The sequence below is a fragment of the Siphateles boraxobius genome, unplaced genomic scaffold (genome assembly GCF_051911475.1).
Source record: "Siphateles boraxobius isolate OS27281-9 unplaced genomic scaffold, OSU_SipBor_1 24, whole genome shotgun sequence".
In the NCBI taxonomy this organism is placed as follows: Eukaryota; Metazoa; Chordata; class Actinopteri; order Cypriniformes; family Leuciscidae; genus Siphateles; species Siphateles boraxobius.
Window position 1 is genome coordinate 2754072 of NW_027508855.1, and position 144179 is coordinate 2898250.

The 144179-nt window shown below is 37.2% G+C and overlaps 10 protein-coding genes across 45 annotated transcripts; 6 read left to right on the top strand and 4 right to left on the bottom strand.

The window, feature by feature from the left end:
* The first annotated feature begins 1402 nt into the window (after window positions 1-1402).
* tcnba (transcobalamin beta a) lies at window positions 1403-3091 on the top strand. Its single transcript, XM_077240744.1, has 4 exons — window positions 1403-1551; window positions 2102-2243; window positions 2610-2743; window positions 2871-3091. Exons 1-4 carry the CDS (start codon window positions 1473-1475, stop codon window positions 2939-2941), a joined length of 426 nt encoding a protein of 141 aa, XP_077096859.1. The 5' UTR covers window positions 1403-1472; the 3' UTR covers window positions 2942-3091.
* A 1199-nt stretch (window positions 3092-4290) lies between these two features.
* On the top strand, window positions 4291-8495 carry tcnbb (transcobalamin beta b). Its single transcript, XM_077240749.1, has 4 exons — window positions 4291-6291; window positions 6547-6685; window positions 7035-7168; window positions 7330-8495. The coding sequence occupies exons 1-4, from the start codon at window positions 6213-6215 to the stop codon at window positions 7392-7394; spliced, it is 417 nt and encodes a 138-aa protein (XP_077096864.1). The 5' UTR covers window positions 4291-6212; the 3' UTR covers window positions 7395-8495.
* On the bottom strand, window positions 7691-9877 carry LOC143748663 (zona pellucida sperm-binding protein 3 receptor). The gene is made up of 5 exons (XM_077240748.1): window positions 9682-9877; window positions 9434-9595; window positions 9122-9289; window positions 7908-8111; window positions 7691-7807 (listed from the first exon to the last, which is right to left on the bottom strand). Exons 1-5 carry the CDS (start codon window positions 9794-9796, stop codon window positions 7794-7796), a joined length of 663 nt encoding a protein of 220 aa, XP_077096863.1. The 5' UTR covers window positions 9797-9877; the 3' UTR covers window positions 7691-7793.
* Window positions 9878-11043: 1166 nt separating this feature from the next.
* Window positions 11044-18420, bottom strand: hinfp (histone H4 transcription factor). 3 transcript variants are annotated; one of them, XM_077240747.1, is made up of 10 exons: window positions 18325-18420; window positions 17709-17916; window positions 16248-16477; window positions 16041-16140; window positions 14844-14996; window positions 14603-14680; window positions 14360-14480; window positions 14103-14241; window positions 13401-13525; window positions 11044-12351 (listed from the first exon to the last, which is right to left on the bottom strand). In XM_077240747.1, the coding sequence occupies exons 2-10, from the start codon at window positions 17872-17874 to the stop codon at window positions 12009-12011; spliced, it is 1455 nt and encodes a 484-aa protein (XP_077096862.1). In that variant the 5' UTR covers window positions 17875-17916; window positions 18325-18420; the 3' UTR covers window positions 11044-12008. The 3 variants fall into 3 exon arrangements, with proteins under 3 accessions (XP_077096862.1, XP_077096861.1, XP_077096860.1); XM_077240746.1 differs by lacking the exon at window positions 18325-18420 and adding an exon at window positions 18188-18307; XM_077240745.1 differs by lacking the exon at window positions 18325-18420 and adding an exon at window positions 18030-18072.
* Window positions 18421-19114: 694 nt separating this feature from the next.
* Window positions 19115-24416, bottom strand: dpagt1 (dolichyl-phosphate (UDP-N-acetylglucosamine) N-acetylglucosaminephosphotransferase 1 (GlcNAc-1-P transferase)). The gene is made up of 9 exons (XM_077240750.1): window positions 23536-24416; window positions 23312-23432; window positions 22287-22500; window positions 22004-22150; window positions 21231-21315; window positions 20858-21046; window positions 20548-20635; window positions 20244-20399; window positions 19115-19619 (listed from the first exon to the last, which is right to left on the bottom strand). Exons 1-9 carry the CDS (start codon window positions 23697-23699, stop codon window positions 19554-19556), a joined length of 1230 nt encoding a protein of 409 aa, XP_077096865.1. The 5' UTR covers window positions 23700-24416; the 3' UTR covers window positions 19115-19553.
* Window positions 24417-25452: 1036 nt separating this feature from the next.
* c2cd2l (c2cd2 like) lies at window positions 25453-63621 on the top strand. Of its 3 annotated transcripts, none has more exons than XM_077240820.1 (15): window positions 25453-25774; window positions 26899-27318; window positions 51241-51336; window positions 53098-53217; window positions 53517-53630; window positions 53763-53876; window positions 54145-54247; window positions 55379-55511; window positions 56287-56351; window positions 56549-56670; window positions 57734-57905; window positions 58026-58136; window positions 59320-59453; window positions 60715-60952; window positions 61707-63621. In XM_077240820.1, the coding sequence occupies exons 2-15, from the start codon at window positions 26965-26967 to the stop codon at window positions 61958-61960; spliced, it is 2130 nt and encodes a 709-aa protein (XP_077096935.1). In that variant the 5' UTR covers window positions 25453-25774; window positions 26899-26964; the 3' UTR covers window positions 61961-63621. The 3 variants fall into 3 exon arrangements, 2 of the variants coding, with proteins under 2 accessions (XP_077096935.1, XP_077096936.1); XM_077240821.1 differs by having other exon boundaries at window positions 59323-59453; XR_013206827.1 differs by having other exon boundaries at window positions 25457-25774; window positions 59323-59453; window positions 60715-61300; window positions 61486-63621.
* A 516-nt stretch (window positions 63622-64137) lies between these two features.
* Window positions 64138-64801, top strand: h2ax (H2A.X variant histone). The gene has a single exon (XM_077240841.1). The coding sequence runs from the start codon at window positions 64220-64222 to the stop codon at window positions 64646-64648; it is 429 nt and encodes a 142-aa protein (XP_077096956.1). The 5' UTR covers window positions 64138-64219; the 3' UTR covers window positions 64649-64801.
* Window positions 64802-64870: 69 nt separating this feature from the next.
* hmbsa (hydroxymethylbilane synthase a) lies at window positions 64871-73855 on the bottom strand. 3 transcript variants are annotated; one of them, XM_077240836.1, is made up of 15 exons: window positions 73800-73855; window positions 72824-72986; window positions 71721-71774; window positions 70954-71026; window positions 70485-70534; window positions 70287-70342; window positions 69692-69769; window positions 68477-68554; window positions 68172-68247; window positions 67872-67985; window positions 67302-67340; window positions 66792-66911; window positions 66602-66655; window positions 66415-66501; window positions 64871-65808 (listed from the first exon to the last, which is right to left on the bottom strand). In XM_077240836.1, exons 2-15 carry the CDS (start codon window positions 72848-72850, stop codon window positions 65638-65640), a joined length of 1077 nt encoding a protein of 358 aa, XP_077096951.1. In that variant the 5' UTR covers window positions 72851-72986; window positions 73800-73855; the 3' UTR covers window positions 64871-65637. The 3 variants fall into 3 exon arrangements, with proteins under 3 accessions (XP_077096951.1, XP_077096953.1, XP_077096952.1); XM_077240838.1 differs by lacking the exon at window positions 73800-73855 and having other exon boundaries at window positions 71866-73117; XM_077240837.1 differs by lacking the exon at window positions 73800-73855 and having other exon boundaries at window positions 72824-73013.
* Window positions 73856-75555: 1700 nt separating this feature from the next.
* Window positions 75556-89851, top strand: arcn1a (archain 1a). Its single transcript, XM_077240751.1, has 10 exons — window positions 75556-75788; window positions 83077-83340; window positions 83901-84080; window positions 84458-84657; window positions 84745-84909; window positions 86193-86358; window positions 86647-86794; window positions 86908-87016; window positions 87165-87369; window positions 88342-89851. The coding sequence occupies exons 1-10, from the start codon at window positions 75786-75788 to the stop codon at window positions 88429-88431; spliced, it is 1530 nt and encodes a 509-aa protein (XP_077096866.1). The 5' UTR covers window positions 75556-75785; the 3' UTR covers window positions 88432-89851.
* Window positions 89852-98692: 8841 nt separating this feature from the next.
* On the top strand, window positions 98693-141944 carry phldb1a (pleckstrin homology-like domain, family B, member 1a). Of its 30 annotated transcripts, none has more exons than XM_077240784.1 (25): window positions 98693-98893; window positions 107437-107541; window positions 110223-110346; window positions 111519-111689; window positions 115841-115966; window positions 118701-119908; window positions 125148-125384; window positions 126251-126388; window positions 126715-126852; window positions 127475-127603; window positions 129289-129444; window positions 129576-129686; window positions 130753-130839; window positions 131306-131425; window positions 132628-132747; window positions 133053-133211; window positions 133452-133595; window positions 133880-133975; window positions 134594-134663; window positions 134819-135038; window positions 136261-136351; window positions 136722-136868; window positions 139699-139918; window positions 141118-141203; window positions 141509-141944. In XM_077240784.1, exons 2-25 carry the CDS (start codon window positions 107482-107484, stop codon window positions 141647-141649), a joined length of 4299 nt encoding a protein of 1432 aa, XP_077096899.1. In that variant the 5' UTR covers window positions 98693-98893; window positions 107437-107481; the 3' UTR covers window positions 141650-141944. The 30 variants fall into 30 exon arrangements, with proteins under 30 accessions (XP_077096899.1, XP_077096909.1, XP_077096913.1 ...); XM_077240785.1 differs by having other exon boundaries at window positions 98781-98893; window positions 107440-107541; XM_077240779.1 differs by lacking the exon at window positions 98693-98893 and adding an exon at window positions 104289-104461 and having other exon boundaries at window positions 133883-133975.
* The last annotated feature ends 2235 nt before the right edge of the window (window positions 141945-144179 follow it).

Consider the following 144179-nt stretch of genomic DNA (forward strand, 5'->3'; position numbering starts at 1 on the left):
ATAGCACACTTATAACATGATTCATAGTTTTTACTTCTAAAACATTTCTTACAATATTTTACAGCAAACAATAATAAACAATATAAATGAACAGTATTTTCGAGTTTATTCTCCTGTTTAAATCAAATATAATTCTCACTGTATATGGTAAATTACACTCAATGCAATTGTTAAGCCTTTTTTCAAGATTAGATCTCGACACCTGCACATCACTGTGTTAAAGCAACAATGGTCAGGTTATTTTGTTGTGGTTAATATTTAATGTTCATTAATGAAATGTAAACAAAAATTTAAGAGGTAAGAGAGGTCAGTGGTAAATTGTAACGTAACCACAAAATCCTCACTCCATACAGTAAATTTGACAAGTCATATTTCACAATACAAGAGGTCACAGGTGTACTTTCAATGTTATCATTACTCAACAGTTAAAAAAATGCACTTTTGATGATCTGTTGTGATATTAGTAAGAGTTTTGTGGATGTATACCTTACTTGTGAAAATAGTAGTCAATAAAAATCATTTTGTATAAATCTTAATGGAACAAGGGAATGGACCATTTAGTTTGTGATTCGTATTCATCAATTCAATAAAAAAAAATTCAAGTTTAAGATTTATGCCAAATGTTTTAAGCTCTAGGTTTTTTTACTCATTTAAAATTATTAAATCATAATATGAATAATATCTAAGGATTATTCAATTCAATTTAATGTAATTTTACTATTAATAGAAATTCGTAAATCTTGAAAAAAAAAGTTTAATTTATTTTAGATGATAGATAGATAGATAGATAGATAGATAGATAGATAGATAGATAGATAGATAGATAGATAGATAGATAGATGAGTCTCAACATTTGTGCTCTCCTCTATCACAACCAGCCTTTGCATAATAGAGAGGAGATGTACACTGGAAGGAATTCTGACATTAACATATTCTATAAACCAATTTTAGGTCATGAACTAATCTGGTTAGGTAAAGAAATTATTAAATATAATATTAGATAAAGAGAGCTTCCACCTCACAAGGTACTTATATGACACCTGCACATGGTGATAAAGCAACAATGGTCGGGTTATTTTTGTTGTGGTTAATAATTAATGTTCATTGTTCATTAATGAAATGTAAACAACATAAACCACATAATCCTCACTCTCTACAGTATATTTGACATGTCATGTTTCACAATATACAAGAAAGAATATGGTCACAGGTCCATGCCAAATAATTACTTCTGTACTTTCAATGTTATCATTGTTACTCAACAGTTCTCAGAACCAAGCAACAAAGAACAGAAATAACAAGTAATCCAATGCAAAAACATTTGCAGACCACTCCTTTCTAAGGTAAGAGATAACACTTCCCCATAAACCCCATAATTTATTATCTAGAAATTGTCATGCAAAGAAAATGCAGAATATAAATAGAGTGTGAGGTAGTTATAGACATTCAGACACACTGAGTAGACTGGTAGAATGGCTCTGACAGCGATTGGTCTTCTGTGCTTTGCAGCTTTGCTGCCTTTCCCAGGGCTGGGACTGCCTGCAGACTCAGGTGAGGTATCTTCTAGAAATGTTACTGTGGCGAGCAGGACGAGGCCGAGGGACGTGAGAGAACGGCGTGAGGCCTCGTCCTGCTCGCCACAGTTACATTAAAAACATACATTTTAACAGTACGTTCAATTTTGATGTTAACTCCACTATTGTTTTATATAGAATTGTTCTACAATATTTCACGAGTTCACACTTACAAATAAATCGGATAGATTCAATTGGTAAACGTATTTGGCGTGCTGTCTGGGGAGAGGGCTCTGATCTTGGTAATTGGCCCGAATGCAGAGAATGATTACTGATTGTAGACAGCAGGTGCCACTTGAGTGGCTTATTTTGACGTGTTCCTCCCGAACTACGTTAATAAAACATCATTTAAATTACAGAAAAGTAAAAGTAAGTGTAAATGTTGCCTAAATAAATTACAATAATTATTAATGCATTGCACCCAACACTGTGTATTTGTTATTAAAGCTACACTATAATAACTCTAAATTACCACTATTTGATATATTCAAGCTATATAATCCTCTTTCTTTCTCTCTCCCAAACAGTCAAACGTGAACAGGTCCCCGTAAAGGTGACTGTCATAAATGATTTCACTAATGAGCATGTTTCCTACTCCGCCACTGTGATAGAGGAAGGGCTGATGTTCGGGGCCTTAAATCAACTGCAGGACAGCAACACCGGCTTCAAGTATGGCTTAAATTTTTCTGAATTTATTTGAGGTTTAGTGCACTTCACATGCAGTGATGTAATTATATCATACCTGATTAACTTTACTACTGGTTGTGATGACCCACATACTTAAAATCAAGGTTATAGGAAAATGGGGCATATTTTACAACTGTGACAGCTAAGGAAAACAGGGGGAAAAAGATCTAATTAATGTACTATTTTTTTTCTATACATTTCCGATAAGCCTGCAGATGCTGAGTCAATGCTTGTCTTGTCAGTTAATTGATCAAGGCCCAGGACTGACAACATTTTTAGAAAGCAGACTTTGAATGGAATTTCATTTTTGTGCTAATTCTGCTACCTTTATTTCTGTTTTAACAATAGATTTTCATACACTATTCACAAAACCTTTGGCATATATCTGGAGAGTGTGAACGGATTGGCTGGATCTGATAAGGACCAGACATATTGGGAGCTTCTGTCTGAGAAAGCAGGAGTTATCACCCGACTGGAAGTGGGTAAGGGAAAAGTTAATTATATACTGTAGTATTACTTTACTGAGTAGGAAATTTGTATTTAACTTACAACACATAATAATTAATTATTAAATACAGATTATTATTTATACTCTGGAATTTTTTGCAGGAATTGGCTGCTACCAACCCCAGAGAGATGAGACTTTGATCCTGAGGTTCACCACTTGGGGCAAAAAATAGATTTGTTTTATCATGAACTATGAAATGTGACTGCTGAATTCATACCACATCATGATTCAGTCATATCATCAATGTAAAGTTTATGTGAGTGGATAAACTCATAATTTCATTGCATACAGTATAACATTCTAATAAACATAATAGAGCTGACGGAACTGAAAAGCCTCCCTGATCGTTTAACAAACATTTCTAACTGATTTGATTCAAATAAACAGTGTACATTACCAGTATAGTATTCAACAAATTCACCTGGCTTATGCTTAGAAGGCAAAAAGATTAAAGGTTCATCTCTGGACTAAACACAGATCAGGGAAAAACAGTCAGCGATTTACATGTAGGTCTCCAATGCACTATTCCAGAGATGCACAAAATGCCTTTATATTCAGTTTGAGAAGTTCTGTTAAGATTGAATGTTGACTGACGGATGGACGGACAGACTGACAGACTGACAGGTGTGTGCATTAAACAGTGAGGCAATCAGTGAATCATCTCAGGAATATAAATGAATCCATGACGGAAGTCTTTACAGAACATTCCTTTCTAAGGTATGATATCAGACACACTGGTTAGACTGGTAAAATAGCTCTGACAACAATTATACCTTTGTGCTCTGCAGCTTTTCTATGGACTGGGCTTTGCCTTTTTATTTATATATGAGACCTTGAGGAATCTTTGTGTAGTTAAATGTTATTGTAGCCTACTATATGTTTATTAGTTCACTGACTCATGGACGACAATGGAAATCCTGGAAATTTCAGGGAATATAAAAACTATGGGTTTCACTTTATTTTGATGGTCCCTTTAACACATTCTATTGACTATAAGTAGCATTTCACCTACATGACAACTCACTCTCATTATAGTCGAGTATTTGTAGACTGGTAGAGTTAGGGTTAGAATAAGTTGACATGTACTTGCAAAGTTACTTATAGTCAGTAGAAGTATATGATATATGATATATTTTTACTCTCATTTTGACTCATTCAATTATCTGTTGAGTGTCTTCAAAAAGAGACCAACCTTAGGTCTGTGTTCCAAAGCATTCATTAATTACAATAATTTAAGTTTGGATAGTGCACAGGGTGTCCGCGGGTCCTTAAAAAGTCTTAAAAAGTCTTAAATTAGATTTTAAAAATTGAAGGCCTTAAAAAGTCTTATTTTTACTTATGAAAGGTCTTAAATTTTCGATGGCAATTTGACTTAGACATATCTAAATGTTTTCCAAATTAAAACTAATTAGCGTAGGCCTACTTTATTTATTAATCGTTCTTTGTGGATTTGCTCGTTCACGTGACATTTCGCGTCACATTCGCGCCAGCATAAGCCTACGTCTGTCTCCTGCACGCGAAACAGAGGAGAAGAAAGCTGGTTAATTTCAGTTCAATTGTAAGTTCATTCTTTATGTGCGTAGTGTTGTGCGCGAAACAGAGGAGAAGAAAGCTGGTTAATTTCAGTTCAATTGTAAGTTCATTCTTTATGTGCGTAGTGGTGTGCGATGTTTATTGTCTATTATGATATTGTAATCATTGTTTTACTTTAACGTTAACATGTACGAGGGCGCACTGTGAGCTGACATCGCATTTGTCTCTCATGCTTGCTCTCACTGCGTGGTCAGTGCAGTTATAGGCATGTTCCCTAATAGACGTATAAAGTTTTGGTATTTTATACATCATATGTTGTTATCATACAATATTACATCAGCAAGAGGGCTGTTTTCCCGTGCACAATTGCAAATATGGTATTTATTTTATATAAAAGTTAAATTAACATTGTTACATTTTATAAACAATATTGTCAATATTGTTTGTTTTCCCTTTATTTCGCTGACGAGAATTTCAAAATGAAACCGTAGCAGAGTCTCAATGCAAAATACAGCGATGATTTCTTGACTGAAATCCGCGTTTTGAACGAATCATTTTAACGATTCAATGAACAATCACGCACTTCCTGAATGAATCAGCCGTTCGAACAAATCGGTTGAATGAATGACTCCCTGATACAGTGACTTGCCGCAACCTACTGGCGGGTTTAGTTTCACATTTAAAGTACCCTGTAATTAAAATGTTACAATTAGAAATCAGTTCATATTTAAATATTGAATTAAGAATTTAATTTATCATAGCTTTATTTATGCAATTGTAAATGGAGTGTAAATATATTAATGCCAGTTCTGATGCTGCTGCTGTGTCTCCTCTGCACTGCAAAGATGGATTTTGATTTAATGATTTCATTTACCTGGTAACAGTGGTATTGTGTTATTATTCTAATATAATTTAATTTGAATGTTAGAATTTGACATAAAAGGTGATGCATACCTCTAAGTAAAAAGAAAAAAAGTCCATATATTGGTGAAAATGCCCCTGGAACTCAATTTAAGGTTGCAAATATTGTCCTTTAATAAAAAATGTTAATTTCTTTCACTGCTGTGAAGTGACCACTGCATAGAATATGAAAAATATGAATATCTTCGTGAGTCTGCTGTCAACAACAGGCCTAAACCAGCCATAGTACCAGTACACAAACACAATATATATATCATCTAATTATCAACAAAACTTTGAAAACTTACAGTTAACACTAACAGGTCTGTTTTTCCACACAAAAAAATCTACCATTTATTCTCCTTTTCCAGTCCTATGCAAAAGATGCTGGAACTAGAAATCCACTGCCCAATTTCTAAAGTTATCAAGAAAATGTCATTAAGTTACTTCAACTTGCATTTTTTTAAGTCAATTAATGCATAAATTTGAGTTTAAATTACACACAATATTAAGTTTGTCAACATTACTATGTCAACAGAACTCAACAAAATAATGTTTGCAACTTAAAAGGTTTAATTAAAAGATGTAATGATTTTTTTTTTTTTTACACAGACATTTATTTCATTTGTGGTATCAGGACCCCTGAATTACTTTGTAGAGTGAATGATAGAATAGTATATAGTTCAAATTTATTTTAATGTGACGACTAAATAAGTTGATATGAACAGAATAATATGAACAGAATCAATATAACTATAATTATTCCAGATGCTTAGTCAGACCTGTCTCAACACTTGTCTTGTCAGTGTATTGCACAAGGCTCAGGGAGTGAGCCTTGAACAGTCAGATTTGTTTGTCATGTTTCCTTGTGTTTCTTGGCTTACCAGTTCTGGTTAAGGTATGCATTTCCCAGAAACTTCCAAAACAATTTATAAAATTTGCATACAAAAATGCTTAAATAGGTTGTGCGGTTGAGAGAGACATTCAGACACACTGAGTAGACTGGTAGAATGGCTCTGACAGCGATTGGTCTTCTGTGCTTTGCAGCTTTGCTGCCTTTCCCAGGGCTGGGAGTGCGTGACCACTCAGGTGAGTTTTCTCATATAAAGCCATGAATTCTGCTTAAAACAAGGATACTAATTGTTGAATTCAAATCCTGTCTATACTACCTACAGTAAATAACATTTGTAAAGTATCCATGATTCATTACAAATTACCAAAGCATTTGTTATTAAAGCCACAGTTTGTGCAGGTATTCTCAGAACATGTCTTGCTTGGTTTAGTCCCTTAAATGCAGTTATTTAAATAGCACCCTTTCTATGTTTGTTGCTTTCTTCTAAACAGGAGAACAGGGATCGGTGTTAGTTAAGGTGGATGTCACTAATAAATACACTAACACGATCGTCTCCTACTCCACCACTGTCCCAAAGGGAATGCCGATGTTTGGAGTCTTGAATAGACTACAGGACACCCAAAACTTCAAGTATGGCCCAAACTTTTATCAAATTATTGTGGTCTAATGCACTTTACACCCAGAAAGCCTAATGCAAGTATAGTACAGTACAGAACAGAACAGTACAGTGTAGTATTAGTAAAACCATGACTGAATGAGGTTATGGGGAAATAGGGAATCTATTACCTCTGTGAAAGACAAAAACAAAGAATCCATGAAACGCTAAAATATGCAACTTTATATGACTGAGATGATTTCATTGTCAGACCTGACTCAAGGCTTGACTTCTAAGTTTATTTTAGAAGGCTCAAGACAATTAGGAACTTCTTAGTACTAATTTTATTTTTTGTGCCAATTCTGCTACCTTTATTTTTATTAGCTTCACATCCAGCATTAGCAAAAGCTATGGCATATATTTGGAAAGTGTGAACGGACTGGCTGGGTCTAATGCAAACCACACGTACTGGGAGCTTCTGTCCAAGAAAGGAAAATCTATAAAGAGTCTGGACGTGGGTAAGTGTATAAGTTTAATTATAAAACATGCACTTATATGTCACAGTCTGAGGATGGGTGCAAATACAATGGGCAAGAAAAAAAAACTTTTTTTAAATCAATTCATGACAATTCAACACAAAATATATAAAATATTAATTTTGTCCCCCAATCTTTTGCAGGAATTGGCTGCTACCAACCCAAGAGCAATGAGATTTTCATTATGAATTTCACCCGCTGGGACTAAAAGTAGATCAGTTGTATTTTGTGGTTTCAAATGAGACCACTCATATTCTATATGTCAGCACTATATCAATCCCACATCTTGTATCAATCATCAAGTGAATGAATAATTTAATAATTTGATTGTATCTACAGCACAATACTCTAATAAAATCAGTGAGCACTGCTGCAACGGTTTCTCCAAGCTTTAAACAATTATTACTAAATAAGGTACAATCAAATAGTGTACATTACCAGTCTCCAATTTCATAGATAATCAGATGCATACAATGCCTATATACAGGTTTTTCGGGGGGGGGGGTCAAGCTTGTCTTTTTACATTCACATAAGGATTCATTCTGTTGTTTCCAGAACTCATATAAACTATGTCTTCATAGAAAATGATAAACAGATTCTCTGTCTTCTATCCTGTAGAAGCTGAAAGAACAAACACAAACATTGATTTTGCGGCATTTTTTCGTGTGTTGTATTTGCCACTGTTTTAACTAGCAGCAGTTTAAATTACTATGAAACTTACCACAGGGAGTGAAGCAGTCACAGTCGCAGAAGTTGCAGCGTGTAAACCAGCGCTTCCAGCCTGATTCTTTAGTCCTGCAGTTCTCAATGCGACTGCATTCGTGGTTCAGAGGAACCGCATAGCTCTTAGCATCAGGACAGGTGGACGAACACGTCCCGTCAATGTCCTTCTCGTTGATCTCAACCCGGCCACGATGACACACTCCTAATGTCACATACAGGAGGAGACCGAGAAATGAAATTCACAGCCAATGAAATACATTTTAACGTAAAATGTAATGGACCACAACCATTGTTTTTTTTCTCCACAACCAAGACTTAAAAAAATAGCACAACATGAATAAACTTAATACATGTATAGTATACGTAAAATGTTACGCATCAGTAGGTATTTCATGTTATAGATGATGAATATGCAGTCAAAGAAAAGTTCGTAAAAATATGGCCTAATACTGTGTTATTATGAAATAATTTTCCTATTGATTTTTTACCTGCATTTTGAATTACCCATTGCATTGTGTTGTGTTTTTAAGTTAAAGGAAATATCTGTAAAGTTAACAGATAATAAATGTGACCCTGGACCACAAAACCAGTCACATTGGTCAATTTCTTTTAATTGCTTTCCACTGATGTATGGTTTGTTAGGATAGGACAATACTTGGCTGAAATACAACTATTTGAAAATCTGGAATCTGAGGGTGCAAAAAAAAAAAAAAATCGAACCATTGAGAAAATTGCCTTTAATGTTGACCATTTATGTTTGCGATTGTTCTGCATCCACTCACAAAAATAAATGTTTTATATTATTTACGGACGGATATTTACTAAATATCTGCATGGAACATAAACTTTACTTAATATCCTAATGATTTTTGGCATTAAAGAAAAATCATAAATTTTGACCCTTACAGTGCATTGTTGGCTATTGCCACAAATATACCAGTGCTACTTGTGACTGGTTTTGTGATCCAGGGTCACAAATGTCCTAGCAGAAATTGTATTTTTCTTACTGTATGTGTGGTCATTCAGATTTTTTTTTATCAACACCTCTCACAGTAACAGCACTCAATAATATAACAACTCACTTAGTGTTCAATCTCTCATATACTGTAAATATATAAGACTTAAAACAGAATAGGTCTTGTATTCATAATCTGAGCATTTTCCAGGAAAATCCGTAATTTGTGTGCAATATTCAGCCAGACAAGGACTTACTGAGGCAGGACGGTTTGGGCGTCCATTTCCCATTGGACTGGCAGGCTCGAGCAGGATCTCCAACCAACACGAACCCTGGCCTGCAGTCGTACCGCACCACAGAACCCACCCACCAATCACTCCCATACACCATCCCGTTAAAGTCCACATCCGGTTGTCCACAATTCACTAGGAAAAATGTAAACTCATGAAGCACATAAGAAGTTCCAGTGTACACAGAATAATTCAACAGAATAATCACAAATTATTCTGTGTTTATGGAAATACCTAAGAAAAGGCAGTGTATTCCATTAAAATGATGATCTGTTGTACCTCTACAGAGGGATTTGTATCCCACCCAGCAGCAGTCTGAATCTCCACAGTTGTGTCTCTTTAGCTCCCTGTGTCTGCCCTTACACCCTCCAAAACAAAGCGGGGCTGTCCCAGACCAGTAAGTGTCTCCCAGTTCATCCTCCTGTTCCACCTCTAACAGACCTGAGGGACATAGCGCTCAAATCTTTCTGACATTTTCTAATTTGTAAGCTTAGTTCAGACATGAATAAATCAAATGCTCCTCTTACCACTTCCTAGATCTTCCTCCAGAGCTGTTCGTTCAGTAAATGCAGTTATAGGCACTTGCGTGAACACCCCATGCATGGACCCCAGAAGCAGCAGCAGAAGAGCACCTAGTTTCATGGCGTTTAGTCGGTGGTAATCCTTTTCTAATGCAGAAAAGTCTATATCTGTTCAGTTCTCCTCATATGAACGTCATCCACTCATTCTTTCTGTTGTCTCAGTATGGAAGTTCTAACCATTTGAATACAGAAAAACCATTTACATTAAATGTATTTTTTACAGACTATCTCCAAGAACCTATTTTTCTACATGAGAGACAAGGGCAAGACAGATGGAAAGAAAGGGGAAGTGTTGCATCTTAGCTCACACTAAGCCCCTAACGCAAACTAATCTTTTAAACTCTGCTAACACACTAGCGATTATCACCAGAGCAGAGAGAAAGAGATTATAGAGAGCGGGAGAGAGCCATGGATTGGCTTAACTTTCAGTTGTGCTGATTGTAAATTTCATGTTTTTCACATTTAATAATGTTAGAGATTAAACTTGTCCAATGTCCTTAAGATCTGCAGTGCGTGTAATTACTGTAATGACATAGATCGGTGAAAAGCGCCCAAACACTGACCTCTGACTGCTGCAGTAATGCATACACTTCTGCCTAACCCAGCACAAGCAGGACTTACAAGTACCGTTCTTAGTCACACACTATCCCCAGATTATCCCCAGAAAACACTTTACCTGAAAATGAACTGAACATACCCGAGTACACAATATTCACACTAGCAATTCAATTTTGGGGTTTGTAAGATTTTTAACAATGTCTTCGAATGAAGTCTCTGCCAATTCCTTGATCAAAACAGTAAAAACAGAAATTGTATTACAATTTAAAACAACTGTTTTCTAAACATATATTTTAAAATGTAATTTATTTCTGAATTTTTAGCATCATTACTCATTACTCCAGTCTTCAGTGTCACATGATCCTTCAGAAATAATTCTAATGAATTCTAGAAATTCTAATAAGTTCTATGATTTAGTGCTCAAGAAACATTTCCTATTATTATCAATGGTGAAAATAGTTGTGCTGCTTAATTTTTTTGTGGAAAGCTTGATAGATTTTTTTCTGAATTTGTTGATGGATAGAAAACTCAATGTAACAACATTGATTTGCTAAAGAAATCTTTTGTAACATAATTGTTTGTCTTTACTGAGACTTATGATCAACTGAATGCATTCTTACTGAATAAAAGTATTAATTTCTTTTTAAAAAAACTTGATCTGATCTGAAACCTTTGAAGAGCAATAAATAATTCTGCTTGTAAGCAAATGTAAATGTTTAAAATGGAGGAAAAAAAACAAATAGGTCAAAATTGTGCTGAAATAACTACCATTGTTTATTTCAAATAAAATTAATTTAGTATAGTTTTCCTTCTCAATTAGATTATTAGGACTCAACGGCAAATCAAAGTCCTATGGAAAAGGTGCATCTTAATGAAAGGTCAAAACTATTTTTAATTTATTTTAAAACTATTTTTTATTTTGATAGAAAAATGTCAGGAATAGGTAGATTCAACGAGAATGGGTCTTTCTGCAGATTCTCTGATCTCCATATAAAGTTGAAAAAATAGATTAAACGGGTGTTGATCAGTTTAAAGTTCAGATGCACTTCCAATTCAACTATTAGTTAAAACTACACACTGTAAAGATTTCTCCAAGGTGATCAGTCCTTCTCCTTTCAAATTAACACTGAACCTGAAGAGTCAAAGAAAGCTGATTAAATTGTTCAGTAGGATTAAACATTTTCATTCCCCTTTATCCTCTTCTCTCTCACTCCCTCACACACCCAGTCAAATGTAAAGGGTTAGTTCAGCCAAAAAAAATGTCATTTAATTACCCAAATGTTGTTACAACCCTGTAATTTCCTTCTTCCGTGAAACACAATAAGAGGTGTGTGTTTGTGTGCTCCTATTACCTTATATTACTTACAAGGAAGGTAACTTGACACCTTATTTTGTTTCATTGCAGACAAAATAATATAGTGTCAGAATGACACGAGGGTCAGTAAATTATCACAGAAATTTCCCCTTTTGAGTGAATCATCTTTTTATGCAATCCCCAGAGCTAACTTGTGATTTAGTTTGATCTTTTCTGTTCAGTCCAGTGTTCAAGGTGATTGAGGATGACAGCATCCTAAAACACACTCTTATCAGCTTTGGTCCCCTGTTAGTCTCATAGTACAGTGAGTATTGTCACAGAGTTAAAAGGAATGTCCTAATGTCCCTTTTTATTGTCTGACACAGCAGTCTAAGGGGAGCTCCAGTAATCCGAAGTGCTGTTAAACCACCTCCATACCCAGCTGTTGGGCAGTGTCCTGTAACTGACACATCGACCCCTCTCTCGTAGAGTCTGTTTCTGAGGAGGTGCCGGCCATCAACACCAAGAACACACTTTCTGCATTTTCCTGAGTCCTACAGACCTCTGCTCCCTCCTTTCTTATTCCTGCCTCTGTATTTCCCCCGATGGTCTCCTCCAGTTCTTCCCCGGACTGGACGTTCTGCTGGCTGGACTCACTGCTGTCCCCCTCGCCCTGCCGCTCCCGCATCAGCTGTTCCGTTAACTCCACGCTCTCATAGCGGATCAGCTGCAGACGCATGAATCCATCTTCGTGCTCTTTATACCTGAAAAGAGGGATTGTCAAAGTGCAAAAGACTGTAGTCAGGTTAGACGGGTAAGGTTTATTGTCCACTGGAAACCCAAATTAAAATGAACATGAAATTAATATTAATTAAATAGCAAGCGCCCATGGGATCTACTGTTAGACTACTTCGAATTTTTGGATCACTATGTTGTTGCTGTTTTAAAGAAATTTTACTTATTCAGAAAATTTAGAAACTTATTCAGCATGAATGGATTAAATTGATCGAAAATGACAGCAAAAGCTTTTATATTGTTACAAAAGATTACAAATAAATTCTGTGCTTTTAAACTTTCAATTCATCAAAGCTTTCTGGAATTTTTTTTTATCATTGGCTGCATCCGAAATCTCATCCATCCCTGCTATGAAAAACAAAACAGTGACAAGAGCAGTATGTCTGAATTTATAGTATTCATAAGAGTGTAGGCAAAAAGTACCTAGATGACCTGATGATTCTGAAGTGTGCACATGCCATACGATGGACATTTTACTATCCCATGAGGCCACAGGAGAGGTTTCTTGAATGGTAATGAAGTGACAAAACTGACGATGGTAGGTCACAACGACAGTGACAACATGGCAAACATACTTTTTTGGCAATCGCAACTTAATTACTTATTCAAAATAAGTACCTACTCAGGAGAGTATGCCAATTCAGATGCAGCCATGGGTTCCACAAAAATGTTAAGCAGCACAACTGTTTTCAACATTGATCATATGCATAAATGTTTCCTAAACACCAAATCAGAATATTAGATTGATTTCTGAAGAATCATTTGACACTGAAGACTGGAGTAATGGCTGCAGAAATTTAAACTTTGCCATTAAAGGAAATATTACATTTAATTACAGGGAAATAGATAACCGTTATTTTAAAATGCAGTAATATATCAAAATACTACTGTTTTTGACTATTTTTCAAAAACATAATCTTAGAGATCCCACATTTTTGAATAGTAAGGTGGTTGAAGGAATCAGTAATGAAAAATTCTTAATGGGTGGTGGCCACAAGGAAGGAGGAAGTCTTCAAACCTGAATCTCGGGTGCCCTGAAGGCCATTTGAACTGATGTTTCTTGCGTAAGTGGGCAGTGAGGTTGTTCCCCCTGGTGAAGCACTGCTCACACACGTGACACTTATAGCGAGGAGTGTAATCTCCCTAAATGCAAAACAGCACATTAAAATTTTTACTACTCTGGAGCTATGAGCTGAATATCAGTTACTGTACAATTGAAGTGATGTAGAATTGTATTCGCTTTTTGATGCACAGTTAGTTTAATTTTGATTGCTCAGTGTTTATTTTATAATTTATTATCGATATAGTGTTTTTAGCTGTATGCGTGAAGTTACATCTAAATGAAAGTTCCCACATTAGTTAATTCCAGATTAGATGGATCGTTTTTATAGATCAAACCTTGGACTTTATCATTATAAGAGTCCTTCATACTGACAACAATTGTTACTTCAATTACCAGCTAATAAAACAAATGACATTTGCCCGTTTACATTTGAAAAAACAAAATCAATTAATCTCTTGGTAAAAGATCATTAACAGCATTACATATAACAACAATCTTAAGTATTTCAGTTACCTATTGCCTAGCCTTTTTATTTTAATTGACAAATTAGCAAAGGCTTAGCATTTGTTGCATCTATTGTAACACTTTCTGTGGAATACATATATTGTTGTCTTTTTCTTATTGGCGAATGTTGCTGTTACTTTCCAAATGGCTCACCTCATGAATGCGCTTGTAGTGGTTCTTGATTGAGTAAAGGGAGCGGGTGGAGTAATCACAGTCAGTGAAGTCACATCGATACGCTGGCTCACTGCTGTGCGTGTCTAAATGCTTCCGCAAGTCTATTAAGTTTTTACAGCTGAAAACCACATGAACACAAACAAACTGACAGGTCATGTCTTACTTTGCAGGCTAAAAGATTACAAGGAGTCAGAAAATCCAGGGAGTCACTGTCATTGGTGGTGAAGCAGCCTCACCTGTACTCGCAATAATCACAGCTGTAAGGCTTCTCATTGGAATGACGAAACTTGATGTGGTTTCTCAGTGAGGATGGTGATGGACAGGTCATATCACATAGTGGACATTTATAATGGTTGACTTTGAACAGAGAACAGGTTAGAACATCATTAGAACAACCAGGTCACACTAGGCAATGTAAGGTCCAATACAGCGGAACAAAAGTACAGCCTTTATGAGATAACGCACAAAAAGATTCATACCATGGTTCCTCATGTGGTCTCTCAGCAGGCGCTCAGTGGCGAAACGTTTAGAGCAGTGGGAACATTGAAATCTTTGACCTACAAAAAAATGCACACATAAACAACTGGGTGCAATGGCCCATACTAATTAGATTTTTATTTTTTCTATTGAAATGAGTCCAAATTGATCAATAGAAGGATTAAAGATTCCCTGTTATTGTTGCTGCTGCATGTGTACCACCTGAAATACAATCCCTCTCACCTTCTATGGAGGTCTGTCGTCGAATGTGGTCGAAGAACTTTGTGTTGTTGGCGAACATTCCTCCGCAGGTCGGACATGCCACCAGCTTTTCCTGTGTGTGACTACGCATGTGCTCTCGCAACTTAAACCTGCCCTTGAAAGAGGCCTCACAATCTAGAAGTAAAAAGAAAAAGTTAATGTCTTCTCAAAACCGTGCTGGACAGTGAAAGTCGTTGTGAGAAGGGAAACCTCTGTGGCACATTTCTACACTCGGTAACATTCAAATAAGATATTTTTCTGCCAAGGGGTTCACTCTCATAGTGAGTAGAAATATGAAAGATGTAAATATCTTCCGTGTGAAAGTTATTTTGATCAAATATTACGAGGACACATGATTTTTGAAAAAATAATGATCTGCATGGATAAATAATTTATAATAAATACTGCAATATTCCATAAAAAAAAGGATTGTCAATTTTGATTTCATGGTGACTTTAAACGACTAAAAATCAAGATGTTTTAATTCACCCCCACAACAACTGTTTTTGAGTTTCCACTGGATATATCAGGTAGGCTAATTTTAAAAGTGTATTATTTATACCTGGAAAAGTCATATTTTAATACATAAGCATCAGTGGTTTGCAGTGGTGTTTTAAAATGAGGTGGCAAAGTTTTAAAAAAATTTATATATCTCAAATGTAAATTTATGTCTGTTACACTTAATTTTCCTGGTTAAATAAACATTACATAAAAAAGAGAGACCAAATACAATACCATTTTATATTTTTACATTACTATGTAATGTTCTTTTAAAACCAAGTATATATTTCATCAAGTTAATGTTTGTACACATTTTTACATTTATTCCAAAATAATAACGTAAAGGCAGTAACAATTTAAACAATATATTATTAATTTCAGCAGTCATCAAGCTTGTACACACTGGTCAAAGACACAGACACGAAGATGTACCTTTAATTTCCCCAAGCACAGTAATCATATTTCCAGCAGTTACAAGTTTCGATTTTGTCGTGACAAAGTGGTAATATCTAAATGGCTGAGTCGTTTACTTGCTTTTTAATTAGTCTTCCCATTATAGCATGGGAAAAAATACTATGCAATTCAATGGGGTGCATCAAACTGTTTGTTTACAGTCAGACATTCTTCAAAATATTATGAATTATCCTTCTAATGCATAATATTAAAAAAAAATCTTACCTTTCCAGCCACAGAACAAAACATTCTCTTCATTAGTCTCGAGACAGTGTGCATGCATCTCCACATGTCTGTAGAACCACTCTGGATTATCCATAGACATCTGAATACAAATATACTTATCAGCTGACTACTTGACCTGATTTGACTAGCCACATGCAATTTATCATCTACAGTACTTAAAAAGAACATGGTAGATTGCCTTCGTACCTCACAATGCTCCCAAAGACAGAAGAAGTTCTCTTGGACCTCAGGCACAATGTTGCGGTTGTGCAGGCCAACCGAGCAGGCACCCATATCACTGTGGCCATTGAGTATAGCAAGTCCCCACTGCTTCAACTTGGTGTGGTAGCAATGGAAAAACATGTGTCTGAGAAGCTCTGCATCTCCTTCCACTGAGCAGAAACCACAGTCTCGCCATAGACAGTTATGCTCCTCATCTGTAAAGCATGCAGGCAAGCTAAGGCCTAATTGTGGACAAGGACAATGAAGCCAGAAGCCACAGGGCCTCTGACTGCCAGAAACCTGAGGAAAGCTGAGATGCTTGCTATAATACTCAGAAAAAAATCACCTGCTGATGATGTAACAATGATACAGATAGATGAGCATTGCATAAATGTGTGCCAATGACTTTTGGCGAAATGGATGAAGAAATAAGAAATGTCATGTGTTCCTGGCCCCCTCTCAGAACCAATAGTCTCCTTTGAACACCTTAAACCAGATATGATTTTGTACACTAGTCCTGGTATATATATGGTGTACTCACACTTGTAACTGAAACTTTACTCCTCATTTTTACACAAAAATGTTTAATTAATTATGTTATATCTCACAATTGCAACAAGAGCTGTTATTGATAAACTATAGTAGTTTATATAAATATTTTGAATGAGCTTATATTTTTATATTTTCAGTTTTCATTATAATTAATTATTTTTATTTATTTATTTTAAGTTTAGTCATTTTTTGTTATGTGCATTTGCAATTTTTAATATTTCTTTTAAATTCTTCTAAAAAGTATTTTCAGTTTTAGGTTTTACTTTAATATTTTTTGTACTTACAATCGTACAGAATTTATTGATTTACAAAATTATTTAACATTGACATTTTAGCTTTATTTTAAAATCAACAAAAATGTTTTTTTTTTTACAGTTTTAGTTAACAATAAAAAAATCTGAAGTTGAAACCTGTATGATTCTTTATTCTGTGAAACATAAAAGATAAATTGAAGAAAGTCTGGTTTAGGTTTTTATCCATGTAATGACAGTGAACGGTGACAGATGATCTCAAGGCTCAAAAAGAACAAAATGTAATTATTTTAATTAATAAATAATCACCATAAAAACAATATGATGAAGATTTTTTATTCTTTAGTGAACTATCTCTTTAAGAAGGAAAAGGAAAGATCAATGCTGACACTTCCAGTGGCCAGTTACATAAACTGCTTAGACTAGTAGCAGTATTACAAGTCAGTCATCTATTTGTTTTTCTTTAAGACTGATCATAACTGTTTTTTTTATGTCAGTTACATTAAAAAGTAGATTGGTATAATTTGAATTCAAAAAATAATACTGAATACCTCTAGACTGACTACAAGCTGGTCAGACAGTCTTAACATAAAAGCATACACTTAAGATGGTGTTTGCAACTGGCCACAGGTGTTGGACGCACCTGGTAAGTCTGTCTCACTGCCCACGGTAGCTTTATAATGTTGCTCCACGTGCTGGCAGAAGTCCTGCATCCTGTCAAACGTCTCCTGACACGAGCCCCACTCACAAGCCAACTCCAGCAGCAGCTCCTCTCTGCGCGGGGCTCGTTTACCCGACGGGTGCATCATGAAGCACTGAATGTATAGCAAAAAGTGTGGTCCTCCAGTCCTCTGAAATACACAGTAAAGTCACATGTGAGATCGATATTTGTAAGTTAGTTCTGCTCGAGCTATCTGTGCATAGCTGTCAGTTTGTTTTTTTTAAAAAAAGCTTTTTGCCATACATGAAAACTGCGCCACAAATGATAAACTCCAATATATAAAAATGTCTTAACTGCCAAAAGCACTGCTAGTAGTTTTATAAAACCATGGACAAAGTTGTTAACCTAGCATGAGACATAACGTTAACTTAGCTGGTTAGCAAAGCAAAAGAGAAGTTAACATTCTGCCTCCATTGTATTGACTAACTTAGTAGCTTTTCGTTAGTTTGGGTTGAGAATAATTAAATGTGCTTTCATCCAAGGACTTTTTGTGAGGGAGAGCATCGAAATTTGTTAAATGGATAGAGAAATAACTCACCTTTAACAAATACTTCAAACATTTCCTCAATATTTTTCCCACGAAATAACCAAACCAATCAGATTTCAACTTTGCGGCGTCACGTTCAAATCGCAGCCAATCAAATTGCAGCTTAGCAGTACATCACAATGATCATTCCCTCCGACATCTAAACCCTTTCAAGTGTTCCGCATCGCACTTTGTATTCAGTGGCAGCAATGCCTGTCTGACAACCCTAAAAAGGAGTTTTACTTGCTATATTTTGCCATTTCTTATTAACCTGCTATGGAATTTCAACAATATCATTGTACTATACAAATAAATCTGTATGGAACTGAAAAAATAGTTTTATTATATTTGAATACGTAATAATAATAGTTAATATTTTTTTCCAAATAATATTTACACAATTTGCTGTCATTTTAATTCAATGACAAATAAAAGGCAATTATTTAATTTGGAAACAATATGTTGCCAATTTGCTATAATTTTAATTCAATGACAAATAAAAAGCCATTATTTAATTTTGGAAACAATACGTTGTCATTCCAATAACACTCTTACTAAACTCGCACAGTATAAAAAGATTTTTATACATGAAAATAAAAAGCTACCTTTGTATTTTAGGAAGGGATCGTCAAATTTGGAAGCCCTTAACATTTAAAAAACAGACAAAACCCATGTTAGGTTACTACAAATAAGGATTAGTGTTAATGTTTGGGTTATGTTTGATACTGTGTTTGGATATGTCTGAATACTGTACAAAAACAGTACACAAAATTAATATTTTTCTCTCAAGAAGCTAGTGTGGTCCATTTGTCACATTGGTTTATTCAAATGATTCAAAGGCATAATATTAGATCATCTGACACAGAAAAATATAAGTACATATATCAAGTAATCTTTCAGAAATGCTCTCAAAAATGTCACCAATTGCCTAAAATGTCCCTGAATGTAAGTGTTTCACATAATCTTTCAAAATAGAACCCTCTGCTTTTCAAGTCACCCCCAAATTATTGTAAATCCTTATGCATGAGCCTTCCTGTCCCAATGAAAATTAAGGGCATATGTGTAGACTGTCCCTTCACATGCAGATATATAGACAGAAGTGCTGAAATACACTGTATTGTAATTAGATTCCATCATTTATAGGTGACAGGCAGTATAGTAACCATTAAAAAAAATCTGTTGATAGTTTGTTCTCCAAATGAAAGCAGCAGGTTGTAAAGTCTCTCAGGATCGCAAGTTTTCTAGACGTCGTAGAACAGACGCACAAGGTGATACCGGATTCCAAACGCTACAGCACTCCCCAAGACCTAAGAAAGAAATATAGTAAGAACTATAATGTTATTTAAATCTACCAAAACAACAGTCTCCTTTGAAGAACATTAAGAACATCTAATGCAGGTTTATAGGTTCCTAGCTATAGACCAAAGAAAATCGGTGATGCGGCCTTAGCAAATTATGCAGCAAAAACTGTGGAATACACTACCATCAGATATTAGGGAAGCTAGTACACTCAGTATATTAAAAAATAAAGTTAAAAACATATCTTTTTACTTTGGAATTTAATTAGTTACTCTGAATTATACTTGTAATAAATTGTATTTTGTGTTGAAGGTGATTACTTTTATGTTTGTCCTTCATATGTTTTAGTATTTTATACTGTATGTGTTGCATTTATCCCTTATGTTTGATGCGAGTTTTTATTGGATGTGATGTTGCTGTTGATATTTGACTATATAATTTTTATGCAAAGCACTTTAAACTGCATTTTATGCCTTTAAGGGTAGGGGGCCTTTGAATAACCAAATAACATTGAACTACTGATGATCCTTTGTCATACTTTAGTGAGGTTGTAATATATCACTACCTTCATTACTTTTTCAAACCACTTTGAATTGAAATAATTGCACATTACATCTGAACTAGGGATTCACCTGTATTAACAGCATGATTGCAGTAAGGTTTCTCTCATGGGTAGGTCCCAGTACTTTTAGAACCAGGTTGATAAGGGTCATGTTGTTACACTCAATAAACTCATCATCTTCTTCTAGCCCTCTACGCACATCCAGAAGCCATAACATTTCTGCCACCTGCAGGATAAAAGAGGAAATCACATTCAAACATCATTTTATACAGGGAATACCAAATAGGATGTGCTCCTAGATCTTTTGTTGGCCATCAACAACATTCCTAAACCCATTTATAATGATAAATACTGATAGTGACGTGTGTTTTTACCTTCAGAATAAGTTGTCCTAATTTGCCTAGGTCCTTCTGTTTGAACTTAGAATAGCTCATGCCAAGTTTTCCTGTGTCAGGCTGTAACCTGCATTAATAAATTTTAGAGGTCAAGCTCTCAAAACCATTTCCTTTTGCTTTATCTATGGTGTAAATGCTTAGGAAACGCTGTCTATATTATAACTGTAATGCATGTAGACTTTGATTACAAAGAACTTATGAGAATTTTAGGTCAAATTAAATTCCACTGCGAATAAAAAAAAGAATATTCGTTATAGTATTATTTTAAAATGTTAGTGTAAAAACTCACCTAGGAAGGCGATGTCTGGGGCAGGGAATAATGTGAAACAGCTGAGGTAGGGAGTAAATGAAGTTGATGACTTGGGGGATGAAGAAAAGCAGCATGGTCTTACTAAAGTGTCCGAGTATTCCCACCACTGCAAACGTCATTCCAGCAAAGTAACAGAACGTGTCTCCCACAAACACAGAGGAAGGGTACCTGAGAGGTATTCAAAGTAGAGGTTTATTATTTGTTCAAAAACAAAAGTGGTTGAGGTTAAGATTTTTATCAGTGTTGATAGTCAAACCTAATAACTTATAGAGTACAGTATTTTAAAGGCCTGTCTTAAACTAAAGCATATTTTACAGGTAAAGATAATAAAAAAACAATAGTTTTTACAAACCAGTTGTGGTAGAAGAGGGCTAATGTGGTGAAGAAAAAGGGAATCATGAAATACAAAGAGAAAACATGGTCATCCCTGTAGTCTCCTGAAAGAGAAACGTTAATCAAAAATCAATTTAATAATTCAAAGAGAGAGAGAATATAGCTGCAGTGCAGACTTATTTAAATAAACTCAAGCAATGTCAGTGAGCTTTGAACAAGAACTTAAAAATCATTTCTATATATATTATAGTCAAAAGTTTGGAATAGTTCAAAATGTTTCATCTTTTTAAAAAACTTTTATATTATTCCAATTTATAATAACTGTTAAATGTAATTTATGGCAAAGCTGAATTTTCAGCATCACTACACCAGTCCTCAGTGTCACATGATCCATCAGAAATCATTATAATATGCTGATTTGGTGCATCACAGGGATGAATAACATTTTAAAATATATTCACATAACAACAAATATTTTAAACTGTAATAATATTTCACAATATCACAGTTGTATTGCATTTTTTTTATCATATAAATGCAGGCTGGGTGAACATTAAAAAAAATCTTAATTATTCCAAAATTTTTACCAGTGATGGTGTGTGTGTGTGTGTGTGTGTGTGTGTGTGTGTGTGTGTGTGTGTGTGTGTGTGTGTGTGTGTGTGTGTGTGTATATACACATACACATATATATAATTTATATACACATATATATAAATTATACATATTTTAAAATGGTTTTGAATCTATGTGGAAAAACTGATCAAATATGTTGAAAATAGGCCCTCCTCTCACCATTGAGCTCCTGTAAATTAAAGACAATGATGGAGCCAGATATGAAGAGAGCTTGTCCAGACTCAATGCCATTGATACCGGCCAAGATGTTGATGGCATTTGTGCAGAACACAGCCAACATTCCCATATACACATAATACAGAATGCCTGAAACGCATATAAACAACTTCTTAGAATATCAACAACATATCCTACATATCAAAAAAAGGGCAATAAAATCAACCTCTCTGTGTCAATACAGAGCACCAGACATTTAAGCATACTATATGACCGTCAAACTAACCCAAGTCCAGATGCATCCCCAGTAGGACACGGAAAGGTTTGGGCACGACAATGACAGTGTTGCCAAAGTTAGTAAAGTAGACCATGAGTAGAGGCAGGGAGGCCATAGTGGGCAGCAGTAGCTTGTGTCTCCATCGTAGGTTCAGAACATCATCAGCAAAACCCAGGAATATCATGCAGCAGATGGCTAACAACGCACCAATCAGTTGCACAAACTAACATGGACATATCATTGATCAAGAGGAGACAAAAAAAAAAAAAGTAAAAACATGTCAGTACAGGAAATTTTGGAATACTGTAGTGCACAAATATCACAGTGATGGTATCACATAGTAATACCATAGTACTTCAATAGATACCTCGCAACAGAATGAATGCCATTTTATTACATGTATATTTGGCTACATTATTCAGCAAGGTTGCACATGTCCACTAATGCATGATTTTCCCACTGTATGTATGGCTGTGAAGTTTCTCTGGTATCAAGGTCATTAGAGGCCAAGGTTCAAATTAGTTTGCCATATCATTTTTGCCTAAAAACACACAACTTGTGAAAAAAAAGTTCTGGGTCATTAAGAAGTTTGTTATGTTTACCTAGGCTGCATTTATTTGAAAAATATAGTAAAAACAGTTATATCGTGGACAAATTATTCAAATTTACAACTGTTTTTTTCTTTTTTTACTGTTTTTTAAATGTAATTTATTCCTGTGATGGCAAAGCTGAATTTTCAGCAACATTACTCCTTTAGAAATCATTCTAATTATGCTAATCTGCTGCTCAAGAATAATTTCTTCTTATTATTATTATAGATGTTAATAACAGTTGTGTTGCTTGGTTTTTGTGGCATTCATGATACATTTTATCAGGATTCTTTGTGAATAGAAACTTCAAAAGAACAGCATTTATTTTAAATAGAAATATTTTCTGAGAAAGAAATACAACTTTCAACATATTTTTACTGACCTCAAACTTTTGATGAGTTCTTGAAATGTTTATTATTTATGATTAGGGAATCATTAGCTCACCTCGTTGTGAGGGAAGCGTTGACACTTCTCTCCCATAAAGCACTGGAGGAAGGGGACAGGGATGAAGAGGAAGAGAATGATGAGGAAGACTGTGCCACTGATTACACCTTGTGATTCAGGTCTGGTTAATGAGGAGAGAAAAATAAATGCAGGTTTTAGACATCAAATTGCAATGCATACTTTTATATGCACAATAATATAAGTAAAGAAAATCAATCACTTACACCTCTTTCTTTATGGTTTTATTTAGGTCCATGCCATATAGTCTCGCAGATATGAAATGATCCTTAAAAGCAGGAATAAGCTTGACTGTTGCAATGCACCCCAGTGCAGACATACAAGAGTTGATGATGAGAGGAAAGACAGGAATTGGAGACATCTTCTCCATTGACTAACACTCTATAAAATTGCAATACACTGTATTTACTGTATTATACAAGTAGTTATATTTCGACAAATCCCGTTGAAAACAGAGTTCGCTTCCTATCAGCAACTTTCAATACATTTATGTATATTCATAGTGAAGCTGACATTAATTGAGCATGTTTCGAGTTTGACAAATAATTTAACTACATTTCAAATACAACTATAGATCACATTTCAGTATACACCACTGCATAAAAGCGCGCGCATAAATGACATTGGCTTCTTTTCGAAACGACCGAACCGTTTTTATACAAAAGCACTGAATCAATGAATGGCAGTTCATTGACTTGACGTTGACAGCTGAATTTCCATAAGGTAAATTCCAGGCGATCTAGAATAAGAACCCAGCCCAAATAACTACCGGTTCAGGTTATGAGTTACTAGTTACTCGTTGGAATAATGTAAAACGCTTTTACATCAAAACGTGATATACATGTCAGTTTACAGTGTATGTTTAGCTCTGATCTCGTCACAAAATCCACGTCTACTTCCGTCAACATAATCCGTCCGCCGTAATAGGACTCGCTTATTATACACTTATAAGATGTTGGTACGACAGCAAAAGCTTTAAAGCGTAAGGTTGCTAAATACACGTTAGTGACCAGGTAGGTGGTTTATTGGGGAAATATATAAATATATATTTTTATTATCTTGGTTTCAGTCGAACCTTTGCAGTTGTAACACAACCGGAAACAAAAAGAGAAAGACGGTAAAAGTACCATTTTCCGTTTAGGAACAACAATAATAATAGTAATCCGTATTTTTATTATTTGGTCTTTCTAAAACATCTATTTACACTGTTATATCCATTAATTTTACTATTTGCCAAAATGGAATTCTGTAATTCTATATTTTGATAAAATGTTCATTGTTTGTTTTGACAGTTTCTTCAAAACAAACAACAAACATACAAAAACATTTCATTTTGAGGTGTGAGTATTATAAGAAATGTTAGACAAGGCCTTGGAGCAGGGATATCGCAGGTTATGCTCACTCTATTTTAATAGCAATATAACAACCCTGTATATGAAATTCTGAAATGAACTAAAGTGTATTATACTATATATTATATATAATATTATATTACTATTACATCATAAAATAATCTTACAAGCAATTGATTTTGAGTTCAAATAAATATCAAATAATTCAAATAAATAACATATTCATTGAAAAATAAATAAAAAAATGTATTAATGTACATTTTTGCAAGGAATAGTAATAAAATAATTATAAAAGTAATATGAAAAGTGTCACCAAAAACAAAATTTTGGGCTTTTACAGAGGTTTGGGGATTTAGTTTTACAAAATTAGAACTGTCTAAAACACTACGCACAGTACGCATTCTACAATCTACTCAATAAACACAATTAGTCTAAGAAAAAAAGTGGATTACAATTTTATTTCAAAGTAATGACAAAAAGAACATAACGCTATCTTTATGACATAATTAGCCTCATAAACACATGCATAAACGTCAGTCCAGCTCTGCGCGTAATTGGTGGAGTTCAGCCACACATAATAATCCTAACCCTTACCATAGTCCTGGCTATACCCATAGACAGTAAAAAAAAGGCTACACCTAATACAGGTTAAGCGCCACCCATTACATCCAGAGAGGTAGAGCTGGACTTCATGCTTTAAGAGCAGGGAATGTGCGCGTGGCGCGTGCGCAGTTTCGACAACCCTAAAAGTGTGCGTGTCTCTTTAAATACGTGCAAGTGTGGGTTTGTGTTGCTACACTATTTGACAGCTCGACTGTTCTGTTCTTGCGCATTACCATTACATACCATCCGACACCGACGGTGGGAGGGGGGCACATTTATCTTGCGTTGTTAGCATTGGACATAAGAAATGTGCGGTTTTATGTAGCATGCTAAATATTCACGTAACGGAGGTCATGTACCAATCAACACAGGTTTGTGGAAGATGCTCGGACCTGAAGACTGGTGCTGGAAATACGAAGAAATGATGTAGCCATTGAGCTGGTGTTCTGTAGCTAGTCGGCTTTCAAAGACGGCGTTTCTCATCTGTTCGGTAACCATTCCTTTCTGTTGATTTTTCTTTCAAATAATGGGAACATTCGGCGTCGAATGCGCGTGCAGCATTTTTGTTAATCGTAGGCGCGTTTAGACTCAGCTGAACTGACTGAACTGAATCAGATGCACAAAAATTCTGTCTAGGTAGGGTTTGAAATAGCTATTCAAATGGTAAACATTGAGGGGACGTAAACATACATGGTTTGAAATGAACGCCATTATACGCTGTATAATTACAATCTTAGAATAGCTGTCAAAAAGAAGGGAATGTAAATGAATCGCTAGATTGGGTCATGATGAGCTAAGCTCGACGTTGCAATGCAGCACTGACCCAGAACACAGCTGCTATCATCGCTGCTGGGCTGCCAGTAATGTGACAGAATCGGAGCGAGTTTGTATGAGACAGGCTTCACACAAGACTAGACTGTGCAACCGATCTGAGTTAGTTTTCTGGAAGAAGTTAGGCACTTCTCCGGTTTCAGGACAGGCATTGAATGTCACACTTTCACCGAAATGCTTAGTCAGTTTGCTTAATTGTTTAAACTTTTAAGCACAGATACTAACAGGAGACATGCACTTGTAAATCTCCGATAAGAACATGACTTTTAACCCTTGGTAACCATTTGGTAGAGCGCAAATTGTGATAGTAACTTGTTTGGCAATAAAACCAGTTATAAGCAGCATCACTGCTATACATATATGTATATGTATATATATATATATATATATATATATATATATATAGTTTGGTAGAAAAAAATTGGCCAAGTATATGATATATATGTAAATAGGGAAAAAAAAACAATAGCTGATTTTCCCATCTGTGAATAAGAATGAATTTCTTAATAAGAATGAGTTTCATTTTTTCAGTCCACTACCATGGCTTCCTGTGTTTTTAAACGCAAAAACACATTATGTGTGAATGGCCCCTTACGTGCTTAGAAGAAGCTGAGAGTGAGTAAATGACAGTTTTAATTTTTGAGTGAACTGTCGCTTTAAGATGTCCGTGTTTCCTATGAGATGTTGGGAACATATCTTGTTGTTGCTGTATGGCTGGTTATCCCTGCATCTGGTCTTTTTCCAGTCTACTTACTCTCTGTTTCTCTATACCCTTTTTTCCAGATTTCCAATCTTCGTGAGTCAAGATTTTCAACCCTTCTTAAAAATGAGACTGAAGTGATCAGTGATATGATGACTTTCCAGGACATGAGCTGGCTGGTTCAGGTGGCGCTCTTCTGCGCCTCACTGCTGGTTGTACTAGCCTGGCTTGTTCAGTTCTCAGTGGGGTTGCTTCGCCCTAGGTGGTCCAGGGTCCAGGACAAGAGGGAGACCCCGTGGCGGTTGCCCTTGAGTCTCACTCACCAGACACTGACGGGCGGTGTGTGGGGTTCCCTCTTGAGGCTGAGGCGAGATGGGGCTGGGACTGACACTGAGGCAGGTGTCAAGGGGCTTTTGTCTTCGCTCTTTGTGTTCAAGTCGTTCAGGGAGCACTGGCAGAGAGCCTGGGTGCGGGCACTCAACGAACAGGCCTGCAGGCAAGGGGTGAGTAGTTAAATTTTATCTTGAGACAAAACGGTGTAGCAACATATGTAGGAGGTTTTGTATATACATATGCATGTGTTTTCATTGCTCCTTGCATGTTTATACATGTGTAAGAGTATTTTTAGGCTGTGCGAGTGTGTGTGGGCATAATATCATGGCCTGACTACTTGTTAGTGAATGTGTGGGTGTTAGGGTGTCAGGGGATGCAGGTTCTTGTGTAACAACCACACACTCACTCTCCTCCCAGAAATCTGCTCTGCAGTGAGTATTACACATGACAGGCCTCAGTCTACCGCCTCCTCAGGGGCTTTATCTCAAGGAACCAAATTTGCACTTTTTTTCTCAGTTAATCAGTGTAAATGAGAGTATTTTTAATGGCTGTCCTAAACGCAGAGATTTAGCAAAAAATGTCACCAGCCACTTTCACACATTAAACCCATTAAATTGACAAATTACTTTTTCCAGCAAATGTACCACATCTGTGATTCTCACATGCATTGTCTGTATGTTTTGTCCATATTACTATCATTTACACTTTTCTGAAACACAAAAATCAGAGAGCTTCTCTATCCGAGTGAATGGAAAATTAGTCATCCACTCGGATAGTCCTGATTCCTGACCAGAAAACAGAAAAATGTATTTTAAATTTATTCAAAAAGCTGTATGTGTGAAATTGCCGACAGCCACTTAATTGTCACATTACCTATGTCACAGGGCACCTATTATGCAAAATTCATACATGGTGTTTTAACATAAATGTGTGTTGGCAGTGTGTGTACACAACCACTCTATAATGATAAAAATCCACCTAGTGCTTTTTTTAAATTCCCATAAATCATAAGCACTATCTGAGAACAAGCCGTTCTTAAATTCGGTGCAGTGTGACGTACTTTTGCACAAGCCTCTCCCACGACTGTTGATTGACACCGCAGTTTTAGCGTAGATCCTGAGTGAGCTGGACACAGTCCGTCATAGTTTCCATGCTGGAGCAGCTGTAGACAAGAATGTCTTCTTCTAAGCGATTGAGGTGTTTTGTAATAAAATGTAAGAATGCACACTGCATCAGTACAACTGTTCGTGATCAAGCTTACAGTCTCCGGAGCGACAGGCCCAACGTTACTGATCATGGCAGAAATAAAAGTGAGAGTGCGCACTTTATGACAGCTCATCGAGTTGTTTTACATATTTAAAGTTTACCAGTTTATTAAGCACCCACTGAAAAGGTGTGTATATATATTTGTTTACTGTTAGTTGTAACGAGTGTTTTGTGTACTTCGCTGTGTATATTGATGATAATGAAAGTGAGAGAGTGAAGATAGTGAGTTTATGGATAAGACTTTAATGCGCACTTCTTATATTGATTCTTTCTAAAAACTCCAGCCAGAGTGGAGATTTTGGAAAACTTTGTTTGCACGTTTGCATGTAAACTGAGAAAAACTCAGTTTTAGGCAGCCGACATCACAGTATGTGACAACTTGCATCTGCGTCAAAAGCACAACCTCTTTGTTCAAAAGAGGAAGTGATTCGTTGCTGTTGTTGCTATTTTCGGTATTCTGATTGGCTAACGTGGGCTTGAGCTTCTCGTTACACTGCCACCTACAGGTTTGACATGCTCTTGATGGCATATATACATGGGTTTGTGTAAACGAACAATTTTCTGAAAACTGACAGGTATGCACAATGTTGTCTTTGAAAACAGAGAGGGTGAAATGTCCGTTTATGAAAATAGCCAGCCACGTGTAAATGTAGCCTGAGCATGAGCTCTTGAGGCTCCGCCCTCTGAGCCGGCAGCAACAGCTCATTTGCATTTAAAGGGATACACACTAAAACTGTGCTTTTTTCTGAGCCCCAAAAAGTGAAAATTTAAACAAGCTGTAAAAAATGATCTGTTGGGTATTTTGAGCTAAAACTACACATACACACTCTGGGGACATCAGAGATTTTTTTTTTACGTCTTGTGAAAAGGGGTATAATAGGTGCCCTTTAAGTGATTCAGTACAGCAGTATTGTAACCGTTATTTATGATGATTATTATTTGTGAACGACCCATGCGGCCAATCAGGTACTCCGCAGTTCCACAATGAAAAAGTTCTCTTTGACAACTGGTTTCCTCTGTAGCCCCTTGGCTGGTTACGGGTGCATTTGAGGGCTGGTGAGTTGTGTAAAGGTCTCCACTCCTATATTTATCTGTATTTGATCTGTGTCTATATCAAAGCTCAGTCTGCCCAGTAGATGAAACAGCCGACGTCCATTCGTTCACTCTCTTGACACTTAGGTGAGGTCAGGCTGAATTTTGAAAAAAATGCTTTTACTAGATGAAGTGTTTGAAGATCAGTTCATCAGAATTCTTACCATCATTTTAAACGCGATGGGTATCTGCATATTTATTCTGATGAGATGTCAAAAGAATGTAGAAATGGCATTTTCACCCGACAGTCACATCCGGTTACTTTTTACATCAAATCCTTCAAGGGATTTAATCTTCAATACAGTGAACTTTGCTCCAGCACCTGAACAATATAGAAAGTGGGGAAAAAAAGAGAGAAAATCCTTCCATCTCATTTCCTTACCGAGGTCTCCAGCCGATAGTTGTGCCAGTTCAGCAACCCAGTTATTTTCTCAGGTTGTCAGAGTGGAGGAAGGGAAGGCTACAGAACGCAGTTATGCAATTGCTGTCCTTTATCTTAAATTTCTTCACAGTCAGTGGGTTGCTCTGGAAAAGAAGAGGAGACCGAGTCTAATAAATAACCATTTATTGGTTCGCAGTTTAATTTAAGTGCCCATTTTGGCCGCATGGCATAACCGCATCTCTGATTGTAATGTGGTCAGCTGATCCAAAAAGTAACTTAGTGCTGTGAGCGATTCTGCAGACTCTGTATGCGGGGTATCAGGGAGTCCGGAAGTAAGGACTTTTGCTAATGAACCTCTTCAACGTTAAGAATCCCCATGTCAAGTTAAGTCAAGTTAACTTTATTTATATAGTGCTTTATACAGTAGATACAATACAATCTGTTTCAAAGCAGCTTTACAGTGATGCATTTTGGCTGTTGTTCATCTGAAGTCAGTTCAGTCTTAATTCAGTTCCGTTGTAAAGATCATCAGTTATTAATTTTGTTTCATCTATAAAGCAGTTCTGCGGTAAAAAAATAATAATTGTCATCGTCCAGCTCAGTTCAGTTCTTATATAACAGCGTCAGTCAGATCAAAAATATTGTTGAATATTAAGTGTCCACAACAAAGCAACACCGAGACGACAGTGGCAAGGAACCCAAACTCCATCAGGTGACAGAATGGAGAAAAAAACCTTTGGAGAACCCAGGGTGAGTCGGGGGGCCAGTTCTCCTCTGGCCAATGAATGAACGCTGTGTGATTCAAGCTGCATCAGAAGTCAGAATTCAGAATTCAGATTGGGATCAGTAGTTTTCACATATTCATCCAGTTCATTTTGCTTGGAGAGGGATTCATCACACCGGTATGGAGCCGAAGCTGGCTATGGGGTCTGTGCGGAGGACCTGTTTAGTTCTTGTGGTCTATGCTGAGGATCTGTGCTGATGGTTGTCATGTCAACGAGGCCTTCACAGAGGATTGTCTAGTTGACATGGTCTTTGCTAACATTCAGGGCTGCTTTTTGGTCGTGTCTAGGTGCAGGTCTGCCATATGACTTATTCCATGTGAGAATAAGTCACGGGAGTTGATGTGATGTGTCAAATTTTCTCTGTGTGAGATATTTAGATTTAAAGAGTAAATTGACATAATTTTTTCAAAAACTGGTTTGTTTGGCACAGCTTATGAATAGCATTCTGTTCTTGATTTTGCAGTATGTGCATGTGAAAATCCTTTATTTATGTTTTGTGTTAATGTTATGAAAGGTGCGGCTTCCATTATAAACATTCATGGGATGATAGTTTCATGACTGCTAGTAAACATACAGGTTATATTGGTGGGATGATAGTTTCAGGACAGCATTTAAACATACAGGTTATATTGGTACAATATGTGTTGTTGTGTGATTTGAGCTAATTAAAACTAATATAATGCTTTTGTCACCCAGCTCTTCCCAAAGTTCGTCAAACTTGAGTCTTGATACTAAAGGTGCGGTCACATGTACCATTGCTCATTAAAATTTTGCAGGGATCATTTTTCTAATAGGAATCCGCACTATCTGGATTTTGCGTTAGGCTGGATCATGGACATGAGTGGGAGGTTCTAGTTCTCAAGGAATTTGTTTACCTTCTAGATAGGCTACTGAATATGATCGGATGAACGGACATTTTAAACAGGTAGCACTTATTCACACACACAATCGCTCTCTCACTAATGCATTCAAACTAATATAATCTTACAGTGCTGTCTGTATTTGATTTAAAAATGAGCAGAAATCTGTAAGAAATGTAGCGACTGTAGATAATATAACTGATGAAAACTTAGTTATTTTTGTTTTTCCAAACAAAATTTGCAGTGCAAAAGGCAACAATGATATTTAAACTTTAATGCTGATAATAACCACATAATAAGCTTATCATGTCGTAAGAAAAGTTTGCACACAGTATTATATAGTATTGTTTATTTATTTCTTCATTTAATAGGCCTATAAATTATGAACAGAACTTTTGCGAGAATTCAAAGCATACTTGTAAATACTTTAGCCGCAATTTCCTCAGGGAGCGAAAACGGAGCGGTGTTTTTGATATCAGTGAGCGAGGAGCGGTAAATGGTGAACCCGGATCAGAGCTGATCAGAGTGAACCCGGAAAAGAGGGGAAATCGTTGCCGCTCCACTCCGCTCACATACTCTGGTAAACGCTGCTTCATCCATCACTATACCAGAGTCGGTGGACACGGGTCCTTTTGCTAGCCAAATTTGACTGAAAATAAGCCTTTAGCCTTGTGCCTTTTACTACAGAATATTTTCCACACTTCTTTCCAAACTCTCTATTGCATCTGTTTTCAAGATCTGTTCATCTGCCAAAACCCTTCACACAGTAGCATACTGTTGAGTTCAGTTCAACTCTTATGAATTTTGTCTCAATTATACAAAGCAATGGAGCATAAAGAGTTTCAAATCTGAGCTGTAATGAAAAGACAGCCATGCTTTGTTTGTTCTTTTCCATTTTAATGATTTTTACCTTTTATGAAAGACAACCATTTTATGTTTCTCTGTTCTTCTGTTTTCAAAGTTTTACCATCTATGATAATAATGTAGGAGGAAAGAAAATTGGTTAACAGAGGAAAGACAATTATCTGGCTCCAATGAAAAGTAGTCAGGGAGAATTTAAAGACCTTGTGGATGATTGGACCTTTTTTAGCAAGAAAAAGGAATGTAGGTGTCAGTGATCTACTAGGCCTATCAATTTAATGTGTAATAACAGGATCTTCTGTGGGAATTTATAGTACCATGAAATGATAGTCACGTGACTCTCCCTTAGAGGTGACCTCCATGTGCTAGTTAAATATTCCTGTGTTAGATTGGGCTTTGGGGAGAAGTTCCCATTTTGGAAACTTTGATCTAGAATCTTGTCTCCAAGCAGACCAGATATTTGCTCTTTCAGCATGCCGGATCTTTGACACCTCAAACCACTCGTTTCAAGTTTTTTTGACCTGAAAAACCTGCCAGAGAGGTTGCTCCAGTTCTTGTGAGGTTTTTTGTGTATGCGTGAGATCAGATTGAGCGCAAAAGTGATCAAGCAACTTTTGCCTGGCCCCTCTGAAACACTGAAGCCATCTGTTGACACAGCAACATGAAAACAAGCACCATGGTTCCAGCACTAGCCATGGCGACCACCTCTAAGGTTAGACAGCGGAAGAGAAGAGAGAGTCAGCTGCATCCCAATTCACCTACTTATACTATGCCCTAAAAGAATGTACTGTTTTTGTAAAGAAAAATACATTAGAGTGTGTAGCAGAATAGTAGCCAAGCTTTGGAACATAGGCTGCTACTACTTTAATGAACCGCTCTGTTGCTTAGCTATGCGTATCCTGTCAATCAACTAGTCACAGTTAAAATTCTTCATTTTCAATTTCATTTAAAGTACTGCCATATCGGAGAGAATAGTATTATTAGAGCTGTCAATGGATTACATTTTTTTAAATCTCGAATAATCTTGATTAATCACATACTTATCTTGAAATGAAGCATACATCATTTATCTTGGTTAACGTTTTTATTTTGTCATCCTTTGCTGTATCCAGCTAAGTAAACTATCAGATTGAAAAATGAATTAAGTTTTTTTTTCATGGAAAATGTAGGTGTCTTTCCAAAAAAGGACACGTTGAGACTCCAAAGGCACACCTAATGACCAAATTATAGAATTCATAAATGTATGCACAAAGCACACACGAAAAGAATAACATTACAGAACAAAACTTTTCAGAATTCAGTGTACAGTATGTGAACAGTGCAACAGCAAAGAGTTTGTTTAGAGCTTGTTTAAGTTTTAGACATGTCAAGTTGCGATGGAGATGCCCCCCCCCCCCCCATCCAAAAGTAAACAACAACAACAACTAAACCAGCTGCCTAGACCTGACTGCACATGCCTTCAGTAGCCTACACGGATCCATTCAGAATTACTAAGCACAGCAACATACACATGCCAGATAAAAAATTTATCCTGATTGTTTGGAAACTACGTAAATTGTACTGAAATGTGTCACAAATACAATGTGCGATCAGTGCGTCGAGAGAGTTGATTATGACAAAAATCCTAATTGTTTATTATTCCCTTGAAATTGTAATTGCGATTTATTATTACAATTATTAAAATTTACATTGAATGATGTTTTGAATAGCTTTTTACCTTGATTACAATTATCATCCATCAAAGTGTTACTAGCGAGAAAGCTGGTTTGCTTTATCCAGCTGAGAAACGTAGTTTGCATATCATCTGGCCATACAGCTGTGAGATGTTTTGATGTCTGTTCAGTCTTTATTTCACACAGCGCGATGCGTGATGGTTCGCACTCTTCAGAATCAATGACAGAATATGACAGAGCTCGTGTTTTAAAGCTAAACAAACACTGGCTGTGAGTGACCCTCTGCCATCTCTGATGTAATAAGCTTGGCTTTCTTTACATTAGCACTGTTTTGAACTGACTGTTTGAATGCATTCACTTACTGGATAATTTGACTGAAAACTTTCCCAGAGTTTAGCAGCTTAAAATGATCTGATCACAAACAGAGAAGCGAAATTGCTTTAAGGGGTTAGAATAGAAATTCCCGCCTACCAGTTACAGGTGCTTGCACCATTGTAGATTCAGTGTGATAAACTCCCGACTCCCATGAGATCGTCTAACTGCGTGACATGAATTTAATTCATTAATTCAGACGTTCATTAATTTATTTAAGTTAAAGGATTTTGAGTTAATCGCATGCATTAACGCGTCAACTTTGAAAGCCTTAATAATAATACATTAAAGTTAATGTCCAAAGGTATCTTTTATAAAAGTTAATAATGTTGTTGCAGATATATAATGTGGAAAACATTGAATGTTTTTTCTTCAGGTTAGGACAGTGATTATTAATCTTTCAATTCCCTTCCCCATCAGTCTCGCACATTCATTTTAAATAATCCCCATCCAACACGCAATGGGGTTGTGGGCACTATTACCCGTCAGAGATGCAGGGATCTGCACTTTGAATTCTAACAAGAACTCCTAGAGCATCCGGGTATCTTTGAAGTGCTCATTTCAACATAATTTGGAACACATTAATTTAGGATGGATCATAAAAATATGGAATTAGAGACACTTGCTGTGTCCCAATTCGCGTACTATCTGTTGAACATTTGTGCTTTTTTATCTAATAATTTTGTAATTATTAATCAACTATTTATTATTTAGGCTACAATAAAAAAAACTGCAGTGAATGTGTATCTTTAACCTTGTAAAGCCTGACATGAATATATATATATATATATATATATATATATATATATATATATACATATTCATGTCAGGCTTTAAGTTAACAATGATCATTTTCTTTTCATTATATGATTTAAAGCTAAGAAAATTATAAGGAAAAGAAAAGTATCAGAAAAACTTTTTTTTCAACTGAACAGTTTATTGAATCGTTAGACAAAATATTTTTAAAATATCTAGTTTTAATTAGTTTTTTTTTGTTGATTATCATATTTGATACATCTGCTTTTATGGCTCATATATTATTATATAGAAGAATAGAGCTTAGCCTATACTTGAGTAGAAAAACCACCTCAATTTTATTTAGAGACCTAAACTGACAAGAATTAATTGCTGCTGTTGCAGATATTTATACAGCCAAAAAGTATGATGAAATTCTGATAGCTTGTAATGGAAATCAATTAAATCTTTATAACAGCATAAAGCACTTATTTAAAGAAGGGGAAAAGACAAGATTCAGGGTTCTGTGCATATGTGTGTGCAGTTGCCTGAGGCATTGAGAGGGAAATGCATGAAACCACTGCACCAACGAGAAAGAGTTTGTTTAATTCATTCAGATGAAACTTTGCAACTTTTTAATTATAATCGTTAGTACGAAGGTCTCCAGATAACTTCTCACTATAAGGATAATCCAACCATTGACCACTGGTTAATCTCCTCTGCATAATTTCACACGCGGTGGGATTTTAATCTGATTACTTGTACGGTGACTGTTATAGAGAGAGTGGGATTGCTGTTGGACTGTCTATAAGGGAAGGATTATGGGGAAGATGTTTAATAAAGAATGTGATTATATTGATCAGTTTTGACACTCTACAGTGTGTAAATCCAGGTTGAACTTGCTTTTAGGCATGTCTGTTTCTAAATAAATCTAATTAGATGGCAGAGGCCTAAAAAAAGTTTTAAAAAAATGGATGGATATTACTTTACCTTTACCAGCATCCCCGGGGAAACCTTCATGTCAACCTTAAATTTAGCTTATTTTGCTGCAGTGGGAATGAAGTGTTGCTCTATGGTCTGTGTGCTGCAGTTATGGTCATATTTGGTCAGCATGGGCTACATTTCTGTCATGTGTGAGGACTGCTGAGAGGCTTTATCCTTCACTCTTTCTTTCCTCTTTCTTTCTCACTCAACACACACACACACACACACACACACACACACACACACACACACACACACACACACACAAACAAACAAACTCCCTTTAGTAATCCAGGGATTTGGCTGGGGGAGGTGGGGTGGATCTGCACAGCTGGTTATATGTGGCAATAACAATAGAAGGACGTCCTCTGAGATAGTTCACACATGCTACACACACACACATATGTTATTACTTGTTTAAGAAAATATTGTCTCAATATATTATAAAACATATACAGAGCATCTTCCTAAGGGCCAGAGGTCAAAGTTTAATGTATCTTTATTTACAACTGCACTAATCCAATCCATACACTACCAGACAGAAATTTTGGGGTCAGTAAGATTTTCTTTTCAAAATAAATTGATTATTTTATTCAGCAAGGAGACAGTACATTTATTAAAAGTGACAGTAAAGACTTTCTATTCAGCAGAGAATCCTAAAAAGACACAATTTCAACAAAAACTGTTCAGCACAACTGACACGGTCTTCAAATGATAATTATACACGGTCACTAAAGAAGCGCATTTGAGCAACAGCTGCAGCAACAGTTCAGATCCTCTGGCTCATTGTCTTTAAGCAACTATTTTGAAAATATAATTTAAATACTGAAAAAGCGTCTGATTAATCTTGTGGTCTCTTGCTCTCCCAGCTGGCCCGTTTGGTACCATCAATGTTCTGAGAGTTTAGCTGCTGCTGATATGGCTCCGTCCTCGAGGCATCTGTGTCAGTGTCAGGATTTTCTGTGTTGAAGAGTGTGTGTGAGTTTGTGTGTGGCATCTGTGCATATGATGGAATGGTATGATGGCACATTATCATGCCTGCAGCGCACAGAATAGCACACTGTCTGCACACGAACACACGGGGCTCAAGGTCAAACTAGTTTGTATTTATTATTTCTGTCTCGCTATTGCCTTTTCTCCCCCTTTTCTTTTTCTTTCTTGGTGGGTATGCTTAAAAGTAAGCAATGGATATAATTACTATTTGCAGCGCTTGTTTTCAGTGATTGAACATGTTTAATCTGTGTTTGTGGGGTCATGGAATACCTGTGAAGTGACGTAGTGTAATCTGGTGATTGTCCGTGTTGATCGGCCTCTATTGGTCCAGTGTGAATTGGTCTTTACTTTGCTTCACATTAGTTTATGAATAGCCTGCAAAGCAGCAGACCAATATATCAATAACATGTTATAGATCAACACTGAACTATTACAAAGCTCACAGCAAAGTTGTGTATGACAATAGCCCTCTATTGTCCTTTATTTTGAGATGGCATTGCACTGCCTTCGGGTGTTGGCACCCAGTGATTTATATTTGCCCCAAGGAATCTTTGGATCCCTAGTTTTGTCATCATGTTCTGTCACGGTGCCTGAAGAAGGATATTTTTGATTCAAATGGTTGTTGTGGTGTGTTTGAAGAGGCCAGAGGGGGATTCATGGCAGGGTGGCTCAAACCCAAAGTGACATTATATGTGTCTAGGAACGCACTCTGTCATCCATAATCTTACACTTGCCTTCTTTGTATGAGACAAGCACACATACACCAATGGACTACCAAGACCCTGTCTGAGATTAACACACTATGTTTAAAGAACATCCTAATTTACAAGTAGAATGAGCGAGTAGGAGGATAACATACACAAAACTAGGGCTGCACAATTAATCGAATTTCTAATTGCGATTACGATTACGGATGTCGCGATTACGTAATCGTTCAAAGCCGCGATTACAAAAGAAAATCCACTCTGTGTGTGAGTGTGTTAAGAGCCTAATTAAGTTATGAGAGGCGAATCACGGCTACTTCAGAAAACCCAGCACAATATGACATACCAGGCAGTGACGTAAGTATACGCTGAAATAAAAAAGTCTTTCACCTCAGAAAAACGGACTTTACTGTCCTGTCAGCCGTTATACTGTGCTCGTAGCGCGCACTGTTCAATTGCACGCGCAAATGCGACGGCGCTATGGAAGTAAAATAATATCAAATGTTTTTGAAATAAAAAGCCTGTTTAATTGCACTACTTGGAAAAAAATAGGCATTGCATTAACCATGCTTGCATTTTAATGCATTGTATTTTTAGGGCTTGCATTTTTATGGGCTGAAATTCAACATGGTTGAATATTTAAGCTGTGAATATTTTAATTAAAAACATTTCAAACACATTTTCATTATTAAAAATTCAATAATCCATATTCACCCTTCATATTTCACTACCAAAATATTCTATCTGTTTAAAAATACAACCTATAACATTCAACAGGCAATTTTCGGTCCATTTTATTTCGCTTTGCAAATTCGCTTCTACAAATTTAGTGGTTCAAATTTGACCGTAAATTCAACATTGATGTCCAGGAACTGCAGGAAAAGCAGAAGATTGCCGAGCATACTCTCCATATGCTGTTAGTCGACCTCACCAGCAGGGGGTGCAAGCGCTTGTTGTTGACGAAGACCAGCAAAATTAGAGCAAGTCATTCATTCATAAAACTCATTTACAGCAATGTAAGTTTATTTGTGATTATTATGACGGCTATGACGATTTGCCTTCACGGTTACTTTTCCTGTGTAGTCTACATACATATTTCTCTACCGTGAACGAGATCATAATGTTATTCCCTGATGCGGATATACAGATCCAATGTTACATTTTTGAGGTTGACATATATTTCTCTTGGTTGTTTAGTTGCCTTAACTTTACATTGTGCCGATGTGCTGCATGCAGGCTATTAGGGTTTCCCTCAATACTTCAGGATTCCCCTGCTGGACCTGTACAACGCTTAACGTAGCTTAATGGACTAGTGATGTAAAAGTCCAAACTCACAGGCAAACAGATGGACTCAGAATAACGTGCACAGCTGAGCGTTTCCCAGTGATAGACTGGCATAAATATGGCTTCATGTTGGACAGTCGCACATTTAGGGACCATCTCTAAAGTTTATACGACTTTGGTATACACGTTTCTAACTTCAATAGCATTAGAATAGAACGACTTACAGTCATAAAACCATCTGTAAAGTCTTCATGTAGTGTCACGCATAAGGTGCACCCTTTGGATTTTTGATATTTATTCAAATAAATTTAAGTTTGCTATTGAAGTTAGAACCGTACATGCCAATGTTGTATGCAACTTTAGAGACGGTCCCCAAATTCGCGAATGTCCAATGTCAAGCAAATTTTACATTTAGTCATTTAGCAGACGCTTTTATCCAAAGCGATTTACAGTTAAACTAACAATAGGAGGACAACAATATGCAAGTGCTATGATCCCAGTTTAAGCTAATGCAATACACGTAGGCATTTTAGGACATATATATATATATATATATATATATATATATATATATAGAGAGAGAGAGAGAGAGAGAGAGAGAGAGAGAGGGAATAGAATAGAATAGAAAGTGTTAGTATTAATTGATCAAGTGTTGATTTTATGCCAGTATATCACGAAACGCTCAGCATGAAACTTTGCGCGTAAAGTTTACAATCTGAGTCCATCTTCTTGCCTGTAGCCTATATAGTAGCCTACAGCCTACATCCCCAATAAGGTGCAAGATTGGTCTTTCATATCACTGTATGTGTTAAGCGTTTTGTCCCAACGGAAAGGGAATCCTTGAGTATGAGGTTTTGAGGGAAACCGATCATAATCCTGTTCATGGTAGAGAAAGCTGATGACATGTAGAATACACAGGGAAAGTAACAATGAAGTTATTGAATGAAACATAAACACAGCTTTTGTGTGTTTATCATCTTTTCCGCATATACTGTCACAGATAATCATTTCCATTTTATGAATGAATGTCTTCGTCAACAACAAGAGCTTTTGCACCATCTGATGGTGAGGTCGACTAACAGCAGATGGAGAGTATGCTCGGCAATCTACTGCTTTTCCTGCAGTTCCTGGACGTCAATGTTGAATTTACTGTCGAATTTGAACCACTGAATTTGTGGAAGCGAATTTGCAAAGGGAAATAAAATGGACCGAAAATTGCCTGTTGAATATTATGGGTTGTATTTTTAAACAGTTTGAATATTTTGGAAATGAAATATGAAGGGTGAATATGGATTTTTCAATTTTTAATAATGAAAATGTGTTTGAAATGTTTTTAATTGAAATATTCACAGGTTAAATATTCAACCATGTTGAATTTCAGCCCATTAAAAATGCAAGCCCTAAAAATACAATGCATTAAAATGCAAGCATGGTTAATGCAATGCCTATTTTTTTCAAGTAGTGCAATTCAACAGGCTTTTTATTTCAAAAACATTTGACATTATTTTACTTCCATACGGCGCGCTGTGTATTGCTTCACTGTATGAAGTGCAAAAGAAACTACGAGCATGCAACGTCCTTACAATGTAAATTAGTAAGTCACGGAATAAAAGTAAAATACCAATAAATCACGTGTTAGCTGATAATGATTTGCATGCAGGTATGATTTTCATTCTATTCACCAGGAGCTGTTTCATTAACAGTTCTTGTTAGTATTGTGTATTCACCATGGTAACTGTCGTTTCCATAACCCCAAAATGCCACTTTATTTACACTTTGTGTTATTTTTTATATTTTTAAATGACTGTGGTGGCTCATATCAACATTGTATTAACAAAAACTAGTTTGGGACTGCTATTTAATTGCTTTAGCATAGTCCTAATGTTTTTCTTTACTATGAGTCATTCTTACAATTTATGTGTATGTTAAGTAAAGGGGGACAGTACTTGTGTGCGTGTTAACAATTTTTGTGTAAACATGTATTATAATATGCCTATATATATTCAATATAAATTGTGATAATCGTAATTAATAATCGCAATTACAATTTCAAGGGAATAATCGGCAATTATGATTTTTGTAATAATCGTGCAGCTCTACACAAAACCATGTTCTCCATAGCAAGCGTCTCATGATCAAATTATCTGGGGCTCATTGGCTAGTAGTGTTGTCATGATACTGAATTTCTATATTCGATACGATACCTTGAAAAATATCGATATTCTATATAACTTTCGATACCTCAGGGAAAACTACCATATATTGCCAATAGCAATTGATAATCTGGGTAATTTTGTTGCAATAGTTTATAAACTGCAGATTGAGGCTTTATTTGAAAATTGTAACTAAATTTACAAAAAAGACAAGTAAACAGTCAGCAAACAAATTGTAAAAGATAGCACCAAAAAACTATCGAATAAAGAAACAAATGAAATAAACACATCTTTAAGTTTTTTGGTGGCTCTAACATTATTCGAGTAAGAAATACTTCAGAAATTAAATAAAGTAATCAAATGTAAAATGTGATTTTTCTCCTTTTGTATTTTGTTCTCTGATTAACATGATAGACAGCAGCAGGTATATTAGGCTGCCGTAACTTTAAGAGTTTATGCACAGATCCAATATAGTGTTACAGAACTATTTAGTAGTGATGGGAAGTTCGGATCATTTTACTGACTCTGATCTTTGAGTCTCGTTCAGCAAAATAAACTCATAGTTTAATTTAGTTCATTTCGGAAGAAATTATTAGTTTACCTTTCGAAGACTCAAGAGTCGAACTAATCATTTCTGTTTCCGGTACAGACTGCATAGCCTTAGCCAATGGGGCTGTCACGGGATGAATGAAAGACTCTGACCAGGAGACTTGGGAGATGAAATAATCGTTTCTGTGTCCTGTGTGGGATGTTGTGCGTGCACGGTCACCAAAAAATGAACTGAGACAACTCGTTGTCTGATTGCTAAAAATATAGGTGGCCCAATATCAAAACATAACCTCCAAATACAGGATCTGGCTAAAATTAAGCACTTGACTTATGTCTTTCATATTACTTAGCATACCGCTTTTATAGTGTGCCACTGTCAGGATCCGGAAGTAAAAATTATTTATTTTCTCCAACTGGAAATTGATTTTTAATGATAACTTAAAAATCTTTAATGACAGATCAAACTGTAGATTGTTCATTGATGGTATATGCTTTTGTTGAAGCCATCAGTCTGTATTATTTAACCTTATTGTTTAAATAATCATGTTTAATAATGAAATTCCTGGTGGAAAAAACTACATTACCCATAATTCTGCAAAGAAATCTCCACCAAGTAGAATCACAGCAAACAAATCATGAATGATCTAACAGAGTCCTAACAGTCTCCTCACATTCTCAAAAATATTTGTGTATATATTTGTTATATTCGTTAAATACATAGTGAATCACCTTTATACCTGATTGGTTTGCTTCATGGCTTATAACTTCCTGAACCAAGGATGCTGAAACAAGTGGGATAACACTGTTGCACTTTCACTTTATCTCTAATTTAGCACTGTTTAGTACCCCCTCTTTTTGAAATTACATGCTCCCTTTATCTTTTTTTTAACTGCAGGTTTAATTTTCTGTAGGATATTCTAGGGCAGTTAGTAGTTTTGTATCAAAACCAGGCTTTCCATTTTAAACAGTAATACCGGTTATACTCAGAATGAGTGGTGTTTTAGTTTATAACAGTTTAAAGGGGTAAACTTTAGGAATGAAACTTGCCAAGGAATGCCATGGTACCTAACAATGATACCTTCTTCCAAATTTAAGTGAAAATTTATTTATCTGAACTGAAGCCCATTACCCCATAGCAAGCAACACCTAGGGCGCAAATCATACATCCAACGTAATGAGGCGCCAGGTGCGACACAAGTGTTCTTTGCTAGACGTAGTTATTAGTCCTGCGCCACGTTGTTTAAATAGCAAATGCATTTAGGTCCATTTGTTCGCCCATAGGCATAATGGTCTAAAAAAGAAGTGTTTTCAGGCGCATTGTTGTTGGCGCATTGCTATTTTGAGGCAACTGAAATAGACTGCGCCATTGACCAACAAAAACCTGGTCTTAAGTCAATGGCGCAGTATTTTTTTTGTTATTTAAAGGGCATTAGTATTATGAGCCTATAGGCGGGTGCACAATGCGCGTACACTCTGCTTATTACACACACACAGGGACGCGCAGCAGCCCACAAACTAGCCAAATATCAAAAATAAAAGGATTACAATATAAAAGATTATTATTGTGTACATAAAGATATGATGGAATCCGGCTTGTCCCATAGATGGTCTGCAGATCCGTTTCCTCTCTGGAGATGCGTTCAGTTTTTCCGCTTGCAAATTCTGCCATGTAAATAGCAAATCCGCCATGGCGCAAACTCAACTGGGAGCGCAAATGAGACTCTGATTGGTTTATTGCACGTTACTCCCAAAACACACCATTTACTCATTAAGAGAATTGGGACAACTTTTTTAGACCATCCACCGGGCGTGCTGACCATTTTTTGGTTTAACTTGCAAAAGTGGATTCGGACATGCCTTGCTCTTGATCTGTGCACTTTAGACCATGCACTTAGATCGTTAAAATAGGGCCCCTAGAGTCCAAGCAACCTTCATACCCCGTATAATTGGCTATAATTACGGATTCCGTACCAATGCCAAGTCAAGTCACCTTTATTTATGTAGTGCTTTATACAACATAAAATTCTATATGATGTGAAAATTATGATATCGTGGGCATGGCAAGACTAAAAAACGTGCATCTTTTTTTTTATCATTTTCTGGATACAATCAAACATTGCCCAACACTCAGTGTTGAGTCCGACCTGTCAGACCAGAGTTGAACGCAAAGTTAATGCACGCATACCATTTCCTACTTTGTCTTATGTCAGTTATCTCAAACATCCATTCTGCATGATCTTTATAGCTTTGACTTGTGTTGAAAATGCAATTCCACTTGGCTAAAGTGGAATATGTGGTGATTTTGTTCAAATGCTTAACTGTGCCATGTGGGGGTGGACAGGGCCTGTATTTTTTTCATCACGTATGCTGATTTCACTGATGGAAGCTGAACAATCTGCTGATGCACAGGACAGAATGAGTTTTTTCATCTGTGCTATAGTTGGATGTGCAGTCTTTCCCTAGAAACTAATTTTCATTGGTCATGCAGCTGTTTTGGAGACTTGATGTGCAAAAGAAAGGTGTCCAGCTTAATGCTAATGTTCTTCTTCTAGCCCTGCCTGGTCTCAGTGCATGTGTCTGTTTGTAGTGGGTAATAGCCAGTGTCACACATATGGATCGTGAAAGAGCACAGATGATGATCATGCAAATGTGTGATGTAAATCACAAGGATTTGTCTCTGTTTGCAAATGACACGTACTGTGGTGATTTTTTGCTGAGAAGAGAATTAGAAAGACGTGTTGTGATGTAAAAGCATCAGCTTTTACATCAGCACATATTGGAATCAGATTGCTTTTGTGGTACTAACTAGGCCTGCCACTACTAAAGATTTTTTTAGTCAACTAGTACCACACTGTCATTTACACTGTGCTCTTTTGTCTCATACATTGTATCCTGTTTTGGTGCTCTAATCCCTCCTACCACTATTTAAACTAATTAATTAATTATCAACCTCATCAAAATTGAACTATTAAAAATCACTCACTTGATTGTGTTAAACAGCAATTATCATCATACAATATGATCTTGGTGAATGCATCCATTAACAATTTACATGCAGCATAAGACTATATTCATGAAGACAACAGAGGATCCCATAATCAAGGTAAATGTCTCATTAATCAACCAATTAGACCAAAAACGTCCTGTACATCAATCTGGTAAAATACCTAAAGACTAGTCAAAGACCTAGGGTCCTACACTCTCAGAAAAAAAGGTACAAAAGCTGTCTAAACCTGACCCTTTAAAAGGGTTCTAATATGTACCATTTAGGTACTAATATGTACACTTTTGGTACCAATATGTACCTTTGAGGGACTAATATGCACTCTTATTTTTTTGTTTGTTATTTAAAGAGCGTGTTAGTAATGTGCGCCTGTAGGCGGGTCCACAATGCCCGTACACTGCTTATTAAACACACACAGGGATGCGCAGAAGCACACAAACATTACAATGGATAACAATGTAAAATATTATTATTGTGTACATAAAGATATTGTGGAATCCGGCTTGTCCCATAGATGGTCTGCTTGCGCGCACGAGCAGATCCGTTTGCGCCCTGGAGACGCGTTCGGTCTTTCCACTATCAAATTCCGTCATATAAATGGCGAATCCGCAATGGTGTGAGCGCAACTGGATTTAAAGGGAATGGAAGATGAGACTCTGATTGGTTTATTGCACGTCACGCCCAAAACATACCCATTACTCATTAAGGGAATAGGGACAACCCTTTTAGACCATGCGCTGGGGACGCTGACCATTTTTCCTGTCGTTAAACTAGCAAAAGTGGATTCGTACACTCCCCCTGACTGCACTTGCGCTGTGCACTTAAGACCATGTGCTTATTTTAATAAGATGAAGAAGATTGCAAAGATGAAGTTGACGATATCTGTATGACCAAAATGATGGAGTATTTTAAGTTATTTCCACTGTTATCAGGAAAAAGAGCTAGTGATTGCGGCGGAGCCTCCATGTCATGCAGTAAGCGCGCTATACTTTAGCTTCCACACTCTGCACAAACACTTGGATATGCAAATGCGTCTAATAATAGGGCATATTTATCTAGGTTAACCTTTATTTTCTTAAACGATGGCCGACGTTTAAGCATGCAATAGGAAAAATTGTAAATGACACAAAATTTAACTAAACATTTTTTGCTATAGATAAGTTGTATTGCACATACACTTGGTTTTACCAAAAAGTATAATAGATTACGAAATGATTTTTTTTGTATTTTAACTTCTTTTTTCTGATATTTTTCTTGCATAGCACAAGCTGAAGCCTTCTTCTACAATTATATAAAGAAAATTCTGAAGAAAAGCATATCACATACCCATTTCCAATCATTCTAATCAAGTATGATTAGGTATAATCATGCTATTCATTCGTTCATTCAAGTTAATGTAATCATTATTTTGAATGTCACACCAACATAATATTTTGATTCTAATTTTTAATCATTCTTGATTAAAAATATATAAAAACATTTCAGTTTTGAACAGTTTAGCCTTTTTTATCTATGTGTTGTACTGGAGAGATACAAAGCATCTTATTATGTCAACCAACATAATGCAAATGAAGTGCTCCAGAACAGAAAAAGAATCAAAGTTGTGGTGTTACACTAAATTGAATGAGCTTTGGCAATTAACTTATTAAGATTTTGCAGTTGGTAGCAATAGTTAAACCTTTAAGTAAATCTTGTACACTGACCCAGTGCTGCCTGTATGAACACAATAACATACACACATTGTCATGTCTGTGTGTCTTTGTAGGACGGAGAGAGAGGGGCGTGAAATAAAGAACATATGCCAGTACAGTAGGGGATTTGCATCTTCTCTTCCTCCTCTCCAAGAGCTCAGAGGCTGAGCCAGTAAATGCTACCCAGTCAAACATGTCCTCTTGTCCCATTGGCTGAAGTACAGAGAGAGAGAGAGAGAGAGAGAGAGAGAGAGAGAGAGAGAGAGAGAGAGAGAGAGAGAGAGAGAGAATATGAAACCTAAGTCAGAGAGAGAGAATATGAAACCTAAGTCAGTAATGCTTAGCTTCTCTAATTTCAAAAGCTCTGAGGCACTTAAACTCTTACTCTCTGAGATTTACATTTGTCTTTACTCTCTGCAAGTATTAACAGCTTGTTCATTTTGCACGGAAATTAACTGTACACTTTAACACAACGGATTTTCTCCTGTGAGCATATACTTTCAGTTTAATAGTCTAAGCAGTCTATAAGGAGTAGTTCCACAACTGTTACAAACCTGTTTGGTATGTTGTTGGTCAAATTCCATCTATCCTTCACTCATGAAACACAGCCAAATCATCCATCTTTTGTCTTTTTTTTTTTTTTTTTTACACTTTTTATGGGCGTTTCTGAAACTACTTTCAATTTGGGTTACATTTTTAATTCAAACTAACAGATTTCACCTATTTTTTCTTTTTGATATATGAAGGCCACATTAAAACAGCCTTAGAAATGTTTAACCATGCCTTTATTCTTTATTATTTTTAAATAAAAAAGAGGGACATTTGAAAGTCCATCAACATATAGTTGTTTTTGTTTGACCCTTTTTCCAGACAAATTTTAAAATATGGAAATCATCATATAAATATCAGTTCATTAAAAAAAATTACAACCTTATCACAAAGCATTTCATTATTTATTATTTATTATAACACAACTTACTATGTCCGACATTAGGAAAAGTATCAGGAATCAGGAAAAGTACTAAAACCTGGAAAAAGGCATTTTTGAATAATCCTAAAGTCAGTTGGTTTTTTGATTGGGTTTTTGGTTAAAAGCCTGAAATTTGTGATCTTACACAAGCTCAAGATATTTTCATGTTTTCGTTCTATGATATAAAATATATTTGTAATGTATACTTATTATTTTTTTTTTCTTTTATGTTTCTTGAAAAAGGTGGTGGTTGCTAACAAGTGGCTAAATTGAACTACAGAAGTTGTCGCAATATTGAAACGTCGTCTCAAAAACTCATCTTCTGACTAGTCGGCTTTTATAGGCTCATTGTTTACACTCACGCCCTTGCAAACTAACTCAAACTTTCCAATTTGTAGATTTTAAATACAGCTTGATGGAGTGTTCAGAAGCTAGGTGGTGATGGTGTTGCAGTTGAAGTCATGCAACTGTGATGTAGTTCATTAAAATTATAGCCTAGCTTTAGCTTTTTTACTTCTGGCAATTATTTAGGCTTCATTTATTCATAAAAGTTGTCTTCATTTGTGAAGATCTTGATGAACAAAACGTGTAAGAATCATAAACTTTTGTTGGTCACAGAACTTATTTTCTGCAATAATTCAAAGGCCAATGAAAAAATCAAATTGGCTTTTTGTCAAGGGAACCAGGATGATGCCAACTTACAGGATACATCATCACTGCTTGGTTACTGAAGCGCATGCTTAACATGAAATATGAGACGTATGGAAAAATCAAGGTAAATATTACTTTTTTTTTTTTTTTTTATCTAGCAGGAAAAATGTCAAATTATGCAAAAAGTAGTAAAGTGAATTGTGCCGAGCAGGACGAGGCCAAGGGCCGTGGAAGAATGAAGCGAGGCTGGTGGCGTGATTACTAATGAGCGCCACCTGCGCAACGCAACAGTCTTGTGTCTCTCACGGAGGAGCTATAGCATAAAAGGAGGAACGACGACCGTGGAGATCGAGAGAGGCCAGGCCTGGATTTATGTTGTGTTGTTTATATTTTATTATGTGACGGCAGTCGTCCGTGAGGGGCTGCTGTCTTTTATTTTATTTTCGTTTTATATTTGTTTTATTTTATTATTAAATTGTTTAAATGTTCGTCCCAGTTCCCGCCTCCTTCTTTCCATAACATCTGAACTGCATTACACAAATATTATTTGTGTATTTTCACAAATAATATTGTAAATATTATTTTGTGTAATGGGTTGGGCTGTCAAATTTAACGCCTTCATTTTGCGATTATTTGCGATTATAGTTTACATTTATATTTATTCACTTAGCAGATGCTTTTAACCAAAGGGACAAAGAACAATAGAAGCAGTTAAACTAACAATAGAACAACAATATGCAAGTGCTATGACCCTTCTCAGTTTAATCTAACACAGTATGTGTATTTTTTTATTTTTTATAAAGATAATAGATATAGAATAGAATATAAAGTGTTAGTATTAACGGATCAAGTGTTGCCAAAAAAGATGCGTCTTCAGCAGTTTCTTGAAAATGGCCACGGACTCAGCAGCTCTGGTTGAGTTAGGCAGGCCATTCCACCAGCATGGAACAGACTAGAAAAAGGTCAGAGAAAGAGATTTTTTGCCTCTTTGAGATGGCCCCACAAGACGGCGTTCACTTGCAGAGTGCAAGTTTCTGGATGGCACGTAAGTTTGAAGTAATGAGTTTAGGTAGGAGGGAGCAGAGCCAGTGGTTGTTCTGTAGGCAAAAGTCAGTGACTTGGATTTGATGCGAGCAGCAACTGGCAACCAGTGCAATTTTGTGAGGAGAGGAGGGACGTGTGCTCTCTCCAGCTCTTTAAAGACCACTCTAGCTGCAACATTTTGGATCAGTAGCAGAGGTTTGACAGTGCAAGTTGGAGGACCTGCCAGGAGAGCATTGCAATAGTCCAGTCTGGATAGAACAATTGCTTGGACAAGGAGTTGTGTAGCATGCTCTGATAGGAAGGTCCTGATCCTCCTAATGTTGTATAAGGCAAATCTCCAGGACCGGGCAGTTCTAGCAATGTGCTCTGTGTAGTTCAATTGATCATCAATCACAACTCCAAGGTTCCTGGCTGACCTTGATGGAGTTATGGATGACAAACCTAGCTGAATGGAGAAGTTGTGGTGTAGTGTTGGGTTGGCCGTGACCACAAGCAACTCTTGTCTTCGCAAGGTTTAGTTGAAGGTGATGGTCCTTCATCCAGCCAGAAATGTCTGTCAGACAGGCTGAGATGCGAGCAGCAACCGTCAGATCATCAGGGTGGAATGAGAGGTAGAGTTGTTTGTCATCAGCGTAGCAGTGATAGGGAAAGCCATGTTTCACAGATCCTAGTGATGTCATGTAGATCGAGAAGAGAACTGGTCCAAGCACTGAGCCCTGAGGCACCCCATCAGCTAGATTTTGGGTCTTGGACACCTCACCCCTCCACAACACCTTGAAGGACCTGAAGGCAGCAGACAGATACAGCAGGATGAGAACTGAGGATTTGGAAGCTGCTCTTGCCAGTCTCAGAGCTTCAATTACCTAGAGCAGTGCAGTCTCAGTTGAGTGTCTGCTTTTGAAACCAGACTGGTTGTTGCCCAGTATTTCACTTAAATAAAAAGTTGTTATATATTTTTAAATCCTATTTAATATATTTAAAATATTAAAAATTATGGCTTTCAATTATCCTGTAATGTTGAATGGCTATAATTAATGGCTAAAACTTAGGGTAAAATGTCCATTCAATTACAACACATGAAATCATATAAGCAGAAGGCTACAGCTTTTCTGGTCCAGTTTTTCATGTTATGTCCATCAGTGACAGCAACAGCCACAGCAGAAGTCAGTGTTCTCCACACAGTGTTGTGGTTATGCTCGGTCATTTCCATTACCACACTCCTCTCTTGCCAATCCTGCTTGACCAATGTTTGTGCCTTGCTGAAATATCCTGTCATTGACAGAGGTTTTCTTTTAGTGTGATGAAAGGCCATTACTCTCATCATGATCTTTAAATTTTGGTGTTTTACAAGCTTATATATTAGATTAGTATGTTTCTACCTGGAGTTGTGGCATGCAATGTTTGTTGCATGATCTCTATTTGAAAACTGTGGAAGTCTGGCTCAAATAGGTACATTGGCAGCTTGTCGTCATGGCAGTCTGCCACGTTCGCCTGGACCGAATGATGTCATATCCTGAGTATGCTATTCGCTGACCAATGTTTTTAAAGAGACAGAATGTATGTTGTTTGTATTAATCTCTGTAACTAAGTACATAATGTCCCAAACATGAGCACACTCTTTGTTAAATGATAGAATAACCTCAGCTCAGCTGGAATTAAGATTGTTTTATATTTCTACCCACTTTTACTGCTCACTGATTTATGCAGCTTTTAATTAAAATTGTTTTTTTGTTGTTTTCTTTTCCCTTCAGTTGCAATTTATATTATTGCGAGAGATGCATTGCGGCGAAAGTAAAGCAGATGTTATTGCAGTGCTTCCTTTGCCTGTTTAACAATGCTACTTTATCCCTAAATGGCTGGGATTTCTGTTTTGCAGCTGTGAAGATTTATGGTGCACTATCATCTAGTTGCTTAATATAAAAATGCAAACAGACATTTAGCCTGGGAGATATACCTGAAGAGTGATTGCACCCAGAAACTCCTTTTCTTCACTGATTTATGTGCAGATGAACTAACTGACAATCTCCATTTCTATTCAGAGCTCCATTCAAATCACCTTTGATGACAGTCTTCAGCTCCCAACTTCTGCGTCCATTGACTGTGTGACTTGCACCGAACAATCAGTACGCAGCATGGTAAGCCTTTAGTTACTAAAACACCAAATAAAGGTTATTAATATGTTTGTGCAATCTAACATAAAAAATGGGTGTAGGGGTGAATCTTATATCATGATATGAGTAATTTTATCTCATGAAAATTATATATATCACAATATAATCATATTTGCTTTAAATAAGTTTTTATTATCACAATTGTTGATACCATTGAAACATCATAATTCTTGTCACCAATTTCAATATCACAAAAAGTAATACTAGGCTAAGTAAAAAAACAGCTTACTGCAGACAAGTAAACAGTCAGTAATAAAATAAGTACAAATAAACTGATTACAAGCAATAGGACAAAAAACTACAATAGAACAAAGACACAAATGAAATAGACCTACCTGAAAAACATCAGATATACCACATTAAATATAAAACATTTATTCTCATTAAAGATACATACTTGATTCAGTCAAGAGCAGTGAGAGATTTTCTCTCTTTTGTTGTTTGATTAACATTAATAACACAGACAGCAGCAGGAATATTAGGCCGCTGTTACTTTAAGTCCAAATTCACAGATCCAGTATACTGATTCACATGTGTATTCTTTCTCAATTGTTTACGTTCAAAAAGACATAAATGACTGTGTTTTACAAGGATACTCGCAAAGACAGGCAGTTCGACACAAAAGCATGTGTATTTAACCATTCAAGCCCATTGAAGTGGCAAAAAGATCTCAGTTCAGCACTCATGCACTCTATGAGCAGCAGCTTCATCTGCACACTTCTCAGACAGCACTCAGACGGCACGCATATAGCAAAATTAGTTCTCTTTAGCTGCTTGTTGCGCATCAACGGTTTAAAATCACTTGTTTTTAAACTGTAATGCTTAAAAATTCATGTCACGCGAGCGTAACCGCAATAATGGATGTATTGAAATGGGTGTATTGTTGGTTAAAAGATTAAGCAGCACTATTGTTTTCAACAATGATAATAATAAGAAATGTTCCTTGAGCAACAAATCAGCATATTAGAATGATTTCTGAAGGATCATAATTATGACACTGAAGACTGGAGTAATGGCTGCTGAAATTCCAGCTTTGCCATCACAGGAATAAATTATATTTTAAAATAAATAAATATAATAAATTGGAAAACCGTCATTTTAAATGTTAATAATTTTTCACAATATTTCAGTTTTTACTGTATTTTCGATCAAATACATGTAGCTTTTGTGAGCACAAGAGACTTTTTTTTTTAAATATTAAAAAATATCACCGATCCTAAACCTTTGAACAGTAGTGTATAAAAATGTGAATGTATTTATAATAGGATTTGTCTATAATAATATGAATTTTGTGATTCTATGGTGTGAATTTAGAACTAAATTTGATTTATTAAGTTCAGTTATTATTTTGTGTTCTACATATATATATTTCAAATGATTGCAGTAATCATTTTTTTTATATCACATTACTGCATGTGCAGTTATCGTATCCAAAATGACCCTCAGACATATTTAGTGTATTTGCATTAAATCACCCTTTTTTGCATCTGTATGGAGGCAAATCCATTAAGAAAAAGAGTAGATCAGCTCACTGTGTATATGCTATAATTTCTTATCAATGTTTTTAAACACTCAAACTCTTAAATCAGGGCATATGTGTCTATCCTATCAAGTTGCATTCTATATATATTTTGTCTGTCAAAGCTTTTACAATTTTTTTTTTTTTTTAAGATGCCATGTCCCCCTCAGTCATTATTAGTCAATCTCTGCCTCAACCTCTTCCAGGTCCTGCAGTGCAATTGTTCGGTCGATACCATAACGTTCCCCGTGACTGTCACTCAGCAGTCACCTGCTGCTGTTTCCATGGATACCTACCAGATCACGATGAAGCCCATGCAAGCCCAGGTAAAATACAAATGAAATGGATTTGCATCTGTGAGTTTGCATCAGTCTGCATTGCTGCACACTCAACTTTCATTAGTCTGACGTCTTCTGCCCCTGCTCGCATGAATGAGCTAGGTTTGGTGGCTATGAATATTGCATGCGATACTCATCTCAAACAAATGATGCCACTTGATGCGCAGTGCCATAGTTTAATGTTTCATCTCTGGGTGGTTAAAAATGGAGCAGTCATCGATGAATATATTACTTTTGCATATTGAGTGTGAAATAGGAGTTAAAATGTTCTGTGTGGGCTGCTGTAGTTGCAGGTCTGTCTTGAGGAAGTGGAGGAAGAGGGTCTCCTTGTGTCCTGGACTTTTTCCAAGCAACCTCATCTCTCTTTAACTGTAAAATCACGCCAAAGAGTCCAGAAAGAGGTAAAGGAGTCATTTTGGTCACACAGGTCATGTTCCTTTCAGCTTTTGGTGTATTACAATTTGTAAATGGTACAAAAAGAAACTACTTTTACAACTATGCAAATAAACTGAAATCTCTGTTTTTGTCTTTAGGGCTCTGATGTGGAGGGGGACAGTGATATGATTGCTGCACTGGTGGAGGACACACTATACACAACACAACCTGCCATGATCCTCAACCTGAGGGCCTGTGTATCAAGCCCTGCGGTAAAAATACCAGTATCAATTGCTATATTATACAGTAGGGGTTAGTGTGTGGTGAGAATTTGGAACTGCACTGAACACTGTGACAGATCATGTGGATTTTGTATGTTTTGGTTGGGTGTGTTTGATGTATTACATGTAGGTATGTATGGCATCTTTATCAGTACAAAACATACAAGACATCCAATTTAGGTCAACAACAATGAGGAAGGAAAACTCAATAAAACGTGTCTTTCATGTTATGAAACATTCCCATTCCCTATTGTCATAGTTTCCCAGGGAGAAGCAGATTGGTGGTCTGAACTCTCCGTCTCAGAGCACGCCTGTCAAGCGGATTTTGGTGCACCAACTCAGAGCAACTGATGTCAAAAAAGGTATACAAATGTGATTGTCAGATTAACTAAATGGCATAAAGATCATTATTTAATAAAAAAAAAATGATTATGAAAATTCTTTAAAAAAATCTTACTTTTTGTTAGAACTATGGATATGCCATTCTGTTTTCAAAATCAACTACTTGCCTGAATGACTAGTTGACTAATTGGTCTTAAAATTGGTCTTAAAGGGACAGTTCACACAAAACTGAAATTTTGTCATTACTAACTCACCCTCAAGTTTTTCCAAACCTGAATGAGTTTATTTCTTTTGAACACATAATAAGATTTTTGAATAATGTCGCTAACCAGACAGTTGACGGCAACCCTTGACTTCCATTGTAGGAAAAAAATAAATACTATGGAAGTCAATGGGTGCCGTGAACTATCTGGTTACCAACATTCTTTCAAATGTCTTCTTTTTTGTTCAGCAGAGGAAAGATCATACCGGTTTGGAACAACATGAGAGTGAGTAAATGATGACAAATATTTTATTTTTGGGTATTTTTGGGTACCATCACTTTAAGGATGCCTTTGTTGAATTAGGCCTGTTTTCTGTTCACTTAACACCAATCGGATGTGTTTTACACAACAAGAGATATTAAAGTTTAGGGTTGGCAGGATTTTAATTTTTTTAACAAGTTTCTGTATTGTGAAATATTATTACAATTTAAAATCACTGTTTTCTATTTTAAAGGGATAGTTCACCCTAAAATGAACATTGTCTTAATTTACTTTCATTTACTCTATTACGATCCTGGTGTTGTTCTAATGCAGTATGCCATTTTACTGATACTTTTTTCAGAATTCTTTGATGAATAGAAAATTCAAAAGAACAGCATTTTTTTTTAAATGGAAATCTTTTGTAACAATTTAAATGTATTTTCTGTCAATTTAATAATAAATGTGTACATTTCCTTTCTGACCACAAACTTTTGGTATTGTTTATATATGGTGTGGTGTGTATATATGGTAGAGTATAAATGTATATTTATATTTATATATGTGTGTGTATAAAAAACATTAATAAATATAAATATATATTATATATAATATATGTAGATAAACTGAACTCTAGATTCTTGCAGTTTATGGCTTATGTTATTTTTTCACAAGTGATTTCTTTACCAGGATGTCAGAGTCATGTTGGAGAGCTTTGTTGTGTGCTGAGTCTGGACACTCCTTCCATTGAATGCAGAACCGGCTTCCTCACTCCTCCCCCCAGTCCTGGAGCAGCCCTGCACTGGACTGACGACTTTACGCTGTAAGCACGCTTATGTTACTGTAAAGGCAGATATAGATCAACATAAAGACTGAAACTAAACGGATGGAGTGGAATGACAACTTCTGAGTGAGGTGTTGACATGTTTGACACTTAGGAAAGATTACAAGGAAACATATTTTGTATAATACCGTGTTCTTTTACACAAGGTTATTTTTGTTCTAAAAAGTTGTAGTTTTTTTTCTTCATTTTTTTAACTCTGTGCTGCAGAACTAGACTGATAATCCAATGGGTTTTCTAACACCTTACATTTAAAGGTCAACTTCACCAGTTCCGTTTTACACAATGGAGTGTTTTCATTAAAGTCTGTTTTATAATGGCAGCCCTTCTGTCATGAATGAAGGTGTAAAGCCATCAGCAGCTCCACCAATTGCTCTGTGAATTTACGCAGCCAACTCCCAAAGAAACAAAGAGCTATTTAGCACATTTAATTACAGCCATTTTCAACACATCACTATTTCCTGTGATACCAATTACCAGAATGGTCGATTTAATACTCTAAGCCAGCGTACGGATTACTGCTGTGCGGCCAAAGTGGATATTTAGTCTACCACAATACTGATAGTATAGCCTTTTCATTACCTAACATCCAGTTCAAAGACAAATCATTTTTTTTTATGTTAGAAAAATGTCACTTCAGCTCCAATATTCAATATTACACAAATGGAAGCGTGTGTGTGTGTGTGTGTGCGTGCGTGCGTGCGTGCGTGCATCTTTATTTACTTGTCATAAATCTAAGCATGTTGTCATCTATTAGGGATGTAGGACCAGAGACCAAAGAACTCAAAGTAAGACTTGTGGAGAAAAACAGCAAAGGAGAACGTGAGTCACTTTTCATTCAATAGTTTATCCAAGATTATAGGAGCAAATCTTCAACATATCAGATTATCTGGTGAATGACTTAAGACTGATATTCTCCATTCTGTCTGTTTTTGCTTTCATTTCATGAAATCCTCGTCTGAGGGTTGTTGTTTTTGTTGTTTTTTTACTTTACAAATTTCTTTTTTTATGGTTGACAGAGTTTCTGCCTGGTCGTGCTTCCTTACCACTGGATCTCTCTAAAAGAATTCCTAATGGACAACACAAACTGTCCATCGCTCCAGGTCATGGTCTGGCTCCAACTGCTATCGTAACTTTAGAGGTGAGAGCAGCATAAAGCGGAATTACAATTGATTTTGTATTTAAAAAGTTTGGGGTCGGTAAGATTTTTTTTATGTTTTTGAAGGAAGAAGCTTATGCTCACCAAGACAGCATTTATTTAATCAAAAATACATTAAAAAGAGTAGTATTGTGAAATATTTGTACAATTTAAAAAAACTTTTATGTTTTAAGATTTTAAAAGTCATTACTCCTGTCTTAAGTGTCACATGATCCTTCAGAAATCACTTTAATATACTGATTTGCTGCTCAAGAAACATTTCTTATTTTTTATCAATGTTGAAAAGAGTTTAATATTTTTGTGGAAACCATGATGCAGTTATTAGTATTCATTGATGAATACAAATTTCAAAAGAACAGCAATCATTTGAAAAATAAATCTTTTATAACATTATAAATTACTTTACTGTCACTTTTGACCAATTTAATGTGCCCTTGCTGAATAGAAGGTATTTATTTTGAAATAATATAATTAACCCTATTTACTCCAATCGTGATGGATGGATGGATTTATTTATATAAAGTATACACGTGGATAGCATGATTTAGCATGATAATACAGTGTTGAGTGTCAGTGTTACTGATTAAGGCTTCCATCAGCCTTGTGTTCACTTTTCTGAACACACTGATAAGTCCCGGGTCTAAATGTCAATGTGAATTATTTAATAGAAAACATATCTTATTACAGTGGTCTGCCTTGTGAGCTGAACGATCACTGTGTCTCTGATTAACTCGATAACTGAATTATTTCTTTATTTAACCTAGTACTTTAGTCCACACTGTCCTTGTTACACACATTATCTTACAGGTACACATGAACGGTATTTAAACGCTCTGTATAATCATTTTGTTTGTTTGTGAACATATAGGCAAAGTAAGCACAGAAATATATAAATGGGGATAGTTTGTCATTGTTTGAAGACATTTGTGGCTGTACTAACCCTAACATTATAGTAGTAGTCACAGATATCTTTTTTTTTTTCAAAATGAAAGTATGAATTATGTTTATTGTTTAAGCTAATAATCTTATATTTCTGCATCCATAGCTATTGTATTTGGATTCCGATGATTTGCGTTCATGTCAGAACGCGACTCCTCTGCGGTCCTCGGTCACTCCTTCGAAGAAGGTGGACGTGGACCGCACCATCATGCCCGATGGCACCATTGTCACTACTGTAACCACCATCCAGTCACGACTTAAACTGGACCACAAGCTAGGTAAAGGCCAACTTACGCTGGAATACTGAGAAAACATATGCCGTTCTGTCTGCATCATCCAGTACCACAGAAGTGACTTGGCAGTTTCACCCTATCCTGTTTCTTCCTCTGTAACTGCAGGAGGAGACTCTCCGTCTAGGTCTCCCTCAAAGGTGGAGGTGACTGAAAAGACTCCCAGTGTGCTCACAAACAGCTTGCAGAGCAGCACAAGTGCCAGTCCAACCCCCAGCAGTGAGCTCCACATTAAGATTAGCATTTTAAGATGATTCATTTACAAATCAATTACATTGTTTAAACTAATACATTTTTAGTTTACTGTGTGATTTGTATATGTACATTTCTGAAATGCATAACTTATACAGTTACCTCTTATAACAGATCAATCTAAATTGTAATGTGGACTCTTGTGGACATTTTCTGTAAAGCTGCTTTGAAATATTATATATATATATATATATATATATATATATATATATATATATATATATATATATATATATATATATATATATATATACATATTGTGAAAAATGTTATACAAATAACTATGAATTGAATCATTCAAACTACCATTCAGAAGTTTGGGGTTAGCAAGATTTTATTTATGTATGTATTTATTTGAAAGGACACATTAAATAGATGAAAAGAGACAGTAAAAAACGTTTATAATGTTATAAAAGATTTCAAATTATTGCTGTTCTTTGAACTTTCTGGTAATCAAAGAATCCTGAACCAAAAAAAAAAAGGTTTTCATAAAAATATTAAGCAGCACAACTGTTTTCAACGTTGATAATCATAATACATTTTTCTTGAGCAGCAAAACAGCATATTAGAATGTTTTCTGAAGGATCATGTGACACTGAAGACTGGAGTAACGAAGCTGAAAATTCAGCTTTTTCAACACAGGAATAAATTGCATTTGAAAATATATTAGAATAAATAAAAAATTTAAATATATTACAATAGAAAAGTTATTTTAAATTGTAATGATATTTCACAATATTATTATTGTTACTGTATTTTTGGTCAAATAAATCCAGCCTTGGTGAGCATAAGTCTTTCAAGAGCTTTTTGGTCTTTCAAAAACATTTATTAAAATGCATAGATTTATTAAATATTACGTAAATCTTTATAATCATGTATTAAATTAAAAGTTAGGGTTCACAAAATAAAGTAACACACATTTATATATTGTAATGTGTATATATATATTTTTTTAAATATGTTTTTGTTAATATTATGAATTTGTTATACATTAAATGTATTATTAATAATAATAATTTTATTTTGTCCATATTATAATACTTTTTGTTAATATTATTTATCGTTTTAGTCTTCTTCGCAGTGCCTTTTGAACAAAATTAGTTGTAAGTTTGTGATCCTGTTGTGTTTGTGTCTGTGTGCTATTCTCTAGCAGAAGGCACCCTCCCTAATGGGCTGGATCCCGTAGCAGAAACGGCCATTCGGCAGCTGACCGAGTCGGCCAGTAAGGTACCCAAGAAAACGCCTACTAAACGCAGCACTCTCATCATATCTGGAGTGTCAAAGGTCAGTCTCACATAAACATCTATGTTACAATAAGACAAGTGTCTAGGGAAACAAGCACAAGAACAGTCTCTTCCCCCAGAGTAATGTTTGTTTGTCATCTCTTTCTTTCACATAATGTCGATGTAACACTCATCAGGACACTTTTTTTTTTTTTTTTTTTTTTACTTATATTTTTATTTAGAGCCACAGCATTACATACAATACAGTATTGCATTGGGTTTTAACATGTTAGTCCATCATGTTCCCACAATATTGACAATTGTTCAAACTTAATTATATTGTACACATAATACAGATAATGAAAACAGATACACCTAGTACAGGGGGAGGACGAAAAATAAAATACAAAATAGAATAAATAAATAAAAATAATGTAGAAAGGCAGAGATGAACACAGGGTAGATATGATAGTATAACTCATGATCACTGGAGTATTAAAGGCATTACAGGAGCCCACCTTTTTAAGAAAACAGTTTTCTGAAGCCATTATGCAAATGTGATTTGTTCCATTTCGTACAACTCCCATTCTTTTTGAATCCAAGCATTGTATGATGGAGGGTCTGGTTTTAACCATCTGCATGTAATACACTTCTTGGCTGCAGCGAGTAAAATTTGTAGTAAATATATTTTAGCTCTACCCTCAAGGCCCTCTGGACGCACACCTAGAAGGGCTATTATGGGTTCTTCTGGGATTTCATAATGGAAGATTTCTTTAAGGGCATCAAATATATCTTTCCAGTAATTTCTTTAATTTTGGACATAACCACAAAATATGGGTGTGGTTGCCAACATGCTGGCCACAATTTCTCCAGCACTTGTCTGAGCAGGATGGATTCCATTTTGCAATTATCTGTGGAGATTGAAAAAATCTGGTTATTATCTTCCATTTGAATCATCAGGACACCTTTTGGCTAGGATTTAATTGCAACATAACATCTATTCTGAAGCACTGAAACATCACATTGAACTAATGGTAACTTCCTTTTAAACATTGTAATCTATAAATTCGTAAATCTAAATGTCATTGCAAGCTCAGTCGTCTCATATCACATATCACTCATAGAACATACTGGCCCTCGCCAGGCTGTCGAAAAGTTTAAAGTTTCAAATTCACTGTCTGAACAAACAGCGTTCACAGAAAGGCTGACAGCAGAGCCGCTTTTGCAAACACACTGCTGAGATGTTGTCTTCCTCAGCTGTGCCTGCAGGACATGTACATGAGAAACACTATGTTAAAACTAATTTTCTGTCCTTCCAACAGGTCCCCATTACTGAGGATGACTCAGCCTTATCAGTGGGCTATGCTGCAGCCATGGACGCAGCCCTACAGGGGGCACATTCTCCCAGTGGACCCCCAAACCACCACGGAGCATCCGCACATCAGGAAGGAGGTGAGACCACACCGTCTGACGCATCAGAGCGACCGTCCGTGGATGACGCGGAGTCAGAGACGGGATCGACCGGAGCGCTTGAGACTCGTAGCCTCAAAGACCACAAAGGTGTAAATTTTTCTGTAATGTCTTTTATGAGTTTATATAGTTTAGCACTTTTCACAATACATATTGTTTCAAAGCAGCTGTCCAGAAAAGGCTTGTTTTAAAAGTTACAATTTAGGAAGTGTTTTGTTATCAGCCAGAGATGTGTGCGTCAAAGTAATGTCAATATGGCAGTAATATACAGCTATAATATAATACGTTATGTGGTTAGTAACGTGGGATAATTCCCCCCAAAATTAAAATGACTTCATCAGTTGCTCTCATGTCGTTCCAAACTCATTTCATTCATCCTCAATACAAATTAGGATATTTTGAATGAAGTTGAGAGAGATTTTTATTTTTATTTTCAACGTGATGATACTTGAACGTTTTGCTCTACAGCGCAAATTACACACACTCATTATCCAAACATTCTTATCTAGTTACTTATTAGAAACATTTAGAAACATCTAGTTAGAAATGTTTTTTAAAATAAACATAATTCTCATTTTCAATATGGGTGTATGTAATCTATGTTGTAGAGCAAAACGTTCAAGTATCATTAAGTTTTATTTTTGCCACAGACCTTATTTCACTCATAAATTGAAAAGCCCTATTAAAAAAATAAATAAAAAAAGCCATAGGAAAATCTCAAGGGAACCAGTGGCGAATTATTCTTAGTTTTGACGTCATCACTGCACCACTCAATAATGATTAAAATATAAGGGTAATATATTTCTTCTTTTTTTTATTTATGTGCATGCATGTTCTGTTTCAGTCGGATTCCTCCGCAGTGGTACCAAGCTACTATTTCGAAGGAAAAACAGAGAAAAAGACCCCAGTTTCAGTCAGTCCCACGAGGATGTCTCCAACCTGGGCAATGACTCCTCCACAGCCTCCTGCTCCTCCACCAGCCGCAAGAAGTCTGGAAGTTTCTCCCGGCGTCTCATCAAACGCTTCTCGTTCCGCTCGTCCAAGACTAAGGGCAAATCGAGCACAGCCAATGGAGGCTCCAGCACTACAGATAACTGAAGGATAAATAGAGAGGAAGGAAGCGTGAGAGAGAAAAAGAGAGACGGTGCAGGCACCAGTCAAATGAGTGTGAAAAGTTATTTATGTTATATACTGATTTTCCACAATCTTTATGGGGTAACGTCATGCTTCAGACCATATTGTACCCAGGAAGCCAGCCTTGCTTTGTTCTCCTGCCTGGAATGTCATCCTTCACCTATGATTACAGCGTTCAGGATCGAAAACGCCATTAAATGCGGTAAATAAAAGGATTTGATCATTTATGGATGCATTGTTAATCTAATTAATTTGGTAAAACCGGGGGAGAGGGGTTGGGGAAAGCTGCTTTGTGGATGATTATGGGCAAACAAACTCGAGAAACTCAAAATGGACGGGAGTGTTATGCGGTTATTGAGCACAAGGGGGCGACATAGATCAGTGACTATTGATGCCTCCAACACTGTCGCTATGTGTTGTTTTTCTTATTTATTTTATTCATAATTTGCACTTTGAATCTTAATCTGATTGTTTACAATGCTGGGGAGCTCTTTTTCTGTCGTTTTTAAAATCATGTTTGTGTATCGTTTACTGTTATCGGCGCTGGTTTATTTCTCCTGAGCCCATTAGAGAGTTAACTTATATGCTAAGACATGCTGTGAGCTTTCTCGTTTTGCTGTTGATATAGCATTTAGATCAAGGGATATTATGCCCTGTTTTCAAATAGTGGTACGTTTGACTTTTATTGTGGCTTAATTATCTTTTATAATGATGTTTTTTTACGTTATTTGTTTTAGAAAACGGAAACGTTCACAAGTTACTGTAGGCATATCTCACTAAATTACGTTTGTGTTTTGGTTGTAAAGTATGAGCCCTTCATATGTCAAAGGGGATACACTACAGGAAAAAAATTGCATTTGTGTATATTTATAAATTCCACATATTATTGAAAATCTACAACCTCTTGAGCTACATCAGGCTGAATCTGCGGTGGAAAAGTGCTTTTTCAGGGTCCACGTGAAAACAAACCTCAGGGGATACTATAAAAAGGTAAAAAAAAATATGCTTAAGTTAGACTATCTATTTTTTATTATTATTATTTTCAGAGATGGCTTCTTGAACAAAATAGACGCTCCCCCACTAACATACAACCCCATTTCCTCTTCTGAAATAATTGAATTGTTTGTTGCAGTAACTGTTAAACTTATCCAGACGAACCTTCGCACGTCTTATTCGTCGTAATATATAGCTTTTATGATAATATTGAACAGAACATTATTATTTTCTAGTAATGTAACCTAGTATTTCGTAGTAGAGGAATAGCCCACACCCTAATGGTTCACACTCAAAATTGTATCATCATTAACCTCGGTTACCATTCACTTTCACTGTATGGCGACCGATGCTGCACGAAATAAGTAACGTTAGAGGTTGAGATGAGAGTGAGTAAATTAACACAAATCTCGTTTTGGGTTAACTATCCCTTTAAGGAATAGCTCCCTTGCCGTATCCCTCCCCCATCCCTGTACCAACCGGTGCATATTTTCAGCATTTGGTAGAATATTATGATAACTTCGAACAATCTAAAATAAAGGCAGTGGGCCGTTTGAGGTATTCTGAGCTTTATATTATTGTGGTTAATTTCATGTTTAATTTATTCTGAATAAATTATTTTTGAAAATCCATTCCTCTTCTTTTTCCCCCTCAAAATGTTCTTACAATGACTTGAAATTGGAAATATTTATATTTACACACCGACACACACACACACACACACACACACACACACACACACACACACACACACACACACACACACACACACACACACACACACACAACAGGGTTTAAACGATAATCAATCATTTCCTTATGATTTTGCGCCAAATTGTTAAAATTCACAGAATAAGGGGTTTGATCATAGACGGTTTGAATTTACCGCCCAAATTTGATTGACAAAACATTAGACCAGCAGTGTCGCAGATCAGAGCCGTACGAACCAATCAGAGGAGTCAATCAGCTCGCGCACATGTAGATGGACTCGGATTGGTTCGTTAGTTTGCGCTGTTTATGCACTTCAGCTTCAAGCCAATAGGAAAGCACATCCGCTCTATAGTTGCTTCTAACAGCCAATCTGGTCTGTTCTTTACTGCGCGTAACCAATCACAATGGTGGGCGGGACCATACAACCCTAGTTCAGTCAGTCCTTAAATACTGCAGCAACTGTTCGGAACGTCTCACTGACTTCTTCTGCAAACGGAGAAAAGAGATATCTTCATCAACATGTCTGGAAGAGGCAAAACCGGTGGAAAAGCCCGCGCTAAGGCAAAAACGCGCAGCTCCCGTGCTGGTCTTCAGTTCCCCGTCGGCCGTGTGCATCGTCTCCTCCGTAAAGGCAACTATGCTGAGAGAGTGGGTGCTGGTGCTCCCGTGTACCTTGCTGCCGTCCTCGAGTACCTCACCGCTGAGATTCTCGAGTTGGCGGGAAACGCTGCAAGAGATAACAAGAAAACTCGTATCATTCCTCGTCATCTTCAGCTGGCCGTCCGTAACGATGAGGAACTGAACAAACTGCTCGGAGGAGTGACCATCGCCCAGGGTGGTGTTCTCCCCAATATCCAGGCCGTCCTTCTGCCCAAGAAAACTGGCCAGGCTGTTGCCAGCTCTGGCAAATCTGGAAAGAAGGGATCTTCCCAGTCACAGGAATATTAAAAGCTACGCTGTTCTAAGCTTAACTCACCCAAAGGCCCTTTTAAGGGCCACCCCACTCGTCCGAAAAGAGCCAATTCCATGTGTCTGAATGTGATGTAACCTGTATTATTGAGATGCATTTTTAAGTATTAAATTGTCTTTTATATAAATATACATTTGTGTTGTGTTTTAAAATGGAATACAGGTTAACGCTTGACATCAACGGGAAAAAGTGTACAACAATGGTATAAATTATTTTTATTCACAGATTTTTTTCTCATGTTTAACGTTATATAGTTAACGTACAGAAAACATTTAACGTTAACATAGCTGGTGGAATGATTTGCTATGGTTAACTCAATTACGTTTAAAAGCCACATTATGGCGTCTTGATATGACAAACAAAACGCATAAATGAAAAATCGATCAACTTTCTTACGCACTTTTTAAACTGAACATTTTGCCAATAGAAATCTTACATGGAGCCCAGTCTTCTGAAGTAACATGTCTCAGCATCTCAATACTTGCTGTGATTGCATATCTTTTGAAGATTGAGGATAGACATACATTTCTATAAAATTGTAAGGATACTAAGTTCTACATTAAAAACTATGGCCAGATGTAAAAGGTACGTTAGCCATTTTAAGCACATAATGTTGTGCTTAAATATGTGGGTCATTGGTAAAGAGTCTGATAATTAGAAGTGGACAACGTGAATTGTCTTCCAGAATTATGTGCCTGAGAGAGGATGGCAGTCAAAACATTAGAAATTTCAGTGTCGTGTGTGTGAACTTGCAGCTGACAGAAAAATTGGTGCTGTCACATTGTTAAACTGGGGTATAGTAGCTGAAGAGACTTAATATATACACCCAATCATGGTTGTATTCAAACTGGAGATTCAGCTATAGATCATACGATTGCGTGTACCGTTTAGCAAGTTAACAGCATATCAAATTTTCATAAACTAGGTCCCAACTAACTCCAGTGCACAAAATGTAAAAAAAAATACATTATCGAGCATCATTAAGTTTTCTGGCTGTTGTGAGAATGTCTTTGGCCCCCTTATTAAGGAGAACATTTGCAAGATCCATCCCCAGTTTTTCAGCAGCATCGAGGGCTGATGATGATATATTGTTGGCAGTGACTGCAACGTGTACACACTCCTGTGCACTCTCACTCACCTGATAGAAAGAAACCAGTTGGAAAAAAGGTTATAATGCTGTAAGATGATTTACTATATAATCATGTAGCATTATGTAAACACTACCATTCAAAGGTTTGGGGTATATGTTTATGAAAAAAAAGTCTCATGCTCTCCAAGGCTATATTTATTTGGTCCAAAATACAGTAAAAACAGTAATATCATTAAAAAAACTGACTACAATTTAAAACAACTATTAAATATTGATAGTATTTTATATTATTTATAATTAAATATTAGTATTTTTTTTCCTGACATTCATTCCTGTGATCATGGCATGGCTAAATTTTCAGCAGCCTTCAGTGCCACATGTTCCTTCAGAAATCATTCTATTATGATGATGATCTGCTGCTCAAGAAACATTTCTTCTTATCAATGTTGAAAACAGTTGTGCTGCTTAATATATTTGTGGAAACTGTGATTACTTTTATTCCCAGAATTCTTTGATGAATAAAAAGAAAAAATACTTTTTGTAACCAATGTAAGTATTAACTGTCACTGATCAATTGAATGCATCCTTGCTGAATAAAAATGTTTTACTGACCACAAACATTTGAATGGTTATATCAGTATATTTGACCCTTACTTTGTTGTCTATTTCCACACACGTCTGCATAGTGTCCTTCAAGCAATCAGCTCCATCCAAACTATAAACTGCTCCAGTCAAATACAACTGCAACAAGGAAAGAGCTGATTTTAATCACAAAACTCATTCAGATTTGTATTGCCATCCATTTACATTGAGTGAAGTAGCATAAAAACATGCTCTTTACCATGGACCCTTTCACTTCTGTATGAACAGCAACAGGCACACTGCAGCCTCCTTCCTGAAAGCAAGACAAAGGAATGAAAAGTATTAAACAGTATTTAAACCCCACAGCTGTATACCCAGGGATATGGTCAATTAGATATGAACCACATCCAATGACAGTTTAGTTCATATGTGTATGTAAGGGAACCCACCAGCTGCTTGAGGAAAGCTCTCTCTGAGATGCACCGCAGCACTGTGTCTGGATGGTGCAGGACAGACACCATTTCCAGAATGTCTCTATCTTGTGCTCTGACTTCCACTGCCAGTGCTCCCTGATCATAAGTCACATTTTATGTTATTTGCTGACTGATATTTCATATAAAAACCGTTCTGCAGGTTAAGTGCCCCATTTCTGGAGTTACATAATGGCTTCACAGGAGTCTGATTACACATGAAGCATTATGTTTTATGTTCATGCAACATACAAAACAATACTGCACTTTTTTGGCTGCAACCATAGACAAATTGTTACACAGGTGTTTCCTTTAATCGTTATAAAGTGCAATAACAGTTGAGCTTGCACCTGCTTCTTTTCTCGCATGAACAACACAATAATAAGTGCAAAGCGTGACGGGTATAAACTGGAAAAATATGCTACTAGTGCACGAATACCTAATGCGGTTTCATAGTTCACAAATGCTTGTGCACACTTGCACACTTACCTGGCCAACTGCATACATGCAATCTTCAGGGCCGAGAATCTGAAATTTATAGAACAGGTTGGTTGGTAGATATGGGTTTTCCCCAGTAATATATTACATTCTTGTTATAAACCCATATCACGTCTCATATGAAATTACTTTTTTTTGTTAGCACTGAATGCGAGTTCATACTCTAAAGTCAATCTGATTCATATCAACTTTGCAAATGGGCCTATACAGATGAAAATACTTTTAACATTAAAGTCAGCATGAAATTAAAATGTATTTCTCTTTTCTAAATGCATGTTTTTGATCTTATTCGGAACTATTCAGGCATTTTTGTCCTTTTGGCTATTGATTATTTTTTATTAAAAAGTTCATAACTCGATCTTCCAGTAAAACGACAGACTTCTCTCTGTTGATGTATGCTGGACTTCTCTAATCATTTCGTGCCTTTCTTACAATTTACTGCAAGCTCGCATTCATATCTGCCTCCATCCTATCAACAATTAAAGGATTGGAGTCCCTGCTCTACAATTTTTTCTTTTTCGTTAATTCATTTCAATTGGATGTATGTTGTGACTAACATACTTGACTGATTCGGTTTTCCCAGCCCATCCGTTTGAGGCCTGCTGCGGCCAGAATGATGGCAGCATAGTCGTCCTTTTCATCCAGCTTCTTTAGGCGGGTGTTTAGGTTCCCTCTCTATAGCAGTATAGTCAAGGAGACAGATTCTAGTACTGTTAAAATGCTGTAGAAACTTGCCGGTATAACAAATACCCAGGAAATACGTGCTTGCTTTGGCAGTCCAACAAAATCAATGATAAAGCTGTTCCCTTTAATAATATATAAACATCCAGAGAGGCAAAAGCAAAAGAAAGTGCAGGATACAATATTTTCAAACTCCAGTTGAGGGAATCGTTTCTTCAGCTGAGCTGCTCTGCGAAGTGAACTTGTGCCAATAACACTGGGGGAAAAAAGAGATTTCAAAATGTTTCTGACAGCTTTGGTTACATAAGTGCATATAGCTGTCAAAACTTGACATCTATGACAGAATGCAGATTTTGAAATCAAATGCCATCGCTATGAATACTGCTGATCTTCCGTTGTTATGTGGGTCATCAATCAAATTCTCTAGAATGGGTGTCTGCACTTTTATTTGGCATGACTTGATTGTTAAAGAACACAGAGCTAACCTCTTCCCTGGCAAGCTGTCCAGAGTAAGTCCAGCATTCTTTGGATGAAGCACCACTGCATCATGGGGATTTTCCCGCCTTCACAAAACAATGAGCAACATATCACACACACAGCTCAAACAGGTTAGCAGTAGGGCTGGGTATTGTTTTCGATTCTTGGATTCGATTTCGATTCTTGAGGCTTCGATTCGATATTGATTTATTAGCTTCGATATCGATTCAATAATAAGTAAATACACAAGTAATTATAGTACCTGAGTATATTTTTAAATAATGTGTGCAGTATCACCAATGTTTAAGAACAAACTGACCCCAGCATGTTTCCTGTCATGGTTTATTTAGCAGAACAAACTGTACAATATTGTACACGTGTTGAATACAAACCACATCTGTAACAAACAGGTGCTTTATTAACACACCTCTAAAGTGCATGTAACTTTAAGTAGTAGAAAGTATATTTCTTTCTTCCAATACATTTAAGTTATAAAAGAATTGTAAACAGAAACACAATGAGCATACTCATAAAAAAATGCGCTTCGTGAGGCACACTCTGTCGTGCACGCGCTACGCGGTTTGGAACTCGCGAGCTCTAGATTTCGGGAGATTTTAACTAATTTGCGTAACGTTACATCAGGGAGACGCGATCAATATGCGGGAGACTCCCGGAGACTTATTGTTGTTCTTATTATCATTTAGGAGGGCTTAGGAACATTTTGGGGTAGCTTCAGCCCCCCTAAAATAGGCCTAACAACGTCCCTGTTTAGTGGTGCAGGCTTTAACATTTTTTTACAGTCTATGGCTTGAACGGAGTACAGTTACTGTCCGTCGTCTTGCTGTTTTGGTAAAGCGCGTCTTGTACAACGCTGAACGCTCTCACTAGAGTGTTGCCCACAGCGCCGCCACTGGCCGGTGGGCTGAATCGATTCATAAGATTTGATGAATCGATATTGATTTGAGAAACAGATAATTGCAATGCATTGATGAATCTATATTTTTACCCAGCCCTAGTTTGCAGACCACCTACAACAGTGCCCTTGATCATTACAAGTCATACATAACATTTATTAAATTAAATGAACTTGAATTAAACAAATAAATTATTAAATAAATACAAATATGTAAATGTGTGAATGTATCAATTGATTTAAATTCAATTATTACTTAATTGTGAAACAAAAATAAATATTTGTCAGGTGTCAAGTGTGTGGTACTTACTGAAGAATGGCTCCAATAGTGAATCCAGTGGGCAATGAGGTAGGTAAATCCTTAAGAGAGTGCACCACAATATCCACTCTAGTGGTGAACAAAACACGTATAAAAAATATTATAAATAATAATACAATAATAAAATAAAATATATTTTAAAAAATCACAAACTCACACATTAGAGGAAAAATGTTGTTCTAATTTCTATTGCATTGTGCTATGCGTCACCATAAAAAAGTTATTTATCACATGCTTAATTAAGGTTTATTACACAAAACACATCCACAAGTCTAAAATAACTGCTTTCACATCCTCTGATGTAGAGTGTTGGTAACCAGCAGAACAGAGGGTGAAGCAGCGGGATACAGTAAATATGAGCAAAACAGTTCTGCTGAAGCAAAATGTCCAAAACTGAGACTGAGATATTTGAAATGTCATATCAATAACACTGAAGGCTTAATAATTACAATCTAAAGCATTTTACAGAATAATGTACTGAACACCAGTCTATGATGTTTTCGAATGAGGGTTTAGAAAGGGGAAACCTGAGAAAATACTTAGCATCAACGTCCTAACACAGTCCTAAGTTTTTGATTAAACTTACTCATTTCTCTCAAGGGCATTTTCCAGCTCTTTGGTGAAGAGGCTCTTTTCGCCAATCTAAGAAAATACATTTAATAGGTTAGAATGGATTTGTACAAGTTGGGCAGCACACAAAAGTTCAAAGGCATTTCTTTTTACAGACACCACGAAACCTAACATACTGTAATTATGACATGTAAAATTCCAGATGGATTTCTACCTTTGATAATGCAGTGTCCAGGATTTTGTCCCCAATTGTCGACATGGCAACTAAAATACATGCACACAAAAAGGTTCAGAGATGAATAGTTGTGCACACTGGCTCCAATTCTGACATCATCACTCATGTCTTTTGACACAGACAGTAGGATTCAGCAGTGGAGCGGTGGTATAGATTACACATTCTCAGCAGAACACAATACCTCTCTGTCCTTAGACAAGCAGTGAGTGCATGGGGACAAGAAAATGAAAAGTTGTGGTTGGTGGTGTGTGTGTGTGTGTGTGTGTGTGTGTGTGTGTGTGTGTGTGTGTGTGTGTGTGTGTGTGTGTGTGTGTGTGTGTGTGTGTGTGTGTGTGTAACATGTCCAGAAGAAAATGCATTTAATTGACAGACACAAGACAAATGCAGCAATACAAGTAAAGTTGATGGAATTCATACAAATTATGCTGTGCAAAATTTCCTCTCTTACCTATCTCTAATTGAACCTCTGGATAAAGCTCTTTCAGTCTGCTGGCCACACTGTCGGTTTGAATGCGAGCCAGCTGAGAGACACAGACATACCCGTTATAGAATATACAAAAATTCATAGTCTCAGCGCAATAAATTTTATCTGAGAGCAGCTCCCTAAACATTTAAAGTCAAAGTCATTATTTAAAGATTATCAGGGTTATTAAGACTTTAAGTAACCTTAGTATGCTGATGCTAAGAAACAAATGTACCAATTTTTATGATTAAATGCTAGCAGTTGCTCCCAGCAATCATTCTGGTGACACTGAGGGCTAGTTTTTATCTGATTAAAGCACGCTAGTTAACACCCATTTCCATTGTGTTATCTACCCTCACTTTTTAACGGTTCCAGACTAGAAAATCTAAATCTATATTCTTCCCATTCAATTTATACTGATATTTTCTCTATTTTTGACTTAACTGACACTGATCATTTAATTTGAGCGCACAATGATGAAAACCCCAATGAAATTCTCCATCTCAAGAGTTGTCAACCTGTACAGACCCAGGGACCCTCAGCAAAACCACAGTGGGGGAAAAAGCTACATTTTTTCAAGGAACACATTATAATACGTGTCATTAAAAACATTGATTTTAATGTACAACTACAATTCTATACATTTAATATCTTGCATAACTTTGTGCAGAAAATACTATCATAGGAAGATGAAAGAATTAATTAATAAATTATTACACAGCATAGCTGAATGACTCTGAACATTACATTACCTGGCTCTTCCTTGTTCCCATCCGAATAACCCGACTGACTTTGCCATCTCCTTCCTGCAAGAACATATTTTGTAAATTTAAAATTTCATAAAAATTCTCACCTCAACTCCTGTAAATAGTAAAATGTGTTTCATCAAACTCTCACTCTAATATACTTGTATGGCCCTTCCATGTTATTTGCGGAAACTTTTACAGTTCAGAACTTCAGGCTGCAGAAGATGATGTGCTGGATCCAAGGCCTTATGAATGACTGAATGAATCAACAACTGCTAGAGAGGATTTTATCCTCTACAGTGTCCTTGCATTCCCTACACCCTGTGTTTCTGGGCAGTGCTGATAAACTAAATGCTCGATGCAGTGCACACAGTTGTGAGTCAGATAAATGTTGCCCGTTCAACCCAGTTTGTCCTTTTTTATTCCGTTGCTTATTCGTACGTTCAAGTTCAGAAAACAGTACAGAGTACGCTATAAGAGGCAAGCTGTAAAGAAGTCACGCTTCTAATAAAAATGTGTCATTTTTATGTGACTTATTCAAATCACGAGGAATTTTGGACTGTACACTTAGAGGAATGTACACTTAGAGGCTTTTATGCTTATTGAGACTCACATGTAGCTAAACTGTAGAAAGAAAGAGATCACTTGTCATCAGAGTAAGAAGTATGACTCAAAAACGTAGATAATTTAATGTAAAAAAAATGTAGATATTTTTTTTAATCAACCTAAAATACATTCACCTATATATATATAGATAGATAGATAGATAGATAGATAGATAGATAGATAGATAGATAGATAGATAGTAACGTCTGAAGAATGACAGACAAGGAAGGCTTTGTTTCTGAACTTTTTACTCAGAAGAACGCAGAACATTTATAACCGAACCGCACCAGCCAGCTCACAATGATCACGTGTCTATGCGCTACAATATATTTCAAAATCTCAGATCCTTATTTCTTGGGTCCACATGTTTCTAGACCCCGCCTACTTCCGAACTCGTCCCTTCCACCAATAGAAAGACAGAACGGTTAAAATGGCAGTTCCCCAAGCCAATAAAACATCACCATTTGCCACTGCGCGTTAAACCATGCAGTTTTTATACTTACTTGACATAAACTAACGTTTCCCGACATCAGCGATCTGTTCCCCGAACTGTATCGTATCGTCAAGATTTTTCAATCATTTGCACAACTGTTTTGGTTGACTGACTTCTAAAATGCCCAACTGCTACAGCAAACTCTGTGTGTGACCCGATTTCTGAGGTGTGACCTATAGAGTTGTGACGTTCGCGAACGAACCGATTCTTTTGAACGGCTCATAAACATGAACGATGGGAGCCGAGTCGCGGCTGGAGGGGAGCCGTTCTTTCTGTGGTTCTTTTTTTCCTATGCGTGTTTAACACAGATGCACACAAATTAGCTCCTCAGTTATAGGAGAAGGGGCGCACCCAGCGCTGGGGTGCTACTAGGGTGAGTACTCCAGTGGAAAAAAACCCTACGTGCCTCTGTCATTGGGTAGGAGCGGAGCCAATGACTTGTGCACGCTGCCGTCACATTCTGTGTGATTTCTTGTGTGATAACAATGTTCTTGTGTGGAAGTGTTAGTGTTTGTAGTAAAAGCTGTTTTGCACAGAAATTCATTGCAGCCGGCTTTGTTTTTGATGTTAATTTGTGAGTAGGTATTGTATGAATAACATAAGTCAACATAGCTTTACACATACTTTGTACTAAAGGTAAATCCAAAATAGTGATGTCACTTTCTAAGCAGAGGGATGTTGTGCAACCCTATGGAATATAGTCCACACATGACAAATGAGGTAATAATCAATATTTCAGAATAATTCAAACTCAGATATTGGTGTGTGATATCTGAGTTTTAATTGTTTGACTACAAATCTCACCTCATCATTCCTCCCAGTGATTATTTCCAGGATAAACTGAGATGCCCCCAAGCTGGCTTCTTAAAACTGACTAAATATTTAAAAAGAGCCAAAAGAGCCGTTCTTTAGAACGGCTCTTTGAAAGGAACGGATCGCCAAGATCCGGATCCACTCAAAGAGCCATAAATCCCATCACTAGTGACCTACACGGGAACGAACGATACTTCCGTCTGCAAGTCTAGAACACATTGGGTTGTAGCTGTGTAGATGTATTCATGCTCGTCACGCTGCGCCACACAGCGCATACTTCAACCCAACAAAAATGATGTCTCAAAGTGTTGTGTAATTAAAAAAAAAAAAATTATATTTTTTGAAAATCATATTTATAAACCAGTTTAATGTAAGAGTCGACTTATTAATGAATTTTGTAATAAAATAAAGTTTTGACTGAGAAATTAGCCTTGTGGGGTGGCTATGTAGTGTAGCTACTACATAAAACTACTGAAATGTAACAAAGTTTTTTTTAAATGTTTTTTTTTTAAGTTTAAATATAGTAAAAACATAAACATATGTAAATATTTAAAATATTGTACCGTATGTGAAATAGTTAAATACACAAACCAGACTATGATTCAGACAGCCGGATCTGTGACAATATTCATGAAACAGTTCTGTGAGCCCTAAACTGTATCATTCAGACTCTTTATTACATTGTCTATTCATTATGATTATTATCTTTTATCATCTGATTCTGTTTTATATCCATTTTATCTAGCTTGTACAATAGTGCTGGGAGAAAAGAGATGGTTCTCACTGCGGAACATGAAATCCACGGGGAGGAGTCCGATCCAGATCCAACTCCTCCCACCTTACATACACCTAAACCTAGCCAACTCCGCCCCCTGATCCCTAAACACACCCCTAATCCCTAAACCCAACCCTAATCCTACCCATCTCCACCCCTTGGATCTTGATCCGACTCCTCCCCGTGGATCTCATGTACTGCATTGAGGTGCTACTGGAGGAAAACGCCACACGCTGGTGACCCCTGCTGGTCATAACAGTAAATCATCTAATAACATTAAATATCAAGTGTCTGTGTGTTCAATGTGTTCTATTATGCATTTTCAGGGCGTCTTTTGTTTGGTCCGGACGGCTCAGCTAAACATGTCAATAAGAGGCTATTACCTACTATTATTCCTTTTAATTAAACTAATTATTTATATAATATAATGTTATATTATGTTATATTATATTATATAATATAATGTATTTAGTCCTCAGTTGTAAGTCGCTTTGGATAAAAGCGTCTACTAAATGACTAAATGTAAATGTAATGTATAATATAATTATATATAATGTTGTAATGTATAAAGCTGATCAGAGATCAGGTAAAACCGTAAAAACCATAGACACTCGAAAGCCCCCATCACTCATTCTAGATGATGTTTGAAACTTTGCATTGCTAGCTCTTGTGTTATTGCCTCTTCAAAATGAATTACTTGTTGTATTCCTCATTTGTAAAGTGTCATGTAACGTCATCATGACAAAATAAGAGAGTAGCAAAATTACTTATTCATACCAGATAATGAAGGGATGAAAAGGAGGTAACGACTGAAAAACTTTGCAGAAATAAAGAAAAAAACACATCAAGCATATACAATGAAATGCAATATATTAATGAGGAATCAAAACTCGTATCAAAACAGATTATGGGTGTGCATTCTTCTTTTCATTACAACTTGTTGTTGATGTAAAAAAGTTCAACTTTTGTTATGTCTTTGGAATCTTTGGAAATTAGAAAACCGTTTACTTTCCAGTGTCCAGTTGTGTGTGTGTGTGTGTGTGTGTGTGTGTGTGTGTGTGTGTGTGTGTGTGTGTGTGTGTGTGTGTGTGTGTACATTAAAATTAGGCATTAAATAAACTGATATGTTTAAAAGGAACCTCTTAGACTGTGTCATGTGAGGGTTGGGCAGTGCTGCTGCTGATGTTGGATCCTCCACATATGCCGTGCTGCCCTTTTACCCCTGACGACGAGCTGCTTCCGGTTGGAGACGTGGCTTACACTTCTGCCATATTGAGGCGCCTTGCACACAAATAACAGTTTTATTTATCTCCACGTAGCATTTATACAACCACACAAACGGCGTTCAGAAGATTAAACGCAGAAAACATATCATACCGTGAAAATGGTGAGTTCATCTTTATTCGTTTATGGAAAAACGGCTGATTTTGACGACGGGTTCCGGTTTTTACATGAGAGGTTAACGTTACTGCTAGCTAACGAAATGAACCACAGACTGATTTATTGCTCGAAATGCGTATTTATTCAAGAGAGACTTTGAAATTGATGTATAGTAAAATTGTAAATCAGTTTAGTGATAATGTCTACGTATAATGTCACTTATTGAGCTGTTAAACTCGCTAGTAAGGTGTGTTGTCAATATAAGATAAATGAGCTACATCAGCAACATCACAAATACTCGCTCTACTGTAGGCCTGTAACTTTCCCTATCAGCTTATTATACGTGTATGTGATAACAAATCAGCTGTGTAAGTTGTGAGTAGGACGATGTGAGCTAATTCTACATTACTTTTTTGTGTGTAAAATAACTAGCCCATTTGAAGCATCTGTTGACGTGGTCAGATTGTGTTGAATTCAGTGCTGGCATTACCACTGACAACAAGACTGTTTTTGTCTTTGTTTAAATTGGTAAATTTGCAACTAGCACGTTGATCAGTTGTATATCATGTTGTCCTGGCTGTAGCTCTTTGTAACAGGATGGATTGTTTCAAGGTTTTTCTATAAAATTTAGCTGAAATGGAATATTTTATTTTCCCAATAACGGAGAGCATCATAAAGAAAAATAATCCACTCAGGGGGGTGGGGACATGCAGAATTTAAGGGTAGATGGATAGGCATACTGTCATTTATTGCCTGATAGTTTTTGTAAAGATGTTTTATGGAAGTGGTTGATATCTTAATCCCATACAAAATCATTGGGTTTGTCTTTTATAATGTGGACTAGAGTCCAGGGTCATAGAGGATTGCACTGTATTATTTTGAAGTGTGCAGCTGTCTAGTCAGAAATGCACTCAATGAATGCAGTGGGTAGTTTATCTCAAAACAGACCACAAAACTCTTCACCCCTTTGATTCCTTGATGGTATTAAAAGAAACGCATTCATACTCTGTTACTTTGGCTGGTTTTGCTGTCTCATGATAAGGGTTTCCATTAGCTTGAAAAATCTTGAAAATTACTGAATTTCAAAAGTGTTATTTCCAGACCTGTAAAAGTCATGGAACTAAATACCAAGTTCTGTCATAAAACTCCTGCCCAAAATTAGCATCCTGCTCCCAACATTATAAATAAATGCTGAAGCTATGGCTAATATTCGGTCGCATATTTACTGTTTTCTACATGGTGAATGGCACATACTGTAGTGTACTATAGGGCAGTGGTTCTTAAACCTTCAACTCATCAGCTCATTATCCCATGAAATAATGAGTTGATGAGTTGAATCAGATGAGTTTGATTAGGGAGACAAAGAAAACGTGCAGTGTTGGGGGTCCTCCAGGACAGGTTTGAGAACCACTGCTATAGGGGATAGGGAAAGATTCAGACTGGTTGGTTTCACAATAGTGTCAAGCGAAGCGAACCGCCGCAGCCGCACACAGTCAACTCCCCGGTCCAGAGACACGATAGCACAGAGCAGGTCTTATGCGCGAGTCGGCGCATGCCAGAAAACGCATCCGACCCATTTGAATTCTGCACAGAATGCTATATTTTAAAGTGAAAATGGAGGAGATTATGAGGAGAAATGGTTAGAGTTTAGGAGGAAACTGCAGCTTTACGGCCGTTTCACACTGCAAGCGTCAGCGGCGCGTGAGCAGCGCGTATTTTTTTCGGTGTGCATGTTAATCAATGAGTGCGTTCACACCGCGAGCAGGAGCGTGAGCAGCAGTGAAGCGGGGGTTTCGGCTTCGAGTCTATTTTTGCTGCGCTGCTCACGCTCAATTAAAGTGAAAGTACACTTTTGATGGACAAAATTAATATGATTTCACACAAAAAGTGCCCAAAACGCACTCATCGTCGTACTTGGACATTACTTGTGGCGTCCCCCAGGGGTCAGTTCTGGGTCCAAAATTGTTTTTGTTATATATAAATGATATATGCAAACTTACAAAGACAGTAAAACTAGTGCTATTTGCGGATGACACAAATATTTTTTGTTCTGGGGGGAATTTACAGGAACTAGAGGAGATTATCATTATCATTAAACATTAATAAAACTAACTTCATGTTATTTGGTAACTGTAAACAGAGTATACAAATTCAGATACAGGTAGATGGGGTGGACATAGAACGGGTTAATGAAAATAAGTTTCTTGGAGTGATAATAGATGACAAAATATGATGGAAATCTCACATAAAACATATACACAATAAACTTTCAAGAAGTATTTGAATATTGAACAAAGCGAAACATGTTCTGAACTACAAATCACTCCACATTTTTTACTGTGCACTGATATTACCATATCTAAACTATTGTGCAGAGGGTTGGGGTAATACTTACGGATGCAGACTATTATCTGTATTTAGGTTGCAAAAAAGAGCCATAAGGATGATTCATGGTGCTGGTTATAGAGATCACACAAATGTATTATTTTTAAAATCCAAGACATTGAAATTTACTGATCTGGTTTTTGTTCAAACAGCACAAATAATGTATAAAGCAAAAAATAACCTACTCCCTGGTAATATTCAACAACTGTTTTTTAATAGAGAAGGGAGATATAATATTAGGGGTGAGAGCAACTTTAAACAATTATGTGTCAGTACAACATTAAAAAGTTTTTGTGTTTCGATATGTGGAGTGAAGTTGTGGAACAGATTAAGTTCAGTACTTAAACAATGCCCAAGTATGACTCAGTTTAAAAAGCATTGTAAAAATATGATATTTGCAAGGTATAGAGAGGATGAAGGTTATTAGTTAGGTGAAAGTTTATTTATATTTTTTATTTTTTTTATTTTATTATTATTTTTTATTTATTTTCTTATGTAATTTTTTATTGAATATTTATATAAACATAGGTAAATATGTATGTTGGTTTTGTTTTTTTGCCGTGTAGAGACAAATTGATCAAAATGTTCGGTCAACCGGTTAATTAGCTAATTAATTATTAAAAAGTAGTGGAGATGGGGTAGGATTGAATAAGCTTATGCTTCTTCCTACTCCTTTTCGGACATGTATAAGTTAAAATTGTTTTTGTCATTAATTGTTTTTTGTTATTAATTGTTAGTATGATTTTTTTTCTTTCTTTTTTTTCTACATGTTCAAAATAAAAACTTTTCATTCATTCAAACGCATAGAATTTGCATGTCTAGTGTGTTTTAACAAGAACTGCAGTATGTCAGAAAAGGAAATGGAGACTAACATAAAGAAAATGTACCCATTAAACTTGTTTTTAATTATTCATTTTGGGCTTTGAACAAACTTCAAATGTGTTTATGACCAACTTCTAAAAACAAATTTTACAAAAGTCTTTGTAAAGAAATGCTTGCTTATATGTAGCCTGTGAGCCGCTGTTGTGACGCTGTACAAACACTTCCAGTGTGAATACTCGCGCGCATCTGCAGCTGCAGTGACGATGTAGTTGCGCTGACGTGCTGCTCACCCGCCGCTCACACGCCGCTCACACGCCGCTCACACGCCGCTCATGCTTGCGGTGTGAAACGGCCGTTACCAGCTCATGGCTCTGTCCAAGCTGTGATATAAACTAAATGCTATTGGCAATTATAAACTAAATGCTATTGGCAATTTAAAAAAAGGGTAAGAGATGTTCGATACTTCTGCCCTGTCCCTCCTGTTTCAGTAGAAATTACGTCAACACATTGAAATAACACCTTGTGTGTGTAAGCTCTTTAACTTTATCTAATCCATGTCTAGTCATCACACTTGACAGGAAAAATCATGGAAAATCACTGCTCAGAATGTATGGGAACCTTGAATGATATGTAATCACATTGTTGGTTTTATTAGGCATTTCTCTGTTTTGCTTCAGACAGCCTTTGTTACAGTAGTCCGTGTGTTCTGACAGCTGATCATGTGAATGTGAAAGATGGGCTCTGTCTTTACTGTTATGAAGAATTATTTATCCTAAGTTAAACACTTTATTTGGCGCTAATGTTTGCATACTTAATTTATAAAGTTGTGTCTGTTTTGCTCGTGGAAGGAATGTAAATAGAATCTTAGTGTGCTCTTTCAGAGCTCAAGACTAACTTTTGAGAGCAGTAGCACTGGTGCCACTAAGTTCTACAGATGGGGCTGGCAGCACCTGATTTAGGCCCTGTTTACACGAGAATGATTCCGAGTGAAAACGTAAAAATATTTTATCGGATGTGCCTTTCGTTTACTCGGCGACGGCGTTTTGGGGGCTTAAACACGCAAAAAAGTGAAACCACCCTCCCGAGTGGAAATCTTAAAACCGCTCCACCGTCGCGTTTCCGGGTAAAAACGCAAATCTGCTCACGGTGGCTCTCGTCGCGTAGACGTTTACGTCACAGGCATGCGCTAGTACAGGAAAATAACAACCAACATGTCCACGACACGACAAGATTTTAGGAGTCAAAATCGTGTAATCTGACACAGTGACTATCGTAAAAGACAAAAAAAATCTTGTAATCTGAACCAGGCATTAGATTTAACATTTAACATTACAGTACTATTAGTTGTATTTTGTGAACAAAATATTCAATGTGTCCTGTATCGTAGCTACGTGTATGATCTTTTTGCAGCAAAAAACCCTGCGTGAAAATCAGTTCGGTATTCAGCGAGATATGATTAATTAAATGCGCTGGCGGCTCATTGCACCTGCCAAACAGAATACACTGAGCGGAGCGGGTGACCGGTTTAAGATGGCGGCCCCACGGCTCGTCCGCCCCAATAGGCAGTAGCGGTCGATAGGGCGTCTATCTATACGATGTCTATGCGTCGGACCTTCAAGTTGCCCTAGCAGCTCTGATAAACGTACAAGAGTCTTTTCAGCAGTTGTACAAAATATTCTCAGATATTGGTGTTGTTGTGTGGCAGTGCCATATTGCCACCTAGCTGCCTGGAGTGCATACTACATCGAATTTCACACACATTTGCGTCACCATATGCACGCGTATTTCCCCCCCATAACGCTCGTCTAAACGCAGAATAAAAAGTGATAACGCAACGCCACTTTTGCGTTTTCTCTTCAGATCGTGTCTGTGTAAACATAGCCTAAGTAACGCTAGGGGGATTTTTAATCATAATGTTAGTTTAATTAGAAAAATACTATTGTTTTGCATTAATAAGGGCAGTTACTGACAATATTACATGTTTGTTAATTGGATATTTAACAGTAAAGCACTGAGCTTGAATTGAGATGCAGATACAATTAACTTTTATTAACAACACTAATGTTCAAAAACCAAAATTTTATAGGGAACATTTTTTTCTACTCTTATTAAATGTACAATTTAGGGATGGGCATGATTAATCGACGATCGATTATTGATCATTAAGAATTTCGTCGATCAGGTTAATTTGTTATCGATTGTCATTAAACTAATGCTGCTGCGTTGCGTAGTGTGAGTGGAAAGTGAACGTGTTCCCCGGGCTGGTCAAGTTAGTGCGGAGGTACCTGTGCATCCGGCAACGTCAGTCCCCTCAGACCGGGTGTTTTCAGCGGCTGGACTGAAGCCTTGTTTACACTCGACGCGTCCGCACGAGCGCGAAGGTGAGCGCGGCAAAAATGACGTCATTGCGGTATTCGGTGTTTCACAGACGAGCGCGTCGAGTATAAACGCCTCGTCTGTTTGGGGAGGTGCGCGAGCAGTCTGCGGAGACTCGCGCTGCAGAGCCAGGCGAAAGTGTAAACGAGGCTTGACGGTCAGGTTGCGGTCGCGTCTGACCCCAGATCATGTCATCAATGATGCAATGCAATGATCTTTCTCAACAAAAATCAGTAGACTGGTGTAGAAGTTGTATGTGAGTTACTAGTTATTTTTTATGAGGCTTTGTTAAGTAGCCTAGCCTAATTGATTGTTACTGTAGGTAGGCTAATCTCTCACCCTCTTTCTCGACTCCGTTCTCGGATAGTTTTGAGTTACATTTTGACAAAACCTGTCAGATCTAAGAATTATTATGTTTTTGGTTAAGTTATTGTTTAACATGATTTTTTTTTATTATTTATTATTTTGGAACAAACGAGGGTCTCTGTTTAAGAACGCCAACTCGCAGCTGCAGGTTCCGTTGCTTTCGAGCACCACAGCGCATATATCTTCAAGTTTAGCCTAACCGAACGTCCAGTTTTACTGCCACAAGTTGATCATCTTGTAATAAAGATCTAATCGAGGAAAAACACACTGTATGTTTGTATTTTCATTGCATTTTTTAATTTATAAAAAGTTAAATAAATAATGAATTTGAATATAAAAATATTAATGATTAATCGATAGTCGATCGTTAATTCTCCCGACGATCGACTAAGAAAATTTAATCGAATGCCCATCCCTAGTACAATTGTTCTTCTTTAGTATTATACTGAACTGACCAACAGCTTCAGTAATTATATAAGGAGCGCTCTTTACTTGTTTTTTGTGTAATTCAGTTACAGTTTGAATAAAAGTTCTTGTTGTTCATGAGACTTTGAGACTTCCTACTTTTTTCCATATATTAGGGAGTGGAAATGGCTAATAAGTCAGTAAGTGCTTCTCTGCCGCCAAATACTGGTTATAGTTGTAGTTTCATGTCTTTTTTTAGTCAAAGTGTTTGTTTGCCAACATCTTTAAACCTTTAGTTTTTTCAAATCCTTACATTAAAATTAAAATTGGATAATATTTAGAGCTTTGAAGTGCTGGAAAACGTGTGAATTTCACTCTTAAAGGAATAGTTCACCCAAAAATTAAAATTAGCCCATGAATTACTCACCCTGAAGCCATCCTAGGTGTATATGACATTCTTCTTTCAGACGAATACAATCTGAGTTATATTAAAAAATGTAATACAAGCTTCCAAGCTTGATAATAGGAGTGAATGGGTGTATGTCTTTGGAAGTCCATCAAAGCGCATCCATTCATGATTAAAGTGCTCCACGCTTCTCCGGGGGTTAATAAAGGCCTTCTGAAGTGAAGCGATGCGTTTGTGTAAGAAAAATATACATTTTTAAAACTTTATCGACTAAAATAACTAGCTTCCGGCAGATGGTCGTACGCATGGATTAACGCCAAAAGAGTAACCCTTGAACTTGACGCACAACGTAATGACGAACGCGACTGCCCAGCCCTGTTTGTTTGAACTGCGAGAGGCGTCAATTGCTGTCATTACGTTGTGCGTCAAGTTCAAGGGTTACTCTTTTATCGTAAATCTGCACTTTTGTACGGCCGTTTTGGCTTATTTTTTTTAAATGGCTCCCTAAATTTCTTGTTCAATAACTCTTCTCCAGGTGCTGTTGGCAGCAGCAATCTGCACCAAGGCAGGTAAGGCCCTGGTGTCACGGCAGTTTGTGGAGATGACACGGACGCGAGTGGAGGGTCTGCTGGCCGCTTTTCCCAAGCTGATGAACACCGGCAAACAGCACACATTTGTGGAGACTGAGAGTGTGCGCTACGTCTACCAGCCTCTGGAAAAGCTCTACATGGTGCTGGTCACCACCAAAAACAGTAATATACTGGAGGACCTGGAGACACTGCGTCTCTTCTCACGTGTGGTACGAAAGAAACCACATACACAGTGGAATAAAATACTTTTTATGGACAACAAAATTGTTTTTGTTTTTTCATCACTTCTTGATGCACATCAATGTTCACTTTTCATTACCTGAAATTCACTATAAAAAACGTTTAACCAGTTTTTATAACGCATAAGTCAGGGAATGTCATATGGCAATCCATAGTTTTTATTTAGAAAAACCATAAATTTTACATGATAATGTAAAATAACATTTACAGTTTTTCACTGGATATAGAATATAGGATATACTGGATTGCTTACAATTAACACTTTTATAAAGTAGCAAATTTAAATTTTTCTGTAAAATAAACCAAAAAAAAACAGTTTTAGTAATGAAAGAAATTAAAGTATTTTTCTGTAGATCTTACCTTGTTTTAATTCATTTGTAAAATAGAAACTTAGACGTGTTCAACTTAGGTTGTTCAATTAAATAAAATTCAGGTTTTTCAACTTTTTCACAATACAAATCGTTTTGTTACTATCAGAATTTTCAAATGAAACTGACTTGATTTGTTCATTTTACTTTTATTTTGGTAGATTCCTGAATATTGTCGTGTCCTGGAGGAGAGTGAGATTTCGGAGCACTGCTTTGACCTCATCTTTGCGTTCGATGAGATTGTTGCACTCGGTTATAGAGAAAATGTCAACTTGGCCCAGATCCGGACATTCACAGAAATGGACTCTCATGAGGAAAAGGTTTTCCGTGCCGTCAGAGAGGTAGGAGAGACATTTCTTGCTTTGCCATCCGTCTCTTAAAGTATTCTCTTATCCTCTTCTAATTATTGAATTTGGCTAATTATTGAAATTTCTAATTATTGAATTAGAGAAAGTCTACGGCATTTAATGACATTCTAGAAAATTCTCCCATCTGCTAGACTTGCATAGCTTAGGTACAAGCATTGAAGCAAAGGAGGAGGATCAATATGTTCCTAATGCGTGAAACAAGGTGCTGTGTGGAGTTCATAATTTAACATCCCTAATCCCAGCTATGTTGCTGTTTATAAATAACCTACTGGCAAGGGCTCTTATTAATTATGATGCACTTTACTGTTGATTATCTTTTCTTCACTCTAAACCACTCAATTGTTCATCAGACTCAGGAGCGCGAGGCTAAGGCAGAGATGAGACGGAAGGCTAAAGAACTTCAGCAGATACGGCGTGATGCAGAACGTGGAAAGAAGGGTCCGGGCTTTGGTGGTTTTGGCAGCTCGGGCATGAGCAGCAGCAACACATCCATCATCACAGACACGCTGATCGAGCTTGAAAAACCCAAACCCAGCCCTGCACCCGTCAGGTACAGCTATAATCTTAATAGAGTTCAGCGATCCTCAAACTGTATAAAAAAGCAGCAGGCTGCAATTTTAATGCCCTTTTGTTTTAGGTCCAGTGGTCCAAGTAAAGCACTTAAACTGGTTGGCAAGGGGAAGGAGGTGGATGACTTTGTGGACAAACTTAAGTCAGAGGGAGAAAATATCATCTTGCCTGGCACAGGCAAAAGACCCTCAGATGCGTCCAAATCTCTTCCTCCTCCAACCCACACAGAGAGGTAATGACATGTCTGTTTTTAATGATAGAACCAGATTGAGGATAATCAATAAAACATTAGTGGAGTGTATGATCTTATTCAGTTAAAATAATTACTGTTTATTTAGCACTACTATTCATTAATGCATTAAAGGTCCATTTGTGGGTTTGTAAATGCAATGTCTTCTTTGAGAGGCTTTACAAATGCAAGTTAGATAAGGAAATAGTTTTTTTTTTTTTTTAAATGTGCTACCTACTTCAGTTGGTTTCAGATTAAGACCTGTTTCGCACATCTTAGATCAGCAGCATGTAAGGCCTGGGGGACACCAAGCCGACGATCAGCCGTCGGGCAATTCACCTAACTGCGCATGCGTAAACCCTCTTAAAAGCTGATGACACAATGACAGAACAAGACATAATGAAGTTATCACGCAATTCTTCTGGCAGGATCATTTTATTTAGCAAAATATCTCTACATTCACTGATCCATCCAGTTCACTCTCACTCACCATTAAAATGCAACTGCTCTCATGTTTTGCCGCAGGACAGCAAATGCAAGTGAATTTTCTGTCATCTTTGCTGTACTGTGATATGAAGAGTGCAAAGTAACATATTTTAGCAACTGCGTGAATGTGAATGGCACATAACAGGCACGATACCTATATAAACATGAATATCTATTGTTACAATTTGCGTCACATGACTAAATTAGCGCCATTGGTTTCAAAACCCTGACAGTCCACTCTTCAATGTAAAAATGACGTTTTCAAAAAGCTTAGTTTTCGTTCATAAAAACGACATCTCAGTGTGGACGGAAGGCCGAAACGGAGAGATGTGTTTTCAAACGAAAATGTATGAATGTGGACAAGGCCTTTAACAGTTGCAGTATTCACACTGTACGTTTGAGCAGCATGTCAAGCAGAGTTTCAGCACTGAGCCTATTTTTGCTGCGTATTTCACACTGAACTCAGCAGAACGTATGGTGAAAATGCATCTTTTCATCAACAATGAAGGCAGATAAGCACCACTTTCTAAGGCTAACTGAATTTGGATTCCTCATTTAAGTTAGATTTTGAGTTCGACAATCAAATAATTCTCAATGACCCACTCCTTGTCTTTTTTCTTTTTCTTTTCTCAGAGGAAATAGGGTGTGCCATAACCCAGAAATCCCATGTGTTCATGAATTCACATGAATTCACAAACACATGTGTGAAACAGGACTAAGATTTGGCTTAAGATATGATAGGTTTGCAACATATAGGATAATCTTTTTACAATTATCTAAACAATTTGTCTAATTTTCAGTGTGCATATGCGGGTGGAGGAAAAGATCACCCTGACGTGTGGCCGTGATGGTGGCCTCCAGAACATGGAAGTGATTGGCATGATTACCCTCAGAGTGTCTGATGAGAAGAATGGGCGAATTAGGCTAAATATCAGCAATAACGACAAGAGAGGCGTCCAGTTGCAGGTGACGTTTTTCTAAATCTAGCAGCATTGGCACATCATAATAATTCTGAATATGATGCTTCTTGTAATAAAATCAAATGTATTGGTATAGGCATTGGGTTGTAGTGCAAAAAACGAGTAGGGCCTATTAAAACTAATAAAAAAACTGATACCAAAAGTAAATGAAATAAAACTAAACTACAACACAAACCAAAACTGAAAACTATTAAATGTTTCTGTGTATTCTAAAACCACTAAAAAAAGAAAATGGAAACTATTGAAGTGTATAACACTCTTCCTTTTTTTGTAGACTCATCCCAATGTGGACAAAAAACTGTTCACAGCGGAGTCAGTGATTGGTCTGAAAAACCCAGACAAATCTTTCCCCCTGAAAACTGACGTGGGTGTGCTGAAGTGGAGACTACAGACCACAGAGGAATCTCTCATTCCACTAACAAGTCAGTCTTAAACATCTTGTTTCAGTAATACCAATGAAGCTAACAGCTTATGTCTCAACCATAGTGTCAAATGAACTATGCTCATCCAATTCCTGTCTGTTTGGTCTCTGCAGTAAACTGCTGGCCCTCTGAGAGTGGTACCGGCTGTGATGTAAACATCGAGTATGAGCTACAGGATGAAACTCTGGAACTCAATGATGTAGTCATCTCTATTCCTGTACCGTGAGTAGAAGTTCATAGAATTTAGTTCAGGACCCTAATCACTCGCATTATACACCATATTAAAGTACCTTCTGCTTTGATGTGTAATGAAGCATTTTGGGGTCATTTGGTTTATTTACAATTTTCTATTGAAACTATTTCATCACAGGTCTGGAGTAGGAGCTCCTGTGATTGGTGACCTAGATGGAGAATATCGCCATGACAGCAGACGAAATGTCCTGGAGTGGTCTCTGCCTGTGATCGATGTAAAGAATAAGACCGGTAGCATGGAGTTCAGCATAAATGGCCAGCCCAATGACTTTTTCCCTGTCAGTGTCTCCTTTGTCTCCAAGGGAAGCTACTGTGACATTCAGGTAAGACGAGAGGTCATGGTTTCCCAAACTGGGGTTTGTTATGGAGCAGCAGGGGGGTTCATTAACTAATTAAAAGTTAATAATCAATACAATCATAACATTTTAAATGTAAAATTAATTATTTTAAAATAAAATCATTTTCAAAAACCCTCTCTAAAAAAGTTAAAACACTTTTTTTTGTTTTTGTTTACCTGCATGCATGACTTATATATATAATCTCTGAAACCAGAGAACCGTGAATGTGCTGTTAAATATTGAAATATTACCTTTAAATCATAGGGGGCAGAGCTCAACACTAAGGATTTTTTTTTTCGGTTGGGCCTTCAACTTTTTATTTGCCCCACCACAAAAAAGTAATGAATAAAAAATAAAATTGAAATATTTGTTGTTTTCATTGTTTTTGACCCATGCAACCTTGTATTGTAATAAATAAGGTTGACTTCTCACCCAGTGTGCAATACCAAACTGAGTTCTTTCGCTGCTTACTTGCAGTTAAATGTTTAATTTTGAAAGACTTAAAAGCACATGCTAATGATAAAATTTTGTGACGATGCAGCACTGGCCCGATCAAAACAGTAACAGTCTTTATTGTTGAGCCCTGTGTGGGCTATCAAAAAAGTTTGTTAAACCCTGGGTTAGGGATTAAAATTATGTATAAATCAAAATTTGCTACATCTAACTGATCTAGCCCCATTAAATGAATTTAAGGCCATGTTAAAATGCCATATAACACAATGTAACTGCCATATGTGACCGGTTCCTTTCTATGTGTGACGCTTGTTTGTTTGTTGATTATGTTGTATTTTGTATTTAATTTGTAACTAGTGTGCTGTCTTGGCCAGGTCTCCCTCGAAAAAGAGATTTCGGTCTCAAGGGACTTCCTGGTTAAAATAAAGGAGAAAAAAATGTAACTTGAAAATTTAAACTTTTTTTTCTTCCTCTTTTCTCTTTGTTCATGTTCTCTCCTGTCAGGTCACTAAGGTGTCTCAAGTGGATGGGGACAGCCCGGTTCGGTTCTCCACAGAAACATCCTTTGTGGTCGACAAGTATGAAATACTATAAAAGGAAACGTCACTAACAAAATTCCACCCAACTTGACAGAAGAGCAGATAAATGGACTGAAAACATTCATATAAATAAAAGAAGGGAGAGACACACAAATGGAGGGACGATGCAATCTTTATCATCTTCAGCAGTACTTTAATGGGATTCTGCTTGCTTTTTTATCCCCTAAAAAGAAAATTAAGTCATTTTAGACTTTGCTGGCAATATTGGCTGTACCTGTACCAAATTTGTTTCACGAAGTAACCTTCTTTATAAAGGCCAGTGAGTATCCGCGAGGGTTGGGGCTAAAATGGAGACTTTATCAGGAGGGAGGTGGGCTGTTCGAGCTTTATTTATTTGATGCCATCATGGCAGTATATATTTGAATTGATGGTTCATATACCTTCACTGTAAGGGTCAAGTTGCTCATGTCATTTCTTTCAGTTTGTGGTTTTCTAAAGTTTCATTTTCATTGTGCTGTGAACTAACTTTTTTGAAACACTAGAAGATTGCTGTACCTTGCTTGCAATAGCCTTCTCGTCCAAATCCTGAAATGTTTGTAGTCATTGTTTTGTCTTTCTTTGTCATTCATACTCCTTGTTTTGTCTAAAATATATTTCATCTCCCGTTTCAGTCTCCTGTTGGACCTCTCATGTTTAAGAACTAAATCTGTGCTCGGATCTTTGTTTAACTCGCTGTTTTCTTGCTTTATGTTGCTTTGGTGTAGTAATGCCAACCTAATAGGAAATAGAACTTGTAGTTCATTTTCAAAACTTTGTTTCCAGTATCATTGACATCTGAGGGCAATTTGACAAACAATTAAATTGGAAAAACATTTAAAGCCATTAACCACATTTAGTACAGTGAGTCGTTTAATTTAAGCTGAAAGCATTGCGGTGCTTCAAAAATGAGAGCTCAGTTTGTCTGGTTTATATCATGTTTTCTATTGAAAGCAGGAACTACAGGCTTGGACTTTCATACTGCTAAAAGGCAACCTGCTCATTCTTATCTGAAATGTGTTGTGTGTAGATTGACCCGCTCAGTGGAGGATCGGGATCATGTGTGTCTCTTGACTGTCAATGATTGTGAATGGGTTTTCAGGGAGGGACCTCTGGTCTCAAATCAGCATTAAGAGTGGTTCCCAGCCTGCCAAGCCATCATCCCAAACTTCAGTCTCAACCCCACATGGCCCCCACTGAAGAAAGAGGTCTCCCTTGCTGTCTTGGTTCCAAATAATGCCTTGAATGTCTCTGCATATTTTGACGATGGGAAGGGCGTATTAAATGTTTTGGTTTGGTTTTCATGGAATCATAATGTGGATTGGGGAATGGTATAAAGACTTCAGAGATTTTTTTTGTAAAATAACGAATTAGGGGTTTATGTAAAAGAACATTCCAGTGTAAACTTTAAAACAAATCAATAAATAGTCTAAAAATTAGCTTTTGTGAGCTGTCCTTTTTTCTGCAGTTAATGTGTCCCATTTGAATGCTTATCACAATGTAAAGAATGTTATGTTATAAAATCATTTATGGTCTGGAATGCTGAAATATGTTGAAGTGCATCTGATATTATAATAAAACAATTACCACGCCATATCAGTCCACCAGTATTTGCATGAAGCCAATATGTAGCAGAACTAGTTGTCACCCAGTCACATGAACCAGTCAGTTTTTTGATTGGCCACACTGAATGAATAATTTTTTTCTGTTTTCTTTTGTTTTTCAACCTTAAAACTAGCGTGGAGAGTTGATGTAAGTTTTTACAGGCTGGGCTTTTCTCATATGTGTCTGTTAGAAGCACTGAAAGTAGATTGAGGCCTGTATGTGATTGAGAAATTATTATTGTCTGTCAATGTTAATTTTGGAAAACATGAACCGAGGAGAAGAATTTTTTTTTGTGTGTGCTTATCAAAGTCATGTTTAGGAATAAGGGGAGTTATTTTTTCATCCCTCATGTTTTGGAAGAAATACTGTACAGTTGTGAATCTTTTATTTTTTAAAGCATCATCTCAGCTGGAGGAAAGTGCGGCCACGGAGCAAGTGAAATTGTTTTACGCACAAACGCTCTTCTGATGGATTCTCTTTCAATCTCCTAAAGTGGATCCAGTTGAATTTCTGAAGGAGCTACAGAGCTATTCATCTCGATCAGTCTGTATCCCACAACTTAAGACCATTTCCAATAGTTTTCATGTTATTTACAAACCAAGGACCACAGTGGCCCTTAAAGCAACACCATGTAATTTTTGCTCTCAGGGTCCCCCTACAGTTGGGAAACAGTATTGTCTTTTACTACTGTCTAAAATCTGTCATGGTTAGGCCTACTCCAGGGGATACACGTGCATTTGTTGATAAGCCGATACTGTCTTGAGTTCTTGCGAGTTCTCACATCTTGGAAAAGACTGCCAGCGTTGCGTGTGAAATGTCTTCATTCCAGGTACATTGGCATATATTTCAGCATGTCATATGAATATAATTTCATGGGTTTTATTTTTTCAAATGCCAAAAGATTGCGTAGTTCACGTTTACAACCCAGTGTCATTATAGTAGCCTATTGGCATAATGGATATGCTAATTCAATTCAATGTTTGTCTGGTAGGTAATAGCCATATATCGTCAATATTATAATATCAAGCTACCATAGATAAATCTACAAATTTTAAAAATCGATTTGCATTATAGCCTGAGGCAAGACACTTTCACCAGAAAAATAAATAAACAATCATGACTATCAGCCTGCAGACATTCGGATAGTTGTCCTGAAAAATTATTTTGTCCGTCTAATTATGTATTATTTACTTGCAAGAATGTAGCCCCTACCAAACTTGTACACGCCGTTTAGACATAGGCTTACTTTTTTTTTGTCCTAAGAAAAGGTGCTTAATACCCTACTCAAACATTAGGCTGTACAAAATTTACACTTGTAACATAACACCAGGTCAGTATTGGTCGGGCACCCCTCCTCCTCCTCCTTTAGCTCAGGCCAGCGTATGAACGCTGGACCAATATTGATCCTCGTCCGGCCTTTTATTTTGTCACTCTCCCTTTTTCTCTTTCTAGTCTCCTCCGAAAAAACCTTTGCCTTCTTCGTTTTAGTTGCTGCTTCGGCCATGACAACAACATACAGACGGCAAACAAACGCTAGTTGGGCTCTCACATCAGAATATGAGGACGTGGGGGGTGTTGGGGGAAGTGAGGTATGCCGTAAAGCAGTCGAATTTTGTAGTTCTTTTTGTGCTCGGGTTACTACCCAAACCCCGAAGTTACGTAGTGCCAGTAAAAGCGATACACTGGCAGGCTATGGCAGACATGTCATTCAACCTATTACAAGTCGATGTACCATCACAAGGGTCTTGGAAATATATTATGAAGGTTGAAAAACTACATAGTGTTGCTTTAATAGGGTTCGATTTCAAGTAACGTTAAGTTTACTTTTGCTGCTTTTGATATGTAATTGAGGAAAGTACTTTACAAATAATGATATTAGCTACATTTTTACATTTTCTTGACGGTCAGCTTGATGTTCTGTCTGGCTCAAACTTGGCTAACCACATGTAGCTGCCCTTAGCCTTACTCACTTTCAAAATGAATTTTCCTTTTGTTTCCCGTCTTTAGCTTGCGTGAGATGGCCTCTTCATGATAAGACTCAAATATTTTGATTATTTCCAACGTCATACATGATAAAACTCACATTAAAAAACTTTTCCGATATGGTTTGAATGTAGATTCTTGTTTGAGTTGTTTCTTACAAATGAGATGATCTAATTATATAATTTATATCTTAATATAAAATTTTCTTAAAATAGCTTACTGATCTGGAATAAAATGTAGGGTATGTGCACTTAATGTGAGTTTTATCATATATCTTTACCAAGTTCTCTTTAACTTGCATCTGATAAAGGTGTGTCTTTGCTTTAGTTACTTAAAGGGATAGTTCACCCAAAAATGAAAATTCTGTTAGTAATTTCTCACCCTCATGTTGTTCCAACCCTGTAAGACCTTCGTTCATCTTTGGAACACAAATTAAGATATTTTTGATTAAATCTGAGAGCTGGATCACTCTTCTTAAGGGATTGACACTTGTTCCCCGAAAAGTCATTAAAGACATCATTAAAATAGTCCAAGTGACTACAGTGGCTCAATCCTAAATTTATCAAACGACGAGAATACTTTTTTTACGCAAAAGAAACAAAAATAATGACTATTTTAACTATTCATTTCATTCTCTGTGGGCCTCGAGTCAGTTCACTAGTGTAATAGCGTAAGCTTCTGTTGTTATACGTCATACGCATCACACCACTGATCTACATAGAAGGCCAATAGTGAGCCTACGTGTGACGTAGCTCTACGCAATCACATTACATGAACTGACTAGAGGCCCACAGAGAAGGAAATGAATAGTTGAAATAAAGTCGCTATTTTTGTTTGTTTTTGCGCACAAAAACTATTCTCGTCGCTTGATAAGCTTAAGATTGAGCCACTGTAGTCACTTGGACTATTTTAACAATGTCTTTAATAACTTTTCGGGGAACAAGTGTCAATCCCTTAGAAGCCTATGGAGGAGTGATCCAGCTCTCAGATTTAATCAAAAATATCTTAATTCGTGTTCCAAAGATGAACGAAGGTCTTACGGGGTTGGAACAACATGAGGGTGAGTAAATACTGACAGAATTTTCATTTTTGGGTGAACTATCCCTTTAAGGAAATGAAAATCTCTCTCTCTATAAACTTGTATAAACTATAAACACCCATCTCTTTATTTAACTGCATTCCAAACCAATAGCTTGTCTAGTTAATAATCGACTTCCCGAGACATACATGGACACGTTTTTAATGTCATTTTCAATTTTCTCTGCACAGTCCATCATCTGTGGCCAAAAGAAATCAAAGTGGCTTGACACTTTTTCCAAAAGTGTTCCACCAACAAGTGCCAGTGCCGTTGTACTTTGAAGATCAGGAGCAAATTGATGCAATCCACACTCACCTGGCATCAATTCTGGGCAGCACACCCACAGTGACAAGATCAAATTCACCCTGGATGTCCTTTTTAATTTTTTCAATGTTTATTTATTTATTTTTTATCAGTGAGCAGGAGCACTTTGACATGATTATAGAAAAACAGTTCAAGAAGACTGGCAAGCCATAGGGGAGTCATCTACGGAAGTCATCATAATCAGGGGCGTCATGCAAGCAAAAATTCTGGGGGGGCACAATCTGAGACGTTGCAATTATTTTCTGACGGGTGATATGGATCATGTTAGGAGGGGTCAGGGGGTTTCTCGCCCTGAAAATGTTTAAATTCTGTCTGCTAAACATACCATTTCAATTCAGTTTGGGAGGGACAGAAATACCTTAACGGAGCTAGCAGCAACCCTACTCTATCTGAGGACTAAGTTAAGGTATTTATTTTGTAAGTTTATGTAAAAGACAGGTTGATGAAAGAACTGTAAGCTCAAATTCAAAAGCTTTTGAATTCTACTTCATTAAAGCATGTTTACACACACACTTACTGTACACTTAGGCCTACTATACATGATTTTAAAAACAGTACCATTGCAGTTTTTATGTTATGATTTTAAATTGGTATGTGACCTAAAAACGATCTTTCATTAAAGGTACATAAAGGTGCTGAGGTCTGACTTTGTGGTGCTCTGAAATTAAGTTATTTTAATATTAACATGTGATGAAGGACTTTGAAAGAAGTTTGACAACTAGTTTACGGTCAGACTAGGCTAGCTATCGATAACGTATCGATAACACTGACACAACTTAAGTTAATGCTCTGAATTCGCAGCTAATATCAAATCCATAACTTTTTGATCAAGTTAAAATTTCCAGGTCAACCACAAATAATCCCACTACCTTTTAATATCATCCGATAACTAATTCAATGCCGATTTGTTGCTTTGCCCACTTACCACTTCAAGACCATCTGTAAAACATTGCCAGCTCTACGTGCGAGACGAGTGAGTTGTTTGAACATACACAGCAAAGATTCTAGAGTGCTCTAGATTTGATAAACACAGACACCATATTAGGAAAAAGGGGCGGGCTGATGCTGACCGATGTATTACGCATCCAGAAGAATATATTTGAGTCGTTATAGGCTCTGGTAATTATGGAGCATAATAGGAATAAAGTTGTGGCAAATAAATATTCAGGGAGGAAAAATCTGAGGGGGCACAAATTGGCATGACGCCACTGATCATAATTCATAAATGGTGTTAACAAATAAAAAAATTGTGAACAACAATATTGTCTCTTTCTTCTAAATGGCCATTGGAATTTTAGAAAAGGAAAATAGGAAAATAAATTGTGTATGTCTTCATTCTACAGTAGGTCATATATCATTACATTCCTACCAGGACATTCTTATCATTTACTAATGATAAACCATGGTTTACTGGGAAACTCAAACACCTTCGTCATGCCAAAGAGGATGCCTACAGATGTGGGGATAAAATCTTGTATAACCAGGCTAGAAACCCACTGACAAAGGAGATCAGAGTTGCTAAAAGAAGCTACTCTGATAAACTGAAAAAACAGTTTTCATCCAACGACCATCATCAGTCTGAAATGGCCTGAGGAACATCACTAACTACAAGTCACCATCCCCCCGATCTGGGAACAATCATCAACACCTGGCTGATGATTTAAACTCATTTTATTGTAGGTTTGAAAAGCCCTCATTCACACCACACACCGGCTCTGACCTGCACTTCACACATTTACCATCACCTCCTGCACTCCCATTACTCCCCCCTCCTGCCATCCAACCTGAGCTTAAGGTCTGTGTGGAAGACGTGAGTAGAGTCTTCAAAAAACAGAAGATTAGGAAAGCCTCAGGCCCAGACGGCATCTCATCTGCTTGTTTAAAAGCCTGCGCTGACCAACTGGCCCCGGTCTTCACGCAGATCTTCAATAGATCATTGGAGCAGTGTGAAGTTCCCTGCTGCTTCAAACGCTCCACTATCATTCCTGTCCCCAAAAAACCCAAAATCACTAGACTTATTGACTACAAACCTGTCGCTCTCACGTCTGTGGTCATGAAGGCGTTTGAAAGACTGGTGTTGGCCCACCTGAAGGACATCACTGGATCCCTGCTGGATCCCTTTCAGTTTGCTTACAGAGCAAACAGGTCTGTGGATGATGCAGTCAACATGGGACTGCATTATATCCTGCAACATCTCGACAGACCAGGGACTTATGCAAGGATCCTCTTTGTGGACTTCAGTTCGGCCTTCAATACCATCATGCCTGGTCTTCTCACAGCCAAACTGACCCAGCTCTCCATACCATCCTCAATCTGTCAGAGGATCTCCAGCTTCCTGACGGACTGTAAAAAAACACAGTCTCTGCAGACACCCCAGGCTCCACAAACGGCAACAAAAACAAACTGAGCTAACCCGCACCACGAAACATAACAAACTGTTCCAGCCAATAACCGATAAGAAGGATTTTGGAGTGGGGTTTGGGGGGTTAGGGCCCGGATGAGGAGGAGGGAGGGTCTAGCTAGCCTTCGTTTTGTTTGACAATACTTTAAACGTCAGCAAGAAGTGATGTCACCCGCCATCGCTTAGAGCACCTTTAATAAGTTTCGAGCGTCGATTAATGATGTTATTTTGCAGTATATCCCCCTACTGGACGCATCAGGAACAAAAGGGACGTAAAACTGGGCCGTAGGCTATATCCATAGACATAATAAAAACATGTATGTATTATGTCTATGCGTATATCTACCGGTTCCCGGGGCCTATACCATGAAGCTGGTTTAGGTGGCTAGCCAGGAATGTTTTATTAGTTTGCGGCAACCCTGGGTTTTAGCCACCATGAAAGTGGTTTGGCTTTTAGCAGTGTTCATCGCCATAGTAACTTGGGGTGCGCTTGTTAACTCCAAGGCTAACCTGGGGTGCGTTTCCCAAAGCCAACTATGTTGCAAGTTCCGTCGTTACCAATAGAGTTCAATGGAAATTGCGATCATAGTTGGCCAACGATGCTTTTGGGAAACGCACCCCTGGTCCGGTGCAGGTTATGTTTCAGGTAAGAGGTTGCAAACCTAACTTTGACAAATCAGCTGTGAGCAAAGTGACACATGTCTAATGCGATAAAGTCACTCTACTAGCTAGGCTACTCCAAATTAAAGGTCACTACATAGCAAATGAATTTTAAAGACAAAATCGTCTGGCTTATTAATGCTTATTTAAAATAATAATTGTGTATGATATAGATATTATTAGGGTAGAGTGGGGGAAAACGCCCCCCTTAAGGAAAATGTGACATTACTGTGAAACAAAACATAAATGTGACTAGAATTGCCATCCCAGTTTTGACTGACTATGGCAGGAGTTATTCACCAAATATTAAAATTGCTCAACCTTTATAATTAATTATTTTGACTGAAAATATTTTTGTACAAAGGGGGTGTTTTGCCCCAGCGGTGGGATAAAATGCCCCCTTTCTTACCAACCAAATTTGCTTCATAGATCAACAGCAAAATGAACAGACTATAGTTTTTAACCTCTAAAAGTAAAAGGCAATTAATGCAACAACATGTATAACTATTAACTGAGCAAAATGTTCAATTCTCTCTATACCTTTATCAACTAAACTAACTTCACAACTTTAACTTGCACTGATATAGCAAGACCTTTTCTTTTAGTTGCCCTATTTCATAGATAGATATTTTCTTCTTTCTGAGTAAATTTGTTTAAATCAATCTCGTAAAATTCTGCAGGAAAGAGAAGTGAATCGCGCTGCTTTTCTTGCGAGAAATGAATCGCAGTTTCCCTCTTTCTCAGATTGGCTGTTCGCTACTGATATCACACCTAAACTCCTAAACTCAGGATCAAAGCCTGAGTTGACAGATAAAGTTGATGATCAGCATCATGGTATCAACAAAGCCTGGTGGGATTGGTTTGGTTTTGTCAACTCAGAACTAATTCTGCAACCCTCAACTACCATCATGGTACAAGCCCCCGGTCTGCAGCCTCCCCATATAGGTTATAGATGAAAATCAAACACATGTGCACAACCACCAGAGGTCATCCTTTCTTCCACTTCATCATCTATTCTCTGCGAAATTATGTGAATCTTATAAAAGGAAACGGCCACTGATTGACGCTGTGCATCCTAAAAAAAGTAAAATACCTTATTAAACACAACATGTCCTATTTACTGTAGCTAAGTTTTTAGAGTTTAATTTGGTGTGTGGATTTAAGATAAATCAGAGGGAGATGGAAGGAAGATGAAGAGAAACGAGATAAAAGGATGTTTAAGCACAAAAGTGAGTTTTAATGGGCATTGGGCAAATATTTAAGAACACACCTACCCTGCCCTCATATAGCTACACTTTTGCCTGGTATTTTCAAGTTAACCTGGATATGATATTAGGCAGCAGCCTTCACCTTGTATTTACACTTTTATTACTTAACTGATAATATCCCATCCCACTGAATATTTCTAAACAGGTTTTTATGTTGACATTCTTTGCAACCTCACATTCTTCTTAGCTTCCCCAAAGTTTCCAACCCTCTATACCAACCCACACAACGTCCTCTCCAGACATGCGTTAGTGGAATGTCTCATGAGTTGAGATGGGTTGGGTTTACGGGGAGCCACTATTGCGTATGTGTGTGTATTTTGGGTGTTTAACATTTGGACACTAAAATAAGACATTATTCTGAGTAGCTTAGTTTTCTCTTCCGTTTGTTGTCTTAAGAAATTTTACAGAGGCCATTTTAACTTATTTAGAGGGCAGCTTTATTGGCTTATTGTAATTGAATTTAATTTCACATTTTGCTTATCTGACTTGGCCAGAATTCAACTATGTTGTGGGAATTAGATTTCTTTATACAGAGAATCGAATGGACGAGGGAGAATCAGGGAGAGTGAGGACCAAAAAAAGAGCCACCTGACTTGCTACCACAATATGATGATATTACGAATCTAATATGAGACACCATTTCTGAAATCTCTACATCAGTATGTGGTGATAAATCGCCCCTATTGTATTCCAGCCTCTCTCTCTCTGTCTCCTGATCTGGGATCAGGGTGGGTGTCTCGTTCCAGAGTTGAACAAGTGAGGAGCTCTTCAGCTGTGAGAATAAAAGACTGCCTTGTGGTAGCAGAATGAAAAAAAGAAGGGAGGGAAGGAGTGTGTGAGAGACGAGGGTTAGAAAAGACAAGAAGAGGAAAAGGGGTGGAGAGAGAGAGAGAGAGAGAGAGAGAGAGAGAGAGAGAGAGAGAGAGAGAGAGAGAGAGAGAGAGAGAGAGAGAGAGAGAGAGAGAGAGAAAAAACATGTAGGTGGGGGAACAGTGCAGGACAGAGAGAGTGAGAGAAGATATCTCATTCTCTCTCATCTTGCTAAATGATTTGTTCATCCTGCTCTGATGCTCCACAGAGTTTAAGATGTCATAAAGTGAGCACGAGTTTCCAGCTCTAAGGATTACATGTGGGACTGACAGAGCTTAGGATCTGAACTCAGGTAAGGCTTTGACTGACAGCTGGGTTTTTGTGATGACGTTTTCTGAATGCATTTAGATAAATCATTGTAAAAACAAAAGAAAGAGGTTGGTGCTAATATGTAGTATGGATAATAATATACCTTTAAGCTACTATGCACCCCCACAATTTTTTAATTTGTAAATTTGTAAAACATAACTATAAATAGTACCACATGTCTGTTTGTCTCTATGGTAACCCATTCAAAACTTTTTAAAAATTTTCCAGTCTTTATTATTAGTATATGAATCACTGAAAGAGGAAATGAATGAATGAATGAATGAATAAGCTGTCTTTAAAAAGTAACAACATGTAACAGTCTTTGTACCCTGGTGTCAGTATGAGTTTTTGAATTACCTCATAATCTCAAATGTATTTCTTCATTTTAGGAATGTGTGTGTGTGTGTGTGTGTGTGTGTGTGTGTGTGTGTGTGTGTGTGTGTGTGTGTGTGTGTGTGTGTGTGTGTGTGTGTGTGTGTGTGTGTGTGTGTGTGTGTGTGTGTCATGGAGAACTAGTCTTACTGTGTTGAATATGAGAGAGAATTAAAATGGGCCGCACTGGACAAGGTTGGGAATAATGGCCCTGACCTAAAGAATGGACAATGAGACTATTGTCCCAGTGGGGACAGCACTGCACGCCAGTATGAGAAGTGTGCAGGAAAGTTGTGCTGGGTCAGCTGACACAAATTTTTTTTTTTTTGCACCATTAATGCTGCTTTCACTAAAAGAGGCTGACTAACAGGTGGTTTGAAAAATTCCTTGCCTGTCAGTCAAATGACTCAACTGTCTTATTAATCAGGTGCAGAGATATGGAAACACATTCAATACCTCTTCTGTATGCCACCTGTGTGCTGTATGACCCCTGCATTGCAACAGTCATAAATTAAACATTTTTGACACAGCTATAGGTATTACACATGTGACACAAATTATAGGCAACAACATTTAGTTCCAGTCCATGAATTTGACAGGCTGTGCGACTTTCTAACAACTGCTTGTTTGTGTTTGCACTTTCCAGACAGTCTGTCTGAATTACAAGTATTTTAAGTGACTTTCTTAAGGTTACATCATTACGTCAGTAGGTGGCGACTATGCTGGAAATTGGACATGAACACCCTCTTAAGTTATATTTACTGGGAAACTCAGATACAATACTGCCTTCACATGCTATTAGAGAAATTTCCTACGAGCCGTAAACTTTAAAGATGAAGCAGTGGAGAACAATTGCTCCTGTGACTGGTATTCTTAATTAGTTTTTTTGACAACGGTTCACCTTGTCTTGTTGTTCAAATTGTGCATATTTACATGAATAACAATTTTTTCGCACAGCGAAAATAGCAAGTATATTTCACCAACATTTCAGAATCGTCAGCAAGCTAACTATCTAGATGGCGCAGTGAATGGTCATCAACATATGGGATGTTACATTTTATACAAAATGAAATATCTTCAATACATTTAGGCTTTTAATAAGATTTCCCTTAGAAATAGGCTAGAATAAACCTGATGTACTCCATGATTTCTATTCTTCCTGACAACAAAGCACTTGAAAGCAACAAGCTCGTAATCACGACATCAGAAATGGAAAGGAAATTTCTGATAGCAGGTGAATGCAGCATAATTACCATAATTAAGAGATCACAGCACATGACGTTCTACTCTCAGCTATAGGAACTGTTCTCGGACTCAATAATGCCTTTTTATGGCAACACTATCAACACCAAAAAGAATCTGCTGCGGTCAGATGGTACAGTGGTCACATGGTACAAGTCGGAGTTCTCAGAAAATTCAGTTTACAAGTTGTAATGACGATTTCTTTACTTTTTACAAGTTGGGATATTTTTGACACTTTTTACTGACTTTTTTCAAGTCTCGTCATTATGGTAGGACGTGGAGTGAATGAACCTGGATACTTCCCTTCTAGTAAGCGAAAAACAGCGGGCTATGTGAGAAGAGGTTATGTCTGTATTCTGTATAAAAGTTTGCAAAAAGTATCCAGATGACCTACTACATGGCTACAGGAAGTCCTTTGAAGGATGCAGCCTTTGAATTGGTAAACAGCATTTGAGTGAGACCTTGAATAAAACATTCTACCAGTTCGTTCAAAACACTGACTCATTCAGGAACAAAACACAAACCAAGTGACTTTGTCTGGAGCAGTAAGTTTCTCTTTTCTTAAGGATGATTCACACGGAAAGCATTTTCGCATTTAATAACGTCAGACGCCAGGCAGTGGAATTAAAAAAAAGAACCTGAAAGGTCTAGAGCACCCCCCCCCCCCCCCTAAAAATAAAATAAGTTTAACTTCGTTTAACTTTTTAGCACGTTTTGTTCTTTTAACAATTGTGTCTTTAAAACAAACAAACATACAAAAAACATGCGCATATAAAAGTTCACTTGAAAATCTAGCATGTTGGAAGGAGAAAAGGAAAGAGGGAGTGGATGAAAAGAACATAAAGGAGGAACAAAAAAAGGGGAATTGAACACCAGCACTGATTTGGTGAAAAAAAGCCAAAGAGGATTCAATGACCATGGCATGATTCCTCAAGCTTTTCTCCTAGTGCTCACACCTCTAGCTCACACCTCTAGACAGCACGCCCACAGTCGCTTCACTGACCGATTTAAGCCAAAAACCAAAGGTCTGGCTCGGCGAGTATTAACCAGCCTTTGTTCGAGGTGTTGCTTACCTTCTCCATAGTGTTATACCGAAATGCACTTCCATTATAGAAAACCCACAAATGTGAGCTACTGCTAAAGTTTCAGGAATTTGACTTTCTCTATCTGTTTGAACCATAAATCCAGTCTCTTTTACCTGCAGTGACCCATGCATTTGTATATTCGATCATACTTGAGTTCACATTTACCTTCATTTGAGGAATTACAAACACTACATAATGGAATGATAATATAGGGATGCAAACTGAGTAGATCTCAAATTTTCTTTCCCTTTCATGGGATTGAACCTGAAATGTTTATTCGGTCTTATCAATTTCATTCCCAAAACAAGTCTGATGTTTTCACTAGAAGATTGAGTTATTTTATTTAACATTTTTTAATTGAAATGACATAAGAGGGGAAAACCTTATCATTCACAATCATTCACAATAAGATCTATTACATGTATTTTCATGAAATTTCATTTCATGGTGACTTTAATAAGTGGTATGAGTGCAGGTGTAATGGAGGATGTGTGTCACACTCAGTTCTAACATGTGCTTGTGAAAAAGTGTGAAATATTTGGCTGAAATAGGCAGGCTGAGACTGGAAATGCTTGCTTGAATGTGGATATTTTAAGTCTAAGTGGTTGCTAATTAAAAAAAGAAAAAGAAAAAAAGCACCATGCAAGAATGTTCCCTCTTGGATAGCATTGAAAAACATTAAGACATTTTCTCATACAACTGTGAAACAAATCCAGTCTTTCTTCTTACTCTCTCACAAACACACTGATAAACAGTGTTCTGATCTCAGACATTTCTGCCACACAAGCACTGTGACTATTTTCTGGGGTGAGATCTGTTGTCAATCTTTCTGACGGCTTGTTGCTTTACTCTGATACTATAATAAGTGACTAGACTGTTGCAAAATGCTGCAAGAGATTAAAACAGCATGTTCCTGCCATCAAAGTATTTATGAGTAAGACCAAAATGCTTAGCTTTGATATCACATGTGTCATTCCAAGACAGCAGACCGGCATGGAAATATGGAAAGTTATCTAGCAGCTAACTTTCCAACTTGTGTGCTTGCCATGTGTTGACCATGGCAGCCTCGCATGCAAGTCACTCTAGACTTCTGAGCTTAATGCCTTACACGTAAATGTTAGAAGTTACTTGGTGGAATAACCCTTTTCTCACATAATGTCACTGGAATTTTTACTCCCAGAGGACAACAAACAAATAAATAACTTAAATTGGCTCGACAGTAAGGCACTGGTGGCTCAAAACAGAGGACTGCTTTAAATTATCAGGCATATTGACATTTTTACTCAGTTGTGGGTGAGAAGGGAGCAGCTGGAGACTGTTTATTCCCAGAGAGTAGCTTGATCATGGGTCAACCGACAGGAAGAGTCCCCGCTTAGGAGCCCACACCGGAAGAGTCTGCTCCTCTTCCAGCTGTGGTTGCCTAGTTGCTGCTCAGATTTGTTTGTGTTCGTTTTTTTTTTTTACGTGTTTGGACTCTTTTGAAATCTGTCTTACTCACTGGCCATGGAAAAAAAAAAAGTTTTTCTTTCTCGTCCTCCACCAGACAGAAGTTTTTCTCTCTAGTGCTCTGTTTCATGGCTTTCCCATGTTTCATAGGATTATTACCAATCAGTCTGGCTCGCTGTGTGATGGATTGCTTTGTTGACTAAGAGACAAAGCTTAAATGTTTGCGTAGGAGTTCCATGACAACTTTGTAGACAACACAAAAAAAACTTGTTTCCATAAATGAATCTAATAATGTTACAAATACTCTTAAAGTGACTCACATCAGCAGTTTTGCAGCTGTTTAACATCAACTGGAAAACACCATTTTTTGTTTTGCCTCTGTGGAGGAGTGAAGAACAGGAAGTGAGTAGGGGGACTCCACCTGGAATATCAAGGACTTTTCCATCCTCCATAAGTGCATGTAAACTCAAATCTGTCCGAAATGAGTCCATCTGCTGGAATGATGATGATCTGATCATTTTTAATACCATTCCAGCAGTTCTTTAAAAATAGCAACCACACACGCATCAGATGTTTCCAACTGTCTTATTGTCTTCTAACGGTTGCTTTAAAATGAAAACATGACATTAACATCCAGATATAATTCTTAAAGGGATAGTTTACCTGAAAATTTAACACAAACACAAAAGAAGATATTTTGAAGAATGGTGGAAACCAAATAAGCTTTGGACAAAACAAACAAACAAACAATGATTTCTTAAAATATCCTCTTTAATGTTCCACAGAAGAAAGAAACACATAACACAAGGGTGAGAAAACTATCTAATATAAAAGTATGTTTAGCATGTTTTTGAGCAGTAAGCTGTGCATACGAGTAGTAACAGGCGAGATAAGTTCACAGAAGATGACCTTTGCATGATGTTGTAGATAAATCGTTGTAGAAAGACATTGTTAAGTCACTTGTGATTTATCTTTCTAAATTTAGACATAAACTTGACGATTATTCATGGGTGTTTGGAAAGACGGACCGCACACCTGGATTCTGACAGAGACTTTTTTTTATGTGGATTCCTCTTCCTGTGCTCTCTCTCTCTCTCTCTCTCTCTCTCTCTCTCTCTCTCTCTCTCTCTCTCTCTCTCTCTCTCTCTCTCTCTCTCTCTCTCTCTCTCTCTCTCTCTCTCTCTCTCTGTCCCAGCTGTGGCGGTACTATGTAATTCTGTCCTCTGAAACTTCAGAACATTCAGTAAGAGACATGAGTGAGCAGCAGAGACAAACAAACAGCAAGAGCTGGACTGTAGACGGTCAACCAAAGGCTCAAAGGCGTAAAAACAGGACATAGCACAGAGACGGTCAGTAAACAAGGCCATGAAGCAACAGAGCGGGTCTTTCTTGGGCTAAAAAATATGGTAAGTGGGCTTGATGTTGCTTATGGGTTCTTAAGAACTTGGTATTTGGTATGTCTACAAACTCTAAATAAGTTTCTATGGTTGATTTTACTACTATTACATTGATTTTTGGCAGCTATGACTCAAGAAATGTAGAGTAAATGTTTCATTATATCAATTGCTTAGTATTTATCAGATTTATGCCGAGTGCTAAAGTAACTCAAACTTATTATACATTCCATATAATCAAAACACTTAAAAAAACATATATATATATATATATATATACATTACATGTATTAGTAATATTTAAATAAAAACATTTTAAATTAAAATTCTATATTTCAATAATATATATTTTTCATTTATTTAATGTATATCTTTCTTATAAAAGATATTTTAAATCTCAGTGTGATTTGACTTTTTTCATAGGATTGACAAGTCGCTAGGCCTTCAAATGTACAGTTCTTGATTTTTGTTTCTCAGATTCACCCACTGCTCATGCTACATTTAGCTGAACTTTTTCTGCTGTGGTTTCCTTACTTCTCCCTTAACTGTGTGTGTGTGTGTGTGTGTGTGTGTGTGTGTGTGTGTGTGTGTGTGTGTGTGTGTGTGTGTGTGTGTGTGTGTGTGTGTGTGTCGCCTGTATGATTATAACCCCTGTAAGAGGAGCTTTGTGGTTTGTGCTATGTGGTTGAGTCTATTTTCTGCTGCAGAGGGCAGGACACAGTGGCATAACTGCAGACTTAATGACACGTTTCAGTGGTATGCCACTAACCGGTATGAAATGCTCCAGTTGAACTGATATCAAGTGTATATTAGTGTGTTTGAGTTATCAATGAGTTATGTTTATTTGTGTGCAAGTATATTTGAATTAAGCAATCAGTATTCATTAATGTATCAGTATTCATTAATGTATCAGTATTCATTAATGTCAGTGTTTCTGTATTGTCCAGTTTTCTGTGAGTGTGTGTGTGTGTGTGTGTGTGTGTGTGTGTGTGTGTGTGTGTGTGTGTGTGTGTGTGTGTGTGTGTGTGTGTGTGTGTGTGTGTGTGTGTGTGTGTGTGTGTGTGTGTGTGTGTGAGAGAGCAGTGACCATATTCAGTATAGTGACAGAGGCTTTCTGTTCTCTTTTCCCTCTGTCACACACTGGACGTGGTTGTAAGAGGCGGCAGGCCTGCAGCACTTGCCAGCTGCACTTGCAAACATGACATCAGGAATGAAAGGGAGAGAGAGGTTAGCTAGGGGAAGGAGGAAAATAGGAAGTTTGGTTTTGTACCAGCTGTTGAGTTAAAGACTATAAATGTTCATCATCATCCTAATCTATATGCATGCACTATACCTAACCTGTCTTCGCTTGTTTGGAGAAGCGAAGCGTCTCATTCCAGTTGTTTCCCTGACTGGACATGCAGGCACAGGAAAGAGTTTTCCTTTCCTTAAACTCACACAGTTTTGGCTTTTTGGGTGCTCGAGCCCCTGCCCTACTTCAAAATTATTTAGAAGTGCCCTTCTCAAACAAATATCAATGATAATATTGTAGTCAATAAAACAAAATGCATTTGATTATAATTAACATGACAATGTGTACAAAACTAAAGTAGCCTAAATTCACGTTTATTTTTACATTTCTGTCAGTCTGAGATGTCGTTGCTATAACATGTTGCTATGGGCTGCGTCACTGTCGTCAAGTTGCATGTGTCTTGCTTTGGTCTTGACTGGGGTCAGTCTCTGTTTTCGAGGGTCTAAACTCCTGGAGTAGTGTGTGGACGGCAGGCATAACCGTAGCAAAAGTTTTGCGTATTAAAATGAAAATGTAAACGTAGGTATCCCACAGATTGATTTTGAATAAATGACTCTTGTCACTTGTTCTGATTGCCGAACCAATACTTAATAAATAAAATAGTGTCGCAAAGTGACATTATTTTAAGTGACACTACCACCTTGCTACTGAGAAATGTAGTTTAACGAATAGCTTCTCACCTAAGAAAGTGGCTAACAAAATATGTTCCAAGAACGTTTAATGTTCCCATTAATTTATGACTGAAAACGTTATTTCTGTATGTTCTCAGAACATTCAAAACATCTAGTTTTTTTTTAATGTTTTTTTGTTTTTCTTGATTATGTAAACATTAGACTTAGAGAAAACATTAAGGTAATTTTTTCTCTATTTTATCATTTTTCTTTGACAATGTTATTTAAGAAAAGATCACTTTAAATGAAGGTTACTAAAAGAAGAATGTTTGTTCATAACTTTGAGAGGACCTTGATGTTTGAGAGAACCAAAGTGCAGAGAACATTCCCTATTATAGCTGAAAATTCCCTTCACTGATTCTCATTGGCCATTATTACACACACAGAACCTGATGTTCAGTTTGTCTTGTGGGTCTGTGTGATTCCCAGTGTGTTTTGTCTGAGAGACAGTGTCATGAGTCAGGGACGCAAAAGAGGTGAGGGAAGGAGGGATAGGGGGATTTCAGGTTAGGGATGTTCTAAAATGACTGATCTGCTGTGAAGTGTATGCTGACCTGAGGTCTACTCTAGTTTGTTCACACTAATGTGCCTGTGTCTGTACCAAAGATAATTGGCTGCATCTGTTAACTCTGAGTCTGGGTGTGTGTGTTTGTGCGTGAGATGAGTCACACTGACTCATGCTGTGTATTTCAACTAAGATGCAGACTTCAGTCTGTTCACAACAGTTGGTTAATCATAGTATGCATTTTGTTATCATTGCATCACTGTATTTAGTCTACAATAAGGAAACACCTGATGTGTTTGATAATTCACTAGATCAGAGACACAAGATTTAAGTGTTGCAACCTTGCCAGATCTACATATCTATTCTAGTCTGTTTAAATGCAACAAATATGTGATAATGACTCAGTTCACTCACGTTTTATTAGACTGAACTTCAGCCATTCAACAAAGAATTTTTGAACTAGCTGATTTAGAAAAATAAATAAATAAAAATTCCTTGCTATTTATCTCTGTATTTCCAGCAGGATCTTGACAAATGTCATGAAGTGATTGATAACTCCATAGACATGGACAGGCTGAATCAGAACGTTCCAGAACACGGTCATCTGACTCATCGGGTCTTACAGGTGAGTGTATCTGTTTAATACACACATTCACAATACTGTTCAAAAGTTTTGGGGTCTGTAAGATTTTTTTTTTTTTAATGTTTTTGAAAGAAGTCTCTTATTCTCACAAAGGCTGTATTTGATCAAAAATACTGTAAAAACTGTAATATTGTGAAATATTATTGCAATTTAAAATAACTCTTTTCTATTTTTGTATATTTTGCAGGTTTTTCTCAATTGCTTTTGGCACATTTTTTGAAACAGTCTTAATATTCTCTAAACTGTAAAAGCAATATGTTTGCTGTAACATCAGAACTCTAAAGCATGTCTGCAAAATGTAGTAACTCGTCCAAAACATTGAATTCATCCTTCAAACCCTAGTTATCATGTCAGTTGCCAATTTCATCAAAATAAAAAGTGTTTTTGCCATTGTGTGAGCCACACTGATCAAAATGTTTAGATGATTTTTTGCCATGTAAATATTTGTTATATACAAATTTCATTTTTTTCTATATTTATTTTGACTGTCTGCTTTCTTTACTAAAGAACAAAGAATGCCAGTTTTGTCTATAGCTGAATGCACTTGTATATCACACTGAGGTTTTTAGATACACATTTCAACAGGTAAAAATATCTTTACTGTAACTTTCGGTCAGTTTAATTCATCCTTGAATAAAAGTATTTATTTCATTTAAAAAAAAATCGTACTCACCCCAAACGTTTGAACAGGAGAGTGTAAAATGCATTTACTTTAGTTTTACTTTGTTTTCATTTACATTTCCTGCAAAATTGTCATTAAAGTCTTTTAAAAGCAGAATCTAGTTTCTTTATTCTAATTTAGTTCTTTTAATATTAGGTGTTAAAATGTCTATATGAGTACATCTGGTGCAATAGACAAAGTTCTGTAAAACTAGGTTGTCACCTAAAAGTGGAGTCTGCAGAACTTGGAAATTAAGAGGTTAAATGTTCCCTAATTATAGGGTTAATCTTCATCACTGGTATCCGAGAGGCTGAGTCCAGGCTTTCTGTCTGCATTTAATCTTGCTTAAACACTGCACTGTGTTCCACCTATTAAACATTACAGGGTCTCAAAAACATCAGGTTTATAAGTTAGTTCAATGCACCTGTTAAAACTTAACTAGTAAAGTTGATTTGACACACACACACACACACACACACACACACACACACACACACACACACACACACACACACACACACACACACACACACACACACACACACACACACACAAACCTGTTTGTTGAAAAAAATGTCAGAGGACAATAGAAACTGTGTGGCAGCTTTATATGGAGCCCTATTATCAGGAGATGACAGGATAAGATATGAAAGCTAAAACAAACTACATTGACATTTAATCACTTTAAAAATAATTTATACATTGTTATTGAAAGCATCACGTTCAGTTTTAAAGGTTATTTCTATGGACGCTAGAGCTAGACCCTAAAAAGATGACATCTGAAGACACTCTAAATATGTGTAAAAGCTTTATTTGAATGGTGAAAGTTTGAAAGTTCAAAAGAGGGGTGAAGTCCATTGTTACCAGGGCTAGGTTGGGACAGAAAAACAACCAAGGACATATGCCTGTATCACAATCACAACCGTGTAATCCATTATTCCCCATAATGTTTATTAAGTATGTTTAAGAAAAGTCCACTGCATACTCCCGATATGGCCAGTCCATTTCTAGTTAATTTAGGGCCAGATTTACTAAACAGGGCAAATTAGTGCGCAAGCGCAATTCCAAAAAAGCGCCGATGGGAGTGGAAAGTTCTACGGACGAGGAAAATTAAAGAAAACAGACGCAGCTGGATCATTTCCTTAAAGACCAACGCAATCTACCAAGAGCAGCGCAAATTAGCATGGTTTAAGACATGCTAATTTTGGCCAGTAAATAATGGCACTAATACCAGTAAATTGACTAGTGCCAACCTTAGTAAATCATGTTGCATGATTTATTGAAATACTTTCCTCCCATTAATTTTGGTTGGAAAAGGGAAACTCTAACAAATGCATAATATGCAATAAAGTCAGCCACAAAAATAACTCTCTATGCCTTTTCAGCGCTATTGGCCCTTAGTGTTTTACATCCCAGTTGTGAAAAAGAGATGAATGTGACATTTCCAAACCCAATCAGCCACTGGTTGCTCTTCAGTTCCTTTCTAAAATCCTTTAGTGCATCATAGCCTGTATGATTTCTGACATCATCTAAAGACACCAAATAAATGAAATATGCTATTTCCCTATTTGAAAAACAATATTAACTACCGTTTGTTTTGATGTAGTGCAGTGCCTCATCACTCTCTCAAATATCAAAGTGTGATTTACTAAGCAAATAATCCCTGTGCTGCCCTTGAGAACCTCCATCTGTGACATGCTGAGGCCAAATATGTTCCTCCTTTGGTCATTTATTGGTCTGGTCCCTTGTCTTTCAACTAACAGCTAAATCCTGTTAGCCTCTTAGCCTGCATGGTGGTACCTGATGGAGCTAAACCTGTTTAGCCAGTTAGCCTCTTACCCTGTCGCTGCAATACTCAAAGGTCCTGATTGAATTACACTAATCCTGTTTTGGGAACCCTGAGCAGTTGTCCAAAAATTAAAGGTCACTTTAATGGTGATCAAAGGCTGTAAAAATAGTCCTGTTGTTGATTTACTGTAGTATTGTCTTCATATATTCACAGAGCACATCGCTGGACCTGATTGAAACAGGCAAGACTCTCAAAGTCCAGGCAGAACGGCCCCATCTTGTCAGCTTGGGAAGTGGCCGTCTGAGTACGGCTATAACTCTGCTGCCCCTGCCAGAGGGTAAGTTCAGTCACCTTAAAAAGTAACTGAATATAATACACACCCTCATGAAGTATCCCCCAGCAGATTCTATCTGCTAAATTGCAAACATGGTCGTTTGACTAAGGATGTGGTTAGCTGTGGAGTTTGTGTTTAGTAGCAATGCTTCTTTCAGATTCTGAGACTTAATTATATGATCACACAGACAGAGAGGATGCACACTGAAAACTGGGGACTCCAAATTAAGATCAGTATTTGTGTTTTTGTGTGGTGATGGGTGGGAAGTTCATGAGAGAGGACAAATCTCACTGCACTGTCCTCAAAGCTTGGCTATGCTTCATCTCATGAAGAATGACAAATAGAGGACTTCTCATCCCCTGACATTGAGGAAGAATGAGAGCAAGCATTCAAGTATAAATCCCAGTGGAAGTCAATGTAGTGCAGTATTCATCAGCGAATCATTTTATCAGGGATTGAATACACAATTTCCTGTGCTCATATAGATGGGTGGGTGGGTGGGTGGGTGTTTGGATGGATGGATTTAATTATTGTAGCCTATATAATTAAATTATACTGTATATACAAACATGCATACAAACTTACATACACACATATCTGATGGATCTATGATTGAGGTGTTTTGTTTTTTTGAGGAGTATTGAGGTTTCAGCTGTTTCTTGTAAATTGCATTCACGATGGCAGTGGTTTTAGAAAAAGAGACAGAATTATGGGGCTGTATGACCTGACTTCGACAACCCCCTGTTGCTTCACACTGTGTGACTGAGCTTGCTTGAGTGAGAACATGCAAATTTTTCTAAGGGAATTTGCATGACTGCCTGAAAAGCCTTTTTTTTTAAGATTGAATCATGTTCATCTTTAATTTAAAGTACAGCATACACCCACTCTTGTCACTTTTTTCTTACCATGTCTGCTCCCACAATAGGCTTGGGTGATGGCTTTTTACTCACATCTGCTTCATAGACACTGCGAATGAAATAACTCGGGTGGGGGGTGGGGGGGGGGGGGGGGGGGTTGTCCTGTCTTTGTTAAAGAAGGGAACACAAACCTGTGTCCTTTTGTTGCAAGCGTTTCAGCATTTCATATGCATGAAAAAAAAGTCTAATTCTTGAAACTAAGTAGGCACAGAAATGTAGCAATAATCAGTATTAATAAATCTCCATCACATGTTGCAGGGAAGACTACACTCGGCCATGGGAACACAGACATTAATATTCAGGGTCCCGGTGTCACTGCTCAGCATTGCTACATTGAAAATGTGTGGGGAGCCATTACCCTGTACCCCTGTGGAAATCAGTGCTCATTGGATGGCTTAGCAGTTACCAAACCTGTCAGACTCACACAAGGTAAGCAATGGGCTTTTAAAGTTGCTATCAAACTCATTAGCCAAGCATTAGTTCAATGTATGTTGAATAGGTTACAAAATGGGAAAGAAAGAACAAAGGTGTCCAGCTGATGGTTCACTATAATGTAGGAATTTTCTGGGGATATTTTTTTACTTTCATTTTCATCTGGTTGCCTTGAACTCTTTTGACAGTTATTCAATAGATTCAGCCTGCACATCAATAACAGAGGCCTTTGCTTTAATTCAGTGAACCTTCTATAAAAAGCAATAGCTGACTGCATCAGATATTTACAATTTCTAGCACGGATAAGATTGCATTTCCAAGACAAATATAATTGTGTAACCGCTTTGTGTTAGTAATGATAAGGGTCTGTTTGAATATCCCTTTAAAAAACGTGACCTTATGCTACTCTTTGGAGCTATTTCAGGCTGTCCACTTTGGAATCACATCAGTGTGTATTTGTGTTATACACGGGCCAGGAAATTGCACGATAATAATAATGAGGGCTTGTTTGAACTTCCATTTGAAGAACTTGACCTTGCCCTACTATGTTGGGCTATTTCAGGCACTCTTGAATCACATTGCTCTGTATTAATTCTATACATTGGGGAAGTGTGATTCTAACATAGAAATGTGATATTTTGTTGATTTGGATTCTCAGAATTATCCCCAAATTTCATCTTGTTAAATATGGCTGTAGCCTAACTATTAAACAAATATGTATTAAGTTAGCTTATTTCAATGGGACACCAGACCTAAGCATTTCTTTTTGACGTTTGCTAAGAGTAGCCCAATTTATTTATCACCAGTTCGACCGTTAGTTATCAAGGGATAGTCATCCAGATAAGCTTATTTGCAGTCCGCCCCCCTGATCGCGATCTGTGTGTGCATGACAATAACTTGCGACAGCCGGCGCGAGGACAGCTGTCCAACGTGCCACCCATGCGACTTCCAATACATTTGTCTTAATGAGGGGTCTATAGTCCCGAACAGACTTAATGCCTGTCTTTGTTTTCCCTCTCATTTTAACTAAAATTTCGAGTTGCATTAAAAGTAACTATAGAGTTTGAACATCCGCGAAGTCCGGAGTTTCGCCACAGGAGTAAAGTATATAGCCTATCTTAAATTCCCTGGATGTCGGACACTTTGTTGTATTAACTGCTTGTCCATTTTCTTTGGGCCAGCGTTGACAGTCGGGCAGGTGACAGCTGTGCTGTTGTGTGTTGTAATAGAAGTCAGTGAGTGGACGCGCTGTCGTACCGCTTGACATTTACATCACAAAAGCTGCGGACAGACCCACGCGCTCATCTTTACTCCACGCGACGTGCGAGAGCTCAACGCGAACATAGCCTACTGTCCACCGTTTCTCTGCGTTTTCCAATCGATTGGATATCAGTTTAAGTTTTTTTCCCAAACCTGGTAGGTGAAATTGCTTTATCTTCAATATTTTACAAATTATTTGCTTGTTAAGCTGTAGAGTTGCTGTAGTAGCCTATTCCAAAGGCTGTTGTCTATTGACTAACCAGCGAACACCGTTTACTATTCCCGCTGTGTTCGTTAATCTTTCTGATCAAAGATAGGCATATGGAACTAAGTCAGATAGTTTAGATGTTTGATAAATAAAATCACTGTGTTAAATATAGCATAGCCTAACTTTACAATAGCCTTGTTGGTATCGTGACGTATTAACTTGCAGTTTTCAGTCAGTAATGTAAATAGAGAGTTATGATACAGATAAATGAAATATTATTTAATGTTCTCCAAACACTTCTGCTTAAAAACAGACTATTAGCCTATTTGTTTTCGTGCACTTTCTGAGAACGCTCTCAAAACGCATTAAAACTACGTCAGCCTTTGAATGTGACTTATAAAACAGCACTTTGCTATCTGTCCTATCAGTCCTATCTCATTGATTTCTACAAACCCCTTTTCTGACCTCATTATGCCCAGCATGACACCTCTGATGCCCCCTTGTGCCGTATGTCTGTGTGATTCTTTAGTTTCTTAGTTGTGTAAATAGAGGTTATAGTCTGTCGTCAGTGCTTTGACCCTAATTTAATGTCTGCGTGCCACATTTTTTATAAAGATTACAAACTGTACACAAATATTTTATACATTTATATATTTACTTATTTATCTGTGTGAATGCTCAGGCTGGCTCGTAACCACCAGATATATTGTGATTAATTATAACCCCAGTATTAAGGTTAGTGCTGAATTGTTAGAAGGTTAGTTTGATTCTTAAAATATCATAGTCTGTTCTTTCTTAAAGCTGCAGTCCGTAACTTTTTTGGGTTAAAAGTTATCCAAAATAATATTTTTAACAAGTACAACCAGCCAGTGTTCAAAACTATCTGCTTGCCTTAGCTCGTTCCAAAACGGTAAGCTTGTGATAATGTTTTTAATTCCAGTGGTACTGGTGGATTTCCGTGGGAAATTCGAGCATGTCTTTGCGTCATTACGTCACATCTGTACACATAAAGAAGGTGTCTCAGCTAGTAGGCTATGTTGCATGTGAGGATGTTGGAGTTGGAGATGTATAGCCTTTTCTCACAGCACTTGGTATAAACTTAACAATTTGATGGCGGATCCAGAAAGATTCAAATGACAATCACCAGTGACAACTGGAGATTCATCCGTTGTAAAATGCAAAAGACTTCGGACTTCGGAGTGGCTACAGAAAAAAAGAGACTGCAACCGGGCCCATGCAAAAACAAGGATAAATATCGGAAGGGCATTAAATATAGTCACGCAATGCTGATGCTGTTAACATTAACAATTTGAGAACAAAGTATAATTTGCACGGTTTGACGTGATATGATAAGGGATCGTTAGATTTAATCGGCGCAATTTACTGCACTGCCTTTTTTACCTTAGTTGGTCAGAACAAAAGTGATTGTTACTTGTTCAGATTACATTTTCCGGTGAAAATTATTTTGTTGGTCATACTTCCAAAAAGTAGAATCTGTGATTTCGAATGACAGTATCCACACCAGCGCTGTGAGTGACAGCCGCACATTCTCCTCAAAACAATGGATTCAGCCACGCTGTGCCGTGCCGAGGCACAATCCACGTATAGTTGATCATTCCGCGAATAACTGCAATTGCAGATTTCAAACAGAGAATTCGACAAAAAGGAAAAACTACAGCCTGCAGCTTTAAATATGTGTCTACATCTTGTTTACGTGTATGAGCCCATATGTGGAAAAAAATATATGGGCACTGTAGGTTCAGCCTATCATAATAGGGAAAACTATTTCATTTAGAAAAGGCTGACAATTCAGAAACAAATACATAGTGATATATGTACAGAGATGAGCCAGTGTTAAAAAGAGGGTCTGCATTTTCCTTTGAATAACAGTATGGCATTAAGTGGAGCTCACAGTGTTGCATGTCATATCCTGTCCTCCACTCTACTGCAAGTCAGCAATGAGTCATACTGATCTTATATTTGCTCTGTGCTTTCTGTGCCAATGTTCATAATGAAATGGAAGTCTGGGTCATAATTCATTGGCATTTTGACAGACGACTCTGAGTCTGCATTGATCCCTCTGCCCCATTAATCACAGCAATTTCATAAGGGGAGAGGACAAGGTAATATGAATGTATTGGAGTATATATGTATGTGTGTTTGCTACGAATAGACAAACTCAGTTTAATATTTTTGTTTGAACTCCTGTGATATGGCAAGATAAGCCATGATATGATTTTCAATAAAGCTAGTAAAGAAGGACATGATTCAGGCCAGTCAAACACTGTGTGTGTGACTTGTACTGATTTCTTTTTGTTTGGCTTTACTGTTCCATCCACACCCTTGTTTTGTTTCATTCAGATGCACTAGAATCTAGATTACGTTGAAAGAATGAAGTCATTAATGAAGATATTATTACATATTTAGCAGTTTGGAAGCATATAAGATGCCCCTGCTCCATTCAGGGTTGGTGAAAAGGTCACAGAAAATTTCACAAATATTACAAGTGTTTCCATTTTTGGGCTTTTATTCCTTAAAAAAAATATTGAATTCAAGACTGATCTATATCTCCAGTAGTTTTTAAAGTATTATCGTCAACTTGAATAAAACCAATTCATTTAGAAGTTTCATCATAAAGCACTTTTTTTGATTATCTACCACACATGATTCTTTTTCTCAGGGTGTATGCTGTGTTTTGGTCAGTCAGCCTTTTTCCGCTTTAACCACCCAGAGGAGGCCCTCAAGATGAAGAGTTTGATGCCAGGTGGAAGCCCTGGGTTTACCAGTACCTACAAGAACCACTCAGGTATATATGAAGAAGCAAAATTACACTGACCTAAAATCTGGTTGTATAAGAACTGCTCCGGATACTGTGCTATTGGGAGTTAAAGTTGCTGAAGGCACTCAGACAAAGAGAGAAAGAGCTACATTTGCAAATAATGGTGTGCGTTCCATTGATTTAAGTACTAAATGTTATAGCAAAAGGGGCACAGAGAGGCATTGTACCCTAGATAATTATAACAAGTTCCAGACACTGCTCAGGTGACACAAATCTGCCTAAAATAACTCGGCCTAATCCTGCCTCTTTTAATATCCATGTTATTGGAGAAAATTCTAGCTGTATCTTTGCCCATTTTAAATCTTGCTCTCACTCATTCAGCAATGACTCATTTCAAATAGTATAGAAACCAGGAAGTGAGATCCTTGGAGGAGAAACAACTTCTTTGAAAAGAATGGGAATTTAAATTGCCACAGGCCCTCTGTCAACTGCTGGAAAGCCCCTGTTGAGAGACCCTGCCTTTGACCCTGTTAGTTTAAAACCCTTGAACACAAAATTGGACATTAAAAGGAACGTGACCCATGAAAGTGATGAATATCACATTGTTGTGAGGCTAGTGTTGGGGTAGCGGCCTGGTGCATCAGAGTTCATCTCAGTGACCCTAAAGCTCTTTCATTCAGTACTGTAAAAAACAAACAAACATTGAAATGAGTTGTTCTTTGGTCTGATGTAAGGGTACTGATACTATACTTGGGAAATTGGCAATCATTTATTGTACATTTTGATAATAATTCAAATTCATTATAACACGATGGCAATTAGTGGTTGGTTGTTTATCTACAGTTTTTATTCATTTTTGATGTTCTGCCACATCTATCTTTGTAACCATCATTCAGGCAGTGTTCCAGAGTTTGATATTCTCATGAAATTCATCTTATTTTCAGGTTTCACTTGGTTTATTAATATTTCAATTTTAAAATATTTAATTTATTATCAATTCTTAGCCATTTTCATGACTGGATTAAAAAACAAAACACAATTGGATGGCCTTTTAAAAAAGCAAACTTGCAGTGCAACTTCTGCTCTGACTGCCGGACAGTAGAAGTGTATTACCCTAAATATCTAAATAACTCCATGTTTGATTGGTAAAATTTCAGTAACAAACATTTCTTGTATATTTTAAAATAAAATGACGTGTCCTTAAAAGGGTCACTTGCCTTATGAGATGTGAGCACATGTTCTACCCACTGTGCCACGGTTCTAAAATAACGTGTTTATTGTGTGGTTAGTGCACCGGTGGCCCTTGCTGCAAAGAGTGAACAGAATTGAGTGCGTTCAGCTGGTCTGGAGTGCGCAGAATGAGTCATGCCGTAATTCAGGCTCTATTCTCCTCTGTCTGCTGTGACCTTTGGGCAGAGGGTGGGATTCATGCCATCCGCAGTCTGTAGGCTGAAAGACACACCCAGTTGAGCATATGTGTAAGAGAGGGGGAGGTGTGTGTTTGTATGAATTATGCCCAGCCATGTCCTGCATGGGTGTAGAAGACAAGTGGTATGAGTGAAATATAGTTCTGACCAGGGGCCCAGGAAGAGTTCTAGAAAACACGTCAAAACGCCAGTAAGCACAATCAGCATGTTGGTGAGAACACTCGTTTAAACAGAATACTCACCAGGACATTTGACTGCACATCACATTTTCAACATTATTGATACTGCCTGCTATCTTAATTCAGTGGACTGGGACATAAATTAATAAAAGGGTTATTGAGCTGTTCACACTGTTATATACAATGAAAGAGCCAGTGACAGGAAATAAAAATGAAGAATGAGATTCTTTCTACACACTGCAACGGTCACAATATGACGTCACACTACGTAGCCCCCTTAAAGTGTTTATTACAAATAAATTTCTAAATGTTAAAAAGGAATACATGTAAATGAACAAACATTTACAATCCTGTGAAAACAGGGCGTGGTGCAGCACCACTCCTTCCTGCGCCCCTGGTTCTGACTTTTTAAATATAGACAATTTAAATCCTCACGGGATTTCAAGATTGCTGTGAGAGATAGATGCCTGACTTTAGTTTTTGTTGTTTGTTTAGATCATAATAGCTTTAAAAATGCAGTAATTCATAACTGGATTTGTATAGTTTAAGATTGAAAGTGGGGGTTTGGAATATGGTTCTGGGAGAAGGGTAAAAAAACAAACAAACAAAATTAATGTAAAAGAAAATTACATTTAAAAGCAGGATAAAAAGTTTCAGTTTTTTAACCCTCATAGAAAATAAATAATTAAATGCGTTTAAATCATCTTTTTTTTAAAGAAGCCCTCATATGTGTTTCTTTGGTGTGGTTTTATTTATAACCGTTTGGGGGTCGGTAAGATTTTTAAAAAATGCTTTTGAAAGTCTCTAATGCTAACCAAGGCTGCATTTATTTAATCAATAATACAGTATAAACACTAATACAGTGAAATATTATTACAGTTTACAGTTCAGTTTTTTAATGTAATTTTTCCCTGTAATGGCAAATCTGAATTTTCTGCAGCCATTACTTCAGTCTTCAGTGTTATATATGTATATGTGTACACTCAAACTTTTGAAAGACCCAAACTTTTGAACTGTAGTGTGTATATTTACATTTTTAAATATACTACATTTTGTTAACCTGGTCTATATCTTGTATGAGTCTTCTACATTTGATAAATATTAATTATATTTTAATACTTAAGATAATCAATTGATGATTTTTATTCTCCACAGAAACCCATGGGCAGCTCAATGGAAACCACCTTCCTGTGAACGATCGATCTCGTCCTGGACATGGCACTTTTGTGCGCTCTATTGAAAAGGACCTTCAAGACATTATGAATTCTCTGTCTGTGGATGAAGGCCAGACTTCCTCATCTGAGCATCGTAAAAAAGCCCGCCATCCCATTTCACAGTCTGCCATGCTCAACGGGGGTGGTCACAGTCTTGTCTCCCCTCCAACCAGTCCTGGTGCTTTGTCAGTAAGCTCCAGCTATGAAAATACCAGTATTCCTTTCTCCCCCATCTCCACCTGTTCTGTGGTTAGCAGTCCAGGAGCTTGTTTGGACTCCTCTAATACCCGTTCCACCAGCTCTACTCACACCGTCCAGCCCCCGGTGCCACATCCACGTACCTTTGCATCCAAGGCCAGCAGTTCCAATGGGGGACTAAAGGATCAAGAAAGTCCCATGCTTCAAAAAGCCTTGACTGAAACCCCCTCAAGCCCTGCTACAAACCGTAGAGGTGAGAATCCACACCTGGCCCATGGTTCCTCCTCTTCGTTACTATCATTTGCATCTGGAGATTTAATCAGACAGGTCAATGCCAGACTCACCTCCTCATCCTCACCGGCATCTTCTAGCCCTCGATCCAGTGTTGGCTCATCAGTCCAAGAAAATTCTACTAGTCTTCAGTCTCATTCTCCTGCACTCCTTCCTCCAGACAGTCCCCAGTCGTCCCGCCGTGGTGTAGAATTGTCTAGTATGCGTCAACTTCCTCCTCTCAGTCCCTCTGCATCACGCAAAGGTGTCCTCGGGGTGCCTGTTCTCCCTGGAGCTCTACCTGGTGTTCCTTTGACCTCTCGTGGCCGGACTGTACCAGAGAGTCCTCGTCTCCAACGACGAACCACAGCAGAGGAAGAAGCAGGAAATATGAGATTGCACACTAGAAGTCCATCTCCTGTATCAGCTCTTTTGAAGGACCAGCCTGGCGGAAAGCAGAACAGTGGTCTCAACCCAGCTTTTGGCTCTCAGACAGGGGCATCTCCTCTCACTAGTCCCCGTAACCAGAGAAAGAACTCAAGGGAGCCTCGGCAGGTCCAGACACGCACTCGGGAACGCAAGAACAGCATTTCAGAGGTCAGCGACAAAGAGGAAGACCTACTGGAGTACCATCGCTGGCAGAGAGGGGAAAGGATGCGCGAGCAGGAAATGGAGAGGCTGGTATGTCTGAGATTATGTGTTTACAGTACCTGTTAAAAGTTTTGACACACCTACTCGTTTATTATTATTTACTAGTTTTATCATCAAACTATCAAATAACAAAATGGAGATACACTACTGATTAAAAGATTGGCATCAGTTTGTTGTTGTTGTTGTCGTTTTAAATAAATGAATACTTTTATTCAGGAAGGATTAAATTGATAAAAAATGACAGTAAAGTGACAGTAGAGATGCTTATAATGTTACATAAGATTTCTATTTCCTATAATGCAAATCAAATAATTCTGAAAAACAAAATGTATCATAGTTTCTACAAAAATATTAAACAGCACAACTGTTTTTAACATTGATAATATTTTTTGCGAGCACCAAATCATATTAGAATGATTTCTAAAGGATCAAGTGACATTAACCTACTTCAGTGTGATATTTTACCATATTATCTTGCTTAACACTGAGAATTTGAATAATTGTAATATGATGATCAGATGCAGATATCTAAATCAAAGAATATCATAGGTTTGGGCGATTGGCGGGTGGATTATTTATTTTTAACAGCGGATTCGGGTGACTCAAAGTGCACCAGATTGATGAATTTATCTTTAAAATGTACAAAATTATCTTCCAGGGGAGCATGCCCCCGGATCCGGTACCGAGCTCCACCCATAAAAATACTGTGGGAAACACAGTAGGCTATATCATGGTCTATGAAAAATATCAATTTTATTATCTCATACTTAAAATACATGATCAGGATTTTTCCACCTCTGCCTCGTTTTGAGCCAGGAAAAACCCTGCATGTGTAAATTTTACTCCCGAAATGGTAAAAAAAACAAAAAAAAAACGTGTGAGAGCATGTTATAGGCTATATAACACGTTACCAGTTCTGATCACTGCTCTTTCTCCTATTGCGGTCTTTGATCTTGAATTTAGCTGATGATAAATAAAATGCAGCTCATATCTGTTGCTTTCGTTGACGTGAACTCCTGTGCTTATAGTGCAGGAATTGAGATATATATTATACATATATATATATATATATATCCATATATATAATATATAACATATATATAAATATATATACAAATATATAACATATATATAAATCTGTTTTGCAAGTGTAAATGGAATTGTTTTAACAAATCAGATAGCTATCAGAAGTGACCAGATGAAAACAGGCCATTTATTTTTTAGCTTTTTTTATATGTATCTTTAAAACATGATTTAGATGGTATTTAAGATCATGTGACAAATGAGAGAAATTGAAATTGAGTCAATATTATCCAAACTTTTAACAGGTTCCATATGTGTGTACACAGATGTGGTGTTTTCAATGGGAAAATTTGTTTCAATTGCCTCCATGATTTTTTGTTTCTCCACTTTCAATTAAAATCCAATCTAAATATAAGTTCTGGTACTATTAAAGTGATGGTTGTTTGTCTTTGGGAAGTAAAATGAAATAGAGAAGCTATAGATTGTTGTAGAGCACTGAGGAGAGTATTTGTGTGATGAGGCTTTTGTCATTGTGTCATTGGCTTTTGGAGTGGACTCAGCACTGGAGGTTGAGCGGGTGGAGTTTATATGGAGAGTGTTTCCTGGTCAAGACATAGAACAGTCAGGAATAACACACAGATGTAAATTCCTGAGGCCTTTTAAAAGCTTGTGGAGAACGTGTGGCTTCCCAAAGACTATGTTTACCCAACACAATCTCAGTGCTTTGAGCTGCCCTCTTCTTCACACACACACACACACACACACACACACACACACACACACACACACACACACACACACACACACACACACACACACACACACACACACACACACACACACACACACACACACACACACACACACACACACACTGTCCTCCTTTAGCAGTCTAAACATTAGTCTCTCTACCTAAATTAACCACACACAGACATCATCCCTCTCATTTAAACCTATTAAAAACCCCAGACATTGCTTGGGTGCATCTCAAATTCCCACACGGAATTGCCATTCATCAACTTTCTTACTCACCATCTTATTTAACCCTGAAATTTATATACATCGTCTGTGCCTCTAAACCAGCTCACTTCATGGCATATTTATGATGAAGTACTGTAACCTCTCTTAAAAATACAATGCACATTGCACACCCAAACCTAATTATATGCGGCTGCCACACATTCTTGTTATTCCCTTGAGAAAAACTATTTTAGGCCATTTACTATGAGACAGAACTAAATTAAAACAGGATAGTAAGTAATTTTCCATAATATCAGTCTCTTGTCAGCGTTTCAAGACAATGGCAGGAACATTAGGTTTATTATGAACACGTTTCACTCTGTTTTGGTTAAACTTTGTCCTATGGTCTCCGGTCTGTCTGGCACTGTTGTCATGGTTACAGCACAGCTTTATCCAATGGTGTGGCAACTTGAAAGGTAGTGCTAGTTTTTGTCCAAAATGAGCGGAATGCCCTTTTTAATGCTGCTCACAGGTTAGTATCACCATTGAAAGGACTTGTGCCACATTAAAGCACAGCTGAGTTGTATTTAGTGTTAATCTCCTTCCTAATGTCATCAAATACACAGACATTGAAATGCCATTTTTGAAGCTAGCAATCAGAGATGTGACTTCGCAGCATGCTATTGTAAGCCGCATGTGACCACGCTTTCTGGGCTTATGGGCAGGAGTGATATACACTGAGAACAGGAGAACGTGTCATCTGGTTCTTGACCGGAAAAGCATTTGGTAGATAAGATAAAAAGACAAAAGCAAGCAAGTGTATTACAAACGCGAGGGAAGAGATCTAGAAAAAGCGTTTGGAATCTGATATTTTCTTCTGATCCTGACAAGAGATAATGGCTCGTGGGGTAATGTCATATTTACTCTCAAATCCCTTCACGTGTCTATGTTTACTCCGTTCTAGGTCATGGCCCAGTTGGCTTGAAAATGTGTTTCTTCTTTGTTCAATGATAGCATTGCTGTGCTCCGCCCACCTTTTATCTCACACACACACATTCTCTAGACAGCCGTATTCCCAAAAACAGTGGATCTCAATTGGTTTTGCTTTAGGAACCAGATTTTACATTTGACAACAGTTGTTGACCCAACTCTGTAAAAAAAATTGTTTGAGCAAAAGGTTAAAAAGTTTGGGGTTTGAAGGAAGTATCTTATGCTCACCAGGGCTGCATTTACTTGATCAACAATGCAGTAAAAACAGTAATGTTGTGAAATATTATTATAATTTAAATGAACATTTTTCTATTTAAATGTTTTATAATATAATTAATTCCTGTGGTAGCAAATTCCTGTGTATGGTTATACATATTTGTCAGGATACTTAGATGAATTAAAAAAATTATAATAATACAATTTTTTTTCTTTTTTTTCTGTTTTCTGTTCATTTTGTCACAAACTTTTAAAGATGACATCTGGCTGAATAGGAACAACTACAAGTGTAAATGCATTTACAATAGCAGAAACTGTGGGCTACCAGCATAATACATGGAACAGATATTTGGCCAAATAATTTATTATTATGAACCACATGACCAAGTGACAGGGGAATTTGTGCCAAAATACTGAAATGTGAAATTGGATTCATAGGCTTTTTTGTAAGAGTTAGGAAGTATTTTCACCTCCCTTTTAAGAACCTGTTTATTTTACTATAATAACTGCAAAATGATATGACTTGTTGCATTTATTATTTTTTGGTCACAATGCACCAGAAGATAACTTGTTTAACACCGCACACAAACACATGCACTTTCTCTTCAAAATCCATAAAGATGTGTGTCTCTGCTGGCTCACTGAAATTTTAAAGGTCATTTGCCTTTTGTTCCTTTCTGTGTCTGTGGAAGCTTCGGAGAACTGAAGCATTTCATACTATGAACCACATGAGGGCGATATGGCACCAACTTTTGAAAGAAAGAACTTATTTTTCTTTGTTTACCAGATTAAAGGGGGGGGGGGGGGGTAGTGGGGAATACACTTTATTCTGTAGAATACACTTTACACTTAACTACCTTGTTTAAACCTGTTTTTCAGCCCCCTAATAATGAAATGCATTTACCATCTTGGCTGTTGTGCCCAAATAGTGGACTGTCGTGTCTTAAAGTGGCTTTTACACACAGATGTTAAATTAGTGCTCTGTGCTTTGTGTTGGTCTGTGTCGTGGCATCTTCAGCATGCAGACCAGCTGTGCTGACACCCTTTTGTTGGAGAAGAATGCTGTTGCTACGTTACCCATCAGTTAGCGTTTACTTGTTCCAGCACTCTGTCTGCACTCTCCTGACAGGGGAGACCTCGTTAAAAGGGAAGAGCATACGTTTCGAGACGTTCTATTGGCTGGTCTTGTGAGATAATGGCTCAGTGATAAAGACTTTTACAGCACTGAACACCTAGAGCACGAAATTCAAGCTGTTACAAATAAAACATGCTGTGTTCATCTTGTACTGTGTCCATTTTCAGAGGTCTCAGGCCTGTCTTGACTTTTATTTGTGTAAATAATTCCTTAGTTCATCAAAATAAAATTGCATTAGCTGAAATGGATGGCTGTAGATTAGTTGTGCTCTCTGCCATGCTATTTTAGTAATGTCACTGGTGTCATCTAGCCAAGCTGAGCTGGGTATTGTCTATGTAAAATATAATGAGCCCCAATGCCTAGAGCGCTAGTTAGTCCAGCTAGAGCTGCGAGAGAAGACCAGGACACACACACACACACACACAGACACACAGACACACCCACACACACCACACACACACACACACACACACACACACACACACACACACACACACACACACACACACACACACACACACACACACACACACACACACACACACACAGAGTATATGTAGAGTGATGGCAGCAGCTGACTATCACAGCCAGATGAGAGGTCGCTTGAGTGTGCTCAGAGGTTTGTGTGTGTGTAACTGCGTTGAAGGGAAACTTTCACAAAGAGTATTTTTATGAGACCTCAAGCACTGTTGCGGATGTTCAGGATTTTTACATTTATACTGTTGTTTAATGTGCTAGCGATGCTGTAGGATATTATGGGAGTCGCACAGTGTCGTAAGTGGTCTTTGAAATGTTGGTGTCGGGTTGCAGTCAGTTTAGAACCTACGAACTTGAAGCTCTTAGAAGAGTGTTAACTACATGTGTTTATACCATTTTAGACCTGTGTGTAAGTTTTTGTGCAATTTCAAGCTGTATGCACTGCTAAAACATTCTTTGTGTTTTTAGGAGAGGCAGAGGCTTGAGACCATCCTGAATTTGTGTGCAGAGTATAATAAGAGTGATCCTCCGGTTGGCTTGGACGCAGGGAGGGCGTGTCAGTTCCCGGGCATGGAGGAGGTCTCTGTTCGACGACCCGGCCCTGTCCCAGCCAGTGTGCCGGCCCAGAGCTCTCGGAGACAGAGAGAGAGTGAGGAGGAGAACCTGAAAGAGGAGTGTAGCAGCACTGAGAGCCAGCACCAGGAGGTACAACACATGCGCATACTCCCACTATTAGACTAACACACTGATACCTGTACCAAATTTAAATAAACAGGAAGTTTTTGGATTTTTTAAACATTGTGACACAATTAATACGAAAAAAATAAATATTCTGCACCATTTCCTGGTCACTAGTCAAATAAGTCCATTTGTGATTTGATCATGTGATTTTTGTGAAGATGGTCATATGTTCTTGCTTCCACTAAAGCACAAGATGCTCTTTGGATGATCTCAAATCGTGCTGGAGAACATGATCATCAGGTTTGACATGAACTTGTGGAGTTCACGTGCAGATGTCATTAAAGCAAAATATATGCTAAAAATATATGACATGTTAAAAAAATATAGTATTTATTAAATACTAAGAAATTTGTGCTAATTTCTTAATTGAATTAAATTAGAAAAATGCAAAAGAGATTTGCAATTTTGGATTTTTGGACCTCATTATATACAAAACAAAAACTGCTTGAATGAGTATGTGGACATATTTGTGCACACACTGTGCATATGCCCATAATTTGAAGTTTTATGGGAGATTTTGTTAAAAAATCCAGTTTTGTAGTTGTGGAAGTTCCTATGCACTTCAAGTGGAAAAATAAGTAAATGTTTACCTCTTATGGTCTGCTAGTCCCTTTTGAATTCGCTTAGATTTGAATATTTCTTCTTTCTGTAAACACATGTCTCTCTATGCCACTTTCTCTCCTTTTCTTTAGATAAAAATGGTTTTCATTCATTTAGGTCACTGTTAGAAGGCCATGTAGAGTTTTTGTTGCAAACATTGCCTGAGTGGCTTCACCAACACACACACATACACAAACACAGTTTGTTGTAATTGACAAATGCTTTTTCAGCATGAAGATTCCTCAGTGCTGGGGCAGCAGGAGAGAGTGTACCTGGAGGAAGAGCGGTTCAGGGTTCTGGCTCGGTTGGACGAGCTGAAGACTCGTGTCACTGACCTTGAACAGCAGATACAGGAGTCCAGACAGGAGGTTAGACTGAGTCCTAAACCTACAGGCCGTTGCCTGTGTGATGTGTCTACAAAGTACATGTACCTTCCTTCACTTCCATCATAACCACATGAATGAGAGCGAGAGATGTAGATATTCACATCAAAACTCGTAAAGCCTGCTCAATCACTAGTTGTCTTCATCTACATCAGTGCATCACCATCTGTCATGCATAAAAACATCTTTGGTGTTGCATATTAAAATCGATGTGAAAGCAGGATTTTGCCTGATCAGCAGAGCTGCGCTCTTCATGTTAACAGAAACATATGGAAGTGAACAGACTGTTGAATGTGTCGTTTTATTTGCAGGCAGAGATGGAGAGAGCATTACTGCAGGGAGAACGGAGGGCGGAGCTTGATCAAGTGGAGACAGAGTTGGAGATCATCAATCAACTTCAGCTGAAACTTAATGAAGTGGAAAATGCAACTCAGAAGGAGAAAGAGAAGGTACCGACAACAAACACGCACTATAAAGCATGCTTCCCTGTTTCCTGTTGGTTTCTCCTGAAATACTTTGTGGATGCATCTTTACTACCATGCTAGTTTCTAACACTCTGACATCTAAACTTTTATTAATTCAAATGACACTGACTTTATTGCATGTTTCAATGGGCACTTTCATATCCGTCTTTTGATCAAAATCTATTAATTTGGAAGGAAATCTGCAATAAAACATTAAGGCCGCTTTGTTCCAGACTGCAACATAGAGAAGAGTCAATTTTCTGTATGTATAATAAAAATGTATTGTAAGTAAATTTACACATCGATAAATGTTAAAATCGGTGAAAATACCATAAAGGCAATCAAACAGAGATACAATATACAATATTATCTGTAAATACTGTATGTTCTACAACTGACTGCTGTATAAATATTTATTCTGCTCCAATAGTCTGCTGCAATATGGGCTCTGATTGCCATGGCAACCCCATATCTAAACCTCTGTTTTAACACCGCATGGTGTCTTTATCTAAGCAGTTTCCTCTTTGTTTCACCTCTCCGGCATCACTGGCTTGCTTCGTGTGTATTTTACTTGTGTGTATGTTACGTGTGTGTAATGTTTTTTTAGGAGAGAGCAAAAGTCTCAGCTGAGCGGGATGTCCTGGCCAGACTGAGGGATTCGTACAGTGAGCTGAAGGGCCAGCTTCATAAATGCCCAGAATCACTGAGGGAGCACTTACAGGAACAACTGACCAGGGTCAGTGTGCGATTTGATACTGCCGTGAGAGTCACAGCGATTATCAAACATCTACATCCGCTTCACTTTAAAGAGGAGCAGGAGAAATTAAAGAAAGTATAGTTGGATTGTCAGGACATTAAAATATAAAATGAATAGCGATTGATCTAATGATTTTTGTTTTTTAATTAGTTAGCACAGTTAGTTGCGAGTTCTCAGTTTCCCTCTAATTTAGAAGTCTTTTTTCTATAACCAAATATATATAACAAATCTTGTTTTGCCATCCGTCCAGTGGCCTTGGTGTGTTTTGCTCACCATATTTAATAATAGCTTTGATAGTAATTCAATTCAATTCAATTCAATTACTTTTATGTTGTTAATAGTCCCATGTGGATCAAATTTATAAATACATTGGCTATTAAGGAATTCTTTCTCTGTCGTTTATATGAGCATAAAGGAAAACCCTGCTACAAGAACACAGATTCTTTTGGTGGTCCTCTTTTCTTTAGAAATAAGACAAAACACCATGAAGCAGTTGTACTGTCAAATTATGTATATTTATATTTAAATAATTTAATTTGTAACTTATAAATGTAACTGTGACAAACATTTAATTAATGAAATTATTATTTAACACATTAACCATGACAGCTTTATTAAATAGACCAATGAATAAATAAATAAAATGTAATTTTGTCAGATATTACAATTCTATTTTTTTTTTGTTTTATATTTTTGTCTAAATAAATTAAAAATAAAAGAGTAAAAAATGTAAGTAGTTGTTTTAAATGCTACGTGAATGTAGGTATTTCACCGTCATAATGTATAGTATGAAATATATATTCTAAGATGATTGATGTGTTGGAAATGGTGAATTAAAGCAATGGAAATCTAAATATAAAAAAGGGAAATTAACATGCACAGTTGAATACCCAATGTCAGCCTGCCTCTATATTTAAAAAACTAAATAAAATAGCAAAGAAGAAAATTATCAGAGAACAGCTAAATAGATTTATGTAGATTTACTCCTATATAATGCCATTTTTACACAAGACACTCTATTGGAAATAACTATTGGAATGTATCACCCTCCAGTATCACCAGCAATTAATGGGCAAATCACATGATATGATACAACAGCCTTCACTGGACAGCTTGTTAGAATCTGGATCTGTACAGACTGCACAAATATCCTATGGCTGTGTGTGTTGGCTGTGTGTCTGCGCTCCCTCTCGAGCCACATTATGCTCATGGCAATAAAGGGTTTACACACTGCTGAACAACCATGTTCGTTATGGTGCACCTCTGGTCTTTTAGGCAATGAAAATGCATGAAATGCATTTATTTGTATGTCTGTCTTTTGCTTTTCACTCTTGCTTTAGTGCTTATTTTACTAAATCTCCTCACTAATTTACTGACATGGTGATGAACTGAGCGAATCACCCCACTCTTCTTTATCTTTGTACCAATAATCACCAAGCAGAGGATGTGTATAAAATTGTTTTTTTCAGGAGATGCATTGAGAAAAAAGAAAAAAAACATGTTCCATACAGCAAACATTGTTTGGCAGACAGTGATCTTCTTCGGCATGTCATTGAGGAACATTTGTCTGTCTGCTTGTTTGTTTCTCCCATCTGTTCGTCTGCCTCTGTCTTTCCCTCTCCCTCTTCGTCTCTCTGTCCATCTGTGCATGTGTGTGTCTGTAGAAGGTGGAGGCTCTGGAGTCGGCCACTAAGCGCTTTGAGGATTTGGAGTTCCGCCAGTTGGAGCGAGAGAGTGGCATAGAGGAGGAGAAGGAGACAGTCAGCAGGCAGCTGTTGCAAGAGAAGGCAGAGTATCACCGGAGTGTGGCCAAAAGGAAGGTAAATGACACTGATCTCAGGTCAGTTCTATTAAAGGACTCATAAAGTCAGTGTTGAGTGGTGAGTCCTGTATCAGACTGGAATGACAAATGAGCACGGCTTCCGTCGAACGTTTCTCTTTGGTTGTGTAGGAGAAAATGGCAGCTCTGGAGATCCATGCTAACCAACTTGGACTTCAGGCAGCTCAGGACTGTGAAAGGATGGCCAAAGATAGAACACTGGGCCTGCAAATGCTCCACAAGGTTGAGAACAAAGCTTAATCTCTATTTACACTTCATGCAAAGCGTCTTCATCACCACAGAAATACAGCTTGACACTTAAAGGAATATTCCCGGTTAAATACAAGTCAAACACAGTCAACGACATTTGTGGCATAATGTAAGCCAAAATCTTGGTTATAGTGAGACACTAACAATGGAAGTAAATGGGATTGGTATGAAATTAAAAATTTGTTTTAATTATTTAAATATATCATGTTATTGATCTTATTGTGAACAATTCATCCATTTATATTTTTCATTTTTTAAATTTTGTTTCTGTTTCATTAGTTTAATTTAATTTATTTATGTTTTTGAACTCGTAATGTTTGATCAAAATGCCATAATTGGATCTTCCAATGAAAATGGCAGACTTCCCTCTAGTGAGGTTTCCTAGATCCAATCATTTAGTTTGCTTATACCTGCCCCTCCACAATCGTTTGTATTGGCAACAAGTGATACAACCAAGTTCCCGCCCTACATTTTTTCTTTGACGATAATCTATTACATTACAATACGGAATAAAAGATCTGTTGCTGTTTCCATTTCATAATCATTGACACAAGAAAATATGTTACCAAGATTTTAGAAAAAAAAATAGGTTACTAACTTTTTTATCACATTTATTTATTTAGCAGCTTCAAAGTTATAAACAGGAAAAAACAGTGTTAATGTTGCAAAATTTGTTTATTTCATTATTCAAATCAATTTATTTTGTTATATCTAATTTTACAACTTCATCGCCATGACAATGTAACGCCATAAACTCTAAAACCTCAAAATGATTGTGATTATATTCAGAGGTGTCAAGTCCAGGTTCAGTAAGTAAAATTCCTCCTCAGTATTTTGTTCCAATCACCTGGATTTGCTAATTAGCACAGTTTTTCAGCCAGGAGATAGAACTAATTAGTGAAATCAGCTGGCTGAGTTAATGGATGGAATAAACATATGGCAGGACTTTTACTTTCTGACCCCTGGAATTGACACCTCTGATTATATTGAACTCAAAATATTCCCTAATGGTAAATCTGACCCTTGATATATATTTAAGGAAAAGGAGAGACTGTCTGCCCTGGAGAAGAGATACCAGAGCCTGACTGGTGGAAAGACTTTCTCCAAGCCTAGCAGCACGAAGGAGGTAACACCAGTCTTGATTGTACTGATCAATGGCCGATTGACCTGTTTTTGTTTGCCAAATAAACTCTTTTTATCTCGGTCTAATCTAGTAAACAGACTGTATACAGAGGCCTCTAGATCTAAAGAATAATTATAACTGTAAGAATAAGTATAATAATAAATCTGTGCTGTATCTCAGAATTTAGTGCATTGGTTTGAAATAACCATATCATTGTGTAGGCCTATATCTTGATGGTGGTGGTGTCTGTAGGGATCCACGAGCATGTTTTTTTCTGGGTTATCGCCATCAGCGATACGCTTTATATCGATGCCTCTTTGATCAGCCATAAAATATGTAGAGGCCATCTGAAGAATTTTGATATAAGACAAATAATGTCGTAAAAATTTTCTTTGGCATGGTTTGCGCAACACTGTGCACAAACTGTCTTTATGGTGTTTTCTGACTTCGGTGTTCATATTCAAAACAGGAAGTGCTTTACATCAATGAACCTGACTTTTTTGATGAGCTCCCTTCCCAGAATTCTCAGCTCCCCTCTTCTTGTTGTCAAAGATCCAACACTCAGATATATTCTAACAGGCAACAGGAGGTAAAAGCATTACCCCAGAACAACTGTGGGGGATTTACAAACTAACAAAAACATTGTCATTGGCACTTACTCAGCCATTTCACCGTTCATAATGAATATGTTACTACAGTATGTGGCTGATGAGAAGGAATTGAAATTGTATAGAATTTAATGATTTCGGTTTCTTAAAAGTTCCACTGATGACTCTGTTAGAATGCATGTGTGAGAACTGTTAGAGGAATCAGTTCTCAGTTCCCAACCCTACTAATGTGTATGAAGATAACCTACGGTACCGTTCAAAAGTTTGAGGGTGGCAAGATTTTTTAAATATTTTTGAAAAAAAGTCTCATATTCTCACCAAGGTGCGAATGTATATGTTAAAAATACAGTACAACAGTAATATTGTGAAATATTATTAAAAAATTAAAATTAACTGTTTTCTTTTTTAATGTTTTAAAATGCATTCTTGTGATTGTACAGCTAAAATTACTGCAGAAATAATGATAATGTTAATTTGCTGCTCAAGAAACATTTCCTATTAGTATCTATGAAAACCGTTGTGCTGCAGAATATTTGGAAACTGTGATAATCTTTTTCAGGATTCTTTGATAAATAGAATGTTCAAAAGAACATAATTTATTTGAAATATAAATCTTTTGTTACAATGTGTAAGAGTATTTACTGTTAATTTGGATCCTGAATGTGTCCTTGCTAAATACATTTTAAAAAAAATTATTTAAAAAAATCGTACTGACCCCAAACCTTTGAACTGTAGAAATGTGTGGTATATCATACCTTGAATATTTGCAGGATTTTTTGAGTTGTTGGGTATGTGATGTTCGTTTGTTGAGGATTCATTAATTGTACTGGAAACAGCTATAGTTGCTATAATGCAAATAATTTGCATTTTGTGTGAGAATTCACTGTGCACATTGTGGTTGTTGTCTGCCTCAATTCAGCATGAATGGTTTTCAGACCATTGATGATTGCTTTGGTTACATATCGTAGTACTGGGATGACGGACATTGACATTCTGTACCACACATTCTACATGTGTGTATAATGGAGATGTTGCTTGCTTGGCATGTTTGTGGTGTGTTGGGCATAAGCGTGCTTTTTCCAGTGGGTGCATGAAGATTTATGGTGCAGTTCTTCATGAGTTGTTTGAAATATGAACTGATGTGGATGTGTGTATGGATGAATGGATGTGTGTGTGCGCTTAGGAGTACCTCAAACTCTCTGATGTATATAAGATGTATGGGAACGGATGTATTCCCGCCCAGACTGCTTTCCCTAACGCTCTCTGTCTACCGCTGGCTGTAACATCAGACACACCTCGTGAGGTATGACTCCTCCACTCACTCTTTCATCCATGACAGAATCTTTTCCTTGCCTTTCCACCTCCTGTTTCCCTTTCCAGTGCCGTTTATTTCTAGTTTGTGGCTTTTCTTTTATGATGCTGTCAGAATAACGCACTGGCTGTCTTCTCTTGAAACTTTTATTTTTCATTTCTTTCCAGCTGTCTTAGTGTCTTAGTTGCTGTTGTATCCTCTGCCTCTGCTATGCTAGCTTTGTGCTTTTCTACACCTAAAATGCCCACGTTACATTTTATGTTTGTGTTTGTGTGTGATGGGCTGATTGTATAAAGGAGTATGTGACAGTCAGTCAGTTAAACCAGCTGTTCGGGATGCCTAAAGTTGACCCCTCCCCCACATCTTCCGTCCAATCATTCCAAGCTATTGTCGCTGATCCTGTCCACTCCAGCCACACATCCCAGTGTGGCTCCTCCCAGTCACTTCCTGTTGAGGTGTGTGTTATTTCCTGGTGTTGATGTGTTCATGATTGTATTTACCATAGCTCTGGCTTGTCCATGTGAAATCTGAGTTGAATAAAGTGGGATTTCAAGCGTTTGGTTTTGAGATAATTTTTTTTACATTTTCTAAATACCACTTCATACTTTCAATGCATGTCTCTTCTTCCCTTTCTTCCTGTATCAATTTTTCCACTTTTTCCCACCTATCCTCCCTTTACCTGGACTGCACTTCAGACCCAGCCTGCATGGAGTAGGCCTCCAATCCCCAGGCTAGATTCAGAGCGTTGGTACCAAGAAATCATGGCAGCTGGGGAGTCCAGTCATGCCTGTCCTCCCCCTCTGCCTGCTAAGTGTCTCTCCTCACGTAAACCTATGCAGGTAAACTAGTCTCTTCATTTGTCTGTCTTCTATTCTGCTTGCATCTTTTGTCTGTCCTTAAGTTCTCTGTCCTTTTGATTGAATCTATCCAGAAATAACCACTCATTTTTTTAAAATAAAATAACATGAAAAGCAGTACTTTTACGTAAAGCGTATACATTGCCGGATGTCTGGTTGCTTTGGTGTTGCATTTTTCCACGCTATGGGGGCAAGCTGCCATAGTTGTCATTATTGATGGAGAATATAAATGATGAAGGGATAAATAACACTGAGATGTTATTAAGCAGGTTATTAAGCAGGATGGAGAGCTGGGACAGACCAATGGCACCTTTACACCCCTGCCTTCCATGACCACATCAGGCAGAAACACACCCACCAAAGTAAGATGGTATATAATGTAAGAGTCCACAATATGTAGTCTACAATTTTTTTAGACAACTTTTGCAGTGCTCAAATATATAATTCAACATTTTTCAGCCGTGGAAGTATTTTTCCCATAGGGATTAAAAAAACTCATTCAAAAGAGTTATTAGCCATGAACCAGACCAACATGCTACGAGGTGATTCACATTACAAACCTTGATTTGAAGCAAAGTATTTGATAATTGGACAAAAAACAAGTGTAATTATTAGCTTTAAAGAAGGAAAGAGCAACGATCCCATAAAAAATTGCTAATGACCAAATCAAAGAGATTATGCGATATTTCCCGTGTTCACAGCCGGTGATCTGGTTGTATGAATCTGTTCGTGTGTGGTGTCCTTTAGCAAATGAGGCTTTAGCTTCAATCAGCATGTTAACACATTATTTGGACTACATTTAACCTTGGTGTTGTGCAAAGACAAGGGTGGCGTATGTAATCCTTAAAATATTAGAATGTGGCGTGGACAGACAGATGAAGACTGCCTCAACTGAAAACCTGTTGTAGCTCCATTATAACTGCACATGTATTGTTTTCAAACGTGTCACTTTCTATTTATCTTTTCTATTTTATCTTCAGAGTCTCCCAGACCTATCTCCTGCTTATTTGGACTTAGACTCCAGGAGACAGTTAGATCTACAGAGCAGAGGTAGTCCATCACTCACTATTATCAGACTGGAAACGGTGTGTGTTGAATAATTTAATGTTGTTTTGCTAACACAGCTACATGTAACCTAAAGATGGATGTAGACATACTGTACAGTCCAGTGTTTTTATTGATATGCTCTGGGTGTGTTTCTCCAGGGCTCTATACATGTGATGATTCCAGAATCAGGCCTACGGATCCTAAACACAGCCACTGGGGGGCACCACCTTCAGGAGCTCCCATGGTACACCACTCCATTCTGCACCACCAAGCACCCCCAGCAGGAGAGTCAACGTATGACACTCTGAGTTTGGAAAGCTCCGACAGCGTGGAGACCAGCGTATCTACCGGCAACAACTCTGCCTGTTCACCTGAAAGGTGAGATGCAGTTGTCAAGGGAACCCTTCGTTCTGCCTCTATTCCCCTGACAACGGGTCACGCTGCCCAATTTCCCCATAAATGTTTTTTCATCCTCCTCCCAGAATAGTTCCTGGGTTGTTTCCATGACAACACATACGTCCATACAAAGAGACATGCTATTCTTCTCATCTTCAAAGTTTGGTCTTGTCCCGAGGCAGAACCAGCACAGAATGTCATTTTAAAGTATGTGCTCCTTGGAGCCAGGGAAGCTTCAGGTGTTTAGTCAGATGTTGAAGTCATGAAAAGATGTCCTCTTGATGTTGCCCTACTTTTCAGCATCGATAGTCTGGACAAAAATCTTTGACCTTGCATTCTTACATTTCGGTTAGATGTTTCAGCAGTTTTAATTTAAACTCCTACAGCCAACCTCACCCTCGATCAACCTTTTCCTTTGAGATGGTAAAAGAGGCCCACCAAAAAAGCATGTAGGTCCTCATTTAAAAGTGAAATAGAAAAAAAATCACATCCTCTTCAACCAAGCAAAATAATGTACTTTTTCTTTTTTAACCAGTGGCGAACACTTGGTTGTCTAGGACCTAGGCAAGATAAGACATGACCGAGAGTTTAAAAAAACATCATTATGAAGGATTAGAAAATAAAAAGTCATATAAAAAGTAATATTACTCACAATAATTGTACAACTTTTTAAAATATACATTACCATTCAAGCACAGCTGTTTTTAACATTGATTATAATAATTTGCCATCACAGGAATAAATGACACTATAGCTAAACTCTGCAGGAAAGTGGACCAGAGTTGAGAACTCCTGCTGTAAAAAATATTTAAATAGAAAACAGCTATTTTAAGGTATAAACATATTGCACAAAATTACTGTTTTTACTGTATTTTTGATCAAATAAATGCAGCCTTTGTGAGCTTACAATACTTTAAAAAAACATTTTTATTCATATATAATGGCGTGTAATTATTTCTATAATGTTTTAATAATAATTTAATAATAATAATAATTTATTAGTAGACGTATTCGATCATTTTAATACAATATATTTTAATCTATTTTTATTGTTGTTATTAAAGTATTTTTTGATATTTATTTAGAAATCAGTATATTTTCATTTAAAGCAACTATGATCTGTCTAGAGTGAGCATTTGGGCCCAATGTCGTCTTCTTCCACTGGAAACACCACATAAACAGTAACCATGTGTTTCTCTCTTAGCAGCAATGGGCAGGCAGGACTGAGGCTGGAGGAGATGGAGAAGATGTTGAAGGAGGCCCAGCAAGAGAAAGCCAGACTGGTGGAGAGTCGAGTGAGTATCATTAAACTTTAATTGTCTGTGAAATATAATCCAACTCTCAGCCTGTCTCTAATATAAAAGAGATCTTTTTCATGAATTTAAAAAGGAAGCCCCTGGTCCCTTTGGCATTACTGCATTAAAAATTGTTTCTTACCTACAAAGAGTGATAGACATGAAAGGCTGGATCTTAACAAGCTCTCAGACAGTAATACTCACTCAAACAATCTCTTGCTGAATTATTTTTTCATGCATCCCCAGTCACTCAGCACTGTGTATTTTATGTATTTGTATGTATTTTTCCCTATCGCCTATTAAATCCTTCTCACAGTAGATTTGAAGCTCCTCTGTGTCTTAATCTGTCTGTCTTTCTTGTTTTTGTCAGGAGAGAGAAGTCCAGGCACGAAAGCAACTGCTGGAGGCCGAGAGGAGGAGGCGAGAGGAGGTTGAGAGGAGGCTGATGGATGAGACCGCGCACAGGCAGAGACTTGTGGAGGAAGAGGTCAAGATGAGAGAGAAACAGTGTTCTCAGGTCAGTGCATTTGGAGAATACCTAAATGAATTGGTTTCAGATCAGCAATAGAGTTATAGAGTCTCCCAGTCTTTTATTAGGTGGACATAAAATGATCACGTTTCCCAGTGGGATAAAAGGGACAATACTAAATAATAATGCTTTCATTAATAATTCATGATAAGTATTAATAATAATAATGATTTATAGATCAAGAGACTGGGTACCCCATTAGTTAAAACAGTTCTAACTATTTGTATTTGAAAAAGCATTAAAGGGTTAGTAAAATGAAAATTCTGTCATCAATTACTCACCCTCATGTCGTTACAAACTCGTAAGACCTTCGTTCATCTTCAGAACACAAAATATATCATTCTGAACTAGCCATAGGCAGCAACATCATTGCCACTTTCAAGGCCCATAAAGGTAGTAAAGACATTGTTAAAATAGTCTATGTGACTACAGTGGTTCAAATGTAAAGTTATGAAGCGACGAGTATACTTTTGGTGTGCACTATTCACGTAGTAAACACAGTACAATGCTTCCGGGTTCTATGCCAGAATGGCGGCTCACCATTGGCCAGGTCCTGCATTACCATTACATGCATGTTTCGTGATGCTCACATAACCAGCGTCGGCCAATAATTATTATTGTACATAGTATATTATTATTATAATAATTAGCCGACATTCTGGCGTAGAACCCAAAAGAGCTGTACTGTGCGCACAAAAAGTATTCTTGTCATTTCATAACATTACATTTCAACCACTGTAGTCACATTAACTATTTTAACAATGCTTTTACTACCTTTCTGTGCCTTGAAAGTTGCAATTACGTTGCTGCTTATATCTGGTTCAGAAAGCTCTCGGATTTCATCAAAAATATCTTAAAGGGCACCTATTATGCCCCTTTTCACAAGATGTAAAACAAGTCTCTGATGTCCCCAGAGTGTGTATGTGCAGTTTTAGCTCAAAATACCCAACAGATCATTTTTTACAGCATGTATAAATTGTCACTTTTTGGGGCTCAGAAAAACACACGTTTTAGTGTGTATCCCTTTAAATGCAAATGAGTTGCTCCTTTCGCCCAGAGGGTGGAGCCTCACGAGCTCATGCTCAGAGCCAGGACAATCATATCTCACAGAAATGATAATATCAAAACAGAAACTCTCAGTAATGTTCATTTCGAGCCGGAGTCGGGCAATAATGCCCACAGAGTCAGAGAATATATGCGGTATGGAGAACAGGTATAGTCTAGTTTAATTACGGTTATAATTTATTTTTCATCTTGCTTTTATCCACTATTAGTACAAGCCTGTTGTAACCAAAAATATACTGAGGAGTTCAATTAAGTTTATTGTACATCACACAAAAGATGAAGCGTCAGTTTTACTCTAGAAAATCACTGTAAGAGCTGAATAAACACCGTATAAGAAGTGCACATTAAAGTCTTATCCATAAACTCTCTTTCTCTCTCACTTTCATTATCATCAACATACACAGCGAAGTACACAAAACACTCGTTACAACTAACAGAAAACAAATATATACATTACTCACCTTCTCAGCGGGCGGTTAATAAACTGGTAAACTTTATATCCGTAAAAAGACTCGATGAGCTGTCATAAAGTGCGCGCTCTCACTTTTATTTCTGCCGTGATCAGTAACATTAGGCTTGTCGCTCCGGAGACTGTAAGCTTGATCACGAACAGTTGTACTGATCCATCCTCGAGTAACAACGAGAGTAAATGAAGACTGCTATGTTCATTCTGACATCTTATAACAAAACACCTCAATCGCTTTAGAAGACATTCTTGTCTACAGCTGCTCCGGCGTGGAAACAATGGCGGACTGTGTCCAGCTCACTCAGGGCAGGTCTATGCTAAACTTGCAATGTCAATCAACAGTCGTGGGAGAGGCTTGTGCAAAATTATGTCACATTGCCCCGAATCTGAGAATGGCTTGTTCTGAGACAGTGCTTATAATTTATGGGGATTTTAAAAAAAGCACTAGGTGGATTTTTATCATTATAGGGTGGTTGTGTACACACACTGCCTACACACATTTATGTTCAAACACCATGTAAGTGAATTTCGCATAATAAGTGCCCTTCAATTTGTGTTCTGAAGATGAATGAATGACTTACGGCTTGAGGGTGAGTAATTAATGACAGAATGCTAATTTTTGGCTGAACTAACCCTTTAACTAATTATGTTTAGCATAATATAATGTGTATGTTATAAATATGTAACATCAGGTTAGATATAAATCCGTGTCTGAAACACACGGTTGTATACACAGTGGAGTAGCGCCTGCTATCACTTGTACAGACAGTTTCAATGTCTGCGTACAACTCTGAACACAGCAGTGCGCTTCACCGGTGCCGCTCTGAGGTCAGTGAATGTTTGGATTTGCTCTTTAAAAGTCTTTATGAGGTCACTTGCTCAGCTTGACTAGGCCAGACGGGAAGCATGAATGCACAGAGAGCAGCTCTGCACAGCAGGTGGATGAGAGGAGAAACGCAGACAGATGGTGAGAGGGAGACAGCAGAAAGAAGATAAGATGGGAGGAAGAGGAGGGGGTGTAAGGCAGAGGCAAGGAAGGGCAGGGCAGTAGGACAGCAATGTTTTAAACACAGATAAGTGACACAACCAAAACAATGGATTCAACCCGTGATCTTCACCACTGTGTGCATTTTTCTGATACATTTTCCCTGCTTAAATACAGTGATCACAATATCAAATTATCATGCTATATTTCCATGAAATTTATTGTTGTTATGTGTACCTGAACAAGTACATTTTTATGGAAATATTTGAGACAGCAGCTAATCTGAGCTCTGCCCTCCTCAGGCTCGGCCAATGACGCGCTACCTACCTATTCGAAAAGAGGAGTTTGACCTGCGTTCTCATGTGGAGTCATCAGGCCACTGCGTGGACACATGTCCGTTTGTCATTGTTACAGAAAAAATGTGCAAGGGTCATCTTGTGAAGATGGGCGGCAAGATCAAATCCTGGAAAAAACGCTGGTTTGTCTTTGATCGGCTTAAAAGGACCTTCTCTTATTACTTAGGTAAGATAGTTGTTGTATTTATGCCTGATTAAATGGTCAGCAAATTTGTTTTGTGTTTGTTTGTTGTTGTTTTTTTACAGTTTTTGTGATACATTTTGGATTTTACTTTTTTAAATTCACAATACAGTTTATATAATTTTGAGACATTTTTCAAAAAGCATAATGTATATATTTATAAATCTCAATTTATTTCTGGACGAATTAATGTAGAAATGGATTTAAGTGTAAAAGAGAGCACATACTTTTTCTGGTGTTGCTTAGTATAAGTCAAAATATATAAGGTGGAAAAAGAGAAGAAATATGAAAAAAAAAATTGACTGCACTTACAAAGTGGCAAGTTCTGGTGAAACGTTTTATCTCTGTTCACTCAATTTCTGATCATCTTGTCTTTCTTTTAGATGTTCTCTCTCTCTCTCTCTCGCACACATACGCTTTTGCTCATGTGTGTAGCCTTTTCACCCCCTCACTCCCCATGTTAGTAGTGATGATGATGATGGTGGTGGTGATGATGATGATGAAATAAACTGCAATACTTTCTCTAGCCCAGCATTTGTGAGGGATGGGGGTGTAGAATTACCCCTGGCTCAGTTCTGAGTAACAATACTGCACTTAACTCTTCAAAAACATGAGAAACAAAAACAATGTATCCCATTACTAAGCAGATTTGTGTAAGGAACAGAGATGAGCCAAAAAATAAAAACATAAATAAATAAAATGAAACCGTTCAAAAGGGAGAGTAGTCAATCTTAATCGTCAACACTGATGCGAGGGGGTTCACTGACACGCTTAAAACAGTGGTTTCAAACCATCTACGAGATAAGAATCGATCCGAAGAGAGATGTTAATTTGCGCTAAGTAGCGAAAAGGAAAGTCTGTCAGGGGAGCTGTTTACAGTGGGTGGCAGACAGTGTTAAATTGAGACAGACAATGCTTTTAGGTGAATCGCTCTGTGCGCTAGAATTCATTTCTACTTTATGTGCTTGTTTAATCCCTGTGGAAAAGCTTTTAAAAAGACTTTTTATTAGTTTTATTACAAGTTATTTTAAAACAAATCACAACAGACTCTTTGTTTAATGCAAATGCAATCTCTTCTTAATAAATAATAAACCTGATCTGTAGAATAATTTCATTAAAAAAAAAAAAAGCTATACATAGCGTTGTTATTTTCCTTAATTTTTTTCCTTATGGTTTGTACTCAGATAAACACGAGACCAAACTGAAGGGTGTCATCTACTTCCAAGCCATAGAGGAGGTGTATTACGATCACCTGCGCAGCGCAACTAAGGTAATGAGTGAACTGATGCCATGCTTTTTCAACACCTCCTGTTTACATCAACAAATCAAGCTCCATACTGCTCGAACTACAGCACCAACTTTGAGCACACAGTGAAAGTTTAAACAGACAGGCGTCTTTTCATAAAGAGAATTTCTTACAGCAGAAGGCAAAGAGATCAAAGGCGGTTTCATGTTCATGTACATTTCGTCATGCTTTCTTTTTTTCACTTCAGCGACATGCCTTTTTTTCCTGCCCTGCTGTTCTGCTTCTTCTCACACTTTAATGCATATTGTGTCTTTTTTCTGTCCTTACAGAGTCCAAATCCTTCACTAACCTTCTGCGTGAAGACTCATGATAGACTTTATTTCATGGTGGCACCGTCCCCAGAGGCCATGCGAATTTGGATGGACGTCATAGTAACGGGTGCCGAGGGCTACACGCAGTTTATGACCTGAGGGAGAGTGGATCCAATTCTGCCTGCAGTGATCTGAGATTTACCAGGACGTGTAACATGCAGAATTGTCAAAAACTTCAGCCGGCACTGACTGACGACTTTGTTGTTATGACTGGGGAAGAACTGAATTTAGCCTGGCCTGATGACGACGACGACATATTATTGTGCAACTAATGCTCAGAATTGATGTTACTAAAAAGAGAAGCTGAAATATATATATATTATATTATATTATCAGAGACAGTTACAGAGCTTACAGTATTTTATGGCATTTCAAATAAATCATATGCTCAGTACTTTTATTTCTTATCTCTATAGTTTTATGGTGCCAAGTCTTCAGGTGTATACCCGTCGGTGTATTACCAGCACTTATCTAAACTTTGAGTTATTTAGGCGCAGTTACATAATTACAATGAGATTAAACTTAATAGCATTTGATAGCTTTCATAATATCTTTTTAGGTGGGGAGGCAGAATTCATATTTTTTAATTGCTTTAAAAGATAATTCATATGTTGTCTTTATCTGTATTATATATAATCTGTATAATATATAATTATATAACTTTTTGCTGCAAAGATTCTTAAACAAATGGCTCAGGTGCTCAGACATGTAACTGAAAACTGTATGCCTGCTGCCTGATTTGTAACTTTATTATACAAGATTATTTGGTGGGGGACCATTGCAGTAAACACTTTTGTTTTCAAGGTCTTGGTACATTTGTACCAACAGGTTTTGTCTTGCCAAAGCTTCATCCGTGTTGAAATGTGTACTCTGATTTGCACATCTTTTATTTCAGGGTTTTAAAAATGTATGGATGTGCCACTATGATTTATAATCAGATATTTTGTGTATTGTGCTATTCAGATTATTGATATCCTCTTGGACATATTCCAAGTCAACGAGAAAAACAGTGTGAACTTTTGATAATTCAGTGTTATAGTACTAACAATGTATTTCTATATATATATATTTTTTTTTCATTTGACACAAGTATTATATACTCCAAGGCAAATAAAAGTCAAACAAACTGTGTTTTCTTGTCACATAGAGCAGGGCTAGTTGTCACCTTTTACTCCAGTGAATATTCTTCAGGGTTGGTTTATTTTAAAAAAATCAATTTTGCATAAACACATACCTTAAAGTTTTGATTGCAAAATGTTTGGTCATTCCCACAAAAAAAAAATGCAGTTCATTAAGGATGAGTAGTAGGATGAAATTTAAACACCGAAACAATTGTTACATTGTTACACTGTAATTATACATTTAAGTACTGAGTAATATTAAGTAACTACATGTATTTGCTATATAGGGTTAGGATTAGGGTTAGTTGCAAGTAATAATGCATAATTTATAGTTATTACTATAGTAGCTGAATGTAACGTAACAATGACACTAAAATAAAGTGTAACCCAAAACAATTAATCAAAAATGAACATGAAAAAAGCAAACGGTAGCATACAAAAAATAAAGAAAAACATTGTTTTGAACAACAAATATTGTAAAAATATAAATGTGTGCTTTGCAATGTCGTTTACCTGAATGTATCCCATTGTGTGTGTTTTTTCCCACTTGTTAACCAAACAGCTGTAACTAAAATATAAAAAAAAATTGAAGAGAAAATTCTTCAACATTTTGTAATTGGACTTGTAACTCAAAACGTAGTTATTGAGTTGAACCATTGTGACAACTGCCCTGTGTGATAACTAGCCCCAATCTCCCCTAAGAAATTTGTGGTTATGTATATGAGGTTCACATATAAAAAATAACACTATAGGCCATACTGGTATATCGACTTGTCTTGATCCATGAATTTAACTAAACGAGAAAAAATATCTTCTCAAAATATTTTCTATTAAAAGTGTTTATATCATTCACATGACAAACCATTATGCTATAACCATTGCTATATTTGCCTAAAAGAAAAAAACATTACTGGCAAAACAAATGTATGCATCATGGGGTCATAAGTAAGTAAAGTGAGGGTTCAGTAAACGGACTCTTCGCTGTAACCGCAGAACACACTTCTTGAGCCAGACATCAGTTACATCTGTAACTATCCGCTAATGGACAGGGACATTTGCAAGACAGTCGCAGTGTCGCACAGACACAGTATAAACAATAAAGTTTATAAATGAAAAACAAGCGTGTGTGTATTTGTTTTTACTTAGATTTTTTTTCTTTCTTTTTTCCCGAAAAACTTCCCATTGCATTTCTCAGGGATAATGTCTGTGGAGAATAAAAAGTAGAGCGCTTGCGAAGCGGTCTGTTGGTTTACCCAATGTGCTCGGTAGAGGGCGCAACTCGTCATGTCTCGCCGCTTCAGAACGTGTTTTCATGTTCCAGATGCAAGGGCTGGATCTGCGTTCCCCTCTGTGTTCTGCTGAGGCCCCGGGGCCCTGGGCTTGTTTTCCTCTCTGCCTCGCACCCATTCATTACCATAACAGTTAAATACAACTACAAATGTCATCAGCGTTATAATGATGCCATCTGTCTACACCAACAGAGGCTCACCAATTAATTTATCACTTGA

Bases quoted from the DNA above. Each gene is read 5' to 3' on its own strand.
- hinfp (XM_077240747.1), bottom strand. From the start codon at position 17,874: ATGATGCACCCGTCGGGTAAACGAGCCCCGCGCAGAGAGGAGCTGCTG. The intron at 14,681-14,843 runs GTGAGAGGGATT...ATTTTTTTGTAG, and splicing joins ACGACAGACCTCCATAGAAG to GTCAAAGATTTCAATGTTCC. The intron at 14,242-14,359 runs GTGAGGCTGCTT...TGTGGTTTTCAG, and splicing joins TGTGATTATTGCGAGTACAG to CTGTAAAAACTTAATAGACT.
- c2cd2l (XM_077240820.1), top strand. From the start codon at position 26,965: ATGATGACTTTCCAGGACATGAGCTGGCTGGTTCAGGTGGCGCTCTTC. The intron at 51,337-53,097 runs GTAAGCCTTTAG...AACCTCTTCCAG, and splicing joins AACAATCAGTACGCAGCATG to GTCCTGCAGTGCAATTGTTC. The intron at 53,877-54,144 runs GTAAAAATACCA...CTATTGTCATAG, and splicing joins CCTGTGTATCAAGCCCTGCG to TTTCCCAGGGAGAAGCAGAT.
- hmbsa (XM_077240836.1), bottom strand. From the start codon at position 72,850: ATGTCGGGAAACGTTAGTTTATGTCAA. The intron at 71,775-72,823 runs GTAAGTATAAAA...ATGTTCTTGCAG, and splicing joins GAAACGTTAGTTTATGTCAA to GAAGGAGATGGCAAAGTCAG. The intron at 66,502-66,601 runs GTAAAGAGCATG...TCCTTGTTGCAG, and splicing joins CAGAAGTGAAAGGGTCCATG to TTGTATTTGACTGGAGCAGT.
- h2ax (XM_077240841.1), top strand. From the start codon at position 64,220: ATGTCTGGAAGAGGCAAAACCGGTGGAAAAGCCCGCGCTAAGGCAAAA.
- tcnbb (XM_077240749.1), top strand. From the start codon at position 6,213: ATGGCTCTGACAGCGATTGGTCTTCTGTGCTTTGCAGCTTTGCTGCCT. The intron at 6,292-6,546 runs GTGAGTTTTCTC...TCTTCTAAACAG, and splicing joins GGGAGTGCGTGACCACTCAG to GAGAACAGGGATCGGTGTTA. The intron at 7,169-7,329 runs GTAAGTGTATAA...AATCTTTTGCAG, and splicing joins TATAAAGAGTCTGGACGTGG to GAATTGGCTGCTACCAACCC.
- dpagt1 (XM_077240750.1), bottom strand. From the start codon at position 23,699: ATGGAGAAGATGTCTCCAATTCCTGTCTTTCCTCTCATCATCAACTCT. The intron at 21,047-21,230 runs GTTTGTAAAAAC...AATACCTCTCAG, and splicing joins GCCCTCTTCTACCACAACTG to GTACCCTTCCTCTGTGTTTG. The intron at 20,400-20,547 runs GTAAAAACACAC...TTTATCCTGCAG, and splicing joins TAGGACAACTTATTCTGAAG to GTGGCAGAAATGTTATGGCT.
- phldb1a (XM_077240778.1), top strand. The intron at 125,385-126,250 runs GTACAACACATG...ATGCTTTTTCAG, and splicing joins CTGAGAGCCAGCACCAGGAG to CATGAAGATTCCTCAGTGCT. The intron at 133,976-134,593 runs GTAAGATGGTAT...TTTTATCTTCAG, and splicing joins GCAGAAACACACCCACCAAA to AGTCTCCCAGACCTATCTCC.
- arcn1a (XM_077240751.1), top strand. The intron at 84,081-84,457 runs GTAGGAGAGACA...ATTGTTCATCAG, and splicing joins TTTTCCGTGCCGTCAGAGAG to ACTCAGGAGCGCGAGGCTAA. The intron at 87,017-87,164 runs GTGAGTAGAAGT...ATTTCATCACAG, and splicing joins GTCATCTCTATTCCTGTACC to GTCTGGAGTAGGAGCTCCTG.
- LOC143748663 (XM_077240748.1), bottom strand. From the start codon at position 9,796: ATGAAACTAGGTGCTCTTCTGCTGCTGCTTCTGGGGTCCATGCATGGG. The intron at 9,290-9,433 runs GTACAACAGATC...CATTTTTCCTAG, and splicing joins ATACAAATCCCTCTGTAGAG to TGAATTGTGGACAACCGGAT. The intron at 8,112-9,121 runs GTAAGTCCTTGT...ATGTGACATTAG, and splicing joins GCCCAAACCGTCCTGCCTCA to GAGTGTGTCATCGTGGCCGG.
- tcnba (XM_077240744.1), top strand. From the start codon at position 1,473: ATGGCTCTGACAGCGATTGGTCTTCTGTGCTTTGCAGCTTTGCTGCCT. The intron at 2,244-2,609 runs GTATGGCTTAAA...TTTTAACAATAG, and splicing joins GACAGCAACACCGGCTTCAA to ATTTTCATACACTATTCACA. The intron at 2,744-2,870 runs GTAAGGGAAAAG...AATTTTTTGCAG, and splicing joins TATCACCCGACTGGAAGTGG to GAATTGGCTGCTACCAACCC.